The 120,644-nt window shown below is 42.2% G+C and overlaps 6 protein-coding genes across 20 annotated transcripts; 1 reads left to right on the forward strand and 5 right to left on the reverse strand.

Annotated features, from left to right (window-relative positions):
• Window positions 1-22,921: 22,921 nt before the first annotated feature.
• Window positions 22,922-68,105, reverse strand: tnk2b (tyrosine kinase, non-receptor, 2b). Of its 11 annotated transcripts, none has more exons than XM_056420250.1 (20): window positions 67,487-68,105; window positions 59,336-59,566; window positions 48,359-48,551; window positions 39,105-39,282; window positions 38,289-38,359; window positions 35,567-35,836; window positions 35,132-35,284; window positions 34,435-34,598; window positions 33,632-33,751; window positions 33,085-33,211; window positions 32,806-32,952; window positions 32,388-32,482; window positions 31,896-32,090; window positions 31,509-31,600; window positions 31,057-31,104; window positions 30,276-30,709; window positions 28,920-30,131; window positions 27,192-27,287; window positions 25,528-25,658; window positions 22,922-25,169 (listed from the first exon to the last, which is right to left on the reverse strand). In XM_056420250.1, the coding sequence occupies exons 3-20, from the start codon at window positions 48,437-48,439 to the stop codon at window positions 25,163-25,165; spliced, it is 3,621 nt and encodes a 1,206-aa protein (XP_056276225.1). In that variant the 5' UTR covers window positions 48,440-48,551; window positions 59,336-59,566; window positions 67,487-68,105; the 3' UTR covers window positions 22,922-25,162. The 11 variants fall into 11 exon arrangements, 10 of the variants coding, with proteins under 10 accessions (XP_056276225.1, XP_056276223.1, XP_056276224.1 ...); XM_056420248.1 differs by having other exon boundaries at window positions 30,979-31,104; XM_056420249.1 differs by lacking the exon at window positions 67,487-68,105 and adding an exon at window positions 66,972-67,212 and having other exon boundaries at window positions 30,979-31,104.
• A 104-nt stretch (window positions 68,106-68,209) lies between these two features.
• LOC130197543 (transferrin receptor protein 1-like) lies at window positions 68,210-84,797 on the reverse strand. 2 transcript variants are annotated; one of them, XM_056420256.1, is made up of 19 exons: window positions 84,700-84,797; window positions 78,748-78,792; window positions 77,453-77,690; window positions 76,716-76,899; window positions 76,360-76,585; window positions 76,151-76,273; window positions 75,904-75,999; window positions 74,683-74,822; window positions 74,421-74,572; window positions 74,184-74,303; window positions 73,909-73,994; window positions 73,729-73,792; window positions 73,570-73,637; window positions 73,401-73,468; window positions 73,216-73,309; window positions 72,898-73,119; window positions 72,441-72,599; window positions 71,704-71,949; window positions 68,210-68,438 (listed from the first exon to the last, which is right to left on the reverse strand). In XM_056420256.1, the coding sequence occupies exons 2-18, from the start codon at window positions 78,778-78,780 to the stop codon at window positions 71,707-71,709; spliced, it is 2,316 nt and encodes a 771-aa protein (XP_056276231.1). In that variant the 5' UTR covers window positions 78,781-78,792; window positions 84,700-84,797; the 3' UTR covers window positions 68,210-68,438; window positions 71,704-71,706. The 2 variants fall into 2 exon arrangements, with proteins under 2 accessions (XP_056276231.1, XP_056276230.1); XM_056420255.1 differs by lacking the exon at window positions 68,210-68,438 and having other exon boundaries at window positions 69,266-71,949.
• A 5,658-nt stretch (window positions 84,798-90,455) lies between these two features.
• ints15 (integrator complex subunit 15) lies at window positions 90,456-94,972 on the reverse strand. Of its 3 annotated transcripts, none has more exons than XM_056420894.1 (8): window positions 94,890-94,972; window positions 94,191-94,391; window positions 93,884-94,105; window positions 93,572-93,737; window positions 93,101-93,378; window positions 92,745-92,982; window positions 91,192-91,231; window positions 90,456-90,858 (listed from the first exon to the last, which is right to left on the reverse strand). In XM_056420894.1, the coding sequence occupies exons 2-8, from the start codon at window positions 94,383-94,385 to the stop codon at window positions 90,642-90,644; spliced, it is 1,356 nt and encodes a 451-aa protein (XP_056276869.1). In that variant the 5' UTR covers window positions 94,386-94,391; window positions 94,890-94,972; the 3' UTR covers window positions 90,456-90,641. The 3 variants fall into 3 exon arrangements, with proteins under 3 accessions (XP_056276869.1, XP_056276870.1, XP_056276868.1); XM_056420895.1 differs by having other exon boundaries at window positions 94,926-94,939; XM_056420893.1 differs by having other exon boundaries at window positions 94,191-94,949.
• Window positions 94,973-95,886: 914 nt separating this feature from the next.
• On the forward strand, window positions 95,887-103,571 carry rgs11 (regulator of G protein signaling 11). Of its 2 annotated transcripts, none has more exons than XR_008832617.1 (17): window positions 95,887-95,980; window positions 96,292-96,388; window positions 96,642-96,692; window positions 97,608-97,714; window positions 98,007-98,058; window positions 98,341-98,399; window positions 98,529-98,605; window positions 98,706-98,787; window positions 100,071-100,139; window positions 100,661-100,684; window positions 100,770-100,831; window positions 101,154-101,267; window positions 101,458-101,573; window positions 102,158-102,245; window positions 102,331-102,469; window positions 102,733-103,006; window positions 103,118-103,571. XR_008832617.1 is itself a non-coding variant. In XM_056421409.1 (17 exons), the coding sequence occupies exons 1-17, from the start codon at window positions 95,918-95,920 to the stop codon at window positions 103,036-103,038; spliced, it is 1,422 nt and encodes a 473-aa protein (XP_056277384.1). In that variant the 5' UTR covers window positions 95,887-95,917; the 3' UTR covers window positions 103,039-103,571. The 2 variants fall into 2 exon arrangements, 1 of the variants encoding a protein (XP_056277384.1); XM_056421409.1 differs by having other exon boundaries at window positions 102,733-102,815; window positions 102,900-103,571.
• A 1,393-nt stretch (window positions 103,572-104,964) lies between these two features.
• pgap6 (post-glycosylphosphatidylinositol attachment to proteins 6) lies at window positions 104,965-113,313 on the reverse strand. Its single transcript, XM_056421408.1, has 13 exons — window positions 113,171-113,313; window positions 111,114-111,297; window positions 110,808-111,009; window positions 110,179-110,306; window positions 109,798-110,063; window positions 109,332-109,672; window positions 109,111-109,207; window positions 108,586-108,700; window positions 107,973-108,115; window positions 107,636-107,814; window positions 107,022-107,168; window positions 106,814-106,930; window positions 104,965-106,647 (listed from the first exon to the last, which is right to left on the reverse strand). Exons 1-13 carry the CDS (start codon window positions 113,232-113,234, stop codon window positions 106,315-106,317), a joined length of 2,316 nt encoding a protein of 771 aa, XP_056277383.1. The 5' UTR covers window positions 113,235-113,313; the 3' UTR covers window positions 104,965-106,314.
• Window positions 113,314-114,061: 748 nt separating this feature from the next.
• LOC130198403 (leucine rich adaptor protein 1-like) lies at window positions 114,062-116,439 on the reverse strand. The gene is made up of 3 exons (XM_056421555.1): window positions 116,227-116,439; window positions 115,431-115,615; window positions 114,062-114,798 (listed from the first exon to the last, which is right to left on the reverse strand). The coding sequence occupies exons 1-3, from the start codon at window positions 116,437-116,439 to the stop codon at window positions 114,285-114,287; spliced, it is 912 nt and encodes a 303-aa protein (XP_056277530.1). The 3' UTR covers window positions 114,062-114,284.
• Between the last annotated feature and the right edge of the window lie 4,205 nt (window positions 116,440-120,644).

A 120,644-nucleotide genomic window follows, 5' to 3' on the forward strand; every position in this document is an offset into this window, starting at 1 on the left:
CGCTGACGTCACTGGAACTGGATTGGATCATGTCCCAGTCGACGATACTCAGAGCGTCCTGTAGCTCAGCCTCTGATTGGTCAGACCACCGCATTACGTTCCTCGTCACTACCGCTTCCCGCGCGATCCTTTGTTTATACTCCGGAAGCAGAAAAATGGCGGCATGGTCTGATTTCCCTAACGGAGGGAGAGAGACAGCCTTGTAGCCTCTCTTGAATGGCGTATAGCAGTGGTCCAACGTTCTTTCCCCTCTGGTAGCCCACGTAATGTGCTGGTGAAAGTTCGGCATGACTTTTTTTAGGTTTGCCTTGTTAAAGTCCCCAGCCACCACCACAGCCGCGTCGGGATACTTGTTCTGATGCCGACATAACACATCATGTAGGTCCGATAGTGCTACGTCGGTGTCCGCTTGTGGTGGAATGTAGTCGGCTGTGGTGATGACCGAGCTGAACTCCGGGAAGGTAGAATGGACGGCATGAGATCGTCAGATGTTCCAGGTTCGGAGCAGGAGCGAAAAGAGTCTTAATGTTCTTGGGGTCGCACCACATGTTGTTTGTCATGAAGCAGACCCCTCCACCCTTAGATTTACCAGACTCTTCCGTTCTGTCTGCACGGAAAACAGAGAAGGACTCGGTTGGACATATGACTCGATCCGGCACCAGCGGGTCAGCCAAGTTTCCGCCAGACAAAAGATGTTACAATCCGCATGTCCGTTGGAATCTGATCCTTGCCTAAAATCATCCATCTTATTTTCCAGAGACTGGACGTTAGCAAGAAGGATGCTGGGCAAAGGTGAACGATGGGCTTGAACTCTCAGTCTGTTCTGAATTCGCTCCGTTTCCCTCGATGTTTCGTCGTCTCCCCGTAGTAGTGGCTCGACTGCTGTTGTTGTGGTTCGCTCGTATGATCTCTGCCGGCCACGCTGGATCGATGGAAAAAGTGGACAAAAACCCTTGTTTTGCGCAAAAGTTTATGTCCAAAAGTGTGCTGCGGTCGTATGTTGTTAGTGCCGATGTGTTTGTGGCAAAGAAAATATTAAAAATAAACACAAAAACTAAAAGAGCGCACAATCTCCGCGGAGCTGCCGCGACGGCGACTGGACACAGCCGCGCCATCTTTGGCTCCCGTGTTGAGGGTCAGCGGCTCTGAGGTGGTACTGCCCATCCTCACCACCTGGCGGCGGCCCGACAGGAAGTCCAGTATCCAGCTGCACATGGTAGAGTGCAGGCCTAGACCTCTGAGCTTGGTGTCGAGCTTGGCGGGAACAATAGTGTTGAACGCTGAGCTGTAGTCCACAACCAGCATTCACACACAACAGTTCCTCCCCTCCAGGTGGGAAAGGGCGGTGTGAAGTGCCATGGCAATTGCGTCGGTGGATCTGTTTTGACGATATGCAATTGCCATGGGTCCAGCGTGGCAGGCAACATGGAACAAATGAAGTCCTTGACCAACCTCTCAAGCATTTACTGACAATCGAGGTGAGGGCTACGGTCTCCAGTCATTCAGGCAGGTTACCTTGGGGTGTTTGGGGACAGGCACAATGGTGGACATCTTGAAGCTCTCAGGAACAACAGCCTGGGACAGGGAGAGGTTGAAGATGTCTGCGAAGACTCCTGCCAACTGGTCTGCACATGCTCTGAGGCGCGCCCGGGATGTGGTCGGGACCTGCCGCCTTCCGGATGTCCACCGCTTGAAGGCTCTGCCGTCAGCCTCTGAGATGATCAGCAGGCTGGTCTCCTCAGGCGGCGCCGCCTTCGGCGGGCTGCCGTTCACGTCGAACCGAGCAAAGAATGTATTTAGCTCGCCTGGGAGGGAGGTAGAGGAGTTCTCTTCACCGCTGGTTCTCCCTCTGAAGTCCGTGATTGTCTGTAGCCTTCCACACACCTCTCACGTCATGGCTCTTGAGCTTTTCCTCCACCTTGTTCCTGAACTCCCGCTTGGCAGAGCCGATGGTCTTCGGAGGTCGTGGCGGGCTCTTTTGTATTCCGCCATATTCCCGGAGTCAAAGGCGGTGTTACGCGGGCGAGTGCAGCGCGAACATCGCCATTTATCCACGGTTTCTGGTTGGGATAAATCCGAACCGACTTGGTAGGAACAACGTCATCTATGCATTTCTTGATGAACCCGGTGACTGAGGCGCGTACTCACTGGCGTTGTTGTCCGACGCGACCCTGAACATATCCCAGTCCGCACGTTCAAAACAGTCCTGTAGCATAGACTCGATTGGTCCGACCAGCGTTGCACTTCCTTCACAGCGATTGGTTGCTGCTTCAGCCTCTGCCTGTAGGCGGGAGTAGTTGGATGGAGCGGTGGTCCGATTTGCGAGCGGTGGGCGGAGGAGGGCTGTATCCATCCGGAAGGGAGTGTAGCAGTGGTCGAAATCCGCTCCCCGTGTTGCTTGTTATGTGTTGGTAGAACTTGGGAGAACTTTCTTCAGGTTCGCTTTGTTGAAGTCCCCGCCACAATGAAAGCAGCCTCGGGTGTGCCGACTCCTGCTCGCTGATCGCCCCGTAGAGTTCCTTCAGCGCTATGTCCGTGTTAGCTTGAGGCGGAATGTACACAGCAGTTACGGTGACTGCTGTAAACTCCATGATAGCCAGAATGGTCGACACATGAGCATTAGGTACTCCAGGTCCGGGGAACAGAACGACTTGAGAGTATGTACATGACTTTGGTTGCACCAAGATCTGTTTATCATGAGACATACCCCCCCTCCACGATCTTTACCAGAGAGAGTCTTTGTTCTGTCCGCGCGGTAATGGTGGTATAACTGTGGTATAACTGTGGAATTGCAAGTTCAGGGTTTTTCTGATTTTTAGTTGGATCAACTACCCAGTACGAACACTTAAATAGCCCTTATTTAAATCACCAGGCCCTACGCAATTATAAAAAGCATTAATTGCAGAATCCCGAGTGAAATTCCTTCTTCCGTAGTGTGAGTGATACTGGGGCGTGTGCTGGGAGGTTGGGTGAGAGGAAACACTGGTGTGCTTGCTCTACGGACCTATGGATCAGAAGATCAGGGTCATTTCATACTTCGAACATGCCTCATGCTTGATTCGCTTGTCTTCATTAAATTAGCTGGGTGGCATTTCGATTGTTCTTGTCATAATATATCTTCAAGATTAATCAGCATATTGTGTTATTTCGTATAGAATTGACTGGAGTAGTCGGCATCAGAACAGCGTGAGCAAAGTGGGGACATCACACATGGAGATCAGAGTAAACATGGATCAGAATCTCTCCAGCTAGAAGTCCCTCGGTGGGTTCATTGATCGAGTTAAGATGGAGGAGGTTGTCCACTCACCACAGGTGGTGCACAGCTCTTCATCCTTCTGTCATCATCCTCATCCACGACACATACACGTTGGCTCTTGTCTAGGGAAGATACCGTTATATTTACAGCAGCAGCCTGTGATGCAAGAGTGAAATGTGACAGAAAATCATTTCACACGGGTACCAGTGAAGTGGCTGCTAGACAAACAAATAGCAAATCAATTGATGAAACAGCTGATGCTGATTAGCTTGCGTTAACATTATTAAATGTTCTGTTAATAAATACATTATAACGTTTTTTTTAAAGCATTAGCAGTTCCTTTTGTTTTTTTGTTAAATAAATGATGAGAAACTGAATCCTGTATGTGAAATGCATCTTTTGCCTCCGTTCACCACAAAGCAAAGGTGCGTCAGTGGCCCTTTGACAGAAGAGTGTACCTTGTGGAAAAGACTAGAATGTTATGTTTTCTGAAAAACATCAAATTTTATTTAATACAAAACAAGCATTTTAATTCAGGATCTTAGTTGATGAAAATGTGTCTCTGGGACTCAACTATTGCACTATGCCGTTCTGGTGACCTTTATCAACGTCAAAATATGTACCATTAACCATTAGAATACTGGTCTAAATTGAGTTTCCCAGCTATTTCAAATATGTTTAGACATGTTATATTTTAACATTAACATGTTCTACATTGCAGTCTGGCACAATTCCAATATAAGTCAAGTGGATTCAAGACGAGCCACAGTATTGTCAGTTTCATATAGAAAAATAACCATCTCTTTCATAGTTAAAGAATCTTGACTGGGGACATTAAATTATAATCCAATAGTTAATTATTATCATTATTTTCTGAATTTATTCTAAAGTAGGAGGAGAATTCAATCCACTCTCATATATTAAGTGAAAGTGGGTTTTGAGCAACTTTGATGATACAAATAAAAAAGGTGTCCTAATTATAACGCTCTCACTTTTAGCGCATGACAGAGCACATTATGTTTTCTGTCATCGGAGCCTTCTTAGAGACCACCCCCTAATGAAGGGTAAATAAATCTTGTCAGATGAAACCCATTTATAGGTTCTCAACAATCACAAGAAAAAGGCTTTATAGTCTGGGAGGACCAGGCGCTAAAAGCACTGAGTGCCTCTTCGGGTGTTAATTGTAGGAAAACTTCTTTTCATCCTTAATTTAAAAAAAATTTGCAGTGCATTTTCTATAGAGCTTTTACGTAATGAAAAGATGTCAAAATCAAACAGCATCTCAATGTATGTGTACTCCATCACCTTTTTATGACAGCACTTTTAGACAACAGCTGCCTAAGTGTGCCATCTATGCATTTATCTATAATATGTAGAAATTACTGCTCCAGTCAAAATCATCCTGTAACATATCTATTATGGGAGGATCGTAGCCATTAGCCATAGCAAGGCAAAACAAGTTTAGTTGTACAGTATATGGCTCCACTGAACACTTCACAACACATAAAAGTTGGGAACACTTTTAATACTATAAGTATAACCTGCTGTTCAGGTTTCTGATGGTATCTGCCTTTATTTAAAGTGTGGGCTAAAGAAAAGCTTTGTACTGCATTCAAATGTGGCACAACATGTATGGCAAAGTAGATGTAATCTCTGTATCCATATTAAACTACTTTTAAATATGAGCCAACTTTTATAGTTCCTGCTTCTCCAAAGCAATCCTATTTTCTGTTGCGTCAGCACAAACACTGACCAGCTCAGTCAAATTGTCAAAACTGTAAATGTGCATTAAAACAGGACAATTTCACTTTTGCTGAATAGTGTCCACTGCAGCTACAAAAGACCGTTGGAGATAATGCCATATGATAAATAACTATTTATTTTTGATAAATACTCTAATCTTCTGCGGGTAAAAGTGATGTTCTGAATGATCTGGCAAGAATCCACCACATTTAAATCTCAATCGATCAAATCACAACATTTATTTTTGCTGGAACAACCCAGGTTCAACACAGCATGGCAGCTGTGGATGTTCCCAAGCAGTGTGTTGTTGCAAAGTGACCGACACACTGCAGTGCAGCACTGACCGGAGTGTGTGTTGGAAACGGAGGGCAGCATTCCTGTTGGATGCTCTCTGCTTCAGTGCTGAACGAAGCAGTACAACCTTAAGGTCTTGACAGTACACTAGAGGAAAGATATTTAAATTACATTTTATATACATATCTTGATGTTCGTGATATTATTTTTCTCAGTTATCAGTTCTTCACATTTGCCTTTATTATTATTTTTATTCCGTTTCTTTTCTTTGTTTTCTTTTTCTTTTCTTTTTCCTGTTCTGGGGTTTTGTTGTTGCTTGTACGACATTTTATGTTTTGATCCATGTGTGTGTACTGTTTGTGTGCCTGTAGTAGTTGGGAGGGGGCGGGGTTAAAGGGTTAGGGGAGGGGCCGTCCAACTCCTCATCTCAGAGGAGCCTACAGACCTCGGTCTTTGGACGGTCCTCCATTCGTACTTTTGTTGTTGTTGTCAATGCCTGTCACTATGTACACGTTATGTATGTACCTATGGAAAATAAATTACTTACTTACTTACTTGATGCAATGGTGCATTTTGTTGCTTATAAGTTCAACTGTTTCTCTGTAAAATAGATGTATTATTTCTTCTCACAAAAGTTACATAGGCTTGATTTAAAAGCTAAATTGGAGCCAATCCTGTGGCAAATCCCTCAAATAGAAGGAGGGCATGTGTTTTGCAGTTTCTTGTGGTGGAGTGTTAAAGAACGTTCCTCTGCTCCTCTGCTGTGTCTGAATGCACAGCATGATTAATGTTTTCCCCTTATCAGTATTTTCAAATCAGACTTGCATTCTTTGCACCGCCGCATTGGCCCATAGGTCACTGCCATTACTATATTTATTAAGGGTTGAGTCTCCCTTGGGAAAACAAAGTGTAATGTCAGCAGTGATGTCAGAAGAACCCCACTGAGGGTCCTTTGCAGTTGTTTTACACCAGCAGCAGAACAAATAAGTCTTGACTACACGCAGTATGTATTTCACAAGGACACATGTGTTTGAATAAAAGATTAAATATGACATTGAGCGAGTAACACAACACATGCAGGATCTTAAATGATCCTAGATTTATTGTCCACGATCGTTTGTCAGCACCTCCATCGAGCCTTTCTTTTAATTGTTCATTTTAAACATTGTACTCATAATAATCCAGCAATGGGTCTTGTTTAATTCAGAGAAAGCCGACTCATCATATTCAGAATCATATTGTTTCATAGTCTTTTGAATGATCTTGTTTTATGTGAAGCAGCAGCATTATCTCTGCACTAACAACTGACTGAGACCTGGGGCAAGTGTCTCAAGACGTTATTGACGAGTTACACAAGAAAAACGTGGCCTTTAAATGTTCATTACTGATGACTGTTCGCTGTTGAAGAAAGGTCTGGCATGTAAATGATAGATTTGACTTGTGAAACGTGACCACCTGACCCTTTACCGTGAAGTCCTTTAGAAGCTGTACGGGGTGCAATCTGAAAAGTAGAACACAAAACGTTTCCCAAAAACCTCCTGTTTACAGCTGAATAATTATGAATATTTGATTTATTACATCGGTTTTCATTAGGTCATTACATTATCTATCCTTCTGCTTTTACTTAATTCATTATGCAATACAGATGTATAAGGAAATAGTAGCTTTTAATGTAATCCAGCAATTGAGTTGTTGTGATATTTTGGTCAAAGAGAGAGTTGACAGATGGATTGATGATAATTGTGGAAAACTGCCGCGGTTCTTTTGCCGAACCACCAATCTACTGCAAGTCACTGAGGAACGTCTTTTCAATAAGCTCAGTGTGTGTCCTTTAGATGCCACTATGTAGTATTGCATCCATCATTTTATGAAGTATGAAAAATGCTTTACAAATAAATTTGAAGAAAAGCGTGAATGTGTGTTGAATGACAAACAGTCCAGTTCACTTCTTCACAATGAAGCTGAATACTCACTCTAATTACAGCAGAGATGTGAAGACGGAAAGATCTCGGAGGAGATTTATCATCTTACTAAGTGCAGCTACACAATAATGTTGCTTTGTTGTTTGATTGTTTGCTCGAGGACAAATGACTTTTGTATCTTGGTCGCTCCCGGGAGGCTTTGTCCATTGTTGAGGAGCAGAACATGTTCAAGGAAAGCAATGAACTTAGCAAGCAGGTGGAGTTTGTTTAAGCCATACATCTCACACAGGCTTCAATCAGTTTATTGTACAATTTCTAATCAAAATGCAGCTGCCACAAACAGACAAATTCAAACTGGAGTAATATGATGACGCGATGTGCTTTCTGTCTCCATCGACAACCTGGCAGCAGGACGACCTCCATGCCGGAGCGGTCAACACGACACACAAGACAATCATACTTTCCATTGAGATGAAATGTTACTATTATGAAACCAGTGAATCGATAACAATGGTGCAACGCTCTCAGTTACTCATCAGAGACGTGTGTGTGTGATATATGTGAAGTGAGCCTTCTGGCATGAAGGAGCACACGTTTCAGTTCCACTCTCACGGGAGCCGTATCCATCCCAGAGCATCATCGTTTCAGTCATGACTCTTCATCACTCGCAATATGAGAAGACAAATGATGAAATGGATGCACAGCGAGGGCTTCCGCTCAGTTTGTGCCTGCCCTCCTCACTGATCAACGGCAGTTATTAACTCCACAAGCTTCTGGACGCAGAAATCTGTGATGCGTCAATGTGAAGCTTTTATTACCTTCGCATTGAAAATGCGGAAGGTTATGTTTTGATCGCCGTATATTTATTTATTTGTATGCGTGTTATTCGCATAACAAAAACCGAATCGCATGAAATTTGGTGGGATGATTGGTTATTATCCGGGGATCAATCGATTTGGGATCGATCGGGTCAAAGGTCAAGGTCAAGGTCATGAAAAGGTCAACATCTTCTTGAATCGCATGAAATTTGGTGGGATGATTGGTTATTATCCGGGGACCATTTGATTAGATTTTGGGATCAATCGGGTCAAAGGTCAAGGTCATGGATAGGTCGAAATCTTCTTTTTACCATAGCGCGGTCAATTTTCATCCAATTGGCATGCAACTAATGCCAACATGTTCATAATTCAATGCCCAATCTTGTGATATGCGAAGGTATGCGCTCTACCGAGTGCCCGTTCTAGTTATGAATGTTACGAGAGGGAGCTGCTTTGCCATTTAATAAACACAAGGTTTATTGAGGAGTGTGACATTACTGACAGTATTATAATAAAGGAATGTGCACACAATCTAATATTTGAAATATTTTTGAGTAACTTGTGGTTCGCTTGTATTCACATCATGGATTCCAATAGCTTTCCTAGAGGACAATATCGAGAGAAAATCTTGGATGAATCTCATATAATCAGTTAACAAAAAAAAGACGCATTATAAACTCTTTCCATAAACTGTAAATGCAACAAAGTTTGCAAACATCACATCTGAACAATCTGGAAACATGAGATGCCATTTAATGATGATTATGGAATGCCGTCTCTGAGAGCTTTCTTCTTTTTTTTTTACCTTTCTTGTCTTTTACCTTTCTTTGCTTTTTTATTCTTCATACTTCCTTTTCCCAGCCATAGCTCCAAATCGGTTTGTCAATCTCTCCTTCTTCCCATCATTCAAAAAATATCCCTGACACAATACCTAAAATAATGTTTCAAAACATTATTCCTGAAGGGCTAATGAGCTACCCAGAACCCGTTGCTTCTGAAGAACCCTTTATGGAAGAAAGAGTTATTCAAAGATTGTTGAAAGCATGTGTGTTGTAATATCAACCTTTATGAAAAAAGGGGTTCTATGGTAAAGAACCCTATACGATTCAAATTGGCACCTTTTCTTCTAAGAGTTTATGCTCCTCTTTTTAATGTTTTGTTTTGCTTTTCATTTCTAATTCCACATTCCTCTCGTCCTCCCTCCCTGTTGACAGCTCACCTCTTTCCACGCATCAGCCTCATGTTCCTTCTCCCTTTTGCACTCGCTTCTCATCCACCCCCCCCTCCCTTATCCCTGTTCATCTCGTCTCTTCCACAGGACCCGGTCCGCTCTCCGCAGTAAATTAGCAGACATACCAACAACAACATGAATGATTTCCCACCGGCACCGCAGACATTACTAATCACATCCTCAGGGACACGAGGGATGTCGTTGAAGAATAGCAGACAGGGGGTGAGAAAGAGGTCGAAGAAGCCCGTTAGGTAAATATAGAGACAAAACCCCGGATGGGGTTAGATATCATCCCAGTGAATAATTAGGTGTTTTATTCGGCCAAGCAGAAGGTGATAACCACAGCGTTGACATTTGATTGGTTGAAAGGATTTCGTTTTGTGTCTTTGCTCATTTAAGCACTGCCATACACACAACCACACCCGGATGGAGGGATGGCCTGAGAGGTGACGGAACAGACTAATGTTGCAATGGATTCAGGATGTGGCACCGACGGCTCTGATGACAGATGGGAGGAGACTGAGAGGTGAGCAGCTGGGTAAACGTTCGGGCCGCTGGGCTTTATCACAATGTCCGTGTCAAAAACTAAGGAAAGATTTGTTAAGCTGTGAGACCTAAAAAGCACTTTAGAGCAAACACATCATCTGGGACTGACACATAACAGTCGGGTCTAATTCCAAAACACAGCAGTTAGCTTTCCCTTGCCAGGTGTTGCTCTGCTCCACTGCTGACATTGGGCCCGGGCCCTGCTGCTGCCGGCGGTGGCGCTGGACCGACTCCAGCAAAGTCAGAACAAGCTGCTTGTTATTAACCTTCATATGATGTTGTGGTTCTGTATGGTCAGGGAAGTAATCCATGAGACTGACCAGCCTTGTGTTGCTGTGTGCTGAATGCTTCAGTCTGCCTAGAGCTTTGGTATCGATTGTGATTTTTTCTTTTATGGCTGTTAAGTGCATGTGTATTATGATGTCGTTGTTTCATGCTGTGGCGAGACTTTAATAGTTGCAGTTGCTTTTGGGGTTCTGCTGGCTCAGTGCAAAGTCAGATTGATGGGGATATTGTTTATTGGCTTCAGAGATGTAAACAAGACTTAGCCCATTCACATACCTGCAGCTATTTACCTGTACAATTGGCATCATTTAGAAGCTCAAAATTGTTCCTGACACACAAGAGATGTAATAAGTTCTAAGAATAATTACATTTTCTTAGAGCGTTGGGGAGTCTCTTGTTTTCCTTTTGCCAAAGATTCTCCTCACACTTTCAGCTCTGTCAACACTGCTGCTGTTGGTTAGCACTGTTAGCACTGTTAGCGCTGTTAGCACTGTTAATACTGTGAGCAGCGAGCCACCAGCTCAGACGTTGCCATGCTGAGAGCCGTATGGTGGCAATGGATATGCTAAGAATGTCCTATTGAGCACCTTTATTAAAGTGGCCCTTAAACTGCTGAGCTCCTGCGTGGTTTATGTCACTGTACCTTTTGTCAAACTCGGCTTGTATTTATATACTAATGATCATTATCAAGAGGAAATTCAAACTATGAATTTGTTGGTCTAAAATGTCAAAGTCAATGATTATCTTCTGCATCAAGGATGTGTCTTCGGTGTCGGCTGGATTGCTGGGTTTAGATTAATTCATCTAATTTCTAAATCTCAATAAAGTGTGTTTACATCAGACAAAAAGAGAAACACAGACAAAAGCTTCTCCCAAAACTGAGAGATGACAAAGCCAATCAGATCAGCGCATCAACACACCATGAGATGCACTACTTTGCGACTGAAATGGCCAATGACTCATGACAAAACAAAAAGAGAGTGGTTGCGCGATAAACATACACAATGTGAGAGTGCTACTCGATCTCCCTCATCCTTGAGAAAATAAAGACCTTCTTGTGAAGGTTGGTACTCTTTAAGTCTTTGTCACCAAATGTGAGACCATCTGCAGTTCTTGGCGGTTACCATAGAGACTGCCTTGTTCACCTCCTCATCGTGCTGCTGGTGGGTGACCACTGCAGATGAGATTGAAGTCCATTTTGTAAAAAAAGAGACCTGACTCTAGACAAGAGAAAAATAATAACAATGCTTCCCTCAACTGCTGCGGAAGTTCCTTTATGTCATTGTACCACCAGTTGATTAATGTACTGCAGGGAGTCGGGGCAGCAGTTCTGTGTTGATGTCAGCCAGGAAGGACCATGTTCAGCATCTGTCATGGGCTGGAAGACTGTGTGGAATGAGGATTAGAAGGAACCAGTTGAGAATCTCCTGAAGGCCAGAGGTCAGAAGTCAGGGGGCCTCATTACTGATGAGGCAAAGGAGCAGAATATACATGAGTCTAACATGAATATTATCTGACGGTGTATTCAAAGAACTGCCAGAACATACCTAAGATGTTAAGATGTTACTGTGTCTAAAACAGCCTTGGGCCATTTGGAACATGGAACAATGAAATACCACGCAGCAATCTTTACAAAGTGGTTCTGTTGATGACAGCCCCCTGTTCAAGGCAAGTCAGAGAGTCCTGCAGGGCCATCATCCCCAGCTCGATTGCTTTCACCGATTTGCTTTTGTACCAAGACTTGAACCTGCATTAACGGATGTATGTCGCCACTTAGGCGAAGCAGGAACACGCTGTATGCACAACATTAACATATCACCTTGTGCCAATTGGTCCACGAGTTGCTTTGTGAACTTGTATTGAATGTTCGGTTCTTTAGCTGCTAAATGTCTGCTATGTTGCGTTAATGGAATGTGGCTTTATTAAAGCCTGCAAGCGTTGTTTTACACGTTAGAAAATATCACAATGAAACGCCAATATCAGACTTGGATGAGGTGCTGGAGTCACACTCAAATCTGTTCATTAAAGGTTTGCACAGATGTGAGTGTGCAGATGCATTTTTTATTAGGAAAGCAACTATTATATCAGCCACTAATCAAACTTTCTCCTGACGGTTTGGAAATATTTGTAATGTTTCTGATGTTTACTTATGAGAATTCCAATAATTCACCTGACATGACATGTAATGTATAAGGTAACAGCTGCTCTCACTCGATGTGCTGAAGTAAGATTTTCTGAATCATACATTGTCTGAACTTGAAGTGTAGTAACTTAGTAAGTGCTTGCATTGTAAGGTGTACTGTTTATTAATGCCAGTGGAAAGATGTCATGTGTGCTGCAGGAAATGTTTGGTTGTCAGCAAGTTACTACGCCTCGAGAAAAGCAATCTGCAGTGAGTGAGGCTGAACTGTGACCGCCCAGAGAGATTCATTTACAAGCTACAGCAATACTGAGTTTAACACAAAAAGACATTTAAACAGTGCTGACACTCTAGCCGCCTACACACACACACACACACACACACACACAGACAAAACACACGTCTTGATAAGCTGAGCACAAAGGTTGATTGAGTGGGTTAAGGAAGGATTTGCTGAATTTGACAATCACACTCTTCTCCGAGAGCGCCTCCACACCATCATCGGACTGTCAGACTCTGCACTCGAGTGGTTTCAGTGCTACCTTTATATGCCTCAATGGGAAGATGCAAGTCCAGACTGCTCCCTGTCTCCTGTGGTGTTCCGCAAGGGTGGGTCCTCGGCCCCATCCTCTTCTTTATGACATGATGGTTGTGTCATCAGCAAACTTGCGATGTCCTTCCACTGTTATGCTGGCGACACACAGCTTGACATCAAAACGGCCTCAAACGCCACTGCAGCCATGTCATGTCTCACTCTCCGGCTTGGGGAGATAAAGGCATGGATGAGCAACGACACTCTCCAGTTAAACAGCAGCAACACCGAAGCCCTCTTTGTTGGCACTCCACACCAGGGTCGGCCATCCTCCATAACTCATTTCACCTTTGACGGTCGGGTCATACCCCTCTCCTCCACAGTCACTGATCTGTGAGTTAGGCTTGACCCTCACCTGACCTTTAATGACCACATAAAATACCTGTGCAAAACCTCCTTTTATCATCTCAAAAACATCTGCAAACTCAACGCCACTTCAACCCTGCATCTCCAGGTACCTAGAGATCATTTTAGCAATTTTGGAAAAGCCGGTGGGAAAATGTGTTTTCAGAAAAGCTGGTGGGAAAATGTATGTGTGGCTCTGTCAAACTGACACTCCGACATCAGCACACAACAGAGGAGAGAAAGGAAAGAAACACTGGCGCAGATTCAACATATAACAATCTGTTGCTCATTAAACATCCCACTGTGCCTCATGCGCTGGTATCAGATGCAGAGGGTCAAGTTTGTGACCAGATTTCGAGATATTACTACCATTTAATTACTCATACCAATAGATTGGAAACAGTTAATGTGACTCTTATTCACAAGTTGCTTGTGTGTATAATCGTACGAATGGTTACAAATGATAAGGCCAGGCAACTCAGGCAAATGAGTGTGTTCCTCTTTTTTCCGAGCTGGGAAAGGACACTTCAGCTGTACTTCCACCGCGGGGATAAGGCCAGACGTGTCAGCTAACTGCTCCGTTTCGACTATAATAGGGAAAATATAGGTGGTGGAGACAATTTCCTCGTTCTTGAAAGAAGCATATGGTCATTCATCATCTTTTAACATATTATGGTAATTCACCTGGAGAAAGGCCATGTGGGAGTGACAGAAAGAAAAAGACGGGAAGGGGGGGAAATTGCTTCGAAGTTGCTGTATTCACATAATGGTTAAACGGGCTGTTTAGATTTATCAATGCAGTTTGGTGACAGTTTGGTGAACTAGCCAAAGGTCAAAGAGGTCATACTTTGATAGATGTGTAATCTATTCATGAGTCACAGTCATCTTACTTAATTTCCACTTCTTCGAGCTTTGATTTGTAAATTAACAAATGATTCCATCATGTTTCTGATTGTATGCCCTTCCCTTCCCTTCTCTTTGTGTTTATCTGTCACATGTCTTCTGTCATTGTTTGGGCTTTTGTGTAGGTCTGTGTGTGATGAATTATGCAGCAATCAGGTCAGTCCACATTAAGCATGAATAGTTTTTAGCATGCCTGTCAAAGGGAAACTTGGAGGCAGGAAAAAGGGAATCAATAGTACCGCTCGAAAGTAGTGAAAAAGGTTTTGGGACTTCAAAGAAGATTTTTTCCGAGATGTGCGGACACCCGAGTGATTATTCTGAGCATGAACAAAAGAAGGCGGGTAATGGCACTTTATTTCCCTGACTTCCATTCACCCTCATGTTTCACTGTGCCGCCCCAGAAGACCGTCTCAAAAAGGGATCAAAATAAACTATATTTGATTCATTTCAGGCAAAGAAGTGGAAATATCTATATTTTGAGTAGATTGGAAACATGTTCAAGCCTCATCTGTTTCTCCATTTGCTATAAGTGAACGTATGGTCCACTGGGTTATGATGTACTTTCAGATTTGATTGCGGCAAAAGTCGATTTCACCAGTAACCCCACAAACCACACTGCAAAGAAAAGGAGGAGGAGGGGTGGAAAAACATGGGGTGAGAAAGGTAGAATGTATGGATTACCCAATCATAAGCACACAAGCCTCTGCACATGACGGGCTGAAGCAGCAGAGAACATGAAGTTAGTGGAAAAAATTTCCTCGACTGGCTTTATAGACTTCGTGTAGTTGTTTACCAGACAGGGAGCATATAACAGATTCTTTAAATGTGCATTAAGGAACATTTAGGATTACTTTTTTTGGAGTTTAACCCAGACGATAAGTAATCATCTGTACCTCTTTTATTCTCCTTCTGTCAATAAATAATACTTTTAATGACATTAAAAGTTGAATAAAAAGATTAATAGATAGACTGTATTCTAAGCAATTCTCCATTGTAAAAGAGAATTGGTTCCCAATTGATTTTAGCTGGTAGAATAAAGGTCATATAAGGCTTTTACATTTTAGGTTTTATTGATCATTTAAGGACAGAATTATGAAATATAACAATTTTCTACCTTTTTTTGGTAATGTCCTCTGTAATCTTGTTAAAAAAGTGCGATATAAATAAAGTTGATGATGATTGTGTGGCAGCGGGGGGTTATGCTCGGCTGCAGAGTGGGTGGAGCGGGGGGTGGTGTCTAATTGGCCTCAGCTGGTGACTGATTGGTAATCAGACCAGCTGAAGTGTGTGTATCTGTCCCCATGAAGGAGCAGTAGGGACTGAGGAGTGAGCGAGTGGGGAGCAGAGGCACCGTCTGCTGGAATAAAGACTCTTACCAAATACAACCTCTGTGAATGCTCATCCTTTACCGACCTGTGACAGCGACGAACCTGTTACAGATTGATTATTAAATAATAATATATGTCTTGGTATCAAACTGTGTGCTATCACCACATGTGTTTTCAATATGCTAAACAAGACTTTCACTGTGTTAATTTTTTGCTTTAATTATATGTTCGCACGACAAGATTACAATTGCTTGTGTTTTTGGTGTCTTTAATGAGTATTACATATTTGGTTGAATGGCTTATAGCATGTGTTGTACATAGAAAACTTAACTAAGCTAATCTTTTAAAATAGTCCGGGGGTATGAGTACACTGTTGGCTGAATAAGATGTTATGTGGTCAGGTGGTTTTGGGAGCAAGAATCCCAGAGAGACAGAGAGAGAAGACAATAGTCACGACCACAGAGATCTTGGCGTATTATTGAGTGAATTCTCCAGGGCTACAGTGCTTCAGTAATTGGAGTTGCCTTGGCTCTACATTCATTGATCGAGATGAGTTTAATCCTGTCTGACAATGTTTGCTCAATCCCATTACGAGACGAAGTCAAAGAAATTGAGAGAAATGCGGCAGTGCTCAGTCCACACATTTCCATTATTGAACCTGTCTTTCACTTTTCTTCGATCTCTCTTTGCTCACTCTTAACTGTTCTTACCTTCACATGTGAGTTCTCCTGAGACATGTAGTTAAAAATCACCTCTTGACAAAATCATCTTTCTTTTTATTTTATTTTACCTTTTAAACACCAACTTATGTTTTTAGACCTCTACACTGGTTTGGTGGAGAGGGATTTAAAAGAAATTCTGCTACGGGTCGCTATGCCTGGAAAACAGGCAAGTGAGCTAATTTAAAGCAAATTATAAATATGATACTTGAGTTAATTTTTTTGTATTGTGTGGAGCATTTGAAAACGGCTTAGTAATTATTGTAGCTCATGTTGTCCTGTTAAATTTGATGTGAAATCATTGTATTATTTTCCTGGTTTTACCTGAACCCCACCTGAAACAAAAGGTTAACACGGTAAAAGTATTCTATTTTCTAGATCTGGTCGAGAGGGTATGGGGGTCAGATCAGACTCAAGAAATGCACACGGAGAGATTCACAAATGCGCACAGAACAATTCACAAATACATTACATTTACAAATTCACGCAGAGCGATTCACAAATACATTCCAATACTCACGTAAATAAATTGGGATTTATAAAAATATGAAATAAAAATCACAAATGTATTTATGAATTTATATGAGGATTTTTCTGTTTGTTTTTGGATTTATATATTTATTTGTGGATCGCAATGCATTTGTTTGTGGATCCCTACACATCGCTACACATGGGTGCCATGGCTCAATCCGTAAATGTGTTATATTAAACATGTACCCATTTGTAGCCAATCAGATGTCACCCTTATTTTCAACCAATCACATGAGCATCATTCGATGCATTCCCGCCTTAAAGAGGCGGGGCTTAGCTCTGAGGCTTGACTGCTGCTACTCGAGAAGCGCTGGAAGCTTATTTAGACGAGTAGGGGAAAGTCACCGGGCTGTGTGAGCCGACGGGTGATGTTACGAACCCAAACACGAGGGCGTTGGATGTTCCGACGTGTGTGGGATGTCCACAACAAGTATAAAGCACAGCTAGTGGTTATTTCTTCCATGGTGGATGGCGGAACAGTTTTAAGTTCCTTAAAAAATATCATAAACTAATAAATTTACAGAGACACATTCACTCAATAACCACGACCAACACAAAGGAGTGCAGTTCAATTTGAAAATGTGTTTGGGAGTATAATCAATGAACCTACTTAGTTAGCACCCACTGTAATTTAATATCCATCAATATAAGGAATTTCACTCAGTCGGTATAAAACATATACAGAATATTCTTTAATCTTGTAGAGGAAATAAATGCTTACTAGGGCGATTGTGTAACTTTTGGACTGAGTCGGGCTGGCTGTGTCCCCGTTGGACCAGAAGTGGTATTGGTCCTTTAGTCTGATGAACAGGAGAGTAGTGGCAGGTGAGACAGGAAGAACAATACTTCCTTGAAAGTTTAAAGATGAAAGAGACAGAAGTGACACGGGATGAGGTACTCTTTCACATCAGTTACTTCCTCTAGTACACACACACACACACACACACACACACACACACACACACACACACAGACACTCAGATTGTCTATGAACAAGTCCGTTTTCACACCTTCCTCTTCGATTAATTCCGGCAGCAAACGCTGAAATACAAATCATGTTTAATTGTGAGTCAGTTTGATCCATAACTCTCAGCATGATTCTATCAGATTATTTTGTATTAATAAAGCAGCGGCTGCCCCTTTAGTGGAGGTGTCAAAAATGAATTATTCTCGTCTGTGGCCACGACTTTCTCAATGCACGAGAACAAGATCATTAAGTTGTGGCTGTGACTTAACGGGCCGAGATTATTAAAGTTTGCGATGTGGTGGTTTGTTACTTTTAGAGTAATGCTTTTACTTATTATTCCACATAGGTTTAGCGTGTTTGAAGAATCTACATGTTAGATAGCTAAACATATTGCCTCCAGTTTAGTGGTCTGGAACGACTCATCGCTGGGCTGATTTTAGCATAAAGACCCTTTTCAAGCTTGTGTTGTCGGTCCACCTGCGACCATTCAGGCTGCAGCTCCTTCCAGTACCTGCATGATGCAATCTAGAAGCTCCTGTGGTCAGAGATACGTTGTGAGCAGCCGGCTTAGAATCTCCCCACGCCCAACCTCAAAAGACTGAAGTATGTCCGTGTGACGACTCCACGGCCGTCACCCGTGGGTTTCCCCCCAAAGCACCAGAGATTCGACGCCAATACCGGAATATTTGACAACATACTTTATTTTCCAGCAGACCGCACGACGGCGCCTCTGCTCACTCTCCCACTCCTCTCTCAACTGCTCCTTTTATGAGAGCAGCCGAGGCTACTGACTGATTGCCAATCAGCCAGAGCAGCTGGCTGATTGGCAACCAGCCAGCAGCCGAGGCCAAATTGGAGACTCCACCCCCACAGCTTCCACAGTCCGTAGAATGTATTCTTAGCTTCAAATAAAACTTCAAAGTGTTCCATGTTTGCAAGCGGCTTAAGATACTGATACTGCCAGTTGGTCAACAAACAGTCATCACATGACTACCAATAATGTTCTTGTGCCCACCCTAAATAATAAGATTCCCACATCTTATTAAAGTGTGGCCAAGGCTTTAAAGAGTGAGTTATGATGGGGCCCCTGGCGCTCGATGGAAATCAGGACTAGAATGCGATGAATCAAATGTAACAGTATTTAACGGCAAGAAGTATAAACGAAAGTTTAACAAACAACCAAAAGCTCACGATCGTTGGTTCCATGTTGATCCGCCCTCCACAGGTACAAGCTCGAAGCGAGCAGGTGTTGCTGTCCAACACGGGTCAAGACGAAAGAGCGATTTCCCCCAGCACAAAAAGTGTTAGTTGCAAATCAGCCAATCACCTACTCTCCAAAGTTAGTTCAGCCTCTAACACCTTCCTGTTGGCTCAAAGTCCTGTTATCAAAATGGAGGGGTCAAACGTCACGAACCCTGGGTCAAACGTCACTTCCGGTCAAGTCACTAAACAAGTATTTTCACAATAAAAGTCCCGTCTGTTATTGTCCGCATTAAAGTCACTTCACGGGCTTCAACCGGCTTCGACAATCTGAAATACTAACTAACATTCATTCCATGCACAAACACCACATTACTTCTTGCCATTGACATTTGCATAGAGTAAACAGTCCCCCTATGCTTCATAACACATTCATAACAATATCAATATTCTCCCTAATATTTCCTCTTATAATATCTTTCTATACGTATTAATTTAAAGCTCAAGACTACAGAATCAAAATAAACTATTACAACCTAACAGCTTCATGGTCTTTAGTTCCATACGTGGCATTAAGTGTTTTGTTCTGGTCTCAGATACAACCAGTAAAGGTTTAAGTGATGTAGATATGGGATGACACTTAATGATAAATTAACTATATGTATAAGATATAATATATAAGATATGTTTAACTTACTATTGATGCATGTCTTAACTAAGTAAAACCTTGGATTCTCAACGAGGGCAACAGCTTTTCTTCATTTTAAAAATCAGGTCTTGAGTATCAAAAAACAGCTTTTGTCTGAATTGACTTGGCACCACACAAACAACATCAACATGTTCTCTGAATGCAGTCCTCTCTCGCTGTTGTGAGTAAGAGAAAATGTGTCTGTAGCTAATGGAGTCATATTATTGGGTTATGGTGAATCACATTTCTGCTGCAGTAATGTGATTCACCATAACCCAATAATATGAAAAAGAAAAGACCCATATTAACTTTACAGCTTCCTTATATTAATGGACTATTTCTTTTCAAGTACATGAAACCATTCTGTTTGATTTGCATTCAGTCCGCAACGTCTGCTGCAGTCCATTATGTGGGATTTCTTTTCTCCTGGATCTTTTGTGCAGTAATCACACCCCACTCCCCGTAATCTTCCTTTGTCGGAGCCGCTGTTGCACATCTCACGCGTGGTCCTGTTCTCCTCAATATATCGAGTCTGCTCGTACTTCTAGAAATCCAATTACATTCACGAGTGGAGGTCGGTGGAAAGACCATGCACATAATGTGCCACTATAACAGTGAGACCGTTATTCCTCAGCTCTCTAAACATTTCACAGGTGACCTTCACACCTTCATGTTTTATGATGTCAAACGACAGGACACGCTCCACAGCTCACTTTATAGGATTACATCATGTCGGTTTCTAGACCTTTCAGTGTAAGTTCATATAATGGGCTGCAAAAAGGAGATTTGAACCCCGCATATTAAAACAAGGTTATAAATAGACGGGAGTTTAAAGATCAAGGGAGAGTTCGTTAGTTCCGAGAGTAATTATTTAATAAGCTACGCATACTAAACGCTGCTGCCCAGCGTTAAGGAGAAGACAGTAAGGAACCAGCTTGAGGACATAGTGGATGGTTTAGCAGCTATTTCCCTCAGACTGTGCAGAAAATCCCAGAGCTGAAAGAAAGTGAATATTGATCTTCCATTCACCAGGTTGCCATCAACACGACTCCAAATGAATACTAATTGCCACGTTTCTGCCAGATGTGAATAAGCAACTGTTTGTTTACTCATTCGCCACATCAATTAAAAAAGATGCCGATATGTCAGTATTGCATCAACAGGTTGTTTCTGCTGCCGTTAAGTGGTCAACAATATGTATGCAGCTTTAAACAATCCATAGTTTGCCATTATCATATATATTCTAAGGTTTTCTCTGATATAATACATACAATTGAAACACAATTTTGAAGTACATTTAGAATGTGAATAGAGTAGAATGAATGTGTATTCCAGTAACACGGTTTACTGAGGCTGAGAAGGAGGGACATTCCTCTCTATGTGTAACTCTGCTCTTCTAGTCAAGCCACTACTCTCTTGGGATTCTCTTCTTCCCTTTTGCCTCTCTGACTTTACACAAGTTTCTCCCTGTCATACTCTTTTTCTCCTCCGTTGCAGACTAAAGGTCCCGGCCTGTGCTATAAGCTCAGAGCTGGAGACACTAGAAACAACAAATGAGATAGTGAGCGAAAAAGACAATCTTGGAGAAAAATGTACTTTTCTTAAAAAAAAGAAATGTCGGAGGATTTATTTTCCAGATGGCACCGGCTCTTATCTGCTCCTCTGCTCCTCCTCGGCGGCTCTCTTCCTGATTTTCCGCGTCCCTCTTTATTGACTTTCTTCTGTTTGGTGAAAACCACAAGAGGTTCTCTGGAGATTCCGGCCTGCCTTTCGCTCTCATGCCCCAAACCACTGGAACAACCGACATTATTAATTTGGCCAGGGACTGAGTAATGATATACTTCACACAAACACTCCACTGGATGAATGGAGGGCCTACTGGGTCTCTCATAAGTCAGAAGAGGTTCCTCGGGTTCAACAGCAGCAGGATGTGTGTCAAGAAGAAAAGATGGTGACCAGAGGGAGAGGAGGTCAACATCAGAGATTGGGTGTGTTTTGTGACTTGAGCAGTTTCTCATTCATTTCCATCTTTTTACAATCATATAAAATTGATCCCCGCTCTAAGTTTCTAATTTTATCAAAGACAAAAGTCAAAGTCAGCTTTATTGTCAATTTCTGGACATTTACCAAACTACAGAGGAGTTGACAAAACGTTTCTCTCTAGTCCAACGTATACGGTCAATACCAAATAATAAAGTGTGAGTAAATAAATACAAATATATAAACATTGAGACAACATTAAGAAAAACTATAATTTCGTATAACAAGCTAGTAGTGTTTGATGACATTTCAAACCAGATTGCCTTTTATTTTAGAGGGTATGAATTAAAATGTCTTTCATATTTATTCTTGTCATTGTCTACCCGAGATCTTCCTCGTCGCCAGTGTTTTGGTACATTTTGTAAAGAAAAAAAAAAAGATGTTTAATTCAAGAAGTAAAGAGGTAAAAATGAAACACCAAAGTATGGATTACATTTCGTACTACCGTGTCATTTGCAAGTGCCTTCATCATTTCAAGTGTTTGATTGTAAAAAGAAACATATATTGAAAAAAAAAATCTCAATATATGTTGTCTCAATGTTTATATATTTTTATATGTTTATATATATTTTTATAATGTGATTACGTTTTATGTTTTATTGACCCAAAGAAATTTGTCATCAATAAGATTCTAGCCATATCATCAATAAAAAAGTTATGTGATTTGCTCAAATATAACACCAGGAATTGTTTTTTAGGAACTATTAACAAAGAACTTGGTGTTATCTTGATATGGATATAAAATAGTGATCAATACCACCGTGCAAGGATCAATATGATCGACACGTGACCTCTATTCTCTCATGAAGATCTGTCCTAGCCTTATTGATTCAGATTGATCTGTCACTTCATACACACACGGCCATAAGGGGACGCACTGTCACACAATCCACTGCACAGCTGCTTATATGTACACATTTAAGGTTTACAGTGATTCTTATTACCATTTAATTGACAGATTATTGTTTTTGTTTAAATGTTGCAGATAGCAAGGAACAGTGTGACCCTCAGCTCATCCCTCCTTTCGCAAGCATGCTGAAGAACTAGTGGCCCTCAGGTAGTGATGATGGATATCTTTAGGATTTTATTACGGCAAGGAACTAATCTTATCAATATGTGTTAAATATGTTTTAAGGTTAAAGAGTCGGGCACTAAAACTGAGCTTTTCAGAGAAAGGGGTGAGAGGGGGAATAGAGGTATAGTCAGACACGGTATGAGAGAAATACTAACATGTTCCATATATGTACCTGAAATGAGCACAATATGTCCCCTTTATGCATCTGACCCTTGTCCGGAACATGTCTTATTAAAAGCCTCACTAGTTCCTTTAAAGATAACTACGGTGGCAGAAAAAAAGATTGATACAAAAGGGGTAAAAAATAATGAAATCTTTAATAAAAAATACATTTATGAATTCGGCAGCATGAAGAACATTTCCATCAACCCAGGAAGAGTAAAATAATGAAATAGGCATTTAAAAGAGATTCTGTAAGTAAATACAAACACATGAGGAAGAAATGGCAAGTTGTTTTTGAAGGGAAACAAAATGATTCAAAACAGACATTTTCTGAAGAATCTGATATGGCAAACAAAGATGAAACAGAACTGAACAGAGTTTAAACACCACAACATAATAATGTTGCTTTGTGTTGATCATAACACCACAAGGTTCACTTCAGTGCTTCAATACACGACAGCAGCTTGGTATCCAGACCAACAACACAGTGAGGAGGCCGCCCTCACACACACTGGTTCACAATCACAACACATTACAGGGAAAGATTGGAAACACTGACTTGGGATCAGTGTTTAAGTACAACTGTATCCTGCTCCCAGGGAGGACAACTGAGTGACCAAACACTTTATTCTGATAGTTTGTTTTCTTCCGTGCATTAAATGACGAGAATACATCATAACTTATTTTGACACAACTGGATGACACTGATGGATTTACAGACTGGGAGGGCACTGGTTCCACAGCAGCCTTATTGCACACAGAAGAACACTTTAACTGGAGGTATCATCCAAAATCATCCTGGACATCGTTTAGAAATATATTCCTAACACACGTGTGTTTATTCTTACAAGCCCTTTAAATCCGCCCAGCAGGTAGCAGGTGGCTTCTTATGGTTCCATTTGAGCTTCTCAGAGGCCATTTGGAGCTTTTGCCCACCCAGATGGTGCCGGGACCTTTCACACACGTTTTTGTGGACCTATGGAGGGACTGGTGGGAGCAAAGCCAACGCCCTCATGGGGAAGCAGTTGGGTACTCGTTGGCAAAAACGGGTTCTTATTTCCTATAGCACTGAAGGATCATGTGTGCTGACCATGAACTGCCAGTAATTTCACTTTATACTTTATATACACTTAGAGACACTGTATACACATTTTCATTGTAACATTTTCATGTCCTTTATTATTTAAATTCCTAAATGCAATATGTCCTGCCCTGCTAATTTATTGTATTTTATGTAAACATGTTACAAGTACATATCTTATCTCATCTTATCTAAAGTATTTTGTTGGTTGACATTTGGTCGGCCAAAGAAAAGTGAATTCCAGCAGCAAGTGGAATGCCTTTTGTTTCCCTTCCTTTAGTGGAGTCCTCACATCCGGAAGGTCTCATGTTCATTGTCGAGTGTCTCCTGTGACTCAGAACATGCATCGTCATGCCCAGCAGAAGGTTCACACTCGGCTGCCACGGCAGTCCAGTTCTAAATTACTGCCCCAAAGCTGCTGACCAAAATACTGCTGACACTTGGTTATTTTAAGTGCTGATTCTGGGACAGGATCTGTGCCTTGGGTAAAGTTCCCAGCGTTGCTTTTATTAGCTGCAAACATAGTATGCAGAAAATACCCAGCTGGCAGGAGTTTTCAGCTGGTACGCAGAAGTTATGTTTGGGCAAAGTGCAGAGGCAAGGAAGAAGGAAATACTTTAGTCGGAAGTGTCCACTGGCCGAGGGGCCCTTTTGTTCTGAAGCCACGCTCATTTAAATAATTAATCAAATGACGAGCTCAGTAACGAACATAACAGTCTTCTCTTGTCTCGTAGCATTCAAAATATATTAAAATAATTTATCAATATTTTGTAAACAAACACATATGTGTATTTATACATTTTGCGTTGTAGAGGTCACTCCACAGTATTCCGATGAGATCCTAGACGTGCCGCTGTGTATAATGTGCTTTACAACCTGTTGCCTTTCAATCTGGTGTTTTAAGGACATTATCAAAAGAACAGTGCAATTGCGGCAGTGAGGATGCGAGTGGGTGATGTCACAGTGAGTCGCACCACGCGTGACGAGGCAGAACCTGTGTGGATGACACATTCAGGCGCATCCATTGAAATTGAAGAACAGTGCCATTTATGTCTCTGAACTTAGGAAAGGAGGTCAGTCACGCACCAAGCAAACAACTGTCCTTAATCCATGTCAGGTATGAATAGAGCCATAATAAAGTTTGGTAATTTGTGCTAGTTCAGTGAAAATGTGCTTGATTCTCCGATAGTTAAATAACAGTCTTATATATGGGAAGGCTCAGGAACTGATTCACCTGTTCTGATGATTTGACTGAGGATGAAGTTCCAATCAGAGCTCAGCAGCTTGAGATGTCTGTCACCGTCTGCAAATATAAAGATGTTTTAGATTAGATTGAGAAAATGAGATATGAGATAACAAAGCAAAGTTCTCCTGCTCACGGCATCACGGCATCATACTGCCACCTGTCCCCCTGCTGCATATGTGTGCTGTTAACTCTTTCAGTTCACTTGCAATACTTCTAATTTGGAGGAGGGAACATCTGCAGCAGCTCAGACCTGCTAGGAATCTTTGTAATGCTAATGTTCAAAGACAGACCGACCACGTTGACCTGAGGCTGTCATGTGGAGCGAGCTCATAAATGACGGAATTCAATTTATTTTTCTATTCTTCTGGAAACATCTAAACATGTGCTCTACTAACACAGCTCCAGAATACGGTACCTCTGTCTTGTTGTGGATCCATAGGTATCCAACATCCGAGTGCTGGCCACCTCCAGGTTCCAGTCACACATCTCCAACAGCTTGAGACACTCGGGCCTGCTCCTCAGACCCAAACAGAACAACTGCTCCACCTGCAGAGACAAACGCAGAGGAAACTGTTCAAAGAAGCCAGGAGTCGGGGGGGATGAGCGGGACGAGATGGGCGTAAAGCAGGGTCACATGGTCGCGTTTCTTTTTATATTGCAGTGAGCAAATTGTCAAATTAATCAATAACGGAATACAAGCTTGAAGTTTTGTTCAAACACATTTGTGTATTTTCTAAACGTTGCCAACACTATGAAGGAGCACACAACGGTTCCCTTGTGCCCTGCCATCCAAACACAAGGTCCCCCTGCCTCAGCTCCCCGAGCACAGGCAGCGAATAGGGAGCTGAACAGTCCAGAGGCTTTTTAATATGTCCTTTTATAGCTGGCTTCTGGCAGCAGCAATGACCGGATCCCTTAAGATTCTACAGAGTTGCTCTCATCATATCTTGATGAATCAATAAAAAGAAAAGAACAAACAAGAGATGCAGCAGCTCTGAATGTGTTGGCAGCGGCTCGGAGGAGAAGGACTACAGGCCTGGTCTCAGCTGCAGGCATCTCTGAGGACTCCTCTAGTGATTGTTAAAATATATTTCATTAAAATGCCATAAAACGTCACAGAAGGAACGCAACTTTATGGAGCTTCACTTATTCCAGCTGAAAGTTGCCGCCTGCCTGCTAACGGCCGTGAGGGGGCAACTCATCGGGTCGTAAAAAGAAGTCTTTGAGAATAATGACTCCTTGATTTATTACCTTAGTAAATGTTCTAATGTTTATCTCTCATTGCTAGTCTTAAGTCTTCTTCAATACGGTATGATGTTTATTGTGTCTAACTTAAATTATAATAGACAAAGCATGGAATGCATGTCACATAAAATGTAATTAAAGACACAAAACAAGTAATTTAGTCCGAAAAAGACAAAAGACATGCATTTGAAGATTATGTTTTTGATGGATATTAACTTTTAAATAATGTTAGCTAGGTAGCTTCATGAGTGTTAGATCGCCAGCTGAAGTGCTTTAGCTGCTGTTCCATTCGTTAATAAACTGCCACGACATGCAGTTGGCGCCATGATGACACAAGTTGTGTTTTCGCGGCGGAGCAGCAGAAGGGTCGCGTGTTTCTAACTGGGGGTTTTATTTAGGATTTCACTCTGGATGTCCACAGATGTTCACACAAACACCCTGAACCAATTACTGGCCTGGACCTACAGGGACACGCCCATCTCATTATCATATCATCATGAAGATAATGGGGAAAAGTTAAAGTTATGTGTTATGTGTGAAAAGACCAAAAACATAAAGTAATTAAATAAGCTAGCAAAAGATAAATAGCAGAGTAAAATAAATTAAGCTTTCATTTTTCACAATTTTCTCAAAGGATTGAAGATTGAAGTACACTTCATTTGAATCATCCAACTAACCGTATTACATATAACCGTAACTATCTTTTGTCAGTTTCAGAGCAACATATGGACTACGAACTCCGTATTATTGTGATCATATACAATCAGTGATGAACAAAAGGAAACGGCAGTGCACTAACCTCTTAAAACACACATTAAGCTTAAATGCCCTCACCTTTAGATAATGCACGGCTTTCTGGACATTCAAGCTGTGGTTGTGGAGGGCGGCTTGGCACTCGTCCATTGTGACCCCGTGAACTGCCTCCTGCACCTGAGCCCCACGAGACACACGGCCCCCGCATGAGAACCTCCGACAACACGCCGCCCCCTGGCGCTCATCCTCTCCCTCACCACTCGAGGAACTCAACATCACGTCAACATTTACCTCAGGAGCACCTACACACCACCTGGTCCTTTTTACCTTCGCATTGAAAATGCCGGAAGGTAATGTTTTGATCGCCGTGTATTTATTTATTTATTTATTTGTATGCGTGTTATTCGCAAAACTCAAAAAGTATTGAACCGAATCGCATGAAATTTGGTGGGATGATTGTTTATTATCCGGGGACCAGTTGATTAGATTTTGGGATCGATCGGGTCAAAGGTCAAGGTCATGGAAAGGTCAAACTCTTTTTTTACCATAGCACGATACATTTTTGTCCAATTGGCATGCAACTAATGCCAAAATGTTCATAATTCAATGCCCAATCTTGTGATATGCGAAGGTATGCGCTCTACCGAGTGCCCATTCTAGTTGGAGATGAAATCAGCTTTAACAATTATGTAAACACTTCCTAAATCTGACAATCAAGTTATATTGTTACTTTATAAGGTTTGCACCCTTTCCGAGCAGTCACCTATCATGTTCTACTCACTTTATGTACATTTACCTTACGACAACACTGACGCTGCGTTGCTGCACGATGAGACTTTCTTGCAGCATCGTCCATTATTTGATTGATCTTTTATCAGTATTGATTGATACCTATAATAACAATAGCACCGCATCATTCCCGACTACCTCGACCACCACTATTTAAACTACCACAGTGAGCCAATGCATCGTGCATTTATACTTCTCACATGGAAGTCCTCTGTGTGCGGCCACAGATCTCAGTACCATGACACAAAGCCAAGTGCCTGATGGTTGTCGAGCCTCTGGCGCTTCAGTGATTCTGCCTCCAGTTCAATGACGGTCAACTGGCGTCACAATCAACTGGCCAACAAATGGAATTCTTAAATCAATTCACGGCAAACCAATTTGGGTCTTTGTCTCAAAAGAACATTAGCATTTTTTTTCATGAATTCAGAGAAGCTATAATATTTCTGTGCTTTGTCATTTTGATGGGAATGCAGAACGTGTTTGCATGCTACCAAGTCTTGGACTGAAAAGCTATTCAAATGGAACTTCCTGCTTCATTAGTTTGATTCTTTGGCTTTCACAAGTTCAGCTCCAGTTTGAAGTTGTTGTGCCGTTACACATCAGTCATCATTTGTTTCTGAAGAGTAGTTGAATAGGGAGGTCATCTGTTATTACATATGAATGCAGTTTAAAGCATCCATTATATGTGCAAGAAATTGCAAACTTTTTTGCTTAGTATCTAACAAAAAGGGAACCAGCGAGCCTCGGCAGACAGCGTAGACCGTACAGCTGCAACGTCCAGACCTTCAGAAACGAAGAACTGATGACCATCTAGTTTCAGAAATGTGCTTTTTATCCAATTCTAATTTACAAAAAAGCAATGAAAATGGCATCAAGGAGAACAAAGGGTCAACGATGTAATGCATCTAAACTATCATCACAGAAAAAGCGAACACGCTTTGGACTTTAATTACTGAAGCAATTACAAAGTGTTTTTCAAATGAAGGTTGCAAAGGGCAATCCAAATAACTTCGACCTTACCATTTTGACCTTGTCAGCCGAGTTCCCGCCGCCGTCCGTCCTGATGCAGGAAGCAGTGCCGACCGGTGGCGACGGCCCGTCTGAACAGACGCGAGGTAGACTAACTAACGCCTTCATCCCTGACCGGGGCCCATCCAGACTGCTGTTATTGTTGGAGGAGAAATTAGCCTTCAGCTCGCCTGGCTGGACAAGCCCCTGTCCCTGGGCGTGTCTCTGGAGGACCTGGCTGCTGACCACCATGGGTCTGACCATGGCGGTGTTTGCGTGCCGTACTTGTCTTTCCTCCACACTGCTGGAAGGCTGGCTATCCGCCTCCCTGAAGAAGCGGTCGTAGCGGTGGAGGTACGGCGGCCTCTCTGGCAGAAGGTAATAGTGGGTGTTACTGACTTTAATGCCATCGCGGACGATGGGGAGGATACATGGGCCTCTGCTGGCGGACTCCTTCCCCTGCACCTGGATCACTTTGGGGGCAGCATATTTAGGATCTGAGGCAAAGCTGTGCGTGGTCGGCATGAGTTTACCCGGAGAGCTGGAGAGGTAGGAGCCGTAGGTGTGTGGAGAGGGACTGGAGGTGAGGGGAGCCTGCATGGCGGTGGGGCTGACAGTGTAGAGTCTCTGCTGGGGGGAGCCCACCACCGAGCCCATGGGGCTGGGAGTCCTGGAGCCCGACTGGGACAACGGGTCTCTGGGAGGGATCTGAGGTGGTCGCTCCTGCTTTGGGCCTGAAACTTCCTCTGTGGTGTCGGCTGGTGTCGGCGACAGGGAGAGATCCCGTGACCAGCGAGCAGACGTGTAGTCGCCCCTCTTTATGGGGCGAGGCGGGATGGGGACACGGGGGGGGATCTGGGGTTTGTCCTCATTGGAGGAGAAGACACTTTGGTGGTGCCGCTGCTCGGTCGGTCGTGTCTGGGGACACGAGATCTGCGACGGCGAGCTTGACCGTGCAGCACTTCCAGTCGGTACGTTCAGCCTCTTCATGCACTCTTGCTGGAGTTCTTGGAAGATCTCTGCTGACTGAGAGAAGGAAGTGGACAGAACCTGGCTCTGCTTGCTGGGGAGAAAGAGGTTGTCCTCCAGACCTGATCTGTCTGGACCCCTGGAAACAAGAGCATCACCCTCAACCGGAGGTCTCGAGAAAAGAGCCTCATCTGGGTTATGGATATCACTGTGCTCCTCTTCATGCGGCTGCTCCGAGCTGTTGATAGAGCTCACCTTGGTGGAGAAAGAAGATTTAAAACTAAGATCCGTTCTATGTCCAAGTGACATGGGACGTTTGTCTCAGAACAGGAGATAAACGTCCCATGTCCATGACATTTTGGCGCAATGTGAAATGTGCTGCGTCACCTCCTACCGTACCTCCATGTCGTCTTCGTCTTGGGCGACATCGTCATAGGCCGGAGGTGGGGGTAATGGCCGAGCATCCCAGTCCACTACTGGTGTAGGGTGAAGGGGACGGGGTAACGATCGAGACGGACTCTGAGGCGGGGTCCGGTCCATGATGTTCTCCGTTTCCAAAGCTAGCTTTGCAAGTGAAGGAATCTGAATTTCAACCACAGGGGAAGAGGATGGAGTTGGCGGAGGGAACTCCTCCCCAAAGTCAATGAGGGACACGTCCCTGTTGGAGGTGTGGCCTGAGCCTGAAGTCCGACCAATCCCCTGTTTGGAAGCAGAGACCCACGCAGCAGGTTGAAGTTTTAAGCCTTTGACAGAACCCGTTTTCCGAAGCGATAATCTCTTTAGTCCTGCCGAAATCAGATCCTCATCATCATTTACTGGATCATAGCAAGGCTCTGGAGACACAAACACACACAGTTAATTACTTTACTGAAAAACATTTTGGGTGATGACAGCAAAGCTCTTATAGATCAAAAAAATACAAGACACACTTCAAGTTTTCCAGCTCTGACGTTAGTCCTATTGTGCACAGAAAGGACACTGCACGCCTGTTAGAGGGGTGACGTTGATGGAAAGATGGAGAACAACGATATGAAGAAAGGAACCAAAGTTGACGGGGGAATCACCGCAAAGAAAGGCAAAGAACAAAACGCATGGCATGTACCTGTGAGGAGTGGAGCTAGGAGGGAACAGAGAGGGCAGGAACAATGGGTGAGGAGCTGCTGAGAGAAACCAGACTTACTCTTGATTAACACTGCTGGTTGAGGAGGGCGAGGAGGAGGAGGCTCCTCTGGAAGAGGAAAAGCAAATACCGCCATCGCAAAGGAGATGCAGAGGTGGGAAAAAAGACAGCAGCAAAGATAAAGAGATAAGGGGATAAGGCAGGAGGCAAATGGAAGATTACATATGAATGTTTTGCCGACAAGTGTTAAGAAATATTCAAAAGCAGGCTGTTCGTTGGCCATATTTCCAAAGCAAAATCTGCCATTGTCTTAAAATTCTTCCCCACAATCAGTGATTCCAAATGTTAAACGTGGAATCTGATCATTTTTTTGATTGACAGGCGTTAATATGGTGTTAATCGAGTTTGAACCCAGAGATCCGGACTAGTCTTCCTCGTGTTTATCTTTGGTGTCGACCAAACAGCCATCATTATGGGGTGGTCTCAGGATTTATTGGAGCTCTTTAACTCACTTTGAGCTCGTCCTGGTAGCTGTGTGGGCCGAGCCCCACTGAGGTCAACACTAAGGACATCAGGAGGATCCATGGGATTACCGAGGTACAAACTGGGGGGAAGAGAGCACCAGACTTAATTACAGCAAATGTCAATAGAGTGCATCTACATAACAGTGATGTTAAAGTGTCGTTATACATATGGGCATTTGCAGTATTGTGCTACTGCCATCTATTGGTGAGAGTTTATTATTCCAATGCAGCAAAAACTATATTGACTTTTACCACCAACTTCCAAAATGAAGCACAATTATCATACATTTTTAGAAAGTAAACCATGTCAAAGCTCTCTGGGTACATTACAGTAGTAAAGTCACATAAAATGAATAAATAGAAGTTAGTCCTTACTCATCAATCCTGTCTGGGAAGCCCCAGCAGCGATGAGGGTTGCTGTCTCCGTGTCCCGTGTGGATGAAGCTGTTTTTGAGCGGCCGGCTGATGTCATGAGCGGACAAACACGCGACTGATGTCACCACATTTCTGGGGAAAGGTCCAAACTTAAGGGTTCGCTTGTTTTGACCTCTCCACCAGTAGTTGTCTGCCCTAAAAGACACAAACATGGAGGGAATTAATAAAAAAGCTATATTTCTACGACACAGCTAACGTGTTAATATTAACAATGTAGCCCATTTAGCATCGTAGATATTCAATACATTTGTATTAGTAAGCTTTGACAAACTAAGCAACTGTAAAATAGTTTTAGGCTGTTATTTTGTGATAATAGCATTTAAATAGTTCCCTTTAAAGAGTATTTATCAGTATTAAGGTTGGCAGCTAAGTCTGTAAGATAAAAGCTACAGATTTGGAGGAAGGCATCCTGCCCATGTAATTAACCCTCACCTCCCCTCTATTATGGTGATGACATCATTGACCTGGATCTGGAGTTTGTCCGGCTCATCAAAATCCTGCAGAGCACACATGTCTGTGGGCATGGTCTGAAAAACACACACATGAAACACCAAAGTTAACAGCAGACATTTATGAATGGGGCATATCTTCATATCTTACATGCTGCGACTGTTTGTTGTTCTGTCATGAACACATTGAGACAAGTTCCCAAACTTCTAAACTGTATTGCATTAAAGTATTGATTCCCAATCTATTTTAGCTGGTTGTTGTTCTCCGTACAGTTTCCTCTTTGCAATAACTCCACTAGGTGGAGATGAAAATCCATTCATGCGATGAGGACTGCTGAACACCGGTCTGTGTGGAAGCAGCACCCTGGATATATAACATTCCCAAATGGCAGCTCTCCTACCTCAAGCAGGAACTCACGCAGGGCAACAAAGGTGGGTCTGTCATCTGGTTTCTGAGCCCAACACTGCAGCACCACGTGATAGATATCGTGCGGACAGTCTTCAGGCTTCGGGAGGCGTTCACCTTCTTTATCAATCTTGTGCAGGATCTAGGGTGGGTTTTTTGAAAAGGGAAAAACAATGTCAAAGAGTTGAAGAATTCACCAGTGTGGATAAATGTGATGAGTGTTCTGGGTCTGCCGGTGTTACTTAAGATGTGTTTCAATATTTGTTTTGATTACCTGGCTCCCATTGAGGCCCAGCCAAGGCTCCTGGCCATGAGTAAACATCTCCCACAGAGTGACTCCAAACATCCACGTGTCAGTGGCATGCGAGAACGTTCTGGTCTTCAAACTCTCTGGGGCGCACCTGAAGCAGGACGGACAACAACTTTAATGTGAAATGTCCAAAGATAATCCTCACTCTAGACATATATACTTTTAGAATTTTGTTTTTCAATGCAGCTCCTCTAACTTTAAAAATATTTAAAAATAAAAATGAGTGGGTTTGGAATCATTAGTCATACATGCACATGAATAAAAACAGTAAAAAGAAAGATGATTACTAGCTCACTGTTTTGCCATACACAGAATTTGACCCAACTTTTTTTTTAAATGAACACAGCAAGTCTCATCAGCATGGCAGGAACACAGCTGTGACGGATTAGAGTTCTTTGTGGAAACTTCCTGCAATAAAATACATCATATTCCCACCCTAACCACTCAAACTACTCATATCCATGCATGAATCCAAGTACAGCTTTGGTTCTTGAGCTTTCAGTGCACCCACCATGCGAAGGGGACCTTTCGATGCTCCTGCATGACATAGTGCTCATGGTTGTTGGGCAGCGCCCTCATCAGGCCAAAATCTCCAATCTTCACTCTGTGTGCTGAGGCCAGCAGGATGTTCCTGAAGATAGAGGGTGAAGTATTTAACTATTTTGTGTACACGCTACAACAAACAAAAGGTTTTATTTCATGGTCGATCCTGAGTAACGTTCAGAATGGGATCCAGTCGTATCCAATGTAATCCACAGGTATACAACATGTGGTGCATCGCGGGAGTACAACTCAGGACCTACTGCAGGTTTTAATTGAAGGTATTGAATACATCTGAGATGTAGTATGAATACAAATAACTGTCTGGTAGGTTATAACTGAATTTTAAAAATGTCTAAAACCACAGCTTGAGAAATCCTCTTTGTGATTGGCACACTGTAGAAGCCATGAGTCGTCATCGCCATATTATAACAGCCTATGAACATGACTCATTCCTACCAGCCATTAAGAGTATTCTCAGGCATCTACAGAGTTTCAACAGTTAGGTGAGGTGACTATTTGGGCAAGACCAAGAACTTGGACCACCCAACCAGTGACTCGTACTTGTGAGCCAAGACTCCCTAATGGCCTGCACATTTCTGGAGGGAGAAGCAATATAAATAATTCACCATACCAAAAAAAATACCTCATTAGAATATTAGGTTTCATAGAGAATGTGAATAATACACCCTCTAACCCTCTTTAAAAATATTTTGTTTACACTTTTATAGTTGCTAAAACCGGCAAACAATTAAAAAGGTGTTGCTCCCCTACCTGGCGGCCAGGTCCCTGTGGATGAACCTCCTCTGCTCCAGATAGGCCATGCCACAAGCCACCTGTACCGCATACTGACACAGAGTGTGGACCAGCACCGGGCCCTGTGGACGAACACATCGCAGACGCTCCAGCAGAGAACCCAGAGGAGCCAGCTCGGTCACCTTCAGGAAGAGAGAGGAGACACAGAGAGGGTGAAAAGAAGGGATGAGGAATAAATGGTGTTGAAGAGGTTACACATTTATTTGGAGATGAAAGGAGGGAGTGAGAATCGCAGGAAGAAACATTTCAAATAATGTAATGACAAACAGAATTTGTTATTATTATTTTAATGTATTATTATGATCATATTGTTTTCCAGACTGGCAATGGGGTGACATCAGGGAAAGAGAGGTCCTCGAAAATAACTGGAAAACTGAAACCTGGCTCCCTTCCTGTTATACCCTTGTCTGAATAATTGTTCACCTGTTTGTTTTAAACACAGTTAAAGAATAAAATGGAAAAAAGAAGCTTGACCTGATTTAAACAAGCTGTAAGATAAAGAACCGGTCTAAGAGAGCCTGAGAGGGACATTTGGGTTCAGTGTATATGGGTGCAAGTCAGACTACAGCTTTATATGTGATTGTGTTTATATGCGTGTACATATTCATCTGTGTGTGTATGTGTGTGTGTGTGTGTGTTTCTGTGTGTCCACTACCATCTTCATTGGGTGTGTGAGCACCACACCGTAGAGGCGAATGATGTTCTGGTGGTCCAGGGAGTGCATGGCGTTGACCTCACAGATGAAGTCCTCCAAAGCTTCGGGCTGGTTGAGCACATCTGTCTTCAGACACTTCACAGCTACATTGAGCTGGAAACAATGATTTAGTTTAAATGTAATCCGACCAGTCAGCCTTTTTTTTCCTTCACACTTAAGTGCTCATTTTATAGCAGAAGCATTACGAATAAAATGTACACTAAAAGTTCCCAGATGTTTTGAATTTGCTTTGACTTCCTATCCACATCAGCACAAAATGCAAACAGGCATTTTAGAAAATACCTATAGTTGTGTGACTATGCCACAGTTATATCACACAAAGGAGTTTAATCCTGTGAAGAGAACTAAATACATTTAAAGCACGGGTGTCCTCACCACCTTCCCTGCGGGCGTCAGCCACTCTCCTCTCTTCACGACACCAAAAGTGCCGTCCCCCAGCTTCTCAAACAGCGTCAGGTCCTTCTCTGGGATGAGGCAGGTCAGTGCCTGCTGCTGCCCATCCAGAGGAGCACCGCCACCGGGCTGTGTGGCCAGGACTCCCTCCCCCAAGCCCAGTGGAGGTGTAGGAGACAGCTTACGAAAGGAGGAGGCCGGCTGGCTCTGCTGGGGGAAGTCTCCTCCATCGGGGCGCTTACCACTAAACACCTACGGAAGAAGAGAAAGAACACATAAAAAAGTGTTTCAGCTGGAAAAGATTTGTTAAACGGTCCATTGATGAACAAAGAGAGAGAGAGAGACACAGGTGGTGGGATATGGTCAAGAAAATGAAAGTTGACATTGACCATAGGTTTCAATCTATTTTCGTTCTTTGTCTATTATTATTTTACACATGTTTGCATTTTTAGATGCATTTTCTAAGAGTGACAAGAAATTGTAAGTTTAATGACAAGAACAACTAGATGAATTGAACTGCTTGTAAACAATAATATGATGTCATGGGATGAACAAAACTCTCTACTGTCTACGACTCACTGCCCGAGGAGTCAAAATGTCTCTCACAAAAGGGCCATCTTTTTATCTTCCACGTTCATCAGTCACCCACTTTGCTTTGAAGAGACTTGTGGATGGAGATGGAGGAAAGATACCAGAGACTCATATCTTTATAAACTCTATTTCCCACTCGTTTCCATCTGTCTCCCTGGTCTGCTCTCCCCTCAGCCGCTCACAGGACAACGGAAACACTGGACCTATGAGGCGTCATCGGGCAGCGATGGTGGATTGTGTTTCTACTTTCTCTTGTTCACTTTGTGAAGAAACAGAGCCAGGAGTTTGGTTTGGTTTCAGCTCAGTTTGAGTTTTTACTGCGTTTTGCTGTCATTTAGTATCGCGCTGATTACAGCACACTTTGTATGCACTGTAGAAGGATTTATGTTTTATTGTTGTAATGTTTATGAACAGAGGTGGGTCACACATTGTAGAATAGACGGTTATCTGATTTTTTTTAAAACACTTTATCATTAAAAAGAGAGCTTAGTAGTATCTGACTGCTTGTATTAGATGATAAAAAAGTCCGGTAATAAAGGAAATGTAATAATATATTTAGAATTGTTGTGCATTGTAGACAGGTGAATTGTAACATGAGGCAAGTGAAGAGTCCTGCCTCTATTTTATATGCTGTTAGTAAGCAACTATGCATATGTACCACAACCAGCACACACACCCACAAACACACACACACTCACACAAACGCACCATTTATCATTATAGGAGAGAGACATGTCCTGCCTCCTGGCTTCAGTGCTGACAACACAGGAGGAACAACTTGGCTGTTAGAGAGTCCTCATGAAGAAACACTATTAGATGAAGTGACCTGAATGAACTGGTGTTTGTGTGACCTTATTTTCCCCCTAAATTTGAACCCAGACATGTGTGTGCTGTGCAGAGGCATTATGGGAAACCTCTGTTTAAGGGCCCTAACTAAGACCAACATAGGAAGGCACGGAAACTAGTACTGCTGTCATACATGGAGGAAAACAAGGACATAATTGACCTATTTATTTGTACAGTAATATCAAACCGCAATTAACATGTAACAATAGGCATGTCAGATCAACGGCGGAGCAATCTTAATTAAAAAGCAATGAATATCGGTCAGGGTTGTTTCATGCTAGTTCGTGAATGAGACCAATCTAAACTCATTTGACTGATAATCAAAAGGTCAGCACTCAGAAATCGTATCATCGGTGAAAACGAGGTGTCAATGAATCCCCAGTGCCAAACATATTTGACTGGCCAGATATAAACAGTAGCAAGCCGTATGCGGTTTCACATTCACACCGGACCAGACATGACATAATGCTGCAAGCCTTTTTAAAAACACCACATCGCTGAGTGGGTTTCAAATAGGAGGCTCAACATTCAAAAGATTCAGAGCATGGCATCATGACACACACACACACACGCGCACACGCACACACATGCGCGCTCACACACTGACAGGACGCTGAAGAAGCAGATTACTTTAGATGAGGATGGTGCAAGAGGCGGAAACAGACAGGTGTAATTATAGAAGCCAAGTACCATGTTCTCTGGGCACCACGCCTTCCACTGAGAACAGCAAACACACACACACACACACACACACACACACATTCAAACGACCGTCAATGGACCAAAAACTGACACATTTTACATTGAACGTATCAAATTTACATTGATTTCAGATCATGTCATTGTAGTGTTAATATACCACTATCATCTATTTATTTTCTTCAAAATAGATGAATAACAACTCTGGAAAGAGAAGGTAGAAGTTTAAGCTGTTTAGGAGTCCAGGCAACGACTGCCCAGGCTTCCTTTACACTTGTGTGAATTTACAAATCTTTCTTAGAAATACATTAGGAGTAAAAAGGACATTTCGCTGTTTTACATTTGACTGGTGCAACATAAAATGCCGATTGTAAGTTGTTGTGTGACAGTGGGTCGGTCCCTCCACTTCACTCCCATGCCGCTCCCGCTGAGCTAACACACTTTATTTATCATGTATTGTTCATGCGAATGTGAGTGTGTCCTCCCTGTGACAGACAGACAGACGCCAACATGGTGAAATAATGCAGAGCACACCATGCACCGTAATAAATGAGTCTATGTTTGTCACCTTGCTCATCCAGGATTTACGCTTGCACATGGCTTTCCTCCTTTTCACAGCCTCCCACAGTCGTCTCTGTCCTTTATGAAAAGAATAAAAGAAATGCAGTGATGGTCAGAAAAAGATGAAGACTGCAACTTCTTCTTCTTCTCCACAAAAAGGATGGGAGGGGAGAGAAAAGATGGTGGATACACACATACTATATGTTAGAAGAGATTGGAGATAAAGCAACAAGATGAAGTGAAAGATGTAATGAATAAACGAGCAGCAGAAGTCGGTGTGTCGTAGATTTAAGCAACTTGATACCCGAGAACCCTGAAAGCCTCAGGAAGTGGACTTAAAACATTACTGCTGCTATCCTCTTCACACACACACACACACACACACAAACGACTCGGCGTGCGAGTGTTCCTCCTATTGTGCCTAAATACCCATTGTGACTTTTAAATGATATTGGGCTCGTTAGTCATGGAGGATTTGCTCCAGCTATGCTGAGGGTGAGCCAAATGACACACAGTAATATTCTAGGATAATGGCGGTCATAATTTAGGAAGCTATGCAATTAAATAAAAATAAAACATGATGGTCGAATAAGGCCTTGAATTGTGGACAATATCACAATATTCTCAGATGTATTAAGTCGACATGGGAGTTTTTCAGCTGGATCAAGAACTGGACCAGACGGCTACCTCTGCTCACATTGATGCAGTTCTGTGAACGAGAGTATTATAGGATCCCAGCTAAACTAAACTAGAATTTGGCCTTTGGGTAAACTAAACACAAATGTTCAAAGACTCATGCACAAGCAAACACACAGTTTCTCACCAGGCCGCCCCATGCCGATCTTCTCCAGGTCTTCGTTCTTGACGTAGTCAAAGTGTGACAGCCGTGTGACGTTCAGGTCATCTCGGATCCGCAGGAAGTACTGCTGCAACTGCACCTCCATCAGCAGCTCCAGCAGCCATTCTGTACCTTCCTCACACTGCATGCTGCTGCCCAGTTTCTGCCAAACACACACACAGATTAGAGGGAACTGAGTTCAATAATTATTCAATAGTTTTCTCAATGTTCGGTCTCAAAGCTACAAAATACAAGCGGATAGAAAGTCACTGAGCAACAATAAAACCTTTCTTTTCTATAAAATATACAGAGGAACACAAATCTATTGTGTGATCGCCAGTAATTGTTTACAACACACTGACATACTTGCTCAGACACTTAGACTCCAACGCACACACACACACATGTATATATATATATATACATACATATACATATATATATATATATACTATGCTATGCCCCTCTGTCAGAACATCAATCTTCAATGTAAAAAGACAACACCACAGTTTATAACTTCATCAGTCACTGCCTGACTAATCAGCTAAATAAGCTCAAACTAATCTTAAATCATGTTTTGCTTCTTCATAGGTCTATAAATCAAGGTGATGGAATTAGATACAGAGTAAAGGCGTGAAGAACTTTGGAGATGAACACAAGCTCACCAAACTGCTGCATGACACACTGGCCCACAGAGTCATTCCCAGTGTCAATGGGCAAGGGGACTGACCTAATCAAGACAAAGAACGACAAACAGTCCTAATCTGCAGAGATTGACAGGGAGAGCTTTCTGGTGGACGCTCTGGGTCGTCGGGGCCACTCCACTGAGTAGTAATTAGACTCTGTGAATGAGGAACTTCCTGTACTCGCTGAGCCAAGGTTACAAGGTCTAGAGGAAAGTGTCAGAGGTCACAGCTTCCCTTCTGTCATCTGAACTTGTTAATGGGCTCGGGCACTTCCTCACATGTGATGAATGTCTTCTTTTCCTCACACCAGTACGTACCTAAATTGGGCCATAAAAATGTGAATGATGTGACCATTCCCCAAAACACTGAAAATATGTATTTACTGGTGTCTTTTGAATGAGAAGTGACTGGTTCTGTATTTCCATGAATTTTCGATGTGAGGTCTGACTAAGACCAGTCGACTGGGAGGGCCCAATCCCCAATGGTTATGCCAATGATCATGCCAAATGTCTGTATCCAGATACAAATGTATTGCAATTCACATCAAAGTGGGCCAGCTGATATCTCTTTATCAATGTCCAAACATGCAGCGTCGGCTCTCAGATGGAGGCTCTGCCCCCTTCAACAGGTCAACAGAAAACAGGATGCGACGTTCGCTGAGCAGAAGTCCTCTGACTTATGTAAAGCAGCTACGACAAGTCTGTTAATAACTTAACCCAATACATCATTAGAACCTGCCAGAATCACTTTATAGAGATGCGGGCTGCACTGAATGCCTGCAGTGCCTGTGGCTTGAGGATTAACTGCAGTCATTTGAATCCGTCTCTCGCATCATGCCTGACCCCCTGCCCCGCTTGGCTGGTCCACTACGCTGCTGAGCTTTGCCCAGTGCTCTTCCAACATGGAGCGTGTGTATTGGATCCACTGATCACGCCGGTGAGAGTTTAAAGCAACATTTTTCCCTGAGAACATTTAAACAAACCAACGTTTCCGTTGGTATCCATGGAAGAAACATTTTTGTAAAAAGCACAACCTCTTCATGTGTGGGGAGTATACGGTGAACTATTACCCGCTCTATCCTCCACAATGCAGCAGCAGGTCTGATCGACCCTGGCAGTCAACGCCCAGGTGTTACTTCACCCGACGGTGCCAAAGACGCAAGTCAGCTTCCTCTTGGGCGTCTCTCCATGACAGTGTCATATTTGAGGCATGAGGGGTCAAAATCAAGGTGCTTACGCCCTCAAATCATATTTCTCTGTCAACTTGCTAACCAATTTTCAAAACCCATAAACAGGATATTAGGTTGTACACTAGACTCGGAACAGGTGATCTGGACTGGTCTTCTTTCCTCTGTCATGTTGGCAGATGTCAAACATCTTGAAGTGCTTATCTTGACTTCTCCTCTAATGGGACCAAGATGTGAGGTGAGCAGGAGTAATGCCACGACTTCAACCAGAGCCAGAAGTCCAGTAAAAAGTGTAACTTTAACATGAAATGTTACAAAATAAAGAACAGAGAACAGTTTGCTTTCCAGTTTCAAATGAAAAGTAAATGATGTCCCTGTTGAGAAATGCCTCTGGCCTGAAATCATTCCTCATGCTAGTGGAGAAATGCACGCACACACACCCGCACACGCACACACACACACACGCATCTCCTGGCCAAAGCCATGTCCTGTATCAGATCTGCTCTAACATCCTTCTGCAATAACAACAACCCTCCCAGAGGACAGCCTCAGTCCAGCTGGAGAGTGCACTCGCACACGCACACACACTCACACACATACACGACATTTAAACATCTGGGTGGACTACATGATCCTGACTAGAGTTACTAATATCCATGTGGTATTTCCAAAGAATAAAATCCCTGAGTGGACCCATCAGACTTACTCGATATACGTGAAAGTGCGCCAGGAAGGGAAACGACTTTTTCAGCTTTTCAAAACGCCGCATCCTGAATTCCTTCGTCTGGATGAGTAGAGGTGCAAAAAGTGTGTGTGCGTTTAAATAGCCGGAGGTGGCATGCTCGTCTCTTAAACCATTACCCGAGCCACAGTCCTCCCAGTTGGACGGTCCCAGTCTCTGAGGGAATTCTAAGTAGCGCAGGCGCTCCTCAGATCCAGACCCGCAGCTCCAAACATGAGGGGGAAGAAAAAACTTCCAAAGATCCTGTACACTAATCTGCCACATTCCATGACGGGGCAATCGTCCAGTGAGCTCCTTCTTTAGCTTCAGCTCCCACAAGAAGGCTGAGCGGCTTCCATGTAGCACCTCAGGGTGCAGAGAGCACACGCTGGAGACGAGCAGAGTGAGGCTCGCCCTCAGCTTTGCCCTGCAGTCCACACACACATCCTCCTCAGGCAGCACTGAGTCAGGGCTCCAAAGTTGCAGAACTTCACAAATAAGTCACTCCTCCTTCTTCCCTTCCTTTTAATCCCTCTCTCACTCTCACTGTCACACACACACACACACACAGACGCTGTCTTTGCGCATGCAGCTACTGTCCATTTGCTTTTCCATCCCTCTATCGAGCGTGGCGCTAAAAATAGGAACAACTTTCTCCCGATTCAATTGCTTGCCAGTCGTCAGCCAACCGGGAGGAGAGAGCCCCGGCGAGTGACCGTCTCTGGTTTCCCATCTTGAGGTGAACAAGATGTGTTGGTGTCAGAGAACAGTCCTTTGTGCTTGTGCTGTCAGTTGAGTGTTCACATCGTCATATTACTCCAATGTGTTGTCTCTTCCCTTCTTCTCCCGCTTGGTGTCCAAAGTACCCCTTTTCCTGCCTCTTCCTGCAGGATGTTTCCTTGCTCTGCTCCCTCACCCTATCTTTCTGTCCTCCCCCCTCCGTTCCCTCCTGCGGTCAGTCAGACGGTCCGTGCAGAGCGCGGTGCCGAGGACAGAGGCTTCATGGTATTCAGCCCAGAGGAGCATTTGATCCAGGGCCAAAGGGTCACATTCAACTGTGGAAAGGACAGCGTGTTTCCTGTGATGTAACCCCCCCCAAAATCACACATACACACACACACACACACACACACACACATGCACACACACACACCCAACATGCACACTTCTGCCCTTATGCACTGCTGCATCTCTTCTCATATCCCTACCTTAACCTTAACATTCACCACAGTGGAGAAGTTTGACTTTTGGAGATTTCAGATTGATGTCACTGAAACCATAGTTTTGAATATACTATATTAAATATAATAATCATTTGGGGGATTTGAATTGATAAAACAAGGTACTTAAAAAACATCAACTTGGGGTTTAGAAAGGTATAAAAGCATTTTGTCTTTACAAATTCCTGACTTTACTTATTCAGTTAATGGACAAGATAATCAGCAGATCAATAAATAATAACATTAAGTCATTAGTTGTATTCCGACACACAACTTTAATCTAAATCTTTAAAGCACATACAGTATGTGTCATTTTAAACCTAAAAATCATGTTTGCTTGCAAAACCTTACGGCACCGGAGCAGCAGACTGAAGCCTCTGATCGACTGTTTAACAACCACACACACACACACACACACACACACACACAACACAAAGTCCTTGTACAATATTCTACAACAGCACCAACAGAGGAGCGACTGCCTGGCTGGTGAAGTCACAGAGGCAGCAGATGTCTGTCAGTGACTAATACTTCATTCAATTCAATTCAGTTTATTTGTAAAGCCCAATTTCACAAATTACACATTTGTCTCGGAGTGCTTTACAATCTGTTCACATGGACATCCCTGCCCCAGAACCTCACATCGGATCAGGAGAAACTCCAAATAACCCTTCAGGGGGGAAAAAGGGAAGAAACCTTCAGGAGAGAACAGAGGAGGATCCCTCTCCAGGATGGACAGGTGCGATATGTTACAGTATAAAATAAATACCAATACAAGACCAGTTCCCTCTCTGTCGTCAAAGTGGCGTCTATCCTCTCTTCTACCACTGCAGCATAAAAGGCCTAACCTCCCCCTCCTCCTCCTCCCTCTGCCTATTCCTCCCTCCTTCATTAATTCCCTCTCTCAGCTTCCACTCCCTCCCCAGGGTCTGGCCAAACCGTTGCATTTTCTTCTTTTTTTGAGGCTGCCTTTTATTTCCTGCCCTTAATCCTTCAGAAATGATATCTCCCCCTCCTCCGCTGACTATAAACAAACCCTTAGCATCTGCTTGTCATACCCTCAGTAGCAGCAGGACCCCTCTCATTCTCTCTCTCCAGACCCTATTTAGCTTTTGCTTTTCTAACATATTTGTTGTTCTCTCTGCTCATTTGTTTTTCTTTGTCCTTTGTGAGTTCATCCACCTTTTCAGCCGTGGGCCTGTTGCTTTTGACTTTGGATACTTCTCTGCTCCCTCCCTCTCATTAACCATCACTCTCCTCTGCTTTTAATTAGGAACTTCTGTATTACTAGAGGACAGAAGAGAGTTGAGCAGAGGGAAGAGCAATGAAGATCAAGGAAAGAGAAAACCACAACAATGCGTGGACATCATTATTAAATGTCTGGCTTTAATCAAAGACAGGCAGCAGACTTATCTGAAGAGGATGTGGTATTGTGAACTGTTGTGTTTATAAAGATACTGTGTTGGGTTACGTCTCCATTCAGAACAAGAACAGCCGTATTGTGTTTGTAATCTGATTTACTGTGTAAGAGCTTCGCTGTGCGTTCATATTTGTGTGTCTAGTATTTCTCAGAACATCTGTCGGATCATAAGCAATGAAAACTAATGAAACAAACATTGTATACATTTGATCTCGTTGTCTGAATGACAGTCAGAACAGTCAATAACACAGATGAATGCATCTCTTTTTACATAGATTATAGTTTTCTAATCTTTGGTTGGAAAACTATATAACAGCATAAAGATGCTTAAAGACTCAGACTCTGACACCCAGGACAACTTCTTACTGTTACACACCCTGGCACATCTTTTCTCAATTAATATACACATTACCCTTATTTATTTATATATATATATATATACATGTTGTAATGTACTGTTATTTGTTTGTTTCACATATTACGGTATTACGGTACATGATCATATTTTCCATTTGTTTATTATGTCTTCTAGTATTGTATTGTTTATTTTTACGCCCCATCGACCGAGCCAAACTCCTTGTCTGTGTAACGTACTCAACAATAATCTGTTCTTATGGAACTTTTCAACTGCGCTCCTTTTATTTGGCTGTATTGTATTGATCACTCCAAAGTTCCGGCACTATTAGCAGATGTTTCAGATCATTGTTGGTTCTTTCACTATATTGTATTTAACAATCTAATCAAGCTTCTAAATCAAACGTGCAAGTTCTTCGTGGCCAAAGAAAGGCCGGTGCGGTGACATCTCAAACACTCTGGTCACACATTCTGCTGCAGCGCCTCACGTACATCACAGCTTGTTGCAGCTCCGGGAAGCCTCCCAAATGTCCACCGCCCCTTGAGTACCTTTGATCTTTTATGTGCTTTCACATGTTGTCGGAGGAAAAGCTGAGGGAGGTCGCCGGCTCCACAGCCCAGTCATTCCTCATGGACTCGTTCAGCCATCAGTTGTCTCATCCTCACGGCCACTCAGATGCAGAGGTGATGTCACCATCTGGCTCTAAGTCATCAAGCAAGCACACAGAATGTGACACGCCCTCTATTCCCCTTTGCACCCCTCCCGCCCCCCCCCCCCCGCCCACACACACACACACACACACACTAAAGTGAGTTACACCTGAAACACATGAAAATTCCCTGAAGTATACTATAACTATAAGTTTTGATCAGTCTCAGCTTAATTACTATGACAATTAGTAAAATGACAACACATGACACATTAAACAGATGATATAAAGTAGCCCACATTCCTTAAATCAGTACTGTGTGTGTGTGTGTGTTAATGACATGAGGGATGTATGGTGAGTGAAGGTGAGCGCTGAATGTGTGACAGTGTTGTTTATGTAGAGCAGATTTAAATCAGCCTCAGGAATGTGCCACAGTGCCATCATCTCCCTCCTCACTCGGGACATGAGACCAACAGGATTCGTCGTAGACCTGCAGCTCTGCTTTGATTCCACGAGGTGGCAGCCATCTAGTGATCCAGTATTCAATAAGGTGGATCGGTGATAACTTAACATTTGCTGTGCAGCTCTTGAAACAGTACATTTAACTTCATTATATTTAATTACACATGTGCACACACCAGCTGCACAATAAGCAATAAAGTATATAAAGCGAAAGACCAATACAATAAGAAGTGGCATATATCAATAATAAAATAAGGCACATATCAAGTCTCTGCTGTACTTTATAAAGCCATGTTCCACTCCCATGAGGTTAATGCAGTACTTTCTGTGTTTCTGCTGTATTAATGCGAGGCTTTTGGGACAGACGATGTCCGATGTGTACAGATTGTAAAGTCCTCCGAGGCAAATTTGTGATTTACAAAATGTATCGAATTTAATTATGGTAAACATGGTCAAAATGTGGGTTGTTTCTCAGGGGCATTTACATTTGGGTAAATAGCGCTCTTCAGTTGTGCCCGACTTGCTCGGTCCCTCACACCAACAAGGAGGCCGCTACTGCAGCCGCTCCAGCTGCGACTCGCTGGCCTCCATCTCCGTCTCGGACTCAAAGGCCGTTCCACAGGAATATGAAAGGATGCCAAGGCCGAGTTAAACTTCTCACCATGATTGTAATATCAAATTAGAGGCTTGCCGGCTTATGAGATTACGAAGGACAAAGCGCTGTGTGAGGTCTGCATTATGTCCGAGTACTACAACCACACACACACACACACACACACAGCTTGATTCTGTAATATGATGCTCACTGTACACATGCAGAGGCATGCACTCACATCGGCTGGATTCACACTGACGTACAGAGTTGGGAATTAAGATAGCTCAGTGGATACGGGGGGACACGCTGCCAGTGCATTTCTAAAATAAGTCGCAACCTTTTGGTGGCAAAACATCAAACTGCGGTTTGGTGGCGGGTGCCAAAAACCGGCAGAGCAGAGTGAAGAAGTGGCAGAACAAACAACTGTAATCCTTCTTACAACTGTGCAAGCAAAATAACTACACACACACACACACACACACACACACACACAGAGAAGGGCTCTGACGGAGGCCTGCATGCACAGACAGACAGAGATGCGTCATTCCTGATCTCACGGGTCGTAACCCTTTTTTCAGAGTCTGTTTTTTTACATGTACTCCTTTACTCCCTTCATCGTCCACAGCACCTCACCTCTCAGTCAGGAGAGGAGAGGCTGCGTGTGGTGGTGGGTGTCAATGTTGGAAAGAACTAACTGTGGAAAATAAAATGTTCGGATGCAAACTGACAAGCAAACACCAAACATACGTGCCCCCCCCCCCCCCTTTTGTTGGTAGATTGGCTATATGCATCATGCCAGAATGCCAAACCACCCCCACTAATACCCTCCAGCCTCAAAATGCACCAACTATAAGCAATCTCTTCTTTGATCCCCTAAAGCTGGTTAAGGGGAAAGGAGGGTGCTCGAGAGAAATGTTGGTCGACGATGGTTGACCTCCTACAGACCGTCAGCAGCATGTGAACCACATACTAAGCACAGGCTGCGCTACAATGAGATGCATGCACACGCACTAATCCCTGCATGCTCCAGAGCACATCAGAACTAGATCTGTCTTAAAACAGAAAAGGAGTGCTGGGATAAAACAATGTGTGTATGTCTTTGGAGCTCAACAGACTCTAAGCTCTCTTCATTATCTTCCTTCTTCTCTTCCTCTCAGAGCTTTGGTTCATCTGGACTACTGCATGCATGAGGTGTTCAAAGAGGCAGCCTTGCCACTGTCTTTTCTAACTAAAGACTTAAAATGTCAGCTTTTGGTTTCTATAGAGACGTAAAGTCAAATTCATTCCCATTGTGTCTGTGGTGAAAGAACCTTGTTTGCTAAGATCCAGGTAACTCAGAAATACAACAACAGCGTGGCTGTTAGGCTCCCATCTCCGGATGAACCACTGCATTTACACTATGGGGCCGGTTTGATATTTACACACTAATTGTCATGGTAAGAAAAGCAAAGGTGTTAATAATAATAATAATAACATTAACAATGGGTCTGTTCTATACAAGTGTCTGAGTAAGTCATGTGACTCTACAACTGAAGCAGCTTAATGGAATTCAGCCATTCAACATGCAAATGTTTACCAAGGGTATGCTTTGGGTAATGACACACACACACACACACACACACACGTTGTACATCTAAATTCACATCTGCACACACTCTAAAATGTGAAAACACAGTCACGCCAAATAAACAAATATTTGTGCACATTTTTGAAAGACACAAGCTACATGTTCATGTGCTGAGAGACATCTACTGATCAGACAGATGCGTTTAATAACTTCCTAAATATATTTTCTGCCAGTGAAAAACACCTCAACAAAGCCTGACATCATCTCACGCCTTCTCAAGGAGCCATAACACCTGCTGAAAGTGCTCATTGTCGTCCATGTGTGTCTCAAGCTTTGTGGCAGGACCACTACTGAATGAAGGAAACTGTGGAGGTCTACCTCTTCGTCATCACTGGGCAGCCGTTGGTCGTCAGACTCTGACGTGTCCTGCAGCTTCTGGTAGTCGGCTGTCTCCCCCATGCTGGGACTCCCTCGCCCGTCCGCTACCAGCCCCCCGGCTACGTGTCCTCAAACAGCTCCAGTCGGTGAGTAGCGCACCCAGTCGGTCAGTCAGCCCGCTTTGAGGTCTTTGCTGTCATCAGGAAGACAAGTACAGTCACCTGCACGTCATTCACGGTGCAGCACTGCATTAGTTCAGACAACCGAGCACGATATCTCTAATCGTTTGACCAAATATGCTGCCGCTGTGTACCTCCAGTACTCCTCTTCATTTAGGTTGAGTCAGCGTTCCCGTGTCCACATGGTGATAACAGGGCTGTGTCCCCTCCGTCTATCCGTCTACTTTGCTCTCCACCTTGCTCATCTCTGCTCTCTCTCCCTCTCCAACTGCTCTCTCGCCCTGCTGTAGCGCTGACACATGCTCTTCATATCCAGCAATGTCCTTCTCTCCCTCTTTTTCTGTGCCCCGGGCATCACACGGGCCAGCTTACCTCCTTTCATTCATCACCAGCAGTGAAGGGGAGAGATCGTACAGGAGCTGTTTACCATTTTTCACCTGTTCATCCTCCCTTTGTGTGCTCCCCCCCCAACACACACACACACACACACACAGATCGTGAGCAGCTGTCCAATCGAACAGGCAGCTCAGCACTGACGATCTCGGCTCACGGTCTGGGAGGATTTTTTAATTCCGCTTTGTCCTAAATGGACTCCGTGATTGTTCGGTCGATGCCTAATCCCTCGCTGTTGTTATTGTTTTGTTCCTCCTCTCATCCTTTCAGTCCCTCACCCTCTAACCCGCTTTCCACACCCCTCCACTGGATTTTTTCTCCCATATCAGCGATCTGGCGAGTAGCAGCCTTTTCTAATACCGTGGCAACGTCAACCAATCACACCTCCTCCCTGGTCTCCTGTGTCCTGTAGTCACGGCGATCCAGTCAGCAGTGGTTCTGATAGAGGCAGCCAATAACGGCGAGGCAGGCTGACAGGGGAGGGAGGGGGAGGAGAGATGATGGCGAGAGGCGGGGGGTGTGTGTGTGTGTATGCATGTGTGTGTGTGTGTGTGTGCACCAGTCCAAGCACCGATACCATTGAGCAAATTTGTAACGCATCTAAATGACTCATACGTCTTCCACCCTTTCGTCCATATCACTCTTTATTCTCCCCCCCCCCCCTCTCTCTCTCTCTTCCAGCCCTGTTGATGTCCTCGGCCGCTCATTTGCAGGCCGCTGAGCTACATTCGCTCTTTGCTCTCATTCCTCTGTCTCCTCCGGCTGTCAAGCAATATTGCACGGTAAAAACACAAACATGCACGCTCCTCCATTAAGAGGCACGTACACACACACACACACACATCACTAAACAAATATTTAAACTGACAACAAATTAGCATGCACGCAGACACAACACACAGCAACACAGAGGCCTGCTATTTGTGTATTTACCACTGGACGTAATGCTGATTTTATAAATGCATTTTGAGAACGCTGCCAGCAATCGTCTGACCCTCCCGTTCAGCATCATCAGGGCAACAGAGAGTCCCACTGCCAATGAGAGCTGCCATCACACACAATATCAAGTCAATAATCAAACATTTATCACTATCGCTATTTTGAATTTGCACAATTAAAAGGAACATGATCATCTGTGACATTGCCGTTTAAAATGTGCCTTAAGTAACAGACAGCCAGCTGGCAATTATTTTGGCTTCACTTTTGGGGAGCCTCTGCAGGCTTTGAGGTTGCAGCCTGTGAGAAACTTAATAGATACTAAATGTTACGGCAGCAGTCCAGAGAAGAAGAAGCATGTGTACTACTCGTTGTGCCCGTCCAGGGATTCAAGTCTGCGGGCGAGTGGGAGGATCTCCTCTCCGGTGCTGGCTGGACCAAAAATAAAAAGTCAGTTTCTTTCCCCAAAATAGTGTGCACCCCACATTTTACACATGGATTATATTCCAACATGAAAGCCAAAAGCATTAATCTGTATTTAAATTTGAAAATGCATACAAATATTTTAGCAAAAAGAAGAATAATCGTGATGAAATATAAACAATCGTGATCTCGATACTGATCAGGGACATGGCATGTACAATATGAGACAACATGGCCCCGAGGTTGACGAGGCGACAGAGAGTTGGTTTAGACAATCCATACAGGCTGCGCAGTGGGGAATATATTCTACATCCTAACCTCAACCCTACCGTAACAACTATGAAATGCACCAGTCAGAGGTAACGTGTGACCGACAGTAGACCTCAGGAGCAGTGGGTGTGTGTGCGTGTGTGTGTGTGGGGGGGGGGGGGGGGCGTGGACATCCTGGCCAATCGAGGCCATGACAACTGGAGCAGGCCGTGGCGTCATGTGGGGTTACTGCTGCCCACCGCCTCCCCCTGATGACGTTAACACGCTCCATTACAGACGGGATGGTGGTTTGGTAGAAGGCGGAGTCGTGTACAAGTAATCATGTACAATGACATACAATTTCTTTCCCTACAATTTGCCATTGCTAAATTCATTTTAATAAGTAACAAAAGGCAAAAGAAGACAATAAGACCTGGAAGACAAGATGTACGTCAACATGTTCCTGACAAAACAAATTGTATGTCAGTACATTGATATTTAAACATTTTAATTTGTTACCACTATTGAGAAAATTAAAGATGTACTGACTCTCAAAAGAAACTTGCAGATATTCTTTTTAATCTACATTCTTATTGCATGTTTTTTATCTATTCTTTATCGATCTTTATGGGCTCTCTTGCTCCACTTAACGCCACATTTCACAAAACTCTGAAAAACCCCTTCAATGACCGAATGCCGGGGCGTCAACCTTGACCTCAGAAGCTTCATTTGTCAGCCATCTTGTGTCGGGGGGGGGGTAAAGCTGAGCCCGTTAAAACACGTGGACGCCTTCTCTGCCCCCGTGATGGAGAGCAAGGAGAAGCGTCACGGTCCGAACATCGCAGGCCGTTTAAACTCTCCCTTTGTGACCATTTCAGAGTGTTAAAGACTAAAAGGCCTGCGACCCCTGGGCCCCTCCTGCTCCTTTACGACCGTTAGTGGGTAGACTGCCGTCAGCTCTCCAACAGGAGCTGGAGGAACTCCCTGATGTCGACTGCTGGTGTGGAAATATAATCAGGGTCGGAACTGGACCGGACAGGAAGGAGGCTTCAGTGTGTCTGTGTTTGAGCCACATGTGAGGGTCACACCTTCCTGGAGAGTAGAACCTCTTTGACAATGTTAACATCGTAATATATTATATAATGATGATTAGACCATTCTAAGACACATTCAATCTATTGAAGATGTTCTTACATTACATTTCACTGACGCCTTAATCCAGAGCGACGTACACCGTAGACTCAGCTACAGGGAGCAATTCAGGGTTACGTGTCTTGCTCAAGAGCACATCGGCTAGGGTTTGAAAGACGGACCCACAGTCGCCCTTCTTCAATGAACTAATTCATTGTGTATTCTAAAAATGATCATCATTATTTGTCTCCTAAATATATCGCACTGGTCTCGGATCTCTTGAGATGCATTTATCTTCTTTTTTTTTAATTTCATTGAGTAAATGATTGAATATTTGACAAAATAATCACTGCAGTAATTGTAAATTAATTGACTTCATTAAACTGTCTGTTCCAGAAGCAAACAGTAATACATATTGGATAGAAAGATATATGTTCCTATGTTTTTAAAAGGAGAAAATCAAAGTAAGTAAAGATTCAATGATATTAAAAAATCACACAAAACATACCGAAGTGTAATGCCATTGAGGTCCCTGATTGCACTTAAATCCACTTCTGTTTATGACACACACTGTGTTATATGTGTTATGTTTAGAACTGTTTAGAATTGCACTTCCATAAAGTTGGGGAACTCACAAAAGACAGATGAAAAGAAAGATGGTAGAGCTTATAATTATTATTATTATTATTATTATTATTATTAATATTTAATTCACCAATTACAACAAATTACTCAGTAATTGTGTTGATAATAGATTGTTGAAGTCAAACCTCATCTCATCTTCGACAGACAATTTATTAACCGATTTAACGATTAAGTATCAGCAGCAATTGAGAAACTAATGCAATATTAACTGATTTAAAAAAGACTCGTTAGCTGCAGCCCTGAAGAGATCGGGATGCTGGCTGAGTGCAGAGCCTTCTGGGTTCTTTGTATCCTCTTTGACAGCGGTGCTTTTGAGCCACAGAAAACATTATTCAACTGTTTCACAAGCTCACAGTACTCACCCTGACTAGGACACAGACAATGTGTTCAATTAGCGGAGTTCAATTCTGAAGTTGTATAACACATCAAATATAACTCATCTCAGAAAATAAGACTCTTATGACTCTCATACTGACCCATGTTTGAACAAATATCTTTCTAACCTATCCTGTACTTCAACTTTGTACACAACATTTAATTTAGCCAAATCATGTTTCTACTGGTCAAGGAAAACCAACCATTTTAAATATTAAAAAAAGAAAATCCCAAAGAGCAATACGGCGGTGAAACTTGTCATACATCAAAGATCTCTTTGTTTCTTGAGGAAGCTGAACTTAAAATGTGTTACGGACCTGTTTCTGGGAGAATTCAATCCTTTTGACTAATGTCATTCCCCGGCACTTAAAAGCACCTGTGCACCTTCTTACAGGTCATGGGAGCAATACTCACCCACAACTTCTGATCTCTTATTGACCACGTAGATGACGTCACCTCATTAAGGGCCACACATGCTACGAGATGATTCACTACTCCACCATATGAAAAGAAACTTTAACATGGACTGATAACTCTGCAACTGGAAAATGTTGACACAGTAAAAAGCGTCATCGTCGAGTGAGGAAGTCATGAAGCTGTGGTCAGGGTGTGGACTGTGAAGACACGGTGCGGCAGCTCCTTCAGTGTTTTGGTTCTGCTTATTGTCACCTTCATCTCCAAAACGCCAGAGGACTGAATCCTGACTCGTGATAAATATGCCGTCAGTAAAAACTAAACAACTTTGTTCTCCCTGAATCCTCACCATATGCTGAACAACTTTATCAAGAACTTTAATACACTGTAAATCAGAGAATGTCCATTTTCTTAGTGAAGGGAGTCACAAACCAAAATATTTTGCAATGTCCATCATACTAAAAATCTATAACTTGAACATCAACAATGAAAACATGTTCCCAAAAGTTTAAAGGGAGTATAAAAACTATGGCTGCAACCTTCAAGATTACTTTTTTAGTCGAAACAATTAATGGATTAGTCAGCTGACAGAAAATGTTGATGTTTAATTGATCTTTTAAGTCATTTATAAAGCTAAAATGTAAAAGCTTCTCAAATGTTAAAATTTCCTGCTTTCCTTGATTTATATATCACTGTAAATTAAATATTGTTGATGGAAAAGCACTATATAAAAGACCTCATGTTGGGCTATAGAAAATTGTGACACATTTTTTATAAATATATTGAATGAGAAATATGTAATTGATTAATCCAAACAAACTAAAAAAGAATAAGCAACCAGATCATCGATACCCATGAAGCTATTTTCACTGTCAAATGTTCCATTTTTCAATTAATCTAGTCGTCTGTTCTACTTCACGGGGATTCATAAGTATCACATTCTGAATGTGTATCATTAGCTTTGTGATCAAGAGTCAAACCGACCCTGTGCAGCTTCAAAGCAGTAAGTCCACAACCGTAAGCCTGATGAGGTTGAAGCTCGTTTTCAGACCAGCCGGCGCAGTTGGGATCCATCATGAGGGGCACAGAGTTGAGAAGTAAATTACTTCCATTAAATGAAGAACGCACGACATTTCATACAGTTGTCAGGAGAATTAGTGTGCTCAACAAATCCTCTCTCGTCACCCCTTTCCCAGAAAGATATCCACTTCGGATAAATCAGAGGCGGACAGGAACGTGGAACAAATCCACTGTGGACAGAGGTGTGTGTGAGAGGGATGAAAGTGAGAAGTGTGTCTCTGTGTGAATGTGACAGAGAGTGAGAGATAGATAGACCTCCATGCTATATAATCCTCAACTCTCATTCTGTCTTTCTCGGAAGTGTTGAACAGGCCCGTGAGTGTGAGGTGTTTGCTTTCCCCCGTCGCTCCGGGCCAAACAGGTGGGATTTAAGAGGCTGATCTAAAGCCTGCGGGGCAACACCGGGCCATACAGGGATGCAGAGGAAAGGATTCGTGGGTTTGGAGGCCGAGCCGAGGCCGAGCCGAGGGTCCCACTGTCCCACATAATCTCTCAGTGCGTTATGCCAAGGTCACGGGGGGTGAGGTCTGCAAATCATCGGAAGCTAAAGCGCTCTGTGTTTCACTGCCATCTGGATGCCTGGTGATGCATCAAGCCAGGAGGTGCTGTGTGTGTGTGTGTGTGTGTGTGTGTGTGTGTGTGTGTGTGTGTGTGTGTGTGATGTCATTGACACTGAGCAAACTGACCCCTTCACACACTCCGCTTGCATGCCAACCCTGCTAGCTGGGCCATTATCATATCAATCAGAATTGTAATATATCTACGTTATTATGACAATAATGTGTTACACAACACTGTTGCGCAAACTTTCAATAAAAATCAACTAATTTAGTAATTCAACGTATTGTTTTACATCTGAGATAAGTTTAATCATTTTTAAAGCATATTATATTGCATTAAATGTGACTTCTATACTTTAATATTTTACTTTGCATACATTTACCAAGATATATATAACATATATATAGATATATAAATCTAAGATGTACGAATACTCATACACAACATAGTATTCGTGTTAACCATGTTGTCCAGCCCTAACATGTGATTCACCATTCTTAATTTAAAACTGCAGTTAATCTGAGCTAACTGTATGAAGTGGTGTATCCTGAGCAGATTGCAAATCTATCCCACCTGTAACATAGAGAACAATAAATTCCTTCCGGCCAAATATGCAAAGTTTCACAGCCACAGTTCTCCATCATCTGTGCTCTGTGAATCATGTTTCTGTTTCTGATGAACTCTCTGCGGTTATCATTTCTCCGTCTGGCCACACGGAGGCAGCCCGAGGCCGGAGAAAAACAAGTTTCATTCATGTTTATGCATCAGCTGCAAATACCGGAGCCCAGTCATCTCTTGAATGCAACTCAAATGTGTTTCTTTAAGGTCACTAGTGTGGGTATAATGTTGTATTTATGTTGTACTTCTGACTGGTTTCATAGTGTCTAGTCCTTAATGTATCTGAACTGTCTGACAGCAGAGTTCACATGAAGCATAAAGAAGTCGAAATCAAGAGTTGGGTGGAGCAACAGGGACATTTTAATCCACACAGTTAATTGAATTGTTGCTTCAATGCTATTAAAAACTCAAACCTCACATAACTCGTGTTTGAAATCACACTGAAAACATACTGGGACTTAATGTTGTAGTCAATAGGAAGAAAAGAGATGAGAAAAGGCGGCAGACTGCTTCTCAAACTGATGCCGGGTTGGACTTTGATAATTATCTCTGATGTCCGTCTGCAGCTTTCATGAACAAAAAATAAATAAATAGAAGCAATTCAAATTTTTTTTTAAAGCAGACATGTTTTCCTGAGACTGATGCCATCATACTGAAGTCTGCTGTTCATCTTTCTGCGTGGCAATGAGGAAAAGTGAAATGCCAGCTAAATAAATTATATCCACACACTCACCGAAAAACAGCCTAAGAAACATCCTGAAGAAGTCATACTTACAAGCTAGATCTGAGTGGCTTGTTCCACCATTAAAAGAGCCTCAGCAATGTATCATCTTTCATTGAAATTAGTTACAAAACATGCCATAATACTCTGTATGTGTGTGTGTGGGGGGGGGGGGTATTGCATCAATACTGTTTGTACAGGTAGGCGTGCGTGTGCCTGGTCAATATGTAAACTGCTCTTCCGGTCCCCTCTACCCAGAAAGAGTGAGTGATTGAGTAGAGTAGCAACGGACAAAAGAGCCAACAATATACACGATACCCTGTGGCCCCGAGTGTGTGTGTGTGTGTGTGTGTGTGTGTGTGTGTGAGTGTGTGTGTGTGTGTGAAGAGGCAAAAAACGATAAGAAACGAAAATACAGCTCGTCAACAAACTGAAGCAAATCTTTCCGACGAGCACATGAACAGAAACAGGACCGTGGGGACAATGAGACTCAGCTGCTCTCGGGGAGAAGGATTTGTCTCTATTGTGATTTATTTCTCAACGTCATCAAGCTGCTGTCAAGCTGTTACTCTTATATTTGTGAAGATTGTTCATGCTCACAACATTGAGTTGGGCCTCCTGCAGCGTTATGAGAGTGTTTGAGTCAGACCAAATGTTATACTGAAGCATGCATGCCGTTTATTTAAAAATGAGTGTAGAGTTGGGGAGATGATGATAGAGGCCATGAGACAATATAAACTTGTTAATAGTCAAATATGTTTAATACAATAGATATCCAATTCATTGGATTAACGAAAAAATTAATTAATGTTATAGTTTAGATTGTTGTCTTAGTTTATGGATAAAGTTAGCAGAAACTTCTATAACTTATAAACTTATATTCATTGATCGCATTGTGTAAAGGTACTTATAGAGGAGTATCTGTCCTTTGAGCTGGCGTTTGCTTTATAGAGACAGTCTGTCACAGATTGTGTCAAGAAAACTAACCCGTGTTAACAATGGTCTGGAGTCTGAAGCGTATCTTTCAGATGTAGAAGCACAGCTTGAATGCAAAACGTTGGGAAGCCCGCGCCTGTGAGCTGCTGTGCCACAAGGTGATCTATTACAGGGTCTCTTCGTCAGGAAATGTGATGCGTTGACAACACGGGAGCATACAATTCACCCGGAAGTGACAGACAGCACGCCAGTCCTCGGGGGGTGGGTAACGCAATACCTGTGTATCTGTGTGGAGCCAAAGAAAAACAGAGAAAGGATAATGGGGAAAAAGAACAGAAGGTGAAAGGAGAGGAAGGCTGAAGAAGAAGTGAGAGCAACAGTGAGGCATGTGACAACTGGGCTGCAGGTATAGAGGAGGCAGCAGACTGGAACGGGGGGGGGGGGGGGGGGGGTGATATGACAGCCGGATGTTAGCTCAGGGTTAGAATAACACTGTCCTCTCCCTCACACCCACACACTCTCAAATACACTTTGAATCCCAGAGGCTCCCTTTCCTCAGACTTCTCCTCTGTCAGTCCGGGCCCCTGAGGCCCTCCAAGTATTCAGAGACAATCTCCACAAAAAGCACACTCACTGGTCGCTGCTGCTATTCTGGTCGCTTCCTCCCCGGGTTCCTGACCCTCCATCCTCATACTTCCTCGGTCTCCGTCTACCTTTCACAATCACTTTCTCTATTCATATCCAGAGTAACAAGTACAAGCCCATAGTCATTCTTGGAACATCACAAACTAAAATCAAACACTATTTCTTGCCCTCTCTTCTTTTAATGTTTTTTCTACCGATCCAACAAATAAAGGACGTTGGCAGTGGGAAAGGAGGAGGCGTGGGTTTTATGGTGAATAACATCAATGCTCAAATTGAAGGAGCTGACCTACCGGAGTGGTACTTTCAAGTCTGTGCTGCAATGGTCTTGGTTGAGTGAAAATCTAATGCGTTAGCAAAAGTAACAAGACTAAAGGGTTAATGCTAGCAACACAGAGCATATCGTCAGCTTAGTCTGGTGGCTTTGGAGCTTCGTGGACGTGACGTCATAGAGACGATGTGCATGTAATATACAGTCTATGCAGTCAGTCAATGGCAGAATACAACAGGTAATAAAAGGTTGTTTGAGAACCACAAGCACTTTTTGCCTCATTACATTGCAGAGGAAAATAAATACTCAAATAATGTATATGCACTTGAAAACTATAACCTTAAGTTCAGTGCTTAAGTTTGTATACTTCCTCCCCAGATCTTCAAATTAAAGATATTTTAAGGCTGCGATGGTTCAGTCATCAAATCAGAGCCCTGGGCAGAGAGAGGAAGCCCGTCCTGACTTTAACAGTTCTGTGTGATAAGCATCTATTACAGGGCTGCACTCCACCTGCTCCAAGTATAGAGCCGTTTACAGACCAGGACACTGATGGTCTGCCTCTGATAGGTAAACAACCAGCATGGCCCTGGCAGCAGCAGTCATGTGTGTGTGTCAGTGAGAGCAGAGCACCCACTCACACAAAGGCATGTTGGCACAATTCCTACATTGACAGACGACACACATACCTTACACACTCGCTTGGTCTGTTCCTCTCACTCTCCCCTCATTCTTAGCCGTCAAACACACAGTCGATTATCAGTTCTCTTTGTCCTGAGGCTTGCAGACACCTGTTTGGGAGCGTCTGGCTGGCTGGCATCCTGTGTGCGGTCTGTTTGTGACGGAGTACCACGGAGCTTTCTATCAAAGGCACCAGTGTGACTCTAACCTCCTCCTCCAACTCATGAGCTAAGAACTGTGTGTCAGGGACTGTGGTGACTGTGCCCCGCAAATAGAAGATAAACAATGGGACATGACAGATCCTCTTTTGGATACACAAGTCTGATAAAACCGGAAATGGTCAGCCACATCCACCCTCTGCTTGTAAGTGTGTATCTGCAAGGATATCATTAGCATGATATCTTTAACTCGCACATGAAAAACCAACAGTGTGACCCACGATGACATCATCCTTTGTATTTTCTCCTCGACAAAGTGAATAGCTACCATTCAGACCCACAGAGAGCGCGTCTGTGGACCTCCTCACTCTGAGCAAGGCACAGTCACTGTTTGGCATGATCTCATGTCTGCATAGCTCTCACACACACACACACACACACACAACTGTGTGAGTGTGTGTGTGTTTAAACAGTGTACACTTTGGCAAAAACATGCACAGCAGACAGTCACACCCAGCTGCAGTGGGAAAAAAATCAGTGCTATTGTCTCACACACAATCGTCTTACCTGCAATATTTGAGCCGTTGAAACCGGGCTCTCTTCCGTGCTCCGACACCGGCGCGGCTCCTATCAGGTGGATGGCAGGAGGTCGACCACGTGCAGACGAGGCCCCCAGTCCATTGAGGTGAAAAGTTGCCCAGCTACAAGTCCACGGCACTGCGACGATAGCCCACGCTCACATGATGTCATCCTCACCCATTGGTCAACACAAACCCAGGAGTATGTTTCATGGCTTGCCTGGAGGGGAAACAATGGTTATGTTGTAGAATAATGAGGTCTGAATAGCATATGGTCTCCTTCCATCAAGGATCTTGCAGAGTCTGGCTCTTTGCCTCTAATTACAGATATGCTGTTTTTCCTTTGCAGGTGACAACATGAGGCGGATAAACACCTTTACAAGCACCGCATCTCCCTCCTGTCTGACTGGAAGGGAGCACCCATGGGTCTTTGTGCACCCACAGAGAGACCTAATATTGTGATGAGAGAATGAGTCAGAGCCAGGGCCCCGGGGACGTATACAGGGTTTCAACAGAAAGGTGCTCGACTTCCCTGGGGGGGGGGGGGGGGGGGGGGTCAAACACACACTCAGTTTGACCGGGCTAATAATAGGTTCATGAAACAAGACAGCAGTTTCTACGAAGAAAATATATATAATAAATACAAATATGTTATTGTCAGCATTTTAATTGCGAGGAAAGTTAGATGTACTGTAAACACGCTTTATGATAAATAGTTCTCCCTATGCTAAACATGCTAATTATAAACATTACATTGTGCTGTAAGACATATTATTATATATTTAAAAAACACCGCAATTACATTTTAGTTCAACGCAAGTTGTTCTTTCTTTCCATATCAAGGCACATCAAACATTACATCTATTGAGAGGAAGCGGCAGCCAAAACCATCTACCCACTCACTTCAAACCCCTGCTTGCAACACCTGAACTCACGAAACCCCACAGATGAGTCATGTTCTCACAACAACACCGTTGTCAAACTGAGGAGGAGTGAAAACATTCCGTTTGATGAACTCAGGGTTTTACAGAATCGTAATACAAATCCAGAAAAAGCTAAGAGAACATGAAACTCTATTTGACCGTCGCCTGCTGAATCAATTATTTACAGCCGGAAGCAACTTCCAATGCTTCATGTGAATTGACTTGACGCTGTTCCAAGCAGGTCTGGGGGCTGTGGTAGGAATGCCTGGGGCCCTGTACAGGAGAGGGCAGTATGAATAAATCAATGCCATTCACACAGACACAAGGACACAGTCCGCCCACCACCGAGTGAAGTCGCTGCCTGGAGCCGACAGTGTCAGAGGAGAAGCTCACAACAAGGAGAACCGCCAAGCGATTCTTCACCCCGCATGCGCTCCACAAATGACCCCTTTGTCTGTGAGAAGAAGAAAAAAAGGACGATGTCTGTAACTGTGCGCGAGCACGCTGGACAGTAACACACACCCGTCACGCACAAGCTCATATCCTCATATCGGCACGTGAACTGTAAATAAATGCACAGACACAGAGCGGCAGCTTCTATAAGTGACAAATAGCCACTTGAATGTCATTTATTTATCAACACATGCATCGTTTTCTATTGACAACAATCTGTAACATGCCAGAGGGCAACATCACTCGACCCCAGTGGATTTCACATTTCTGTTCCACAACTCTGTCAGTGGGCAGGGAGCAGAAGGCAGCGTGAGGCTGCGGCCCTCACTCCGGCACATAAAGCCACACAGACACCACCGCGTCCCTTGAGAGTCCAAGAAAGGCCCAAAATAAACTGCACAAACACGGTGAAGCACAGAGGTCACCGAGAACACCACCAATGGACGAGAAGAGCAGCTCTCGTGCCTCAGTGAGCGTCCACAGAAGAGTGTTGTTTACCATCACGCACTCAGACTCAATACGACGTGAATGAGGTTCCTCTAAAGGTCTGTTCACCACAACAACCGGTGGATGGATCGTCAGGATACTTTGTAATGTTCATGGTCCTCAGAGGACGAATACCAATGACTTTGACGATCCCCCGACCTTTTCCTCTTGCGCCGCTAGAAGGTTTATATTTGTGAAGTGACATGTCTCGACAACTGTTGAATGTACAGACAGTCATGGGCCCCACAGGACCAATTGTAGGATTGGAGTATGAAGTAAGAATTGCAATCAGGCCGACATTATAATGGACCAAATACCTGATAAACTAATGGCATTCATGATCCAACTTTCTTTAGCGCTAATTGGCAGAGGAGAGATATGAAGCAGGTAAACATGACCTGCTAACCGTCAGCATGTGACTGTGAGCCTGTTAGCATGTCAATGCACCGCTGTGGCCAGCTCAGCCCCACACAGCTGTGACACTTGTTTTATACTTCCATCCATATGTTGGCTCACTCTAACACGCCTGTCCTCTTTCATTACAGGATGACTAGTCTAACACGTTGAGCTCTTGGCTAAAAGATTGGTTGAACATCCGCCTGAACACGTGTGGTAGCTATGCTGTCGGATTGTGCTTTTTTAAAAAGGGCCATTCATTTAATGTTCATCACTGAGCCGCTCCACTGGAAATCGGGGGTCAGAAACACGTGCGTGTGGACACCTCATCAGGATTGTGTCGAGGGATACATGACGAAGTATTGGACTTTACATGGTGACCTTGCAGTCGAGTGAACCGTTTGCATGTGAAGCTTACGTGATGCAAATTCAGTCTAAAACAAAAGCCAAATGGTTCCCACAGTCCAACCGTATAAACCACAGGACGGTGGTCTGAGTTTACCATAACACTTGACGAGACCATCTGTTCTTGTTATAGCATTACAAAAACAACATTCAAACATAAAGCTCTTCTTCATCCATCTGTCTTTTCGAACCGGCTAATAATTAATCACGACTCGTCCGGCTGAATAGAAGGCATGGCCCTCCTGCCTCTTCCTTTGCAGTCGCTGCTGATTCATGCACTCCACTGTCAACAGAAACGCGTTTCATTCATGCTGCCCCTCCCCCCACTGGTGAAGTCAGCATGGCACCACTCACCAAAATAAGAAAGTGTTTTGAATCGCATTATTTGAAGTTGGCCAGGGCCTCCGACACTGACGCTGGCCTTTGTCTTGGACTGTGCTACATTTTAAACTTCTCTTCTAACCGTTAAATCATTTTTTATAACAACAACTTATCAGGTACACAAGCTTTACCATCAAATAGAAAGGTTAATATACACTTCCGTTCAAACGTTTGGTATGGCCTGCCACAAAACCGTGACGTGTTACAGTCAGATGTTATAATGTACAAAAAGTATGTTTTGTAACGCGGTACAAAGATCCAACCCATCTGACCAGTGAAAGGCCCAAAGGAGACAAAGAGCCCTCTGAGCACCAGTTGAATCGGGATAGAATAAATCACCAGGCGTTGGTACATGAAACAGGAAGCTTAGCATAACAATGTGTGCATATTTTAAGAGGAAGAAGTTCCTGGTTTCGTGTCAAGTGCACAATAATGTTTAGAATAAGTTCCGCATGGTGCCCCAAAAGACATTTAAACAGCTTCCTGAAGTATTCAGAGTCCAAATGAAAGCAGCTCTGTGGTCCAACGATGTTAAAGGGTCACTTGTGCTTTTCTGGACTGGCAAACAAATTAAAAATATAATTCTTTGGGGAGTGGGAGGCGAATATGTTTACAACAATATTCGGCTAAACTTATGTTTTAATGATTTAATTCTTCTAAATCTAAACTATACATTTGGTGTATTTTTGATTGTTATTGTCTCCCTTAAAATAGTCATTACTAAAGGAAAGAAGAAAAACATCGTTATAAAAGGTTACTCCAAACTTAAGAAATGACGGAGTACGCGTTTAATATATTTAACTCTGAATCGGTTGAGTAGCAGAACTTTTGTTAATGAATGTGTTTCTATTGAAGTAAAGCTGCAAAGAGGAAGACGAGACACGTGGAGGAGTGAAACATAATCTGCTCTCCAACAGAGGAGACCCGGAAAACCAGCTCACACCCACTCGTCTGTAGTCCGTTTGAGTAACAGCCGACAGAAAGACAATAAATCACAATGTAACATCATCAAGATACTTTCCGTCACAGAGCTCTCCACTACAGTCATTTAAAGACATTACTGCAACGTTAAGCTTGATGGATTAGAGGGTAATTACCTCAACAGTTAGTCGTAACTTTACCAAATGAACACACAACTCTACCTTTTCCAAAAGTGACAACTTTATAGTAATACTTTTGTGATTCTTTCTCTCGATTAAATCAACTAACCCCGACTATGTTAGTCGACCTTGATGCGGAGAGCCCTACAGGTGACTTAACAGGAGTAAATTGTGCATTTGATGGGGACGATTCACGATTTCTGGACGTGGTCTCAAACGTGGTGAAGAGCTGCAGCTCTATCAGCACTTTTAAAAATAATCAAAAAAATCAGTTGCAAGCTGGTCAGCGCTCAACTCATTGAGCAAAATTATTATGGCTTGTATTACTTACTTTTAATGTTTTTTATTACTTACTTTTAATAGTATGTATAACTTACTTGTAACGTGCGTTACTGTAGCTTTGCATTGTGTGTATGTTCTTCTTACCACATGTACTGGTGTCGTGTGTCTTATCCTGTGCTGCTTGTTATAGTTTTATGTTTGTTATGGTCTGTCAAGGGACTCCAGATGCAAAGGAGCTGCAGCTACAATCTGCTACAGTGCATCAAATGGTGACATTTATGTTTTTACTGTACATGGTCCCTTTTAAAAAAAGATAATGACAATACGTCTCAAGTCTTCATATCATATTATTCATATTCTGCTCATAAAGCAGCTGTGGAAAACATCCTGCACACTGATGTCTTGTCCCCAGCTGTCCTAATTAAAGACTTGAACTCGCTGTATGAGATACAGCTTGAATGAGGAAGGTGGTGCAGCACAGGGCAAACGGTCACATCCGGTTGGTTGGTTGGTGCTGCCCACATCTGAAACTATTCCTCTATTTCTAACTGCTCGCTGGGCATCAAGCCCGTATTGACAGACAGTTTCTTCTCAATCCATCCAACAAGCCCAATCAGCTGCGATCACACCGTCTCCGAGCAGCACGACTAGTTGTAATGCTAACATTTTTGAGAGGTCATTGTTTAAACATGTCAGGCAGAAGTCTTTAGTTCCTTTCCGTTTATAAGTCTTTTTAAGCAATTAAAATGGCTAATTCTTGAATAGAAAGATGATGCTGATTGTCTAATGCGTGGTGGAGCTCCCCTCAAAGCTTCCTGTTTCCTTCTTTAACAAACGAATAACGGATTCTAACTGTCGATGCATTATGCAAACCTTGAAGTTGGTACAAGTCATACAAGTGTGGCCCGTCTGTCTGTCACTATATCATTTGTTAGTAAGGAGTGGAGTCAAACGACAATAGTTTAGTCACTAACGGAACATCCTGAAAGTAATCAGATCAGGGCGGACATTTCTGCAGCAATCGAAACTAAATATATTACAAAATAATACAATAGGAAACTCAGAGAAAACAAACCTTTTCTTTCTAAAATAAGTTGTATTGCCTATTTCAGTATTTGAAATGTGTATATTTAAAACCTTACTTGACCGAATGCATCAAAAAAAGACACTACGCTTCTTTCAGACTAGTGGCAAGAAATCTACCAAAATACACATTAGGGGGTTTATTTTACTACACTTTGTCCATTTGCGACAGATGTTTTATTTATCTCCACTACAGTAACACTTCCATCTATCAAACTCTCCAGTTTCAGTAGTATCGATATTATGAAGTTTATTACACAAGGGTTTGTTCATACATCATTCATAGTATATTACATTTTGTTGCTAAAAACATTTTTCAATTTCTTTTTTTTTTTTCTTTTGAGGGAATTTTCTCTCCTTTATTTAGAAGATATGTCCAACATTCCTTCAGTAAAAACCTTTAACTTTTATATATTGTATACACGTGGGCTACAGTCTCTCTGACCACGAGATGACATCGCGATATCACCTCACAGGAAGCTTGGAGAAAGTACCTCATCGGGAAACATTTGATTTCATTAAGAATCTGCTTGTTCCACAGAGCTCTCTGGAATCCGTCACTGCCATGCTGCGTATTTATGTGAGCACTCCCACTATCATCACAGACCAACGGTGTCATCTTCAGAGATGAGAAACTGGATCGAATCCACTTCAAACACAGGTGATTCATTGACAAGCTCTAGCATGTGAAAAGTGGAAGTAGTTAGAACCAAATCCAGGTGTGTGATGATGAATGATGTGACGGGTCAACGTGAGGGCACGAGCGTTTGCTCTTTATTAAACATGTTGTTTAACATCAGCCTTTGTACTATTACACTGATTAGAAAAGAGCCGCACAGTCAGAAGTAAATGCATTCACAACCAAATGTAACATGGTGCAACACTATAAGCTTGATGCATACAAGGGTGGAGGCGGGTGGATGGTTAAGAACACCGACTTATCCAGTCGTGTTTCATGGTTTGATGCAAATAAAGAGAAAATGGATGAAAGAGCAATACAATGTCCTGCGAGGAAATCAGCAAGTTAGGTTGAAAAGGTGTTTTTAAGTCGGACACTGCGATGTGCATTGACTGACTGATCAAAGTTGAATTCAGAGGCAAGTTAGACATTCTTCTTATCCATGATGAGAGCACACAATCAAACAAAATCACACGAGTCGTGTGGCTCCCTTATTTTATCAACGGTCTACTGTACAAAAGTGCCCTGGACTTTACCCTGTGGGACGACAGTGGGTCAATCTGGTTTTATAGTCAAACACTGGAACACATTAAGGTTAATTGCACCAATAAAACAAACCAGTTATGTGCAAATGGCTTACATAATGCAAAGTGTAAAACTATGAGCAATACTCACAGATCTACAGATAGTGATAGTTATTACAGCTGTGTGGGTGTGTGTGGGGGTGTGTGTTGTGGGATTATTAGAGAGGCTTGGCCCGGCTGAGGTGGTTAATCCCCCCTCAGGCCTCCTATCTGGCAGGTTTGTGTGTGTGGGAGCAAAAAGAAAGAGACAGAGAGAGATGAAGAAGATCGAGAGATATCACACAGCAAGTGACAACACGAAAAGGCTCAGCAACGCACGCTTAACTGCACACGTAGTCCAACAAATGTATTAACTCACATATGTTATTCCTCCGGGGATGATTTCAGCTCATATTTAGTCCCCATTTGTCTTTACAGAGACTGTAAATGTGATTTTGCCTTCACTGGTCAAGTGTGCTTTATATTGGCTATTGATATTTGTAAACCTATTTTGAGTTAAACATGGCGAGTCCCGTAGATTTCAATTTTAAAGTCACCTTGTCTTCATTCTCATCTCTGACGTAGAACAGATAGTATGAAAAGCAGAGGCGTTTGAAAAAATTGTAACCATGTTAAATATGGCTCTGTTCTGACCGGGAGCAGCAGCTGTCGAGATGTGTTCAGTGAAAGGGTCACTGATCCATTAGAGCCTCGTGTTTTCCCGCGTCGTGGATGTCCAGGTGCGCTCCCTGTTCAGCGCGTCAGAGGACACCGATACACCTGTTAGCTACGTCACAGCCTGGAGGACCACCTGGAGGTCGTTATGTTAATCAGCGCCACATAGAGACGGGTTGTAAAATGAAGCAGGTCTCACCTGTCGGCTGCTTCCCGCCATGCAGCCTCATTAACGAGCAAGACGTCATGTTCCCGGTTAACGGTCGGCCCGCGAGCTGCGTTCGTGTCCCTCTGCTCCGTTTCTCTTATGCTAATATTGTGATTGACACCTGCCTCCCCCGATTAAAGTTACTGAAGTTAACTTACTTGAATAACTTTGTCTTTTTAAAGGGTGAATTATACCAGGTTTGTGTCAGGTGTTAGTGGTCAGCACCAGAGATGCAAATCAAGCTAGGCAATAAATGCAATACAGTGCAAAGCTATATATATATATATCATTATTTCACTTTGTTCTTTCAATGATAAAAGAAAGATTATAGAATAGATTATTATTAGATTAGTATAATTTTATTACAGAGTAAATTATTTGTATTCTTATTATTATATAGTATATTATTATTATATTATAGAGTACATATATATATAATCATTTGTTTAGTTAAGTTTGATGTGTGATAACGTTACATTACAAACGACTCGAGTCAGAGCGCCTACCTGTCAATCTGAGCTCCTGTCAATTGCGGTCACCTCCTGTTCCGGTGTGTCTTGGCACTTCAAAAACCGGCTACAAGTTCAAAAGTCCTGCCCTGTGTAACGCTTTAGAAAGCCTCGGCCATGGCGTGAAGGAGACTGAATTAAGTTTGCACCAGTCCGTCTTGAATGTTTACTTGCACACCAGCCTTGTCCGAAAACAGTCTGATTTGAGTACTGTGGCTGCTGGCGTCAGTTCTTTGCAGTCTTTGTACAGCACAAAGATCGTCTCTATATCTGAAGAGGGATCACTCCAGTAACGGGAAACGGACTCTTTTGTCTGTAAACGTAGTTAGTAAGCTAAATAATGTATTGCTCCTCAGCTTTAACAGTTCGGCTTGAATTAAATTATATTTTATTTATTTATTTATTATCTGAATGTATGAATAACACTGTTTAAGAAGCATCATTGTTCCCTATTTCTTAAAAAAGTGAGTGGCATGTTCAATAGCTTCCACTGCATACATATATTTGTACAACTGGCAACTACCTATTCATTTATGTATTAGCCCGTAGGTAAAACAAACCATAGCTTAAAAAGAAGCTAATGCAGCTTATTTGGTACAGCCATTTCATATTTATACCAGCTTCACTACAAGAGGATTTCTTTGTGTATTTGCATGTTGCTCTCAGGTTCATGTGCATTCCCTCACGGATTGGTGCAATGTTCAGTTAATAACATTTACATATTGTTCTATTTTAATTTCCTGTTCATACATGTCCGGCTCTCATTTAAGCCAAGACAATGGTCTGCATTTCTCCACCACTCTTCTTGATGCTTTGCCGCAGCAGGAATCCGTAGCGGAGTGAAAGCTCTTCATTTCCGTCTCATCTCTGGTGCATTCAGGCTGTCAGCCCACTCTTAAAGGAACATGCCACACGTGGGCAATATTGCTGCACTTTGTGGCTGCAACTTCTACCAAAAAAAAAGGAGTAAAATGTATTCAATCATTATTAAGCAGTAGACAAACTGCTGTTCTATTCAAGTGAAGTCCAAGTGAAATGCAAGTGAGAGGAGTATAGGGTTAATAACTCCCCTTTCGAAAAATAATGTTGTGGACCCTCTTATGGCCATTTACTAATTAAATGCAAACATCCACTTAATGAACTACCATATGTCAGTGAGAGACTAAAGATGACAGTTGAATACAAACATGTTTTAGTTTGTCTCCACCTTCTGGTCAAACGTGGTCACAACAGCCTTTAGTTTATTAATTATTTATTTATGTTGTTCCAAATCCTTAAAAAAAAAACTACATCAAGTCCTTCCTGATGATAAATATGAACTATTGTGATGTCACAATTACATCAAATTTGATTTAAGCTGTGCATAGCGAAGAAGTCACTTTGCACAAACCTACATCAATCTGCACAGACATCCAGGTGAAGGAAGAATACGCAAACATCAAGATGTCAATGCAAATAAACACCGGATGCAGAAGTAAGGCTCTAATGTATTGCAGAAGTTTATCTAAAAATAACTTTTGCACTGAACCTCTGATGCAATTCTAACGGAGTTATTCAATGTTAACGGCATGACTCATTTACAGCTCATGCCAAGACACTTTCAATATGTTTGCATATTATGAAATAAATCTCCAAACGAGCAGTACAATTGAATTTAGCTCGTATTATAAAAAAACTATTTTAGGATTTAAAAAATAAAATGCATGTATAGCTTTATAAAACTCAAGTCTCAAATCGACCATCATTTAGACTAATGATTATAACACAACTCAACAGTTCTGATGCGATTATTTATTGCAGCAACGAAAGAATGAAGCAAAGCAAATTTGAATAGTGAGGAAAAAAAATTAATGAATTCTTGTTTTAACGATTTAAAATAAAGTCTTGATGTTCCACCAAAGAAACATTTTGTTGAGCAATTCCCACATCTGCAACTCAAGTTAATAATAGAAATGTAATTTACAGAACATGCCCCATGATAGCCCAGCAGGTCACTCAAACTATTAAGAGATCATGTCAAATGGCTATTTATCTAAAACCAACAGGTTTCTCTGCTGAAGCATCGTGATTTCCATTTATTTTTTAAGAAAGATTGTAAATGAGAAGGAAGGTGTAGTAAATTTGCTAAAGAAGGACATCGTTAACTACTGTAACATTCAGTGTGTAATTTCAAAATCCCATTTACAAAGATCTTACTTAAATTTGTCATTATTCCTGTGAATATATTTGACGGTATTGTAGCATAACAGGCCTTTAAACCAGTAACGTTTGATTCTAGCAGACAACGGGAGGCGAAACAAAAATACAGAATAGTGAAACTAAACGAAACAAGGCAATTACACACCGTCCAAAACCTCCTTAAGTACTGTACGTAGAAACAGTTACGACACAAAGACGTCTCGAAACAATGAATGAACACATCAAATTAGAAATTATAATTCACTTTCACACTGAATACCTCATCAAAACCAATTTAGTGAGGCAAGTGTTGATCCTCTCTGGATACTGGACCACGCCGCTGTAACCTGTGGTCCCAAAAAAAGTGTTTCTCTTGAAAGCAAAAGACGTTCCATATCAGTTTTATACCTTGAAGCCCAGAGAAAAGATTATCAGCGTCTGCTTGAAATGACAAAACGGCTCAATAAAGAAACCCAGAACAAATTAAAGTCAGATTATTTACCTTTCTAATGAGACAGATGGAGAAAGGAGAAAGGAGCCGATGTGAAACCTTTTCATAAGAAACTACAAAAGCAAGTAAACATCATTGAAGGGCTCTAAAGCGGCAGACAACATCGCGTAGCACCCTAATGTGTATATACAAACATTATGGAAAACGTTGTTCCCGATAATAAAAACATCCATTCCTACAGTGAGATATGGAGGGCACTGCCTCCGATACGGACACGCACTGGTAGGCAAAAACTACCTTCTTTTTTTTTTCACATTATGGAAGACACTGCTGCCGATAATTCCATCAGGACGAGAGGCGTACAAGCACCAAGGGACCCGTACCGACAGCCAGCGGCGTGGTATGCGAGCTGGCCCCGGACACCGGGCCAATCCAGTGTCAGTTCACGTCATGACCTCATGACCTCAGAGTCGTGCCAGGTGCGTTCAGTGTTCAGTCCGGGCCGTCGGTCAACTTGTACACTTCTTTTAAGCAGATGCTGCTTTTGTCATTTCGACAGTATAACTGTCATAATTATGAAAGGCACTGCTCCCGATAATTATACACACATATCTTTTTAGAAAAAGGCAATACAAAAATATTTATAGTGAACCCTGCCACTGATAAATAAATAACACAATAAATAGACGTACGGTTTCCGTTTCAGTGCCACATGGTTGAGACCTTCTCGGTTTTTGAAAGGCCAGCATAGGTTTGCCATCATGTCAGAAGGCAATTCAGGTTATTAAGAAATTCTGATTTGTTATTATTTAGGACTATTCTAAGAGATCACTGCAGCGTGAGTTTTAAATGACAACTCGCTCAATGTCCAACGTATATTTCAAGATGTGTTCTATGAAACATAACAGAGTTACTTTCAACTCATCTCCTTCCAAACTTCAAACAACAAGTTGAACAGCAGATTTCAGCACAGTATGAAATTATAGCGACCAATTCTAACCAGCTCAGGTTGAACAGCAGACTCCAGCAGCAATGGAAATACCAGCAGTTTTAATCTGTAATAATTATGGCAAACAGTTGGAAAGTAATTAGCTTAAAATACCATCCTGGTCATTTGAGTTGAATTCCTCTGAGCTGGCAGACACAGCCTGTCCTGTGATTGTGACCTGATGCTACTGTGCTGAAGCCTCACATTCACTCAATGTAACATTCATGAGGTAACCCCAATGTAAGTAGTAGTGCTACATGTCACGGGCACTTAAAAAGGTCGTCGTTAGTAGCACCAGAGAATTCAGAACATCGTATTGAAAGGCCACATGTTAAAAATGAAAGTGAACGACCCTTTAAACTGGTTTTAGGCAAGGCGCAAGTACAACTCTTTGGAGAGTTTCAGAAGGAATGACGATGAGCTCATCACTCAACTATTGGAGGTGATGACCGTGCAACTGGTATCCATTTAGTTAAGAGTCCTAATTTGATAATTTCCTTCGAGCAGCTTATCTATTTTTAAAAAAGCTGCGCGTCTGTGACTACCAGTTGTGATAAGAGGGCCAAACACGAGGAAGAGAGAAGGGGGTGAAATTACTTTTTATATTTGATTATCCAAAGACCAGATGTCCCCTGCTAGCGAGTTGGCACATCCCTGAACTGTCCAGGTGGCCAAGGCAAACTGGTTGTGGAACAGGTCGGCGTCCGCCTCGGGGTGGTTGGTCCTCAGGGCGTCGAGGTGGTTGGACAGAGCCTTGAGCGTGTGAGGCCCGGAGCCCAGCAGGATGTGGCGGAAAGGGCTCTCTCTGGGAGACACATAGGGGGACAGGAAGTTCCTTTCCACCTAGACACAAGGAAAGGAAAACAGGAGGATGAAAGAGGGGCATTTGCCTTATTGTTGTGCTTACCCAATCAACAATTAAAGTGGCTTTCTTCAAAAAACATAACTTCACAGCTTCTTTGGTACATAATCAGTAACAATCAAGTGAAGGCTATTGTCTTATTATTATGCAAGAAAAGACCGCTTTGGCATTATGGGGAAGAAGGTACATGACATCATCTCTTCTGCCCAACCCCCCCATGTCAAGACAGTGAGAGAAGCAAACCAACAACACAGAAACGTCTCATGAAATACCCAAAACTGTTCCAATTGCTCAAAGCAACGGATGTCTGACATGAAGAAACTGCCTCTGATTACAGGTTTTCATAGAGTGCAATACAGCAAAGCACAGAATGGATTCATTTCTTAATATGCCCCTCTGTTAAGACATGCATAGAGAAATAAATTGCGGCAACAATATATATATTTTTAAACTTCTCTAGTCGAGGTCTTACCGTCATTATGCGGTCATTATAAATGCGACACATCTCGACGTCGTCCAGGTCACTGTTCTTGATGTCTTCCATGAGCTTGCGAGAGGCGCGGCTGTAGGAGCCAGAGGCCGACATTAACCACTGCATTGTTAGGACCTTGGGCAACAGCTGGGGATGCATCTGGAAGCACACAGAGCATCCACAGGGTCATGTGGTATTCTGAATAAACTAAATATACAGATGTGCAGCTTTTGGATACCCTTGGGTTACATTATCAAAGCAGTGATTAGACAAAAAACTGCAACAAAAATCTATTCAAAAGGCAATAGACGGCGGTAACCTGGCAAATCTGAATCTTAAAAGAAATGTTATTGAAATTAAAATCATTGATTATTTTTCTCTCTGCATACAGACTAACAACCCAAATAGCAACTTTTGGTACGTTCAACCCATGTCAGCAAGAAAATAAGACACTCACCTTCTTAACAGTGTTGATTTTGCTGTTGATCTGACCAACATGAGAGCGGATAATATTGTTGTACTTCATGAAGTCCATTCGCAGCAGATGATCATGGACCAGCCTCAGCGCGATGTGACCCGCGAACCGGGTCGCTATTTCAGTCAGCTGAGCCACCTGGTTGGCCGTGGCCGAGTTCAGGTTCTCCTTGGTGTCCAGCAATGTCCCGAAGAATGGGTATTCCTGAAAGGGGAAAGATGTGATTGTTACAGTTAAGGAAAATACAGCCCAGGATGAACCAAACTTGATAGTAACTTGTAGTACAACGGGATGACTTACTGAGGTATCAGAGGTGAATCCAAATGAGAGTGAGGGAATGCCAGAAAAGGCAAGGAAAGGATAAGCAGCATTATCCAACTTTAGAGGCTCCAACCTGGAAAATAAACACGTGGAAGATGACGAGAGAACAGCTTAGATATCACGCCCACACACGCACACTAGACTAACAGCCTGGTCTCACTCACACATTTAATTCCATGTTGCCCTTTGCAAATTGGGAAGAGAGTGTCCCGTCCTTGTTTGGAGAGTTTATCTAAGGAGAAGATAATTGCAGATGTACATTAGATCTTAAAACTCACAAAAATGCAACTATAGTATTTAACTCGCAACATTGCAGGCTTGTATTAAATGTACCTCAGTCAGAGTGGCCTCGATCAGTCTGTACATCAAGGGACTGGCTGCCACTTTAAATTTTTTCTGACCTGAAAAATATGACAGTCATTCTGATAATCACTTATTCTATCATATTGTAAGAGTTGAATATTTCATAGCCTGGAAACCTGAAGTAAATACCTGTTACGACTCTATCAAGGTTGATGTAGGAGAAGGCTTTCATGCTCAGAGAGGAAAGATAACCCTGGATATACAAAAAGAACAAACATACAATTCAGGAACAGTCCTCCAACTCATCAGTATAGTTACAAAATAAAAGCTGCAGATCAAGAATAATGCAATTGGGGAAATCATTCCCACCTCCAACCACTCGGTGGCGCCAACGCTCCCATATTCGCCAGCGCTCCAACTGGCAAACACGATGCTTCTCCTCGGTTTGAATCCATCTGGCAAGAAGATAATAAATGCATCAACAGAAAAAGCAGCGCCCTCACTACATGAGGAGTATTAAATTATAAACATGTCCTGATTTCCTTCTTCAGATACTAAATAATCATTGAAGGATCTAATGTGACGTGTAGATCCAGTGCAGCAGTATTAATACAAACATGGCACCATTTCACATTAAAACGTACCATTCTTCACCATATCCGAGATGGAACGGGCCAACTCAATGAGGATGCTGGTGCCGACTGTCGACCCAGCAAAACCTGCACCCCACGCATCCCTCTGAGCACCGATCACCACATATCGATCTACAATAAAACATTTTTTTTTAACGGCATTAATTGTCAATAACATATTTTCAGGAACTCAGTGTACCAACTTCCTGGTGACATTATCCATTTTTTTTATTAAACTAATAATTTTACCTGCATCCACAAAGCCTTTGATGACCCCAAAGACATTATTGATCTTTTTCTCAATAAGAACATTATTGACCTCAACGGTAATAATGTCGCTCTGGTCTCCCAGTTGGTATTGGCCTCCCCAACTTTCGGGTTCAATCTGACCCCCCAGCTGCCTGTAGGATGCAGACAATGCAATGTTATTATTATTGCTTCACAGCGCAAGAGGAATATTTAATATTAAAGTACATTGCTTCAGTTTGTCCACAGCGGATGTGAGTCTTACTTCAAAATGTTGTTAGCCATGCTGGCTGTGATGGTCTGGGCCAAGATTTTTGGCAGTCCTGAAGACTGGACCGGTGGAAACTGGGTGTGGTTGAAGGAGGGGAAGCCTGGGGTGTAGGGGTCCCCTGAACCCATGTGGACCTGTGGGAGGCGGACAGATGGGAAGTTGTCAAGTGTGCCAACAGCTGTGATTTGACATGTTGAATGCTTTTGAGTTCCAAACTAATCTTCCCAGTAGCCTTGACTTCAAACCTCTACATTTAAAATGAAGACAAATGTGTAAGAGAAGTTTTTTGTTTTTGTTTGGATCTCCCACAACTAGGGGGTGTAGGGCCCCTCTCAATTAAGACAGAGGCCAATATAGTCAGGAAGAGCACTAGGGCCAGGTGTTGCTAGATTGGCAGGAGCGCCCCGTTTTTTGACCGTGGGAGAACAATTGACAATGTGTTTTGATTTCTTTTGTTTTTTTAGAAACAGAAAAATGGGTTTGGACAAGGAACGCATATTTTGGTTTGTGTTGAAAGCCATACAAGTCTAGAAATAAATAACGCCTCCAAACTAAACCTCCAAGTAACCATAGTGACCTCTTGATAGGCATCGGGGTCACTACAGTAGGAAAAACCTATAACCATTTAACCCTTATACCCAAGACTACTTTTGTTAAACATAACATATTCCTGTTTAAATGATACATTACTATCACTAAGAATGAGTGTCATTAGGCTATTATTGATACTACTTTTTAATACATTTAAATGACTCGTTTCTCAGAGCAAACTTAAGAATAATCACTGAAAACAATCTTGAAGAAAATAAATAATATTTATTCCATCTGTAACGAACGTTATGTTTAAGAGCACAACTCTGATTTCTGTGCAAAGATGGTGAGAAAGAATTGCGACGCTGCTAAATAGCATTATGTTATGGAAGTCTCATCCCCCCCTCCCCCTTTTCTTAAATTACTGATAGCAAAACAGATAACTCCGGACCAATAGTCCAGCTTCTACTCCTTTAGAAGCAGGTTTTGGGGGCATCCCTAGCCTCCACTAATGAACTAATGTGAAACCAGTGTCAGGAGTCACCCTTGGTGTGACTAGAAAAGCTTGTGGAGCACAAAACACAGAAGTATTGATTAAATATAAGTTCACTGAACAAACTAAATATGTCTACATGTCTCTCGCTTTATTCTTCAACTTGTTGCTTCTGAACTAGAAACACTCACATGTCCAAAGAGTGCAGTGGAGTCTCCAATAGAGTAATCCGCGGGGTCTGGGTATATCAACACGGCAGAGGCACCCATTTTGGCAGCATTGGCTACCTGTAAGCAAAAAGAGACAAAGAAGTCATGGAAATTATTATCGTCTTGAACAGCAAAACAGATTATAAAAATCACTTATTTTTTAGTGGTTGAAGATTAAAAAGTTTACAGTAATCTAAAACTCGTACTGAATGTCTTACGGACCACACACCTTTTCCGCACAGCTGATCAGTCCCACACGGACCAACACAACCCTGTCAGTGAGGTTGATGCCTTTGTCCCGCAGCAACCTGAAGTCACTTTCCTGCCCATAATACGCATACAAGACAGTACCCTGGAACAAAAAACTAAAAAAATGGCATTTTCCTCAACAACAACAACAACAAAAAGGAAAAAAGTATATTTTAACTTAGAAATTACCGTCACTGTTCCATTGGGACTGTAGGACAGGAATCCCTGTGGACGCTCATCGCTCCCGTTCTTGAAATTAAATCTGTTGTAGCCTCTAGCTGGCGGGTCCTGAACCTTAACGTAATGCTCATCGGTCCAGAAGTTCATGGCGTACTCTTTAAACTTCTTCATCACCTTGTTAGCCAGAGCGTCATCACCTGGAGAACCAGCCCGGTGGTTGACGCTGGAAAACTCTCTAAGACGGGAGGAATTACAGCATGGAGGTGAGGGGAACAGGGAGACAAGGAAACTGGAAACAATGACAAACAAATAGACGTTGTGCCTCTCCAGAGACTTTACAGGCAGTGTGCGGTTTGTAAACTCACCTGAGGACGGGTTCAAATTTGGCTGCAGAAAGTTTCTGAGCGAGGAGCTTTTTGACATCATCCCAGTCCATGAGTGGGGCAGGACCAGTCTCCTGGTCAAAAGGTTCGATATAAGTCTCCACAGAGGCTTCACAGGTGGGAGCCAAGTCCTTCTTACGATGAACCAGGTAGCCAATCAAGTACCCTGTAAGTAGCAGCAGTTTCAAATGAAGAGCAGCAAAGGACCGAAGGGAAAAATTGCACTGACGGAGAGAAGGGCAGGACACTTTCAAAGACAGACTGAAGGAATCAAGTTAGTCTAAAACAAAACGGAGCATTTTGAAATGCTATACTACCAATGCTAGATACAAGACCCGTGAGTCCTTTTGTTGCTCAGATAGGGACACATAGCACCGAGCTATGGCTTTCTGATGATAGAAAGCAGATGTTGCGACATCCCCCAGATGAGCCTTCAGGTGAATTGTTGTTGCCTGTTGGCTCAGGGCAAGTCTCCCTGAGACTTAACCGACAACTCATATTTTAAGTTTGTGTTGGTTTAAATGTCAGTGTACGTCTAAGAAACGGCTTCATGCTCAAAGCAGAGTCCTCAGCATGGGGCAAGAAAAGACTTGCTGCTTTATTTGCAAAACCATAGATACAGATTCAAAGCAGTCGCCCCAAGAGTGACACCAACGTACTTTACAGTGATGCAAGCTTAATGTGAAACACAGCCGCTTCATTCAATGATCTCCTCCTACCGATGATGAAGATGAGGAGGGTGGCGGCGGCCATGAAGCAAAGGTTCTTAGGTTTGCGTCCAAGCTTTTGAGCCGCGTAGGGTTTGTGGGTGGAGTTGTGATTGAGGTGGTCTCCCACGCCGTTTCCCCCGACTTCCTCTTCCATGTTGGACGACAGATTCATCTCCACCTGGCTGTTATCGCCTTCCATGTTCTGGGTCAAGTTGAAACGGGTGTAGGAGTGCGGCTCCCCGTTGAACTGGAATGACAGAATGATGTTGGTATGAGAACATATCGATCTGTATCGAGCGGAGAGGAGATAACCCTTGATCAATGGGGCTTTCTACAAAGTGTTTTGTGCAATTATGAATTGCTTGAGATGACAGAATTGAGTAAAGATAAACAAAAACATTTTGGTTTCACCAATAAGACATACCTTAAATATCTTAAGAGTATACAAGTGGTGGCTAATTCCCTAAATAACGGTAATATAATCTTTATTGATGTTTATTTGATCAGTAATAAAAAAAAACACTTGGGTTGCCAGGTTGTGGGAATTCCCATTTCCTCTTCCAGCATTGCTTTGCTCCTTTAGCTCGCACTGTTATTCATCAGAAAGACACCTCCAATGGACTAATCAACTACTTACTTCTGGACTTCCAGACACAAGACTATTTTTTAACAGTTACAGTTGGGCTTATCGTTAATTTGGAATTAAAGAATCCTTTGTTAAAATTCCAACAATAAATTAGGCAAAAAAGGACAACCTTTTCATGTGCCAATAATGACCAAAGATCTTTCATGAATAATATGCATTAAAAATATCAAACGCATGTATAATATACATTTACAGCGGTTGCTTTTGGAATGCTTAAAAAGGATGCAAGATGACTGATAATGAGCACTCTGAAGTAGATCGCCTACCGCGAAGGGCTACCGAGAAGAAAATGGAGATCTGTTACAGGCTACGAAATTATTCAAACAAAAACTTAACTTTCAAATGGGTGGTGCTGGCTTTTCTAGAGCTAGAAATAGTAATAATTAAGGTGTAACCCTATAGAGAATGCAATTATTTTTTTATTCCGTAGCAATTAGAAAATATTCCCATCACTAATCTTAATCCAGATGGATTCACAGCACATAAATATACAACAGTCTCAGCATGGTGGTAACCAAATGTAAAAGTAATCATTATTTGTTCCTAAAATGAAAGAACAACATTCAATTGGGCAAGTTGTAATGACACTCATTTCAGAAGAGGTAATAATGGGAAGGCGCAAAGCTTGTTATTTTAGGATTTAGGTTGTAATACTCACAAGTTTGGATATTGTTGACCTTGCCTGGTCCATTGCTGCGTCGGTCTAAAAAGGGAAACAATGAGAGTCGAAGTGAAGCATCAGGCCTAAAGACAGGATGATTATTGTTGACTTTCACACCGTTTGAAGTTATTAATAGTAACAATCTACCCAAACACTCGAGTTTTAAACTCACTGTAGATGAAATGGGTACAAATAAAATACATGTTATTCAACAGCCATTTTTCATACTTCGTGTATTTCTATACAGTGCATTCCTGTTTCTCTTCAGAGAATAATGGAGTGTCCAAAGAACACGTCCCACCTCTTGTTCAAACAGCCACGGGGTTTCCTTTGCTGCTTATGTGAAAAGGCAGCACTGTTCCTAGGCACAAAAGGCCAGTGTCCAGCACAGGTCAACACAGACCCCATGTGAACTCAATAGCCAGTAGAAAACAGCATAACTAGCGTCGATTCAAAATAAGAGCCAATCAAAGCAAGGTTTCAATTTAACAGGGCAACAAGACCTGAAATCCAAGCAGTCTGTCTATTTTCTTCACGATTGTAAAGCACCATCAGTGGAATAAGAGCTTTGCATGTGATCGCCCTCAGGAGAGAAGTTATGTCCATGTTTCAGCAGCAATGCGGGCGGAGAGGGGTCAAGACTGGCATCTCCTGTTTGATAACCACTTTGTCGTCATATCTCGTGCTTTTCTGCACAGTTCTTATACATATTATACACACACCAGCTGAATAAACACATCTACTATAAATGCACATTAACCCTTGTGTTGCCTTAGGGTCATTTTGACCCGAATCAATATTACACCCTCCCCCCGCCTTAGGATTAATTTGACCCCATTCAATGTTTAATGTCGGTGTTCTTTCGGTAGTCAACAAACAAACATAAAGTGCCTCACACTTAAACTTGGAAAACAATATTAATTCTAATAATTTTCTGGAGGTTTTAATTGCTGGCGTCAAATTAAACCCAAAGGGTAAAATATGTTAGTAAATATAAAGGTAACAGGAGGGTGAAACATTGAATCGGGTCAAAATGACCCTAAGGCAACACAAGGGTTAAGGCATTAGACAATGTTACAGTATAGAATGTCTCACCACTCAGTGGACATTGATTTTCCGATATTTGACCCTTGCACACTGCAGAGTCACTTCCTGGCCTTCTTTTTTTTCGCCATTGCTGGCTAAGGATTTCTTTTGAGTATCACGTGTGCCGTTATGTCAATCCAATGAACTCCATTGATCGATTCCCTTCATTTGCCAATGATTAAGGTAACCAAACACTTTGTATGTATTCGTGGTGCACCCTCTGTGCACGTGTCCCTGACCGTTGACTCCAGGACATTTTGTTTTGTTTGAGACAACCTTTTGGTACAACACGTGACCCAAAAACAAAGACAAAACAGTCCATTTGTTTATTCTACCACTTGCACAGGAGGAACGGACATTTTGGAGCAAACATTTTCCCCAGGAAGTGTTGGCAGTGCACCAGTTGTTCACCATAGCTGTAGCATGCTAGTCATCGTCGCGTGGATGGATGTTTAGGAAAAGAGAACGCTAAATATCGGTGGTTAAGATAAAGTGCCACGACGCAAACACCGCTGTTCACAGAGACCGCAAATGTTTAGCCAACATGTTCTGATCCTATTGCCGGAGTGATTCATGTGCTGAAGGTTTTATGAGGTGGAGAACAAATTATCTTTGATGTCAGTAGCGCCATTGCTTTTTGTATACAACAGTTATTATTGAGTTAATCACATGAATGCAGATATTTTCTGAAAAAGTCGACCCCATAATGAGTCTGGAGCCTCAATGTACCAAAGGAGGCCAGTTCCACCGATAATAGTTTGCAAGCATCCCGTCTGCTCCGATTAATCGTCGATATATAAAAGTAGCATTAAAATAGGCACTTGAGAAGATACGGCCAGCGGCATCCCTTCACACCAGAATGAGTGCAAACCAAATGACTTAAAATGCTGACAAAGCATTTGGAAAATAATTTGTAGGCGACATGACCCTCTAACAAAAAGGCATTTCCATGAAGGGCTAGCAATGTTTCACCTTAAAACAAACAAACTTCTTACACCATAAGCAAAGCAACTCACAATTCTTATCTGAACAACAAGGTGCGTATTTGACAGACAATGATCATGACCTCTAACATGCCTGACCTACAAAGAACAAAACAGACCCAAACTTTTCAAACAACTGTGGTCTTATCAAGCCCTGTTGTAGAAAAGTAGTCGATAATGATGTGACCTTATGGGTTAAAACATTACCACACTTACTGAACTTTGGACTGAATAATTCACTGAAAACACTGCTTTGTTGAGAATAAGCTCGGATACAAACTACATATTCAAACCATGGTAAAATTAGGGTAACAACTTCATTCGTGTACCCAATGTTCAGTTTATTCTGAAATAAAACACAAGTGAAGCTAAACCTGAAAATAGACGAAACAATGCGGAGCTTTCCCGGAGCGATTGATGTGTGCCGAGCAGCCGCAAAGCAGAGAGAGAAACCCGTAACGATCCCTATGGGACAATTTACAAGCACTCCGGGAAGGAGATCCCAAACTGGACTTTGCGTGAGGAGAGCCGTTGTGGGCAAATGCCAAAAGGGAGACAAACGATCCGTCGGGCCACAGCACTAACTTGCAGCATCAAAACACGGCCTTGCTAAACTCCAACAGCACGGATAAAAACCTAACCCTGCATTTCAAGTGTATAACAATAAAGCAAATGAGCAAACAGCCATGTTGGTCCTGGAACCAAGTCCCACAATGACAAAGCTCTGCCAACACTAAATGAAGAGCACCTAACTTTAGAACACGGACCGACAACTTCCCCCCCGACTACCATGACTTCTACAACCTTGGGGGATGGGGGGCAAGTACATTTCACCTAAGGGTCAGAAACTACAAAAATAATTTAAAAAAGAGCAGTCTCACAAAATATTCATAGCCTGCTTTGCACGCAACCTTGGCAGATATGGATTTATAAAATGGTATGGGACCAGGCGTTGCTGCTTTGTAAAGCTAATTGCTCTCTAAGGTGGGCAGAGCCATGTCTAATCTTACATACCAAACATACTGAGCCCTAATACTTTAATCAGATTAGCCACTTTTTCACGAGAGACCTGTGGAAATTATCAATATAAAATAGAACACAAATAAATAATAAATAGGTTCAAAGAAGACCCTTGCATCATTCTCTGAACCAACACTTGTATCTCCATTTAATATATTTTTTAGCCAAGTGTGTGCAAGAAAGATAGCAAGAGCAGACTTGAGTCACGCCCTTCTGGGAACGACACTTGCAGGCCTAACCGGTTAGACATTGATGCTAAATGACGGGAGGACACCACAGAAAGGAAGCTGACAGATTGAAATGTCACTTTTAGTCAAGGACAAATATAGAAAAAGATGCGACACAGCTTGACATTCTTTCCCCAAAATAAAGAATTTTTGTTCTTTTTTTAAACATGCAAGAGACTAGAAATAGTTTAGTTAAAAATTTCAACTTGAACATTTATTTTCAAATTCATGGACTGCACAGCCCTGCAGATTAATGTCAGTGTCTGAAGGGTGAACTTCTAGGATCAATCATGGCCTCCTCTCAGTGCTCTTAGTATGGATAAAAGTAGGTTAGTTATTAAGATGTGGCAAGAATGCTTTTGGTTAAACATTACAACATAACTATTGTGAACTTCTGAGGGTAGTTGACATGGCCCAATTATTGAGGAATTGACTCCACACTAAATTAACGTCATCTAACAAGCACACAAGCCCAGTTAGACTGCAGCCATGATCATGTATTAATGATCACAGCACTTGAGCAACAACTTGTGTTACACCTTAACACAATTACATCATGTTCACTATGCAGTACAATCATTTGCCATAGTGATAATGACTTAATAACCATCATTGTGTTTAATTGTGTAGTCAACCGTTAGAAAAACAAACTGTGTACAAACCTGGCATTGTGGGAACATTTAAACTCCTGCAAAAACTATCTTGTCACATTTATAAAAAGCGTATGAAGTGATTTTCTCCCTCAATAAAACCCAAAAGAGTTGGATCGTGTTCTTGTTGTTATTACAGTAAGAGTTTTTCTGTGCGCCTCGTATGCAAATACCATAGAAGGAGGTGAAAACCCTGTCTAACTGGTGGTTGAGTCTTAACTGGAACCATTAACAAAGAATCAGGAAGTGGCACCGTTTTAAGTTTTTTTTTTTTAACAGAATACATCTATGAAAAAGGACAAGATTAAGTCATGTATGAAAAAAATGTTAATCCTGATTGTATATTATTAAAATACCCAGTAATCATTAACATTACAATTTTAGAATAGTACCTTGGTGGTGGCAAAATCTTGTTCTACTAATCAGAGATTGGTCTCATGAACTGTTCTCACTCAGCGGTGTCCAACTTTAGAGTGAACAAGAAGCACAATGTGGGAAACACGGTCGAGGGGTGAGAGAAAAGTAAGGTGTGGGAAACAATGGTAGGGGCAGAAGGAGAGTAGGAGAGGAGAAGGGGGAGAGGGGTCATTGTAGGAGTCATTGTGCTGTGGCAAATCATGTGAGAGTCACACTGTGGGAAAGCTCCAAGCAGCTGATGGGAAAAGGAGCCAGAAGTAGAACAGTGAGGCATGCAAATCCCATGTACTGGGCCTGCACCAGTATTTCTTAAAAACGGCAGGACATTCTGAAGTACAGACATGAGCTGCTAGATATAGTAGTAGCTTTATTGTCAATGTCTTCACATGTTAAGACATACAAAGGAATCGATAGGACGTTTCCCACTCTCCCACGGTGAAACATATAAAAGTACACAGGCACAACAGATAAGACAAGACATTTCCTAATACTAAGTAAACATAAAGATTCACGTACAGTTGTTATAAATACTATATATATATATATATAAATACGTAATACAATTTTAAACAAGTGAATACAAGTGTTCTATATGATGTTGTTTATATTATTTACTATGATGCACGTTTTGGGAGTCAGATTCACATCAGTGATGAACACAGTAAATACAGAATAAGATACACTTGTTTTGCGGTGTACGTGTGCATACAATTAATTATATTAGTACATTGGGGTTTTTTCAGGAAAAAGTCAGTCAACAGTTTAAAGCCACTTGCGGCTAGTCTGTGTTTAATGTGCATGACCAATACCACACTACACCGCCTTAGGGGCAACTGATCCATAATCAAATGCAGCTCCTTTTCGACCATATTTTGAAGAAAGCTACTGTCCAATCTCTTTTTAAGCTTCACCTAAATATGAAGAAGCAGGTTGGATTATTTAAAAACTCTCATCCAGACTGGAGATTACATCTATGACTGTTGTAGTAAATATATCTTATCCATGCAGCAGCCTATTGCTGCCTGTCAAGGTCAGAAAACAGGGACAGTGTAATGTCTACCGACCGACACAGTTACACCCCCCCTCCCCCTGAGGAGGAAGTCTCATTCGGGGTTTTGACCCAAGCACCCTCCGGCTCACGTTTAGCACAGCAGGGCACCCTGAACGCGACTACCAGCTCCTCGAGTTATGGCGCCCTTGTTGCATGGACAACGCGACAACCATCACTGAGAATAACGTGCAGTTAATTGCACCATTGTTCCCACAGAGTGCAATGGAGAGGAGACGTGTCTCAACACAAGTGACATGTGGCGCCGCTGCTGTCACGTTATGCTTTTCTTGAACGCCAGCACGTCATTCACGAGGGTTAAAGTAACTTTAAAGAAAGCGAATTAAACTTTGCAATGCATTTGGCATTTGTTAATGGACTCTACAAAGAAATACGAGGGCTTATGTCCTTCCGCAGACAGAGTATTGTTGTGTTACCGTTATATTTCAGTAGACTAAACTTCTCCGGCTCGGTCTGAACTATGGTCGCGGGCGGTTTGTGTCGGATGAAGCTCTCACCTGCTCTTCAACTCTAACCGAGTGACTTCTTCTGTGACAGCTCTTCACGCGATGGTTCTCCTCTTGCTGCTTCCTTGCTGCTTCCCTGCTATCTGGCCTCCTTCAGCCGGTGCCCTTGACCATGCTGCTTCCAGTTACACCCATCCGATTGGCCGTCGTTTACTACAGAGGCGTAGCTAGGACGTCACTTCCGGCCAAACGAATCATAGAGTATCGCGAGATCCTGTTTGTCCCACCGGTTGTGGAGAAGTCAGAGCTCGATGTGCTTTTTGACACTGTTGGTATGGTTTATATACAAGGCAAGGGGCAACACTTTTTTTTAACATTGTTTTACCACATCTGTTTGTATTAATTGTATTGCAACATTAAGCTGTAATATTATATCCCAGTAGATAACTTTAAACTTATAAGACCACTTTGTTGCTCTATTTGAGATCAAAGGGAAAACCAGAAGTTGAAATAAGGTCACCATCTGGTGGGAAGTACGGTAAGTATCTGTATATTTAGCTACACAAGTACACTTTGGAGACAGGCCTACTTGTTTACTTGAATATGTTGTGCTACTTAATGCCTCTACTTTACTATATTTCTGAGGGGGAACGTGCACTTTGGACTCCACTCTACATGTATTCAATGGCTTTACTTAAAATGTAGTCCATATAATATAATAGTCCTTTTGGCCGATCTAAATATAATAGCAATACCAGGAGAGATAAATCAAAAAGTAAAAACAATGATACATTTACCGTTCATGTTGCAAATTATAGACAAGCTTTTTTGTTGTTCCAATATAAATAACCACACCAGTATTTTTATTTGGAAAGAAGCCTAGGGGTCACCTCCGGCATGGATTGCCTTGAATGACCCCCAGTGTGTCACAGACAAATCAATGACTCCTTTCTGCGGCTCACCTTGAAATGAGAACAAACATAACACCAGTGTGCTGAGGACTGTTAACTTCTCAGACCTTGCAGTCCATAAAATAGGGTTTTCTTTATGCTGCAGCTGTGAAAATATCAGCTCTAGGAAAGTAAAGTACGTGCAGGCCTATTTAGTTTGGTCATCAGTGTGCTGACTAAGTCAGACGCACAGATTTTCTTTCCAGTAAAGTTGTCTGGGACCATGTTGGCTCCTTTTCTAATATACACATGAGCCAACTCTGGTAAATTATTTAGTGCAAAGGCAGACGTAGTCACGACTCCTATTCCAGCAGATTAAGATTGAGACAATATTGATAATGTGATTATTTATGCAATCCCTGTTATGTTCCTACAGAGAGGGTAGACAAATCAATAGCTCCTGGGATTAGTCATTGGTGGTAGGCATGACTGACGCAGATGCCAATGTTGGTAAATTATTAATAAATCCTTGTAAACATGGTTAGTTTTATTTTTTTGACAGCTTGTTTTGCAATCCCATTTATTGTTTCACTTGTAATTATTGATTGTTCAACCAAAACAATAAGTTGTGTCACTGTCCCTATAATTGCTCTTTTGGGTATATTCAGTAATTACATGTTTATGCCTGGTGCCAGGCTGCTAGCATATATATTTTGTGCAAACCAGTCATTGGGAGGTCTTAACCCAGATTTTAATAATTTTCCCACAGCATAAGTTTCCCACACCTTTGGTCACTTTCCATCATTGCTTTTAAATTTCAAGTAGGACAACATTAAAAGGGAGCTGACGCAAAGATCTATATTAATATCCAGGTCGATACATACAACAACAATCCCTGTGAAAGGGTTGTTTGGGAGTTTTTCCTGATCCGATGTGAGGTTCTGGGACAGTGATGTCTATGTGTACAGACTGTAAAGCACTCTGAGGCTAATTTGTAATTTGTGAGAATGGGCTATACAAAATAAACTGAATTGAATTGAATTAAACCTTACTTTAAACTGGGAACTTTTGCATATTCATGCACAAACTGTTCAGATTTTCCACTATAAAAACAGATATATTTTAAATGTTTTCTTGTATTTGTTCATATTTGGTATTGCAGAATTTTCTGTTTAATATTATGTCTCTTGATGTTTTGCACTGAATTTATTGGCCTGCACCAAAAGACCGAGACAAATGGCTTTCATGTGCAAACTGGTTCTGGTTCTGAAGTCCGCTGGTTTTATAACATGCATGTTCGTACCCAAGATTACACAAATAAATTTGCCGTATATCTCGTGCAAAACAAAACGGTGGACATGATAATAATTTATTTCTGTCTTCTCTAAGAAACAACAGTCTCACATTCAGAGATTTAGAGCTCTGAAAGTTCAACTGCATTTTTCTCAGAAAGTCGTTGTTGTAGTTTCCTGCAGTCACAGGCCAGGAATGTAAAGTCACCATAGAGCCTGTCAGCTGCCTCAGTCGTCTCTTTTTCCCGTGTCATTACCCGACACTGGCTACCAGCAGCAGGTAATAATGGTTGGTTGAATTGTTGCCTCTGAGTCAGACATGTTAGAGGTGAGAAGAACAACAAGCCAACACCTTCCCATAATATCTCAGGCTGCCACTCATGGCACTGTTACAATCCTCCAACTGTGCGAAAACAGTACACGAAAGGTTTTCTCAGGGAAAGAAACTATATTGCAAGGTGTGTGTGTGTGGGGGGGGGGGGTTCTGGACTGTTACTGGAAAAGTCTGGGATTTATTTTAATTTATTAAGAAACATATGTACGTGTACAATATGCACACATAGATCCAGGAGGCTGCATGATCAAACCACTGGACCGAATGAGTAAGAAAAACCTCATGATACATTTTAGTTCCTTCATAAATGTGAAAACATCCTCTTTGGCAAATCATGAAGTAGTAAGCATTTAACAGTTAGTCCAAAGGAGAAAAACAATAATAATAATAAATGTTTTAATGTTAACGGCTAACCGCCGAGTGTCCCCATCTGTGGTGGGACAAGGAGATAAGAGATTATACATGTTATCTATTAACATTAAAGCGTTTTGGATTTCCTCTGAAGTTGTATAATATATGTAAATAATCTTTATTCCACCACTTCGATACAAACTAAAATATCTCAAAAACTATTCGGTGGATTGACATTTTGTGCAAACGATTTATGGTCCCCAGTGGATAACTCCTCCCATTAATCAGGTGACTTTTCAATTAGCCATATACGAGGTTATCATTGTGGTTTGGAGAGAAATACACTCAGTTTCCACTTTATTAGGCACACATAACTTTACCATAATATCTATCGTTATGAAGCTCATAATGTTCACATTTTGTTTTCATTGTTGGATATTTTTTAATTAAATGATATGTTTCCTACTGAGGTTGAAGACCTCATGCTAAATCATATATTTTGATTCACACCTCTGTGACAGTGTTGCTAATTAGCAAATGTGGATGTGCTTTCAGGTTGCCCTCCGGTAGTGACCCTGTCAATATGACCTGCTGAACATCAACATTTTAGCTTTGTCAGAATATGCCTTGCTCTTCTAGTTCACGCACACACCATGAGGCAGAGGGAAGTGTCACTTTCACATATCTTTTCATAAAATCAAGATATGAGTTGCTATAATACGATGATGAGACCACTAAACCCCGCCTGATCCCAGAGGAACACTTCATTTCTTGGAGGAGCTCAGACCTGTGTGAGAGGCAAATGTCTTCCATTTGCCATAATGCTGCAAAATCCCACTTAAACACTGTTTGGTTTCCTCTTCAAAAACAAAGACTTCTCAGATCTGTTTGTTTCTGGGCTAAGAGATCAGGCTTTGCAGGATGTAAACTGCACTGATCCTTCCTTTGAGGGTGGTCTCGAGTCCACTGCTGGATAAAGTCCTTTGTTGTAGGATCTGACCTAACAAGCGTATTGATGATAACTTATGCTGTATACACATTCATTTACAGTTCACGGATTCCCAAAAGCGAGGTGAAACTGATTTGTTTTTATGTTTTGAAGATTTATTGTCTTCTCATTTTGAAAGTATTCATTTCCGATTTTAAATCATTAGCTGCTTATTTAATTTTCTTATCAGGCTAATGCTGTTATGTTATTGACAGTAGAGGAAGTTGGATCACACCTGTGTTATCGTATGCAAAATATCAAACGAGAAGTTAGTCCAGTAGTCGGTTGCAGCTGCTATCTTCTCCATTTCTGCTGTGTGTTTTTTCAAGCGTGAATCAGTTTTAGGGTTTCCCACTTGACTTTTAAAACATCATTGTGAAATGAATCGGATAAAAGGCCAAGCACTGCAGATATCCCTGGGCTAATGACTGGCATGGTTCAATCCAGAGGCACTCAAAATAAAAGTTCACCCATCTGGTTTATGGTTAGCTCAGAACATTTATTTCTTAAAGAATCACATTTGGTGTTTGGCCTTGAGAGTTTTTCCGACAGGAAACCATGATTCTGCAGCTGCTGACACAGACAGTCGGAACCACGGCGCACACCTGCAAGGGGGAAGTGGACCAACCCAATATAACCATACAGCATAACCGTGCACACACAAAACTAGCTCTGACCAACATGATTGGTGTCAAGCAAATTATTATACACATTTCTTGTCTTTTTTTACGTGATTCTGACAAAACCAATACAAGTGTGTAGAATCTGGAAGCGTGATTAGCTGTGCGACCACCAAACTGCGTACACTCTCTTTAGTATGAACACACACAGTCTCTCTCTCTTCGATCCTGCCTTTTTCACTTTAATATTATCTGTTGTCACCTTCCACCAGCCGAACAGTAATGCATCACTTTCCTGGAAAAGATATCCTTATCACTGTCCCACCCATGAGCTCTGCAGGGGGAAGCCTACAGACAATCTCCAGTATACACCGTGCAATCAGCCTCTAACAGGACACATGTGAGATGACGTATGGAATCCAAAGTGCCGCTCACATGGAGATGGAGATGTCTCTTAACACAGTAGCTCCAGGAAGTATTAAAGAAATTATAGCTGCACCTCTGTAATACATTACTCGAAAAATAAGCAAGGAAGCAGTGACTGATAACTATGGCAACAATACAGAGTCCAAAGGTATCTCTCACGATATTTGTTAGTTTCCTTCTCAGCCCACAGAGCATGCATAAAAGTATAATAAAAAGTAGGATTTTAAAAAGATAAATTTACACAGATGCCCGTAAGGATTCACAAAACTCAACTCAATCTTCAACTCACGCATGTAGAAATGTGGAAATAAATGGAGATGCGGATTTAATGTCAAAGTCACTGATGCTGTGCAAAAACTACTATGGATGATGCAATTCTCATCCGGGATGAGAGCAGTTGGGTTTCTTGAGAGGGTTGAACTTTTTTGGGGTGTGCTGCAGATGAGCGATATGCTATCTGTCTAAAAACAGGGCAAGGTTTATACATACAGGGCTTGGCACCTAAAAACGGACATTTTTGGTTACGTAATGACTCACGTTGGTTTTGGACAGAGGTGACTTGCTGATTATAGATATGTGTCTTTGGTGCTCAGCATGTGTGCCTGCTGCGACATGGGTCCCGTCATGGGAATTTTAAGAAGCAGTTATTTATTTATCTTCTAGCTAATCCATTTAAATATGATTCCACATATTAATACCTCTTTAAAATTAAAAACAGCATATACATTGTGCATAAAGTATAATAAAGCCTCCGGCAGAGTTCTATTTTCAAGCCATGTTGCACTTTTCAATTATTCAAATGAAGTCCTGAAGCACATGCCAGTAGAAAGCTGGTGTGTCGCCTTTGCAGCTGGGAGTGAGACAACAGTGACCACACGTGGATGAAATGAAGAACAACATCAAAAGTGAGGTAAAAAAATATTTATTGAACAAACGTGTTAGCCTCACAGACTTTTAGCAAAAGCAAATCTGCTCATTAACATAATAACACATAATACATCACTCACACATACATACATTCATTCATGCACAGCAACAAACAGACACACACATACACCTTCACATTTTCAAACAAGTTTGACATTAGTTCTTCTAGTGGCTGGGTCGGAAGGGGAACGGCATCCCCGTCATGAAAGGCTGAGCGGGGTACTGAGGGTGAGAGGGGGGATGGGTGGCCTGAGGTGTGTGTGCAGGGTGTGTCGGGTGTGGGGCGATGGGGGAATGAGCAGCGTGTGGGCTGAAGGCCAGTGGAGGAGTGTGGATGTTGTTGTAGTACAGCACTGGGCCTGACAACACCAACTGGAGCAAACTGTGGGGGGGGGGACACACACACACAAAGAGAATACATGTTAATTGAAAACAAAACACTTAATTTACTGAAATGTAATTAAATTTTTTTTTTAAGTTATAATGTCGCTTCACCAAAATAGTTTAATTTGCGACTGTAATAATATAAAAATGATTCTAATAATAATAATATAAAATAATAAATGTCAGAAGGCATAGCAGAGGTCTACTCTAAACATGAAGGTATACTCCACATAGGTAGAGGATGCTTCGCTTTTTATACCTCGAGCTGAAACCCGGTAACCATGGAAATGGATCCCAGATAAAAGTGCAAAGGACAATTAATGGTTCTTACTTGTTGTGTGGCAAGCGGGAACAGATGGCTCTCAGGTCCTCTGTAGAGACAAGGCAGCATGCAATAAGCATTTAAACACCACCGCAGCGTGATGAGGAAAGCCATACGACAACCGATTAATCCAGTTAGTCCGTTGTTTCCTCTTTGCTTCATTCATTCATCACACGTGTTGAAAGAAAAACCCACTAGCTAGGAAACTGTAAGGCTATTTGGCTTACGTTTCATTTCTATGGCAAAAGTGCAAAGTCGTTTTTTGATACTCCACCACAAAGATGAATAATTGAATATGTGTATTTTAAAGTTTTAAATGGAATTATTTTTTTACTTTATAATGACAGTACAACCCAAATTACAATAATTAAAAAATATCTATCTTAACTGTATTGCTATTTATCAATCAGATTGTTTCGGTGGGAAATGTCTAGTTTTGGAGGTATTGGCTTTTTTTTCAATGTCTTTCCAATCTAATGGGAGAACATTGCACTCAGCTTGTGGGGCTCAAAGTGCAAACAACTCAACAGGCTCACAGTTCCCACCTGAAACTACTCACAACAAGGTCCGTGGAGTATCTTAAATAAGTTTTTAGCACCACAGGCCGTTTAGTCGGATTATATTGGGGAGAAAGCAGACACCTTAAAGGCTGATATTTTTTAAACTAAGCAACTCACACCATTGTTAAATAGCACTTAAGGTAAGTGGAAAAAATGTGTTGTGTGGGGGGCAACTGTCCCTTTTAGTGCAATAATATACAAATCTGAATCACATTGTTGGACATGTGCTTTGTGAGCTATTAGCATTACATTGTGTTTAGTAGACAGCATTGTAGAAAGTGAAAAGAAAGAAAAATAGAGCATGTACACTCCCGTTCAAAAGTTTGGGATCACTTAGAAATGACTTTATTTTTCAAAGAAAAGCACTGTTTTTTCAATAAAGATAACATTAAATTAATCAGAAATACACTCTCTACATTGTTAATGTGGTAAATGACTATTCTCGGTGGAAACGTCTGGTTTCTAATGAAATATCTCCAGAGGTGTATAGAGGCCCATTTCCATCAACTATCACTCCAGTGTTCTAATGGTACATTGTGTTTGCTAATCGCCTTAGAAGACTATTGTCTGATTAGAAAACCCGTGCAATTATGTTAGCACAGCTGAAAACAGTTATGCTGGTGATATAAGCTATACAACTGGCCTTCCTTTGAGCTTGAAGTTTGTAGAACAAAATTAATATTTCAAATATGAATCATTATTTCTAACCTTGTCAATGTCTTGACTATATTTTATATTCATTTGATAAATAAAAGTGTGATTTTTCATGGAAGACACGAAATTGTCTGGGTGATCCCAAACTTTTGAACGGTAGTGTACATCGAGCTGTATTTGAATATCTGTTAGATTATTGTCAGTCTCTGTCCCAATAATGAAACCACTTTTGCCTTGTAAGGCAATTTATGACAAGGCATGCAATTGTAAATAAAAATAAAATGTCTCTCTTTTATCCACTTTTCTAGCCTCCATATTTGTACCACTTATTCATTTTAATAATATTACCTCTGGAGCAGAGTAGAGCTCCATTGGCCATGGCCACCTGCAGGGCCTGAGCCAGCCGGTCCAAGGCCAGCTGAGACGGTACACGTGTGTCTGCGGATGAAGTGTGAGTGTGTTTGTCAGCCTGGTCCAACAGCCTGGAGAGGTCTGAGGTCAGGGCAGCCAGGGAGTCCACCTGGAGCAGCGCCAGGCGACCGAAAAGACCCTTCTCATTTAGTATGTTTGGCAAAAGCATGAGAACCTACAAGTGGCACAAGACAGACAATGGCTTGATTATCATCTATTTTTATGTTGCAAGTGTTTTGTATACTTCATATACATGTATACTGTGAGTAAATGTATCTAAACACACCACACACCTGTAGGACACTCAGATGGAGAGCAGAGAAAAGAGGCCCAACCTCTGGCTCCCCTTCAGTGGTGCCATTGGTTAACCCCTCCTTCTTGTCTCTCCTGTAGGCCAAGGGGGCTTTGACACACCACCGCATCAACCCCCCTAATGGTGTGACATCAAGTGAGCTGATTGGCTGATTGCCAGAGAGGGCCGTGTTCAGGAAGTTGATTAGGACCAGACCTGGGTCATCTTGGATCCACGACACAATCATCTGAAGGAGTTCTAAAGGAGGGGTGAGCTCTTCTGAGAACACACACAAAAATGTTGTTAGGGATGCAAAACATTTAACATTTTCAGCTATTTAACAAAAATATGCTGTTGACAATACGCAGTCATTCTGGCCAAAAAAAAAGCGTATTTCACAGATGTTGAATCTCTTGTTCATGTTTTTTAGCTCCCAATTTTGAGATGTTTTTGTACATTTGTGTTGTACAACCTGTGGTGAGGTCAAAGAGGGTGGTGACAGCAGTGATGAACTGGCAGCAGAAGCGTGGGCTGGCGTTGTGGATGTTCTGCAGGGTGGGCCCCGAGCCTGGCACCAGACTACAGTAGTCGTCTACTAGAACCTGAGCCAGGCGCACACAGTACACACGGTGGGATCTCTGAAGGAATCAAACATAACCAGAGGCATCGTTTTTTAGTTCTTCCATTGTGCACAAACATATCCATACATGGAGAGAGAGACACTAAGTAGTTACAGACCAACCATGATGCACATTTAAGTGTGAAAGTTAGTTTGAATACGCACCTGTAACCAGGTAGCACCACATTCCAATATAGGAACCCTGCCCACAGCGATCGCCATGGACACCAGCTTGCCTAACAGCGCCATGCGGCTTTCATCCGCCTGGTTGCGTTGGAGACTAAAGAGGGCAGAGAACATAAGCTGGCGGACCGTATCACGGCTCTGTTCCTGGAAACAGCTGCACATGATCTCCAAAAGCTGGAGCTCCTGAAGAGCACTCATCCTCTAAAAAGAAAAACACAAGACCGTTATCGGGAGTCCATATGTTTGGGTATGTTCATGTCATGTATAGTTGAGGCTCATGCCTCACCCGAGCTGGAGTGTTTCTGTCCTTGGGTGCATGCAGAATGAACTCCTCCACCAGCTCCTGGGTTTTGGAGTCGACCTGAGGAGGCTGCCTGCCTGACTGCACCAGGTTACAGATGTAGATGTCCAGGTGATACAGCAGCTCCTTGGCTGCGCTCAGCACATCGCGAGGCAGCAACGACTGACGAATGTCACCCATCACCACCTCAGAGACCAATACAATGACGTTTAACACTACATTTGTGCAACTTGGGCATGATGTTGTCGACTTTGCTTTACAAAGTCTTAAATACATTTGTCGGAGATGTATCTTATGTACTGCAGATTAAAAACTACAATAAACCAAATATGTCACAACAATGCACTGATTCTCTGCCTGTTTACTTCTCTATACATGAAATAGAAGGGGGGGGGGGGGACACTGCACAAGGAACACCGACACAACAACAGTCATCACAGTCGAATTGTAACGTTACATGTTCTCTATATCTGTGTTAGTGTCGGTTTGCATGTGAGCAAACGCTTTTCAGGGGGACCAGCTCTACAGTCAGTCGTTTCTCCTCCAGCCTGCTACAGCTGGTGGTTAGCAAGGTTAGCTAAAGAGACTGTTTTGAATTGCGCAACACGTATCTCGTGGGTTATTTGCCGTTATCGTTGAAGGCTTTTTAAGAAAACACATGTATGTAAATAGTTGATGTCTCACCTCTGCAAAAAGCTCTTAATATACTTAAGTAATTACCCGACGTTGGTTAAACAGAGTGAATGGTTTCCAAACGTCGACCACACCACTTCCTGTGACTACGGAAGCCGGCGTAGGATAAAATATAGAGCATGGTCGTTTTTCAGCCGAGTCAGTGCGTGCGCTGTTTTTTATTTTATTATTGTCAGCAAAGTTCTTTGTTGGAAACACAGTGGCACATAAACATCCTCAAAAAATGGAGTACACGTTATTTTTACTCTACACTGTAAGGTTTCTCAAAATAAAAAGTAATCATAACAAAATATACAACATAAAAACATAATTACACAAAAGGGGAAACACATCTATCGTTACATTTATTTATTAGGCTCCACATTTACGTTGGATAGATTTATAAATGTACCGATTTTAGCTAACATAGCATCAAGTAAAAAAATAATTTTAAACAGACTCCCCCTCAGGCACTTACAATTAGGCTACATATGTTACAATTAAAATGTATTTTTTTCTATATTTATGCATAGGTGTTTATAAAACATATTTCGCATTTGTATTTTTAATTATACTATTTTATTAAGGAAACTACATATTTTAGAGAGGGGATGTGTCATATAAAATAATATTGCGAAGCTATAACCTTTAAGTAGTGTAATTGTGTTACAACCAGAATATAATTGTACATTTATACACCTTATAGTTTACCTTTTTTAGAAACAGTATATCTCATATTTCTGAGATTGTGTTGATATTTTAATTTTGTATTTCATTGGGCTCAAAATTATCAGTTACAAAGATTCAAACGCGTATAGAAAAATCGTTTCCCCCCCGCTTCTGTACAGGGACTTTATATCCTATTGGAAATCCCTTTGACAAACTGTAATCCTGTCTAATCTACACGGGGGCGCGCCTGCTAGGCACCGGACCGCCTGATGGGGGGAAATGAGAACAGTGGTGCACTCTGCTGCGCGCTCCCGCTGCACTTCGGTGTTGCACTTTAACGTCCCGTCGAGTGATTCCAAGCAGCCTGCAAGATGACCATCAACAGCCTGGCTAAAGGAGGCTGGCAGCGAGAACAAATGGCATGCTTTCAGAAGGTATGATGATTGTGTCTTTCTTATTTAATAAAATGTGATAAATCATGACCTACTGAGTCTAAAAAGATTTAGCCGGTGTGAAGATGAGAGCAAGTGATGAAAGGGTGGAACATCAATATGTGCATTATTTTATCAGAATATTTGACCTATGCATGTGTTTTTATATATTATATCTGCATGTGTGTACATTTCCGTTTGTGGCTACATTTTGTTTGTGACTACATTTCTGTTTGTGACTACATTTGTGTGTGTGTGTGTGTGTGTGTGTGTGTGTGTGTGTGTGTGTGTGTGTGTGTGTGTTCCCATGACAGATGGAGAAAGTGATTGTAGCCATGCAGGACCCTGACATGGGCATGAAGATGAGAAATCAGAGGCTCCTTATCACTGTCATTCCACACGCCATGACAGGTGTGTGTGTGTGTGTGTGTGTGTGTGTGTGTGTGTGTGTGTGTGTGTGTGTGTTTGTGTGCGCGTATATATGTGTCCCTTTTTGTCAGTGGGTATGAGCATCTGTATGTGGACATGCACGCTGCACCTTGGGTTTGTCCCAGCAATCATGCATAATGCAGCAGATCATTTTTTGTAGAATACTTTGTCCTTTTCAGAGTATACGAGGAGGAAGTTTATCTTCTCTTTTTTTTAACTCTTTCTTTCTCTTCAGGCCGAGATATGATTACCTGGTTGATCCAGAAGTATTGTATCGGTGAGGAGGGTAAGCGTGCGACATAAATGTCTTGGTGTTAATGTGATAATGAGAGAGAGAGAGAGAGAGAGAGAATTTGCTGTGATTCTCTGTTTCCATTTCCCTTGCTTGTTGGGTGTCGTTGCTAGTGTGTTGCCAGGATATGGTGATTTCTCTCAAACTGATGTGGTGAGGTGTGTGTGTGTATCTTTCTGTGAGTGTGTGTGTGTGTGTGTGTGTGTGTTTGTGTTTCGAGTAAACAGAACCGGGTGAACCCCAGAGGATGCAAGTTTGATTAACTCACCTGATGATCTGGGTTTGATTAGCGTCCCTGTGGTAGTTGTTTCACCTCAGGAGATTTTATCATAGGTGAAGTAAATTAGAGGTCGGAAAAAAATGCCCCGCTGGTCCCTTTAGCCTCAGAGCTGACTAAAGGAGGAAAGAGAAGAGCCAGTCAGCAAAGGAGAGAGAGTAAGCGCTGATTAAAATGCGTCGCATAGGTCTATTTGGTAGCTGTCAGTCATGGAAGTAGAGCTCTTTAATAAATGAGGAGAGACTGAAAATTGATGACGCATTTCATCACTGGGACAAAGCCTTGATTTGAGAGAGATTGCTGAAAGGGTGCAGGTGTTTGAAAAAAAGAAAGAAAAAAGGAATGGCGGATGAGGCCCACAGTATTTTAACCATACTCCTGGTGGCCAACAGATTGATTGATTATTTATTTTCCACTTTCAGTTTGCTGAATTCATGAGCTTTACCACAAATGAAACAGCTCTTTCATGTGCCGTCACACATCATACAGCGATGGGCCTTCTTTAAAGTAGCCTTAGAGGTGTGTCAGCCTAAATGAAAGGCTGGGTGAGCTACTTTAAGAATACAGCCCTCAAAATCACAGGAAGAAACTGGAACCGTGCAATGATTTGTGTCTTCTGTGGTGTTTAACAGAAGCCCTGCACCTTAGTGGGATGCTGGTGAGATACGGGTACATTTACCCTCTCAAAGAGCCGAGATCTCTTGTGTTACGGCCTGACGAGTCGCCCTACCGCTTCCAGGTAAGTCGATCCTCCCTCATGCAGTATGTTTATTCTGCCTGCCTGTAAAAACCCACCGTCCACCCTTCCAGTTTAAATGCTTTAGACTAAAGTGATCACTGGCTATCTTCGTTTCTCTCTCTCACTCCATTAGCCCACTTTCTGATCCCCCATCCATCTGCCACTCTTTGCTGCCTCTTTTGAATCATCCGCTTCACGATTAATCTCCATCAGAAATGTAAAGACAATAAAAACAAGAAGAATAAAAAACTAAATTAAAGGAATGTAAAGTCATGTCACTTGTTTTTCTTAGACTCCCTACTTCTGGATGAGTACCCGGTGGCCTGCATCAGAGCTGGACTATGGTGAGGCAATGCAAACAATGAACTACCCGGAAGGGGTGAGAGAGGATCTCAGTGAAGTTGCTTTATATAATATATATTTAGTTGTGAGGGAGAACACATATTTTCCATCCTTCATTAAACGACAAAACATAAATAGAAATCTTTCACTTCCGCTTCCAAAAGTAAAAAAGTTCTGATAAATATTTACAGGAACCTTGGGAAAACATATATATAGACCAGGTTACAAATCTCTTAACGTCTTCAATTAATTAATGTACTCTTTGTCTTCATACATCCCATCAGCAATTTATTTGGCTAAAAAGAACATAAGAAAACAAGGAGAACTGATGCAGTATGAAAAGGTGAGGGAAGTGTTATTCCTGCAGTAGCCAGGGGTAACATCATTATTACTTTTCTAAATTCTGGTCCTCTTTTATCTGTGTTTTTTCTTTTTTTCTTAATCCCGTGTCCTTTTTCCTCTTCCTTTTTAGGAGAGGTACAGTGTGTTACACAAGAGGATCAACCACACCTGGGACTTTGTGGTGATGCAAGCCAGAGAGCAACTCAGGTACACGCACACACAGACCAACACACACACCCGTACACACTCACACACACACACACACACACACACACATGCACAAACTTACGGTGTGATTTATATTTAGAGCATCCAAACAGAGGCGGAAGGCAGACCGTATTGTTCTGGAATGTCAGGAGCAGGCGTACTGGCTCATCAACAGACCGCCGGTACGTTAACTGTTATATTCTACTGTGTTGTATTACACGATCTACTGCATTACACTACACTATACTTATTATACTCCACATTTCTGTGTTTCCCACTGTACTGTACTATACTATACTGTACCATACCATACCATATTATTCTTGAGGAGACTATACTAACCTATACTATAATATGCTATACAATACCAACATATACTTTACGATACCATGCAATACAAACCTATACTGTACTATACCAAAGTGGTGACACTATATTGTTCTTCATCATATAATATAATATTATAACATACTATGCTTTGCTATACTGTACTATATTGCTCTTCACTCCACTATACTTTACTAATGAACTATACTGTTATAAACTCTCAATATACTTTCACACTGTACAATGCATTAGTATACCATACTTTGTTATACCTACACTATACAATACAGTACTGTGTTATAAATAACTTCAAAATACAATAATGTACTGTGCTATACTATACTATGACTTTACTATACAATAACGTACTCTACTCTGCTATACTATGACTTCACAATATTGTACTATACTATACTATAACTTCACTATACAATACTGTACTCTGCTAAACTGTATTATGCCATAACTGCACTATGCTTAACTATACGATGCTATTTAATCCCACATAACTATAGAAATGTGTTTTACAGTATTTAAAACAGGCAGATGTCCCCTAACACTACTGTTCAGTCACCTTCTGCCTCTATATGAAATATTCAACTCATCTGGTAAAAGCCTCGGTTGATAACACGGGAAAGCAAGACAGAGAGTGGGGGGGAGAGAGAGAGGGTGGTTGGAGGGGGAAGAGAGAAAGAGAGAGAGGAGTAACAGGAAGAGGGAACAATAATAATCATCATATTCCTCATTCTTTATGTTGTCTAAACACCACTGGAGCCCATTTGATTCCTAGATGGAGACAGGTGGAGGGAAGGATCCGAGGGAAAGGACCATAGTGGGGGGCAGGAAGGGAGAGGAGGGTAGACCAGAGGTCAAAGATTTGGAGGAGGGACTCCGTCTTGTCTTGCTCTTATGAATTAGGGACGAGGACATGGAGAAAAAGAAAGAGCCAAAAAATTAGAGCCACTGGAGTGGAAAGCTCACGGAAGGATAAGTGCTCACTCACACGCATGTTCTCATCAGAGACGCACGAGCACGCACACACACACACACACACACACACACACACACACACACTTGCACACATGCACACATATGACACTTAGTTATTAATGCACATATGTGTGTGTATTTCTTTCAGCCTGGGGCAAATGATGTGGTGGACATGGGTCTGGAGAGGCAAAATAACGTCAGCGCACGAGTTCCACTGGTCAGTGACATCATCACATTTCTTTATGTCCTGTTCCCCTCGGAAAAATCTGTTGTGATAACATGTCTCCTATGTATCTCTACCATCTCTGTTTTATTGTTTTCCTTCTGCCTACTGCTGGGATTGTTTAAAAGTAAGTGTGATAGTAGGCTTTACTATAGTATGGACAATTGGTGTGACAGTATCTTTAGAATTATAAATAGAGGTTAAACATGACACAACATGACATTTCATGGAAATAATGGCTGATTATAAACATTTCTGATTAGCAGCAGCTGCAGCAACCATCTATGATGATAATTATATATGTTCTATGTTATGACCCGTGTATATTCTTACACCGTACATTCCTCATTCGTCAGAATACACCCTGCTTTAATATTTAAAGCTTTTGTTTTTATGGGTGAACACATACAGACACAGGGAGGCTGCCTTCTACTATTGATATGACTGGATACATGTGTAATGCAGTCATTGTGTGACACACAGTGATGACACTGTGTTTCTCTTTACAGTACTAGAACAGTGACTACTACAAACGCGAGGTAAATATCATATATAATGTATACACCCTCACTTTAAGTACATTGAGTGTATATTTTAGCTCACTGTGTGTGCCTTTGTTTACAGAATGAAACCTGTCGAAGGGCCCTTGGAAGAAACCGTGTAAAGTCATCCATCTGCCTAGAAAGGTATGTGTCAACAAACAACAAACATGGGCGGACAGACATGCACATGCACATGCACATGCACATGCACATGCACACAAGACCCAATAGACTTGCTGTCCTGCAATGCCTGAACCGAGTTCTACGTCTCCAGCATACACGCGCGCACACATGCACAAAAGACTGAGTGCTCCCACTATAAGAGCCACTAATGGATGCTTCCCGAGGCAAGTTGGAATTAGTGGACATTAACTCCTCTGATCTGCAGCACTAATCCAATAGAAAACGGTGTGTGTTTTCATGTATGATGTGCCTTCTCTCTACATGTGTGTGTGTGTGTGTGCAGTTTTGTGAAATACAGCGAGCAGTACCAGAACCACGACCCCATTATGCAAGGCTGCCTCCCGAGTAACCCCTGGATCTCTGATGACACCACACACTGGACAATGAGTTCAGAAATGTAAGAGAACACACACGTATACACACATGTGAGAAACAATAAAACTATGGTCAGTGGTCCAAAGAATAAAAATGATTCCGTTAAGTTGGTTTCAGCTTGTGTAGCATATCTTACCTGTCAATATATTGTGTTGCCACAGTAATGTGGTGTCAGCTGATGTGTTTGTGTGGTTGGTGTTTTTTATGAGCAGCGTACCGACGCCGACGCGTCTAAGAGTGGAACGCTGGAGCTTCAGCTTCATCGAGCTTCTCAAAGACATCATGGGGAGGCGGCAGTTCATGACCTACCTGGAGAAAGAGTTTAGTGGTAGGAACACGTGACTGAAGTGTTGGAATATATTCAAAATACAAATGACATGAACAGATGTGGTGATTAGACTTGAGGATGGAATCTGAGCCGACTTGCTGTGAGGAATTCAGAAAACAGAACATCCAACATTTGTCCTTCCACCTTATTATTTATCTTCAAAACCAACTTCTGTTTTAGACGTTGAAGTGAGTGATGGAACATTACATGTGGAGAAAATGAATGTAATTGTTATAACAGGACAGTCATCTTAACAAAACCCTTCTTTAGAATTTCATTATTTCCCCAAATGACATACGTGTTCCAATCCCAGGCGTGAAAGATGGAAGGGTTAATTAAGGTGGTGGAAAAGAAAATGAGTTGAGGGAACGGAAAAAGATAAATAACGAGGAAGAGTAGAGACACGAAGCAGGACAGGGATTGGTTCACTCATGCAGACGTACGCAATATTGCCAAGGGACATGGTTTCCCACAGCGGATAACCATGATATAATAGTCTCTAATTGTTTGTCACCTTTTCCTGCACTATTGTTTTCCGCTATTCACCTGAGTACAATCACAACGTCTCACCGTCTCTCTGCTAGCGGAGAACCTGTGTTTCTGGCAGGCCTGTGAGGATATCAGGCACGGAGAGAGTTCCAGGATCGTAGAGAAAGTGGAAGAGATCTACAAGTAAGCGTGCAAGCACACTAACACACAGAAATACACCACTTATATTTACTGTCTGATGACTGCAACTAGTTTGTGTGTGGCTCAGAAACTTCCTGGCTCCTGGAGCTGCTCGTTGGGTCAACATCGACAGTAACACGATGGATAAAACTCGAGAGGGGCTCAGTCATCCGCATCGTTTTGTCATGGACGCCGCACAAATGCACATCTACTTTCTCATGAAGAAGGTTTGACCTCTGACACGTTGTAGTTTGATCCTTGAGATTCTCACCTTTAGGTTTGGATCTGGACTAACAGATGGAATGCAAACTGAACTTCATCGGTCGAAATATTAACGGCTTTTTAGATATGGAATATCTTCATTTTTCATCCTAAAAAGACAACACATCACAATGGCAACTTTAAAGTTTAGCTGACAGCTATTAGAACGTATTTAGGTGGTAATGTTGTATTTGTTTGTGTTTGTTTGTGTGTGTGTGTTTGTGTGAAGGACTCTTACCCAAGATATCTTAAGTCCAACCTATATAAGGGCATGCTGGCCAGAGCTATTGTCCCCCAGGAGACGAAGAAAAGGTCAAACTAAACATTAATTACCACGTCTACTTCACTTTTTACATGATTCGATGAACTCTCCAACTTTACACTTCTTCCTCCCAGTGTGTTCCCCTTCATGAGACGCCAGCGGCACTCCAGCCCCTCCCCTGCTCAGGCTGTCATCCAGGTGACAGAGGAAGACGGGCATGCCAAGGGGGCCGGACGAGCAGGTACCGACCCTGCAGCCGGCTCCCACGTCTGATAAAACTAACCGTGAGACGCAATCTCCATCGTCTCTGTTGGCCACCTTAGTTACCACCCAATGACTTTTTGCTTTCAAGTAAAACTTCCAGTGTGAAAGCAAAGCTTTTCTTCCACCGAACCAGACCTAGGATATCTACGCTACAGCTCCCTCCCCGCCCAGGTGTCAACGCCTCACATCTTATTCCCAGAGCATGAGCAGTACAATGTTTTAGTGCTGCATAGTCAATCTGCATCTACATCCCATCTCAGTGCGCCTGTTCTTGATATTGATTTCTAATAACAAGTCTTCCTTTCTGCCTCTATAGCCTTCATATAAAGTATAGTCTTTCTCATAAGCAGGTGTAGGTAAAAGGGTTGTTTATAGAGCAATAGAGATGTGAACTATGTAGTTTTGTCAAAACTTTGCAACAGCATGTGTGTCATACAGTTTGTTGGTTTTATTCATTCCATGCTGTAAATTCTCCTTGTCATGGTTGTTGCTGTTACTTATGCTTGCGCATGTTATCATCCCAATAAAATGTCTCGATGACATTCAGTGTTGTGTTTTGCTCTCAGCTCCGCACGCTGTGGTAAACTATGAATATGTGGAGAGGTTTTCATTTTTATTCGATGACTTCATCTCGTTTTCATCTTCTGTTTCTCTCATGTGCTCTGTTTCTTTGTAGCCTCTGGGTGTATTTTAAGCACAAAGCTGTTATATGGTGTGTTTAAGCATTTCTTGAACTCCAGATGCGATGGCTACGTAATGCTGATTTATAGAGCTCCATTCACTCAGTTCATTTGAAAGCAACTTCCAGAAGCTTAAAAAAGCAGCTTCTATTTGCAGAAAGCATTGGCTCAGGTCTGTTCCCTGTGGTGAAATGTGTCTGCACACGCTGTTCTCTTTATCTTCTGCTACTGTGTCTGGACATATTCATTTCTTTTTCCACCTCTCCCCTTCATCTAATAACCTTTCAGATTTTGATTCCCCCCATTGATCCCGTGGGAGCTGCAGTTTCCTCTACTGGACATGCTCCCTCTACTGGCTGTATGTGGTCACATGATTTACCCTTGTAGTTAGTGGTTCCCAACCTTGTTATCTTATGAGCCCGAATAAGTGCCGAATGTTAACCCTTCTTCACAGGTTAAGGGCTGAGTGGCAGCATGAGTTGAGGGCATTTCCACAGGGTGATTATTTTGTTGTATTTGTTACACCTATTAATTATCTTTAAACTCCTCAGATCTATCTAAATCCCATGTTGGGAATCACTGCAATTCAAAGTCCACATAATTAATTACGGTCTGTTGACATATGACAACGCATCACCACTGCTACTGAGAAAAGTTCCCTTTTAGGTGTCAATGCAGGTTAAAGCCACTGATTTTAAAGACGTCAGTTTATCATCATTAGGAGAACTACTCATACGACACAGTTGTATGATATATTCTATTGCTGTGAAAGAGATATATAAAGTCTTGAGTTAGATAGAAAACCGTTGTTATAAACTGTTGACGAGGAGTTCTAAAGAGCAGGGCATTTACTTCTTCTGGAAGTTTGGATTGCAGAGAGGAAATGCAGGATCCAGTTATTTTTAAGCGTGGTGCTTACAAGGGATTAAAAATCAGGATATGTCGATCTTTTCTAACAACTATGAGCAGTATAAGGCTCGATGCTGTGATCTGTAGCACTGATCTGTGTCAGCATTGCAGGACATGAGAGCCCAGCAGATTTACTAATGGAGGCAAGCCATATATGGGCACACAAGCAAATATACTTATATAAGTGCACACACACACACACACAGTAAAATGTGTATTTTCCAACAAACAAGCACTTGCTATATTTCCGAGGATTATGATAATCCGCTTTCCTCCATTGCCCCATCCACTCTTGTTGCGTGACAGTGTGTGTGCGTGTGTGTGTGTGTAAATAAATCATGAAATCTCTCTTTATACCACAGATTTATTTTTGGTGGGATAAATGCCATTTGGATTTGTAAATGGTTTGGAAAGTAGAATCATGTTTTACATTGAACATCACATTTCTTCATCCTGACACACATAAGAGCTACAGTATGTTTCATGCTCTTAATTAAATGTCACAACGAAAAAGAAAGGCTATGCAAGTGTGACAGAAACATTCAATTTGAAACTGTGCAAAAATCATAAGGAGGAAATCATCGCAGCATGGGAGACATAGTAAAAGACGACACATATTCAATGTGTCTTCCAGTAAATAAAGTATGGAAAGTGCTCAGTAGCTATACAGGTGGAAAAGACAAAACACACACATTCATAGACAAGAGGAGGCACTGGACACAGTCATCTGAATATACATTCATAGTCACCACTCATTTGCATATGGGCTGCGTACATCACATAGTGGAGTTAGCTTTTAAATCATAACAGTGCTTCAGAACCAGTCTTGGTAAAAAGAAAAATCGGATACAACTTTAAAGTGGGAAAATAAACATGAGATGATAAGAGAGCGGAGAGTCAGCAACTCATTCAGTTTCAATACCAGCTGCGTGTCAATCTGTGCATGGATAGAACCTCCGGCCGACTGGAGAGGCTACAGGACATGAAGACGTGGATTGTGAGGAGGAAATGTCTCAAGATGTTCTGCAATCACACTTTGAAGATAAAAAGCGAACTTCTTCAGCTGTATGTAACGTAATATGGTCGACAAAACAAAGCCAAACTACTTTAAAGGTTGTTTGAACTACATGACTGTTAATAATGAAGCACATCTCAAATGGATCAAATAGTTTTCAAATATTTCTAATAAATAAAATACAAGATCCAAGAATGAGGAGTGTGTACACAGACTATAAATAGTGTATACTTTATCAGCAGACTCAATAACATGAGTGTGAATATGAAGATTTAAAGTAGCTCCACAAAGTCTGATTCCATACGTTGATTTCACAGCCGACATGTACAAACACAATATTTACAAATACCAGGGCTTTGTACTAGGAAGCGGGATTTGGGAAGAGCGAGGTAACTTCAGGTTGAAACAAACAAACAAATAAATAAGACCTTCATCCAGGAAGGAGGCCTCTGTTCATGTGCTGTATTTTAGGATGTTTGCAACATTATTTAAGACTTTTACAGATCTTTTTTATTCAAATATAAGAGTTTCAATCCGTCGATAAATGTGAACATGAAAATGGTAGACCTATGAGATTATAGGTCTAAATTAGAATTTTAAATGTTTTATTCAAGATGTAAAGAACATTTTAAGAGTCTTAAATTATTTTGTTCTGTGAATGCTTGCAGTGCCGTTTAACAATCAATGCCCAGTCGCTCCTGTGACAGTGTAGAGTTCCTCCTTGTCGCTCTGACAGAGAGTGTACCCACAAACCCGGGGGCTCCGGCTCCAGCTCCATCCTCTGCTCCAGCCCAGCACCTCCCTGTTCTTCTCCTTTGGGGGCAGCAGGAACACCACGCAGCTGGCCACCAGGATGTGCCACAGCGAGTGTGTGTAGTAGTAGTTGTCCTCGGTCTCAGTGAAAATGTACAAACATACCCCAATGAGGGCGCAGAGCGCCCCGGGGATCAGGAAGAGGACCCAGCGCTTCCATGAAGGCGGGTAACAATGACGCCGCTGCACTCCTCGGTACACCTGTCAACAAAAGTGAACTGGATTCAGCACACCTCAGCTACAGCAAGTTCATTGTTTTATTAACACTCTTTCTTTTGTCCTCATTGTGGGTTTATTTTAAATTGCCAAGGAAGTCAGCAGAATATTCCCATCGGGAAGTGTTTCATAAACTCTCTTTACGTCTCACCCAGGCAGTGACCATGCACAGTATGGCGCAGAGGACGGGAACCAACAGGTTCCACAGGCCTTTGCGGTCCAGCTGCATCGACATGGCTATGAGCAGAACCCCGAGCATAAACAGAGTCTGCACACACACGAAGAAGACGATTAGAAACCAATCTTAGGCCTTCATCATGCGATAAGAGTATTAAAAAGGAAAATAGTCAGTGTCTTACATATTTGAATACATCTCTGATGCGAGCCATGCACAGGATGGTGACCCAGATGGAACAGACTGACCCCAGGAAGTCACAATATTGTAGGGCATCGTAGTCCATTATACACATTACTGCGACACCAGGCTGGTCACATGCGTGGTAAAACTGGAATATTAAAAGAAGGAAGAAAAAACATTACTCTGAATGCTAAAAACACGAGCTGCCTTAATAATGATTACGGTCCTCCTTCCCAACAGTTACATATAACACATGCATATAGATGTGTCCATAATGACTAATAAAGTTGTGTGGTCTGGCTTGATCGATATTTTCAACTGAAGGCATCGACCATCACAGGCTATACCCAACAACATGTCTATGACCACATCTGGAAGCAAGAAGCATCCTGAAAGTGAGACAGACTGAATCCTTGAACTGAAAGGGCAGCTGTGCAGCGTCAATGTTACATTTTTTTGTGAGCTGGGCTTATTGAAAGTGTGATGGCCAAAACAAACACTTGTGTTCATTCAACATAACATTATCCATGTTGAAGATGAACAGTTCTCCAGAAACATGGCTGAAATGCAATTGACCTACATACATGCACACACGTGTGTGTGTGTGTGTGTTACCGTGGAAAAGAACATTGTGAAAAGGTAGACGGAGGCCTCAGTGATGTAGCAGCGTTTGAGGGCCACCACGATGGCAGGCAGGAAAGACAGATTACTGAGCGTGAGAAGAAGAGTTGCTGTCAACTGGCGACGGTACGACTGAGCTGTTGAGTTGTCAGTGCAGCCCCAACCGCTCCGGCCTGCAACACAAACACACCTTATTTTAGTTTAAGCAAAGATAGCCTTGTTACTTCTGTTATTAAAGTCAAAGAAAAGTATTGTTGTGTGTGTGTGTGTGTGTGTGTGTGTGTGTGTGTGTGTGTGTGTGTGTGTGTGTGTGTGTGTGTGTGTGTCTTACCAGCTTTGCAGACGCAGGCAGCGTACAGGTAGCTGTAGGATCTCAGGAGTCTACATTCCCCATATGTCCCACAGTCCTCAACACAGGCACTGATAAACACCTCTGGGACCACAGACACCAGTGATGTATTACCACAGTCACTGCTGCAAGAACAACACACACACACACACATTACATATTAAATACATGGCCAACTACAAATACCTTTGCTGCACAATCGAATTGTATGCCCTTTAAATACCAATGTTTAGCAAGTCTTTTTAATAAAGAACTATATATGAAGAAAGTACTGTTGAATTTCATAAAACATTATGTAGTGTGAAAGTCCAAAGTCAAACAATGAAGAAAGTATTCATGTGGAAGCAGAATTTAATAAGGAACTGGGATGAGGAAAACTTAAGCGCAGATATGTGCATTTATAATGTGAACCTGTGTATAATGTCAACGTGAACACATCTACAAAGGCGTTACATGTGGAGACCATGTGTTCATTAAAAACATCCATTGTCCGTTGAGAGTAGTGCTCTCCAGATTTGAGGGAGGAAAACATGTAGAAATATTTACGAATTTTTTAGATAAAGATGAAAATGCAACATTTGCATGTGTGTGTTACCTGTTGCATGTAAGCTGCAGGGTGAGGTACCATGTTGCTGACTGAGGAAAAGGCAACCGGACCACAGCTTTGGGATCACTGGCATTCACGTGAACACTGTACCCTCCAAACAAAGCTGCAGATACACACACATACACGAGAAGTGCCTCCAAATTCTATTTTCAAAATGCAAGTGTGGCAAAATACATTTATGTCTACGGGGTATAATGAGACCTATTTCCAAATAAGAGCGGAGATGTTCTACTGTAACTATTTCTCAGTGAGCTCGTATCTAACCTGCTCTTGGCAGAAGGCAGGAAAACACCTTTGAGAAGGTTGACATTCCTACTTCATAAATGGATATTTGAACTTGTACATTGTCCATTCCGAGGATGTTATTCATCATCAATAATACAACCCTATTTTCTGCTATTTCATCTGAATGTTACCAGACTCATTAAGCCACTGCAGGTATTTCCAGGAGTTAAATGCATCAATTCAATCAAGTATGAATGTGAAAAGATTCATTCTGGTTATCTGTGCTACCTGTGCGACAGGGTTGAGAGTGGTTGAGTTCGAGGACCGGAGCCCACGGAGAGAGACAGGCGACCACACTGCTGCTGTTTTTTAGGGTTGCATTAGTCTACACACACACACACACACATGTAAAACAGCAGGAAACACAACTCTGACACTCTCAAATCTAGTATATAATATGTGATCAGAATAGTGTATGAGTGAATGTGTAACATGTCAGTGGTACTCACAGTGTTGAGTGTGAGCTGTAGGTTGAGTGTACCACCAGTGGCTTGTGTGTACAGGGGGTAGGTGAGCAGGGTGGGGTGAGCATCTGTAACGCTCACGTTGGGTCCGGTGGCGGGAGTGAATCGAAGTGACAGAACATCGACCTCCTCGTAGAGCACGGGGATGCTCCACACACACGCCGACAACGGCGTGAACAGGGACGCCGACTCGTTGCTCAAGGCGACTGCGTCTGTCATCACGGAGCTGTTGCCTGCTGATGTGGAGTTGGAATCGCTGCGGTTGCCACGGAGATTAATGACGCCACCGTCTGCTTTAAGGCCGACACTTTTTGGCTTGCACCCCACTGAGGGAGACGCAGACAGACACACGCAGTGCAGAATAGAATAGATTACACGCACTGGTGGTGGATTAGAACAGAGACATAATAGCGTGTGAGTTTTGTTTACGGAACTGCGCTTCTGTGTTCACCTGTGTAGTTTGAGATGATACTAAAGGTCACAGTACGGTTGTCGAGGCTGCTCTCCACAACAACTCGTAACCAGGTATCCCAAGGTGGGTGAGAAAGAGTTGCAGAGCAGCCAATCCCTGAGCAGTTCACCGCGACTGGGCGGTGCTGCAGAGAAGTAGAGCCGAGCTTGAGGACTAGTGAACAGTTCCCACTGTCGGCTCCCTCCGCTGACGAACAGTCAGCCACAGAGACGGACAGAGAGGAGGCAAACTCTGGAACATACAACCTAGGACAGACACAAATAAATTAACTGCTCTTCTATTGATTGATAAGAGAAATAAAGATTGGATTAAAGGATAGAACCACGGGTAAATAAGTATACACACACACACAGTTCCTACTTAAGGCGGGCAGGTCTGACAGGCGCTGCGGTCTGCTGGAGAAATGTGCCTTGCTGTAAAATGGGCGTGTCCACTGCTCTCCGGATTGATAGCTGAGGCTGGAAGAAGTACGAGCAAGACGGAAAGCCCTAATAGAGAAAGAGAATAAATAAATAAAACAATGTAGAACAATGGGGGACACAAATACAATTACAGGAGGTAAACGGTAAAATGCAAATTGTTCTTTCAAGGCCAGGCATTTGTGGAATGCAGAAGCAGAAGAATGTAGTTGCGCCGACTGATCCGGTGGAACCGGTTAAGTTAAAAGGATCATTTGCAAGTTGAGCATTATAGGAATACTGCCACTTCATCTTGGCCTTTAGATGCAAAACTGAAATCATTTTCACACAAATATGATAGACAGAGATATAGTTGAAGTGAAAAAGTGCACATTCAGGCCACTAAAAATGTAAATAAGTGGCTTCACATCTTTATTCAAAACGGTCCTCATGAAAATTGCTGCACTATTAAAGGAGGACAGTTTGTGTGCATATGTCCAGGGAAAAAAAACTCTTCATCGGGACTCAAAACAACAAAAACTGTTAAAAAAAACTGCAAAAAGTGCATACTGTATAGAGCTCTCGACAAACCTTTTGCTCTATGCGCCCATCATCTTCAGGCAAGTGGGCACCAATGTACCAATCACCGGGAGCAGGATTAGAGAGGTTAAAGGTCGTGGAGTTGTTTGAAGTCACCAGTAGGATCAGAGACAGACAGGGGCTCCATAGTGTTGAATTGGGAAACACGGTCCCCGTTGGGTTGATAACTGGAGGAGCACCATACTGAATATAGCTACAAGAGAGAGAAAGAAGGATCAAAAGATATAAAAAGGAGTCACAAAAGTTGAAATAAAAATAAACCACAGATAAAATGGGAAGACATTTTCATGATCTTACATGGAGACATTGTGCTGCCCACAGTGGAACGAGTGGCCCTTGGTGACTGTGAACAGCCAGCGAGCGACGGCCGTCTCCTCTGGGACCTGAAACCTGTACAGCCTCACGTTGCCATACCAACCATACTTGGACAACTTCTGAGCTGGTTTGGACGAGAGCTCTGAGACAAATGTCACCGGTCCATCTTTAGGGAGCAAGATTTCAAACAGAAAGAGCACAAACACAGTTTTACCGCTGAGTGTCGTAATACACATATTGTATAAGTAAGTTAGTAGTTTGTAAATACAAGTGCAAGTGTGACACAACTAGCTACACACACTGATCTAAACATATGTGATAAAAGACGATTACTATTTTTATTAAAAATATGAAATACATTTTTTTTTAATGTAGCCACAAAGATGAAAAGATGCACGACGGATAGAAAAAAATGAGACACTAAATAAAAGAAATGCTCTCGCACTAACTTTGTTGAATGTCAATAAGAAACAGTCGACTTAGTGTTTAATGTTGTTAAGTTAGAAGATACATATTGTAAAGATACACGTTGTCACATGTATACCGTCATAAGAATCAGAATCAGAATCAGAAATCAGAATCAGAATCAGAATCAGAATCAGAAAATCAGAATCAGAAATCAGAATCAGAAACATGTTTATTGCCAAAGAATGTTCATATTAAAAACACAAACAAACGAGGAACTTTTTTTTTTTGAAGGTAAGAAAATCGCGCACCAACACACGGGCGCTGCGCGCGCCATCTAGAAAAGAAAGGATGTGGATGACATGAGAGGAACATGAGGGGAAGAGGCGAGAAAAAGCAAAAGACCCCCCCCCCTAGAGGTACAGTGGGAGCAGGGAAAAAAAAAAACAAATTGCATATACATACATATCATATACATCTTAGACATGAACATGGGGGGGGGGGGAGGGGGGGGAGGGGAGAGGCCCCGTCATTAGGGCAGGCGAGGTAAGCAGCACCGGCAAGCAGCCACCACACCGCCGCGGCACGGCGGCGGCCAGAAATCGTCCTGTCACACTGGGGGCAGCAAAGCAGGCGGGCGTGGGGGGGGGGGTGAGTGCATTTCAGTTGTTAAGTTCGTGTGTTGTGTGTGGTAGTGTATCCCCCTCCCCAGTCACAACAGTTCAAAGTCTCAAATCCAAAGTTCCACAATGGGCCATGGGTGCAGCCTGAGGGGATGGGGGGGAGGGGGGGAACAGGATCTGTGAATAGGAATGATGGAGGGAGTCTCGGAAGAATGAGAGAGTCTGAGTTCTGTTGTTAGTCAGTCACGGCCTTGGGCCCGTCCTGGTGGGATTGCGCAGATAAGGCAGTGATAAGATTTGTTCCAGTTGGTGCTGCAGTAGCAGTTTCCTTTTCCACAATTTCCCAATTTCCTCCAATTTTCTCCCTTTTGCCAATTCAATTTCAAAATTTCTTTTTTTCATTTTGCAGAGCTCTCCCAAACGATACGGTTCATTCTGACGGTTCAATAATGCCACTCTGCCCAAACTGGCCTAATCATGTCCTTTGCTTACATCAGCTTTTCCGCCCTTTTAAGCTTTAACGGCTTCCTTAACTTTTCCTTAATAAAAGCAGCCGAGGCAGCAAAAAAACTAAAATAATCCTCCTGTAATCAAAGTTCCGAATATGGTCCTCCACTACGTCCCGACACGGGTCCTGACGCACCAGACGTCCCACTTCACCATCGTGCCGCAGCCATCAGATCGAGCAGTCAGTCGAGAAGGTAGGGTAGGTTCCCCATACCCGGAGAAGCTGTCGTCGATGTGGTTGATTTCAGTTAAGGAGTCCGGAGTTACAAGTTTTTAGTTCGAAGAGTTCGAAGAGGAGAGAGACAGTATAGAGGAGACATGAGACATGGGGAGAGGAGCCAAATCCAAGGAGGACACACTATGTGTCTTTAACAATGTGAACGTCAGTGCATGAGCATGCGACACAAGACAACAACAGGTAAAGTCGCACGTCGCGGTAGCTAGCGGTAGTTAGCAACATGCTAACTGACAGCTCGCGCTGTCCTCGCCTCTGAAAGCACTGACCGTCTGCTGAGGTCCGCGTCGTCAGGGCGACGAAAAGGAGGCAACGTAGAAAACGGAATGCCATGTTTCCTGCGTCTGGACCATCACATCGTCCGTTGACCACCTGTAATGTCACTCAAACATCGCTCGCTCAGGAGAAAGTCGTTTTGCAGGCACAGCACTTCCTTGGTTTCCATGTAAATAGACGACGTCACGAAAGTCATCGCGTGCTGCCTTTGCGTTTATCGGAAAAATAAACATCGTCCACATTAACGACACAGAACACAATGGCATTTTAGTGATAATTTGTGTAATTTAGAGACAATGTTCAAATATTGTTTATTGACATAAACGACAACTTCTTGTTGATGACGCAAAACATAATACACAGCAGTGAATATTGAACACGGCTCATTATTGTCATGGTAATGTTCAAAAGTACAAGCTTAAGAGAACCAAGGAACACTGTTCGATATAAACAGCTCTGAAATGCCTCCCTTTTAATAGTAGTATAGCTGTCATGATTAGGACTTACTTGACCATCACATGTCCATTTTGTTGTGTTTGTTTACGACAACATCAAAATGAATTTCTTATTTACACGTAACACATAATCATCCAGCATTCATACTTCTCTGCTGTTTAGGTTGCTTGATAAGCAAGAGCAGGAATACATATTTTTTTGGGTCTTGTTTATTACAAACCAACATATTAGGCTCATCATTGCAGCAAAGCAATGGCTCCATCTTTAAAATGTGCACAGGTTTATTGCCTTATATCCACAAGTGTGAACGATTTCAAAGAGACTGCACAATATATGAGATATAAGCTATTATGAATAAGAGAAGACAATCAAATTAAATTCAGTGAAAATTAACTTCATGATCAGTATTTTTGCAATTAAAGTCACCAGTGTGTAAAACATTTATTCGACAAGGACATGACATTTCTAGATATCATATTTGTTTACCATATAATTTCCTTAATTGTAAATAAAAGGGGCTTTTTTGTCTCTTGGAACACCTAAAATACACATCAAACATCCTCATCAAAAGCAAATGAATAGTGAAAAAGAGAAAGAGAAAGTCGAGGTAAATAGCTTCTCGTACATTTAAATGTATAGCTTTATAGAATATTATAGATACGTATGATCGTCCTGTGACTCCACCCAGCACCACGGAGCATTATAGCCCAGCAAGGTCGTGTCTCTATTAGGCGGATTTTCTTCCTCTTCCATCGTATTGTGCTGGTGCTTCGTCTGTATCTCTTCTGAATGTTTAGTGAGGGAAAAGATATCATTCATGTTTCTTCTTGACCTGCTAGATCTGAGGAGAGCTCTCCTGATGGTGCCAACATCGTCTTTGATGAATCGTGACGGAGCTACATCAGAGTCCTGTGGTTGGGACTTTTGTGATTTGGCACGGCCCAAACAGTTGGCAGGACCAGATGATGACGGACCACGGCTGCCATGTGTGGAATGACTGACTTCCAACTTAAAGATGGAAGGACTAGGAGGTCTTTCCTCAGTAAACTCCGGGATCCGCATGTCAAAGTAGCTCTTGTGGTTTAGTTCATCATCATGAGCGTGTGGTTGGTGATCTGATGCTTCATCGCCAGAGTTTTCAGTCAAATCTTGAGTTAGTCTTTCTCTGCAGGAGCAATGATAAAAATGCAAAGTCACATATGAAGCCTGAGCCCTAAAACTGAAAATGCTTTAAATCTACATCCTGCACACTTAAGATATCATAAGCTTCTTCAGGTTTTGGCTGAAATTCTGAATCTGATCAAAATAGAGCAGTGAAGTACATTTGGGATTTATTTGTTTTAGGTTTCAAAAGTTGTTTTTAACAGCAACTGGTAACATTGAAGATAGTATAGCAATAGTTCGGTGAGATTTTGGCTACGGTACGACTTTGTTTAATGCACTTTTCTTACATCTGCACTAAGTACCAAATTACTTTTTCTTTTAAGACTACATCTTGACAAAGTACAAATGTGTCGCATGCAGTATGTATTCAATTGGTAACTACTTCATAACATGGTATCTTGAACTGTGACATATTTGCATACTGCACGTGAACTGATGCAGTTGGACATCCTGTCATTTTTTGGCATACTGCATTTGATATAATATGTATTAGGACATACTACATGTTTTTTCCGTCATATTATAGTATGGTAATATGGGTATTAGAACGTACAGATAATCTATTAGTTTAAAAGAATAGTGCAACTTTTTAATTTGAACAGGTTCCTGTACACAAGCCAAACAAAACTGTACCTGCAGGGGGACACCGAGAGCCCGTGCTCCTCCACAGCCACCAGGCTGCTCAGGCTGCCCGTCGAGCTGCTGCTGTGGCTGACTGAGGCCTCCGGCTCCTCCATCAGCCACCTCATGGCCTCAATACCCTCGTGAACGGCCAGCAGCTGGCGCAGGATCTTCACATCGGCAGATCGCAGCGACCTCTGCAAGAATAGAGAGGAGTTCAGTGTGATGCCTGTATACATCAGGGAACTGTGTGTGTGTATGTGTGTGTGTATGTGTGTATGTGTGTGCATGTAGGTGTATGTGTACTGCAGGTATGTGTGGGAAGAGAGAGGTGTGTATTCATCCAAACACACACACACACCAATGAGGGCCCTGCTAGTGCACTCATTTGCCAACAAAGCATGAAGGAGAACAAAAGAGAACGCGCATAGAAGAATGTTGGAGGAAGTCAGGTGAGGTGAAAGGTGTTCAGAGAATGAGCAGCGCAGCAGAATGTGTAAAGGGAATTGAGATGAATGCGAGCGGCGCCAGGTGATGGGTGTGGTGGAGAGACACATGAGACACTGTCTGTCATCAGAAATAAACAGAAGCAGGTGAAGTCGACTTGGCGGTTCAGAGAAAAGCACAATTCTGTCAAACAGAAGAGTTGTTGCTGAAACAAGTTGTGCAAGTTGTTGCAAAATGTGAAAAGATACACATGCAGGAACACTCAGTCCACACTCATACTGAGCCACTACAACTACATATTGTCCATTAAGGACAGCAATAATCATGATACATTCTCTATTATAGAAATAGGAGTCTTTACCATCTCTTGTTTCAAGCTGCTTATTCTGTCAGAGAAGCTACCGCTGAAGGCAGAGCTGCGGTCTGCCCTGTCCACCACATCAGACCTCCAGCCATCTTCGCAGTCCGCAGAGTCCCTCATCCAAATCAGAAGACTTTCTGGGGTTTTCCTGCCAACCTTATTTTCCACTTCTCTCAGATCTAGGAAGGAATCGTTGAGGATGTCCTCTGCCATCCCCACGCGCAGTTACTCCCAAGTCCTCCGACTGGCTTGGGATAGAGGCGAGCTTGTGCGTGAAGTCACTTTCCAAATTCCGCTGTGAGAAGTTAGGAGTCCACAGAGAGAAAACGGCAGAGCTATAAATCTCCCACACTTACAAGCAAAGTCCCACACGCTATAATCCTGAACACTCAACACCAAAGCATGTCCACGAATGACTAACCTGCCTCAGGGGCGCAGAACAAGCCACGCACGCTCGACGCCTCACCTGTACCTGCTGACATGCTGTCGCCATTCATGCTACTGAGGTATTGATGGTATGCAGCACAGCGTGTGATGCTGGAAAGTGTAAATGCTCTTTATGTAGTCCACAAACAACGGTGCCGTTTCATACCAGCGGTCACATGAAGAGGCAGCACGTGCACACCGAGCTGGTGATGCGAGAAGGGCATGAACTTTATATCCGTGACATTTCAGCCTGCTGTCTTTGTGTTTAACCTTGATTCCAAACAGAGTAAGCCTATGTATGTGGATTGAAAGCATGTCGTTGTATAAAATGCAATATGCAAAGAATCATTATGTGTTAATCTCAGTGGCGGGCCGTGGGCCTGGGGCCTGGGCCTTCAGTGAGGTCCTACACAGTCCCACCCGAATTAATCCAGCTCTTATTACTATCATTATGATGCCATGGCTCTAGACCAGGGCTGCTCAATACCTCGATCGCGTGGTAGTATTGGTAGATCGCATGACATTAAAAAAATTGGCCCGCCCCCGTCATTTTCTCTATAGCACGTCTTTGTTCATTTATTAAACTAAACAGCCGTCTGATGTTGATCGTATCTACACAACAGCATGTCATTTCTCTCGGCTCTCCGTCTCGCGTGCTGCAGAATGCGCGCATCGGGACGGAGAAAAAGAAGAAGAAAAAAGTAACTTGCACTCATTTGTTCACTAAACAGGGCATTGTCGCACCCAAAGCAGATTTCAAGTATATGCTCGACCAAATCGACATCTTCTCCTCCTTCCGCCATTGTGGGTTGAAAAAACAGCTTTGTAGTCCGCGAATTAATTCCTTTATCAAATTCAGTTTCCTAGTTCTGAGGTTTTGCATCTACCTGCCCATAGGACCCGCCTCTCAATATTGGTAATCCAATCAAAAGACGTGCAGCACTCCGCCTGCTAGCTGGCTCCTGTGCCGGTTCCGGGGCCTTCGAGAAGGCCTAGAGGAGCCAACTCTAAAGCTGATTGGTTGACACAACATCGTCATTCCCATTCACTTGAAGCTACCAGCGCCCGCAATGTTGATTCTGAAGGCCTAAGGGCAGATTTTAGCCCCCTGGCAACACACGATGGCTGAATATGATTGGATAAAAGATCTAAGATAAAGACCAGCCCTCCAAATCTCAACCTGGCGCTGGCAGCAGCGCAACCAAGAGGAACGCTATGAAATTAAGAGAATAACTCTTACTCTGGGGAATAATTGAATACATATTTGTGGGAAAATATATTTAGAAAAAAATATATATTCTGATGATGTTTAGGCCAGCAGAGAAGGCCTTGCTGGCCCTGACGGCCCGCCACTGGTTAATCTCTATCTGAGTATTTTGTTTCCTGGGATCAAATGTCTTCATGTCAAACTCTGTCCATTCATTTGGGAGAATTATGGTAATACAGGTGTTTAAAATGTTGATACCTAGCCTTGAGCAAAAAGGTTAATTTGATAAAGAAATAAAGATACGTGCATGGTCTGTATTTTTTTTAACAACCCAGATGGCTTGGCTCTACATGTGCTATTTATTAATCAAGGATGTTTTGGTGTAAGTTTTGCAGATACCGGCTCTCTCCAATGTAATGGGACTATCGGCTTTCTGTCTCAAAGCACCAAATAAGATTTTAAAAACTCAACAGCAATGTCTCTTTCCATAAATCCTGACCCAGTTAGTCAAGATAATCTACAGACCTTGTTGTGAGCAGGTTCATCTGTGGTATTTTTGTGTAAACTGTCCCACATAGTTACTCTGTAGAGGAAACAGTTCTGAGCTGTTGCACAGTCCACTTTTAGACTCCGAGAGAGGCCAAATAAGCAGAGAGCAAGCTAACATCTGCCACACACTCAAATAGATGATTTTTATTCATCTGGCATCCAGCCCATATTGATGCCTTTCAAAATTAGGGCAACGGTTATTTGAGGTTCCTGCTTCCTTATGAATGAGGACAAGTGGTGCATTAAGTGCATTGTCAAAGGATGACAGATCACAGTGCAGTCTGTGAGAAAGGTAAAGCAACTAGCAGAATGCATGACTGTAAATATATGAAGCTTCATCACTTCACACAAAACTAAGCTGAGCCCTCAGAGGGTAAAGTTAGTTTTATGTGTCAGACAGTGGGAGGCATTTTTGAGACTTTGGGAGAAACCGTTGAGGGTTCTATACCGCCGGCCATGTCAGAGGGAGACAGACAGCGCTGCTTCCAGCAGACTGCCGGAGAAGTTTGTTCAAGCTGTTATCAGTCAAGTGGCTTTGACGCCAACTGTTTTAAAGATAATATCATTCACATAATTATGCAATGAACATACCATAAGCATGATAAGCACAACGTCATACACACTGCAGTTGGGATGATGTTCAGATTAAAAAAAATAGCTTCATTTCAAGTTTGTAAAACACTATTTACATCGACCATTACAGGATAGCACACAGAAGTAACTGTCCCACAACATAAATATTAACACAACAAATAAGAAAATGCATCTAATTAGAACACAAATACATAACTGGGTGGAACCATGTTCAACGTAGAATATGTATTTCTGCTGAAATGTGCTTTTTGTGTAAGAAATCATCACAAACTGTGTTGACAAATGATGGATAAACAACAACGAAACACAAACCAAATTGACACGTTAAGGTGACTTAAACCACACAATAAAGCACACATGCAAAATGACTACTCAAATACCACACTCAGTCTCCCTCCCGCCTCCTTTAACACAAGTAAAAGCCCCACAAGAGCAAATATAATGGAAAATGACTCAACCAATTGATTATTTAACGACACACTAAAATGGAATAGGTCTGAAGAAAATTGTTTGCTGCTCTCTTAGCGTCTTTAAAACTGTCTCGTTGTCCAGTTATTAGCTTTTTGATGTGGCTGAATCTGCCCCCTAGAACTGTGGGTAATATTGTAATGACCAATAGGATTAGGGAAATCAGATTGTTGTCGTATTGTTATTTTTTCTGTTTTGCATTATTTTCCCCATTAGCTTATTTTCTCATTGTACAGCTCCTGTCTTCCTCTGTTGCTCTGCTTCCAGCCTGCAGCGCTGCTTCCAGTGCAGCTTGTTTTAAGGAGAGCTTTTATCCAATCAGATTTCCCCTCTCTCTATGTGAGAAGAGAGGCCTTACTTTGCAGATTAAAGTACATGGGAACGTTATCGTTGATTGTCATAAGTTTCAACCAATCAGATCTTAGGTTGACATGCTGGGCGTATTCATTCTATCTCTTACCCATCACCTCAGACATTCGCCGTCATTCGCCACTTTCAAAACATGCAGCATCGATTTATTTAGATCTGCATTTAGCCTGTGGCACTGGTTTTTGTATTGGTTTTTCACAATTGTCATCTTTTTGTGTGTGTTGCTGTTCTATTGTTTTGTCTTTAAAGTGCCTTGAGTACCATTTAAGAAGCTGTACAAATACAATTAATTATTCTTACTATTGTTATTATCCTCTTTGAAGACTGTCAACAGGCATCGGGCCTAACAACACCCTTGATCAGGACATTATTGACGATACAGTACCCCCTCTCGTACCTTATTGCTTCAGTAATGTCCAGTAGGATTTAGGGTTATCAGATGTAGCTCTCTATTAGAGCAACCTTCTCAGTCACGGTTCAGATATTTTTTGTCTTGTATTGTATTAGAAGGACAAAACACAAATATGTTAAAACATCTCTGATCTGCTTGAGCATACCTTGTTTCTTGGCTGATGTGCTTTATCCATCACTCCATGTTTGAGTCCTTCACTATACATGAAGAATCCAACAGATAACACAATTTTTAACCAAGAAATCTTTAATTTAATACTATGAGCTAATATATCTTGGTTCTAAAATGTCAATTAAACTAGGATCTTAAACATATTTTCTCAAATAAGGACCATACAAAATCAAACACCAAATAAACACTGATGCTCTCAGGTGAGTCTAAGTGCTGGAAGCC

Source organism: Pseudoliparis swirei, chromosome 8, assembly GCF_029220125.1.
Source record: "Pseudoliparis swirei isolate HS2019 ecotype Mariana Trench chromosome 8, NWPU_hadal_v1, whole genome shotgun sequence".
In the NCBI taxonomy this organism is placed as follows: domain Eukaryota; kingdom Metazoa; phylum Chordata; class Actinopteri; order Perciformes; family Liparidae; genus Pseudoliparis; species Pseudoliparis swirei.

Coding starts and splice junctions, on each gene's coding strand:
- tnk2b (XM_056420244.1), bottom strand. CDS start 41,997: ATGTGGCAGATTAGTGTACAGGATCTTTGGAAGTTTTTTCTTCCCCCT. Junction 33,752..34,434: donor CACAGGGACCTGGCCGCCAG/GTAGGGGAGCAA, acceptor CTCTATCTTCAG/GAACATCCTGCTGGCCTCAG. Junction 30,132..30,275: donor AAGACGAAGACGACATGGAG/GTACGGTAGGAG, acceptor TTCTCCACCAAG/GTGAGCTCTATCAACAGCTC.
- LOC130197543 (XM_056420256.1), bottom strand. CDS start 78,780: ATGGACCAGGCAAGGTCAACAATATCCAAACTT. Junction 73,793..73,908: donor GCGCCACCGAGTGGTTGGAG/GTGGGAATGATT, acceptor TTGTATATCCAG/GGTTATCTTTCCTCTCTGAG. Junction 73,120..73,215: donor GATTCACCTCTGATACCTCA/GTAAGTCATCCC, acceptor TTCCCCTTTCAG/GAATACCCATTCTTCGGGAC.
- ints15 (XM_056420893.1), bottom strand. CDS start 94,481: ATGTATTTAAGACTTTGTAAAGCAAAGTCGACAACATCATGCCCAAGT. Junction 94,106..94,190: donor ACAGAAACACTCCAGCTCGG/GTGAGGCATGAG, acceptor TTTTCTTTTTAG/AGGATGAGTGCTCTTCAGGA. Junction 93,738..93,883: donor GTGGTGCTACCTGGTTACAG/GTGCGTATTCAA, acceptor TGATTCCTTCAG/AGATCCCACCGTGTGTACTG.
- rgs11 (XM_056421409.1), top strand. CDS start 95,918: ATGACCATCAACAGCCTGGCTAAAGGAGGCTGGCAGCGAGAACAAATG. Junction 98,059..98,340: donor TGCATCAGAGCTGGACTATG/GTGAGGCAATGC, acceptor ACATCCCATCAG/CAATTTATTTGGCTAAAAAG. Junction 100,832..101,153: donor TCATCCATCTGCCTAGAAAG/GTATGTGTCAAC, acceptor GTGTGTGTGCAG/TTTTGTGAAATACAGCGAGC.
- pgap6 (XM_056421408.1), bottom strand. CDS start 113,234: ATGGCATTCCGTTTTCTACGTTGCCTCCTTTTCGTCGCCCTGACGACG. Junction 111,298..113,170: donor GACGCGGACCTCAGCAGACG/GTCAGTGCTTTC, acceptor TGCTCCCTAAAG/ATGGACCGGTGACATTTGTC. Junction 110,064..110,178: donor GTCAGACCTGCCCGCCTTAA/GTAGGAACTGTG, acceptor TGTCTGTCCTAG/GTTGTATGTTCCAGAGTTTG.
- LOC130198403 (XM_056421555.1), bottom strand. CDS start 116,439: ATGGCAGAGGACATCCTCAACGATTCCTTCCTAGATCTGAGAGAAGTG. Junction 115,616..116,226: donor GCAGCTTGAAACAAGAGATG/GTAAAGACTCCT, acceptor CTATTCTTGCAG/AGGTCGCTGCGATCTGCCGA. Junction 114,799..115,430: donor CTCTCGGTGTCCCCCTGCAG/GTACAGTTTTGT, acceptor TTGCTCCTGCAG/AGAAAGACTAACTCAAGATT.